Source organism: Alternaria ethzedia, assembly GCF_023757985.1.
Source record: "Alternaria ethzedia strain BMP 0044 chromosome Unknown scaffold_30, whole genome shotgun sequence".
NCBI lineage: Eukaryota > Fungi > Ascomycota > Dothideomycetes > Pleosporales > Pleosporaceae > Alternaria > Alternaria ethzedia.
The window spans coordinates 1-110846 of NW_026056223.1; the positions used below are offsets into that span (position 1 = coordinate 1).

A 110846-nucleotide genomic window follows, 5' to 3' on the forward strand; every position below is an offset into this window, starting at 1 on the left:
ACCTAGATAGAAATCTATAGATTATAAGTCTAAAATTAGCTACTTTAATTAAAATAAGTATAAACTTATAAGTATAGTTAGAATAGCTATCTTCTTAAATATAAAGCTTAAATTATAGTTTATAGTAATTTTTAAAAAAAGAACTTAATTAACTCTACTTATATAGTAACTCTTACTATTAAGTTCTTCTATACTATAATAGTACATACTACCTAATATAATCTAGAAATTTAATAGTTTAATATTATAGAAGTATTTCTTAATATAAATATTATAGTAAAGAACTTAGTAATTTATAAGATACTAGATAGCTTTAGAAAGCTAGAATTATATAAATAACTTAACTACACGCTTTATAAATTATAAAACTCTCTACTATTATAGTATAAGAAGTTCTTAGAAATACTAAAATCTATTAGTATAATAACTTCTTAAGAAGAGCTATACTTTTTCTTTAATTAAGAATATAAAATATTTATTCTTTTCTATATTAATAATATTCTATTACTTTATTATAAAAATATAAAGTAATAAGTAATAGCTATATAGTCTAAGATCTTTAGTAAGTATAAGATCTAAGATTAAAGAAATATAGAGTAGTTTCTTAGTATTTATATAATTAAAAACTAATATCTAAGAACTATTATACTTATTTATAATATATATATAGATAAGATACTTAAAAAGCTTAAGCTTAGAGATAGATTTTTTTTTTAACACCTTTACTATTAAAAAAGCTAATTAAGAATACTAGAAAAGTAACTAAGTCTAAAATTAAGAGATACTAGAAAATAGTTAGCTTTATACTTTATAGAGTAAATATACTCTAACTATATATATTATATACTACTTTAAAGCTTTTATACATTTTTATAAATTTAAGTAATAAGTATAAAAAAGCTATAGAGTAAGTAATTATATATCTCTACTATACTTACTATAATATAATTTAGTATAGTAACTATAATAAATCTAATTTTATAATTACTAAAGATATATTTTTTACTAATAATCTAGAAACTTACTAATTATTTTATAGATATATTACTATACTATAAAAAAGTATAATTTTTTAGAAGACTACTAAGTAAAGTTTAGTTACTATCTCTACTACTAAAGTAAAGCTACTTACTTTTAAGTATACTACTAAGAAAGCTATAGCGCTTAAGCACTTTTTTAAAGAGCTAGCGCTTAATTTTAGAAAACTCTAAATAGTCTAGTATAATAATTAGTAGACTATTAGACTAGTTATTAAAAAAAATAAGTATGTTAATTATTAACTTACCTTAAATATATTAATATTTAGAATATATAGCTATAGTAGAAATATACTAAAGAATTATTTAAGATTAAATACTTAGAAACTATAATTATACTTATAGATAGATTAACTAAGTTACTTACTTAGTAATAGTTTAAGAAGTTTAAATAGCTACTTAACTTATAAGATTTATAATATATAATTCTTAAGAAGTAAATAGAGTAAAAAGATTTTTATTTAGACTACTACTATAAGAGTTAATTATACTTTAGCTAGATTTTAGTTACTTTAATTAGCGCTTAGTTATAGAAAAGTAATTACTAATAATTAACGTAAGTATAAAATAGCTAAATTACAAAACTTTTTCTGTAGATAAACTTATATAACTACTAACTTACTAACTACTAAAGTTATAATCTCTCTAATTATAATCTTTATAATTATACTTATTAAACTTATTTTTATTAGCTTAGCTATTTTTATAGTCTTTAATCTAAGCTTATAGATAAGTAATTTTAGTAGTATAAGCTTATATATAAATTTTAAGCTCTAGATACTTATACTCTATATATATTATCTTCTTCTTATACTTTGCTTAAGCTAGCTAATATTATATATATTAGTAGAATCTACTACTTATAATACTAAATATTAAGAAATTAGACTAGTAATTATAAAGCTAAGAATTATAGTACTAAGTCTAGAGATCTTACTACTAAGACTAAAAGTCTTACTACTAAGAGTAATAATACTTATACTAATTACACTACTAATTCTAAGACTACTAATTTCTAAAATATAAAGCCTAAGGCTAAAATACTAGTAGTTACTACTACTAGAATAAACTCTAATTATAATATTCTAAGTATTATAATAATAGATTAAAAGCTATAAGTAGATAACTCTAAGTAAAAATTATAAGTAAAAGTATTTAACTACTATCTATATTAATCTCTTTTATTCTTCTACTTAATATTATAGACTTACTATAAGCGCTATATTAATTAGAGTTATTAGAATTTATAAATAAAGTAGTTTTAAAGCTTTTCTTACTAAAGAACTTAGAAGTTCTATTTAATATTTTAGATAGAGTCTTAAAACTACTCTTAGCTTTTAACTTCTACTTCTTATAAGTATAGAGATCTTAATAGAGCTACTTATAATAATTATAAGCTTTATCTATACTTTAATACTATTATTAAGTTAGTAAAGAATTAAAATAAATAAAAAAGAAAATTATAAACTTACTTTAGACCTATAGTAATCTACTATATCTTTATAGTAATTCTATATATTCTTATTAAATATATAGTAATTATAGAAGTTATAAAAGAAATAATATATAATCTTATAAAAATACTTAAAATAATTAGCTTCTAGAATATTATTAAGAAGCTATTAATAAATATAATACTTATAGTTAGATATTACTCTAACCTACTTACGTAAACAACTAGTATATAGTAGATACTAAGAATTCTAGAAAATCTTAGAGTTAGAAGTCTTACTTTTAGATTTCTTATTAGAGTAACTATAATAAGAATTATACCTTTTACTTAAAGAATCTTACTACTCTTAACTTTATATACCTTAGTTCTTAACGTAATTAAATTACTAAAGACTAGACTTCTAAGTCTAAAAAGTATTATTATCTATAAAGATACTACTTTAGAGATTATACTTAATAGTCTTTTAGATATTTTTATTATTAAAGTTATTAAACTAAGAGCGCTTATAATCTAAGTAGAAACTATTAAGATATAACTTTAAGTACTTATAATACTTAGCTTAATCTTTATAAAAGTTAGTATTAGAGTTATTAGTTATTATAAAGATCTAATCTAGCTAACTATTAGAATTTATAAAGCTCTAAGTTAGTTAAGTATTAGAAGCCTAGTTACTTTATTAGAAGCTACTAAAGAATAGGTTATTTACTACTATTATTTTAGAAAAAAAAGGTAGAAGTTCTATAGCTACCTAGAGTTATTTACGTAGAGAAAGTTAAGTACTTAACTATAGAGTAGCTATTTATAAAGTATTAATAAGTAGAAAGCTATTATATTAAGCGCTATTATGCTAAGTACTAGCTTATATATTATAATTACTACTACTAAAGGTATTATAGTTAAAGTATAGAATACTATTATAGTAGAAGCTAAAGCGCTAATACTTAAAGCTATAATTAGAGTTAAAAGTTAAGTTATTAGACTAAATTATAATAGTTAGCTATTAATTTAAGTATAAAAGTAAAAACTTACTATAATAATAAAGAGAATAGAGAAGTAAGTAAAGTAGAGAATTAAGTATTAAGTTTAAAAGCGCTAAGGCTTAAAAGCTAAGAATCTTAAGTAAATAAGTTAATTAAATAAGTAGCTTATTATCTTAAAAGCTTAAGTATTTTAATAAAATAGAGATATAAACAACTATAGTAAAGAAGAGAAGAATTAGAAAATATATTATTATTAATAAAGTTTCTAATTCTAGCCTAAGTATACACCTATATAAGTAGCTAGTATAGTTTATTAAGCTATTAATTACGCTATAAACTTTACTTAGAAAAGATTAAAAGTCTAAATCTTACTATTAAAATTTTCTCTTACTAGTTAGATACCTAAATTCTTATAGCTATTAGCTTAATTCTAGACTATTATAAAGTAATTTCTAACTTAATAGAGTAAATTTCTAGACTTTTAGACTATTTTTAAATAAGTAAAAGCTTACTACTATTAGTATTAAGTATAGTTAAATTCTTATTTAGGCTATAACTTACTACTATACTTTTAATTCTTAAGTCTAGACTTTGCTAAAGTATACTAATTATAGTAGATTTAATAAAACTAATTTTAGTAGAGTAGATTTATACTCTTACTACTTTAGAAAGTATATTAAAGTTAAAGAGTAGTTATAATTATATAATTTTAGGTACGTAATTACTTAGCTCTTAGATATATAGCTAGAGATTTTATTCTAACTTTCTTTTATAGTATAATAATTACAATATACTTAAATATATCTAATTATTAATTATCTCTAGCTCTAATAGATTACTACTTAAGTACTAAGAGCTTTCTTCTAGAAATTATTAATACTAACTTTTTTAAATATCTTAATATTTTTTAAGCTTAATTTACTTCTTACTACTTATAAGTCTACTTCTAAGTTTACTAGATCTCTTTTTATTACTACTACTCTTTATAAGTATATTATTACTATCTATATCTATAGTAAATTTAAAGAAAATAGTTCTCTTAATACTTATAGCTATATATAGAAAAATAAAAGTATTAAGAGAATATTATTATATTAAGATTATTATATATAGTTATTTTCTAAAAAATATTACTTTACTTTATATTAATACTCTACTCTTAAAAACTTTAGAGATTTATACTAATAGTATATTAAGGTTTTAACTTAATATCTTATAGGTATAGATCTTTAAATATTATATAAGAGGTAAAGTATATTAATAGTACTTTTTATCTAAAAAGTAAAACTAGAAGTTAAAGTAAAGCTAGTAGAAGCGTAATATTAAATTGTAAAACGTATATTTATAGTTATTAGAACTAAAGATAGCTAAGTAGTATATTCTAGTATTAAAGCGTTTATCTTACTAATAAGTATCTTTATTAGTCTAGTGTTAGAAAACTAATATTACTAGTATTCTAGTAGTAAAGTTATTTAGCTCTTTTATAGAAATATTATTTATATATATACTTATCTAAAGGTATTTATATATTAAGCTATTATAGTAATATACTAATAAAAAATAAAGTAACTAGATATAATTAGTAGATAAATCTACTTAATATACTATATATATTTTAAAGAAACCTTATTAATTACTATATATAACTAAAGAATAGATATTTAGTAACGTTCTAAAACTAAGAATATTAATATATATATATATTATATATTATTTTATAATATATTTAGTAAAAAGTAATAATAGACTATATAGTGTATATAGTAGTAGATAGTAGTAAGTAAGCTAGATAATAAGTAGATAAATAGTTTATATAGTTAGTGTATAATAGATATATAGTAAATTAATAGTAGATAGAATAAAGTAGAAGTAGATATATACTTAGATTTACTTACTTTATAGAAAATTTAAGTAGTAGACGTTTAAAGAGCTAAGTAAATTAAGTAGACTTAGAAGCTATAGTAGAGAAGTAAACATATAAAATAGATTTCAAATTAGACTAGAGCCTTTTTAATAGATTTACTTAAGAATATTAGACTTTAAGTATAGAAGATAGTTAGTTAATAATTATGTAAACTTTAATATATAACTAGATTTAGAAAAAAATTTTAAAAGTTTATTTAGAGACTTAATTTTAAAATTATAAAGATAAAAAGTTAATCTAAAAAAGAAAGTTTAGGTAATTAAATTATATATAGCTATATAAATCTTTTTTTATTTTCTTTTTAAAGTAGAAACGTTTATATACTTTACTAGTGTAAGAAGAAATAGTTTTAAGATAATTTTAAAAGCTATCTTAACTTAAGATTTCTAAAAGCGTAGAATCTAAATAAGTAATAATAACCTAGTTATTTTTTTAAAATATCTACACTCTAACTAGTAAAAACAAACTCTAAAATAGATAGTAAAGTATCTAAAAGCTATAAGCTATAGTAGATTTATTTAAAAGAATATAATATTATTTAGAATACTTTTTAAAAAGTAAACTTAGTCTTCTTTAATTTACAGAATTAAAATAGCTTTTAAAAGTAATTATATAAACTTTTAAACTAGCTTTTTTATTTTTAGTAGAAAAGACTATTTTCTACTATAATAGAGTATTAATACAAAGTAGAGTAAATAAATATAGTTAGTAACTCTATATTATAATCTTAGAATAGATCTTTTCTTAAGATAATTTATACTTACTATATATAACTATAGAAAAAAAAGCTTAATTTTATATTTACTTAAAATTACTTTTTAGCTTACTAAAACTAGAAATTACTTTTAGACGTCTACTAGCTTAAGTAGCTACTTAGCTAATACTATTATAATATACTTATTCTTCTACTTCTACTTATCTATATTTACTATATATATATATATATATTATATACTACTTTATATACTTAGTTACTACTCTAAATAGTATATGTTTTTCTACTAATAAGCTTAAAATATATTTATTAGTATAATCTCTTATAAAACTAGATATATATTAAGTATTTTACTAACGTAATATTAAAGTAATATATTATACTATATATCTTATAATTACTAAGAGAAAATATAAGTTTTTCTTTTCTATTTATATAGAAATTTAATTACTACTTTTAGATTCTTCTTAATTAATTTTACTTCTTTTGTTTTTCTAAAACTTTTTAATTTTTTTATTCTTTTTAACTACTTATCTCTTTATTAGATTCTCTAGCTTTTTAAACTATACTTCTAGAAGCTTCTTAATACTTTTTTTATACTATTAGCTATAATAAATTTTCTTTTTCTCTATATATACTTTTCTACTAGAATACTTTAATAATTACTTTCTAAAGTATATCTTTCTATTCTTCTACTTTCTTACTATTTTACTACTACTTATTCTTAAGTATATATTATTACTATTATTTGTAATAGTAGAAGTTAAATTAACTATCTATAGTAATATATATATATAGTAGAGTAACAAAAAGAAAAAGATATTTAAAGAGTAACCTTTTTTAAAGCTATATATCTAGCTAACTTAACTAGCTAGAACTAAGATCTTTAGTTTTCTAGAAAACTAGAAGCTTTCTCTTTAAGTTAGCGTCTTTAGAATCTTACTTAGTAAGTATTTATAAGAAGAAAGTTATTATTAAATATAGAGTATAAAAAAGACTTAGTTTAATCTAGCTATAACTTTTAAACTAGCGTGTAAAAAGTAAAAAAAAAGATATTTTATAATACTAGCTTATATAATACTTAAATAAGTAAAATTTTAACTATAGTTTCTTATCTAAATAATTTTTAAGAATAAAATAAGAAAAAGATATACTAAAAAAAGATACTAAAATTATAAAAGCTTCTTTTAGTTTTATTTTATATATTTTTCTCTTTCTTAGTCTAAATTTTTTCTTCTTTATATTCTCTCTATATTAGTAGAACTTTTAAAATTTAAAAAATAAGTTTATACTTTATCTTTAAAATAACTATCTACTAGTACTATTAGTACTATACTAAGAAAGTCTTTTAAGTCTATTATAAACGCTCTATAATATATTAAAAAGAAAAAAAATACTTTTACTACTTTTTTTAAGCTTAAACTAGACTACTTTTTAAAAGTTTTTAAAAGAGCTACTAGAGTAATTAATAAAGATCTAAAATATAGTTCTATAATAATAAATTAATATATTCTAGATAAGAATAATCTAGACTTTTCTACTAAATCTTTATTATACTTATTAAAAGTAGAGAAATACTTTAATTCTACTACTAAGAAAAAGTAGCTTTTAAATAAAAAAAAAGCTTTATTTAGAAGAAAATATATTAAGAAGACTATTAACAAGTTAAGATATATAAACTTTAATAAAGTTATATTTTTAGATAAGTCTTTTATATAGTATAAGTATAGTACTAAGTAAGAATATATTAGAAAGAGAAAAAATAAAAGAACTAGACCTAAATAAGTCTTTACACCTAATACTAGTAAGTTTAAAAAAGTTTTAAATAAAGTAAATAATTCTTTAAGAAATCTAGTATTTTTCTAGTTTTTTAGATTATTTTTAGCTAGCTTACTAACTAAGTTATAGCTTAAAATATTACTATCTTTAATTAGAGAGCTATCTAAATAAATAAAAGATTTAAGCTATATTTAACTAAGACTTTATAAAACTCTAGAAGCTTTATAAATATAAAATATATAAAAAAGAGTTTAACTTTAATACTTAAACCTCTTTCTAGAAGAGATAAGAAAGAATTCTTTTAATTCTAACTTTAAATAACAATAACTTAATTAATTCTTATTATTATTTAAAAAAAGTTTTATATTAAAAAAGCTAATATCTTCTTTTATTTAGAGTAGAAATTTTAGTAAAATAATATAAAAATCTAAAAAACTTTAGCTATTTTAAAATAGTATAGAAAAAAAAAAAATCTCTTTTTAAGTATTTTACTTATAGCTTAGATTTAAATCTTTTAAAAGATATTTAAAGTTTACTAAGAAATAGACTAGTAAAAAGACTTACTAGCTTTTTAGGTGTAAAAGCTAGTAAAAAAGTAGTAAAATTATTTTCTACTACTATTTTAGAAAAGTAGGTAGCTATACTATAAAAATTAAAAAATAACTATATTAAAAGCTATTTAAGTATTATAAGGTAGTAGAAAGAGCTAGAGGTTAGTATACTAAGTACTAGTTACTAGATCTAGCTAGCTTATAATATAAAAAGCTTAAAAAAAAACTTTTTAATCTAACTATTATAAAAAAAAATAAAATAACTTTTAATTTAACTTAGTAATAGACCTAAGTATATATATTAGTATATTAAAATTTTAGCTAAATTAATACTATAAATAAAAAGATATAGACTAAATTAAGTAGAGCTTTTTAGTATACCTAAATACTACTAACGTTATACTAGTTAAACCTTACTAATTAAAATTCTAAAGACGCTTACTTAAAGACTAAGTTCTTAGCTTTTTTAAATACTAGAAATTATAGTTTTAGCTAGTCTAGTTGTCTAGATATATTACTTTTAAAAAGATAACTTTTTAAATATCTTTTTCTTTTTATTACTCTACTATAGTATATATAAAACTACTAAAGTTTAGATTTTAAATCTAAGGTTCTTTCTATATTTTTTCTTACTCTACTAACTAAAACTTACTTTCTTTATATATTCAAACACTAATTATTAGTAGACTATTAATACTTATAATATAAAAGTCTTATTTTAAAATTATAGAGCTTAATAGATATTAATAAAATACTATCTATCTTTAATATACTAAGTATAGTTATTAGAAGGTTAAAATTTAGATTAGTAGTAGTACTTCTATTAGTATAAAATAAACTTTTTAAATTAGATCTAGTAAAGTTATTATAATTAATATACTAGTGTTTATTTATAGTAAAGTATATTAGACTCTAATTAGATATTAAAATTAACTTCTAATTCTAAGTTTAATAAGGTAAGAATTTTAAAAACTAAATAAAAATAATAAAAGTAACTTAGTATTTTTACTTAAGATAAACTTAAGAAACTTAGAAGTATATTTTCTATATACTATATTCTTTCTTAAGCTCTTAAACTATTAGTAGTTTAATTACTAATATAATTATTTATAAAATTATCTAAATATTTATATTAAGCTAAGTTAAAGATTTTTTAAATTATTATATTAAGTATTTTTTATATATATACTACTACTTTTAAAACTATTTTTAGTATTCTAATTCTAGAAGCTATAATAAAAGCTATATTAAACCTCTTTACTTATACTATACTATAGACTATTAGATCTATTCTAGATAGCTACTTTACTAGTTATAAGCTATATACTAGTGTACTAATATAGTAACTTATTAAATTTTTATATTCTTTACTTCTAATATAGTTTAGTCTAAATATTAGTATTTAAAGTTTTTCTTCTATATTTTCTTTTCTACTTTAAAATAGCTAATATATTTTAAATAAATACCTTTAGTATAAAAGTTATTCTTAGAATAATAGAAAGTCTAGCTTACTTATAATAATTTTATAAGAATTATAATTACTTACACTATTTCTTCTTATAGCTTAATAGATATAGTAAAGTTAGTATTAGATTTTTATTTCTTAATAGATTCTTAAAAAATTATACTAGAGTAAGAGAATATTTTAAAATAGTAATATAAGCTTAAAAGATAATAATAAACTATTATTAGCTTCTTTAATAGTATAAGATACTATTAATTATAGACTAGTAATAATAAAGTTCTATTATATCTATAAAGTTTAAAAACTTAAGCTTATTATATTATATTATTAGATAATTATTCTTAATAGAGTATATTATAGTAATACTATTACTATTAAACTATTAAGATCTTATATACTATTTTTACTTAAAAGTTATATATATTAGTATAGTTCTACTATATATAGAGATTTTAGTTTAAAATAAATATACTAAGATTATTAAAGTCTACTAGTAAATTTTTTACATATAAGCTTACTATATTTATCTACTCTTCTATAAATAAAAAGTTTAAAAATAATAATATAAAGTACTAATAATATAGTTCTAGCACTAGTTAAAATAAGAAAAAGCTTTTTTACTATTATAAAGTAGTACTAGTAAGAAGAAAAGTCTTACTTTATCTTATACTTATATATCTAGATCTAAGTTTATTTTACTTTATTAATTATATTCTTATAAGTAATATTATATTTCTAGAATTTACACTACTTTCTAGAAACTAGCTCTATTACTATAAAGCTACTAGCCTACTAAAAGCATCTATTATTATAGTAATACTAAAGCTACTTAGCGTAGTATTTAATAGAATAAAATTTACTTTATATATAGAATTCTTAGTCTATATCTTAGTAATACTTATGCAAAGATACCTAATACAAAGCAAACTTGCGGGACTCTACGCCGCCTGCTATTCTATACTCTAACAACTATAGTAACTAAGGAACGCATTGACAGAACACAGGGTACATATGCTAAGATTAGGTGTTCAACCCACTCATCATAGCGTTGAATGCGCTATCGTTAATAGGACCCACGCTGCGCTTCCAAGCCTTAATCTTGCGCTGTTCCTCAAGAACCGCGGCATCATCAGGATTACGAGTAGCCAGCATGTTGATGGTCACGAGCGCGAACGGAACCAAGCTCGACTCTCCCCAGAGCCGCAGAAATTTGGCGTACCGAAACGTGCTCCTCATCTCTTGCGCCGGCGAGGGTTTCCATGAGTGCTCGACGCCCCAGTATCCTTCCTCGGTGCTACTCTTCACTTCTCCGTAGGACTTCTGAATGCCGGGCAGGACCTCGCGATCTCCTTCCTCTAGCCATTTGAGTCCGATGGCTACGATGTTGAGATTCGTGGTGTAGTAGAGCTCGGCAACCTTTGTCACGAATGAAGGGCCGCCTTCTTCGATCAGACGCTTCCATGTGTCGGATTTGTGGGCTTCATCGATCTCGTCTCTGACTCCAGCCCAAAGCTTCAGGCAGCCACCCTCGCCTTGTTTAAACAGCTGTGTTCCCTCAGCTTTTCTCGCGGTCCATGATGAGATGACAGCGTCCAGATCATGGAATTTGCTACGTGCGAAGTCTTCTTTGGCTGATTTAGCAAGGGGTTCCTCGACGGTACCACTAATGGTGACCCGTGGCATGTCGCGGAAGCTCTGGCGGAAAGGCTCCAACAGCTCTTCCTGGGTTTTGGCCGAAGAGAAGTAAGTCGTTGGGCCTTCGAGCTGGTACGGTGGACGCTTGATCACCGGTGCAAGTTCGAAATCCAAAGTTACGAGACTCTTGTAGTCTTCCAGGCGGTCATCGCCTCCTTTGATGGCCTCGCAGAGGAGCTTGACATCTCGAAACAGCATGATAACGTTGCAAGGCTCCAACAGCTCTGAAGGTGGCAACTCCTTCCTCCATCGAGGGTTGCTGTTCCCTATTGTGATATGCATGGCGTAGCCTCGAAAACGTTGGGTGATGGGCTTGATGACCTTGTTCCCACTCTTCTTTTTTGTCTTGGTGCCGTTGTCCAAGTCGAAAGCTAGCGTTGGCACGGCATTGGCCTTGAGCATGTACGCGAAATGTAGACCGCCAGTCGAAGACACGAGAAGGAACCGGTTCCTTTTGATCATGGCGTCGTAGCTCTCGGCGTAGATCTGCTTGTTAACGCGTAGGATACTTGGGCTGAAGTCTTTTTTAGACAGCATTGTGCCGTGCGTAACAGACTCGGGACGCGGGAATGTGCATAGCAGTATGCCATATATCTTGTCGCGAATCTCACGGGGGAGATCGAGGAAGCGGAAAGAAGTCATGTCTGGTGATTCTGATGAACTGTTCGGGACGATGTGTAGAGGTTGTGTTCAGACACGAGCACGGGATCGTGCGGGGCTCAAATTCAACGGCGGTGAGTGGATACCCTGCGGTCTAGTACGTTGTGGGTTAGGCTGAAACAGCATGTTGACGAGTACTTGCGCGGCCTCTTTCGCGCAACCACAATACTCACCCTATCGCATATAGGCCCTATCTCGATACATTAGACATCTAGTAATACTAATTTCTTAAAAGATGTGCAATAGGCACATGTTTAGATCCCCTTACAGCAGGGTGTCTTTCGCGGCATAACTGATGAGGAACACCGATTCTTGTTGAACTGTATCTATAAGCTTCCCTCCGGTTTCTTGTACACTGGGACCGCTACATCGGGATCGTATGTGGACTGCACGATCTTGCTCCCTGGGGGAAATGCTATTTTGGTGCCATCAGGTAATTCCGCTTCCTCGGATCTATCGCTCGCGATCATCCATGCGCTCTTCAAGCCCGCCTCTCTCGCAATATCTTCTTTGATTCGATAGACAATCTCCGGCCGCGGAATGAAGTTGTCCAAGTCTCTGCCATTTGTACTCTCTTCTAGCTCGTCCGGTGTAGCTGTGACCCAAGTTGGGTTTACGTAACGATACTTGATGTGATCGAAACCCATGCAGAACATTTTGTCCTGAACAAAATCCTCCGGTATGGGATAAGGTACACCGACCGTTTCTAGATCATTTCGGATATCGGTATTGGCGATATTGTAGTTCACATGCGTGATGACAACGTCGCGAATATCCATGCGAATCTTGTAGAGAGTGTCCAAGTTCTCGGCTAATCCCTGATCGACGTCGAATTGCTCAGCAAAATGGTCAAGATACCAGACACCGCCGTCGGTGGGCGTTTGAGCGTCGATAACAAGTAAGGGATCTGCATCAAGGAAGGCTCTCCTCAAGTCTGCATGGGAGAGGTTTGACAAGTCGCGTTTGTCTTCGATGAACAGCTGCTCTGCAGGATATGGAGAGCACATGTTGGCGCCAATGGCGAAGAGTTCCTGGACTGCATCGAGTTGGGTAGGTGTAAGATCGGCGATGAGAACGCCAAGAAAGCGCTCTTTGTCGCGGTACAAGTTTGGGTCGTAGACCATGCTTACGTATGTAGCTCTGGAGGTGATCAGGATCCCTCTCAAAGTGTGTATCACATGGCTTCAATACAAGCAAGCTGTCGATCTTTATAGTTTCCCATGGGCTGCTTGTTGGCTTGTAAGATGGCAACGCGCATGGTAATTGCACGCCTGACAAACGTCTGACGTCACATATTGCGGGACGCGCTCCAGAACGCCTCCAGGGCTGCGAAATCCGCCGCGGCGAAACCGGGACCGCGTGCTGGAGCCTACGAGGCTGAACGCCTCAACTGTCGTGTCACGGTGATTGGAAGCGCAATGTTGATGTGTTGTTCCCAACTATTGGTCCTATGCAAAGTCAGCGTATGCATACCTAGGTAAGCAGGCGCATCATCGCAGCTGAACTTTGCCCTTGCGCAACACTTTCTTCGGACGTCGCAACTCTCGTTTAAATTGATCAGTTATCTCACGGTCGCGTTGGCCCGCTATCTGCATCCTCACTGTCCGTACGCTGGCGTCTTTGTGTGTCGCAATCGCGATCATCCGACTCGCACGTTCAGCCTTCCACCGTACTACTTGCACCATGTGGCCCATGAGCTTGTTTTTGGCCGCTCTAATCACCTGTATGCTTCTCGGTCTTTCGCGCTTGACCCTGGAGGGCTTTTCCGTGAGGGCAGCCTTGGTTGTATATATTGGGGGAATCACCTGTATGCTCTTTGATCTTCAGTTGCTGCCAACAGGTACGCTGCCATCAGCTACGTGGTATGAGTATCCATGGTCACAGAGGGATTACGCTAGGCTAGCCGATCCGAAGTCATCTATTCGTCTTCTGCGAATGCGCCACGCCACAGGCAGGACAGAGCTCACTTTGGAGGAAGCGTCATTCTCGTCGTGGCCGTCGTATACTGCTCTATCATACACGTGGGATGCTGGCCCACACAAGCAATCGATACTCATAAACGGAAAACGCCATGTTATCAGCGACCATCTATGGGGTGCTCTTCGCAGCATTCGCGATCGGATGTTGTATGGAGATATACTTGTTTGGGTGGATGCGATTTGCATTAACCAAGATGACCCGGACGAAAAGGCTTCACAAATCGCTATCATGCCATCGATATACGAACGAGCACAGGCAGTGTATCTTTGGCTGGGCGATCATTTCGAACCACGATGGACAGGGCTGGCGAAATCCTGGAAGTGGGATGTGACGAAAACACTTCGTGAAGCCGAGGAAGAATGGCCGGGAACTGCAACATGGATATTTTCCTTGATGAATGCGGAGTATTGGAAACGTTGCTGGATCATCCAAGAGCTCCGCATGGCAAGTGACATATACGTACTGTACCATGTACCTAGCTGGTACAAGTCCAAGAGTGAGGCTATACCTTGGGATATCTGGATCCATCTGGTCAGGCTCTTCGAAGCGCAGAATGAGGCCTGGGTTCCTACGCATATTACTCGTAGAGTCCTGCGCATTGAGGATATTCGCCATCCCGTGAACACGAACCAGAACACCTTCACTTCGCTTTTGGAAAGCTTCAACGATTGTTTCTGCTCAAACTGGGCCGACAAGGTGTATGCTTTGATTGGGATTGCAGAAGACCACATTACCGATGTTGTAGCAGCGAACTACTCACAATCTCGATTGGATATGTACTCTGAACTGATAAATCTTCGAGCGCCCTCAGTGCCACTAGAGGCAAGGACTTTGACGCAACAGAAACATGCGGTGGACATGGTCTATTTTGCGAGCCTACTACGAGCCAGTATATCACGAAAAGCGTTCTCGATGGCCAAATTCCATGGATGGCGCCTGCCCAGACAGGATCCTGGGAGATGGGAGTACATACGCAGGACGAGCTGTAGTCCGTGGTGTTCGTGGGAGGACGAAGTTGTGGCAAGTATCATTGGCTACGTTCAATCATTGCTCATAAGTCTAAGAGACTCGACTAAGGGCCGTCCTTTAGACTTGGAGTGGTTTTGGCACTGTTCCATGCCAGAAAATAGTCAGGACTGGTCACCAGTGGAGTCGACTATCCGATCCGTGAGCGTTTCGGGCAGAACAACAGGAGTGGTGTATCAAGTAGGCCCGACCTATTTGTCGTTCTCCACGGACCCAGGTACAGCGAAGTCCTGGTTGAGGGAGTTAGGCAGCGATGCTCTGAGAGAAAAGGGAGACGTTGATCGACTTATCATGGGCCTACGATACTTGACGGCGGTGCTGAAAGGCCGGATCGGCTTCAAAGTCCGTAACTTTATTCCGTTCGATGATACAACAAGGTTTGGCTATCTACATTCGAGATTATTCTTGGCCCAGGACCCGGAAGGCGTTCAGTTCGTTGGTATTGGGCCCAAGACGACACGATCGGGCGATATTTTGGTTCAGTTCCTCAAAACGGATGCGGTACTGCTCGTACGTGAGTCTAGTCGTCTGGGATTAGTAGAGACAGTAGGGCGCGCAGGCGTCGTCAAAGGCGAAGGCACGATAAACAGTCCTTCATGGGATAGTCTCTCTGGAAACGACCTGATCCAGAAGGACGACGATCAAGCGTTTGAGACATTGCTGACACTGCATCAACTCACGCGCCTCTCCTTTGATTCAACTGTCTTGGACACCGAACGCGTGGCATGCCATCTTCCAGTTCCGGAGGCCATTCGGTCCCTGGGATCGTGACCGCATATCGCAATCGGTCCCTGGCTATAGCATGCGAAGTGGGGAAGCTGCAAGCCACCATGGTGGGAGCCTGGGGTGCATTGGTGCCACAGGTTCGGCCCACGTTGACGCCGAAAGTCGATACAGTCAATGCAAGGTGACAGATTTGACGTGTGCTCTCTTCAGTGGCCAGGAGTGTGATGATGGGCGGCGAGAGTGAAACTAGGTGGTGATGCTCGGTGTGTTGTGCTGGCCGTCTGGGCGCGGATTGGAGCGCTATGAGACCCTGCTTTTGCACTCCCCACATACATGTGCTAGCCCAGCGCGTGAGGAAGTCGCGACTGAGAAGCGACAGCTACGCGATACCATCCTCTGCTGTTTGGAACCATCCCATTAGGCCGGCACTTGCTGCACACCCCGCTGAGAGCGCGATTGGGAGTGCATTGATCAGCATAGGCCCCTGAATCCGGCACCGAATGGCGACACCACCCCCGGCTCGCGACAGAGCTCCCTCGGAAAGCGTGCCAGTCGGGAGTCCGCAGCCCAAAAAACTGCCCGCCCCCTCAACGCCCACATCCTCAGTCCGCCGCAAGATGGCTGCCAATGCGCCTTCCCCAGCCTCAAAAGATGGCGTCCCTCCACGCCGGCCGACTGCAGCCAGCGGCACCGCTGCGAGCGCCCGTCGTCCTGCAGCGGCATCAACAAGCACGGCGCGAACTGCTACGAGCGCGTCCAAAGCCCCCACCACGGCAACATCGCGCACCAGCACGGTTGGATCCAGCCTGAACAAGCCGCCTACGCGCCCGGCAGCAGGGACGACTGCGCGCAGGACCATCTCGTCGTCCAGAACCGCATCCGATGCCGAGCCAGACCTTTCGTCCGTCACGTCGGGCGACGAGAAGAAGAGGACAGCAGTGCGCCGGACGCCCGTCACGTCGTCAGCTACTTCGAGGCCATCTCCTGCCAAACCGACTTCGAGGCAATCCATTGCGCCTTCCTCCACGACAACGACTGCCGCCAAGCGTCCTGTAACCACACGCCCAACTGCAGAGGCAGCGACGACCCGCACTGCCCCACGCGCCTCTCTTGCTGCGTCAACACGGCCGACCGCTACTCGACCCGCGGCAGGAACACGAACGGCAGGCGCGACAGCGAAGGCGCCGGCTGGGCCTGCGAAGAAGCTATCCGTCTCTGCCCCTCCACCACCAGCGCCGGAAACGGAGGATACAGCCGAAGAAGCGTGAGTCAGCATGTATCGCCAGGGCTATTCAGTTACTAACTCAGTCACAGAGAGAGCCCCGTCGTCGTCACCCCTCGCCGTGCGCCCCTCAAGGACAAAGCTGCCTCCGATGCCGAAACCGAAAAGCGCAAGAGCGCTCTCGAGCCCATCAGGGCTTCCATGGCGAAACTCGGCGAGGAGCCGCCGCGTCCGGATACTGCGCCGACGGGACGTGCCGAGATGGATGTGGAGATGAAAAGGCGGAGCGCTCAGATCATGCAAGACTTCTTCAAGGAGACCAACCTACGCGACAAGCTCCAAGAGCAATGCGACGACCTCACCCGCGAAGTCGATAACCTGCACTCCGAGAAGGACAAGCTGCGCAAACAGCTGGCGGATGCTCAGGCCGCCATAGTTGAGAAAGACAAGGCCATCTCCGGTGGCTCAGATGCCTCGCCCTCGCAGCACCGCGCCCACACGATCCTCGTCGAGGACATGGAAAAGAAGTTTGCGAGAGAGACCAAGCAGCTGGAAGAGCAGAGCCAACAGCTTGAGGAAGAGAAAAAGGCTGCTCAGGAGAGGGAGGCAACCGAGGCAGCCAAGGCCAGCGAGCTGCAGCAGGTCTTGGACGATTTGAACGCCGAGTTGGAACAACAGGGCCAGCAATGGGACGAAGAGAAGAAGAAGCTTGTCGAGCAAGCTGCGCAGATCGAAGGGCTCAACAAGGAGATTTCCACGCTTCGGGATGAGCGTGACAGCTTGTCGCAAGAGCTGGACATCGCCAAGAAGACGTTGGAAAACCTGGAAACGAAATTTGCGGAGCTCGAGCAGACCCAATCCGACAATCTCCAATCGCGCGATGCTAAGATCACCGAGCTGACCAAGACTGTCGATGAGTACGTGGCAGAGGTTGCCTCTCGGGAGGAGAGGCATACCAATGCCCTCCAAGAAGCACAACGGTCTCTTGAGTCAAAGTCCTCTGAGTCTTCAGCTGTCTTGGAGCAACTTCAGTCCGAGATCCAGACGCTACATCAGAAACACACTGACGAACTGCGCCTCAAGGAAGAGACCATCGCATCTCACATTCAGGCGCAAAAGGAGCTTCAAGACGATATTGCCAAGCTGCAAGAACGGGCTGATCAGGTCTCTGCTGACCTGGACACCGAACGCAACGCCCATGCAGAACAGATGCAGGCCAAGATCGAGGAGCTACAGAAGAGTTCAGAAGCAGAGCTGCAAGCGAGAGAAGACGAGCTTTCTGGCCATCTCAAGTCTATCGATGGTCTCCAGGAACAGATCGTGGCTCTGCAGCAAGGTTCAACTGACGGTGCCAGAGTCGCTGAAGAGCTGCACAAGCAAATCCAAGAACTGAAGGAGGCTCATGAGGCAGCGATCAAAACCAAGACCGATGAGAACGAGGAGCTTGTGCGACAACTGGATGCCATGAACGAGCAGCTCACCACTGACGCCGCCGAGCTTGAACAGCTCAAGGAAGAAGCCGCAAGTCTCCGCAGCACCATCGAGACACTCGAGAAAACCTCGCAACAACAAGAGTCTCAGCACGCTTCCGACATGGCTAAAGTCCAGGCCGAACTGAACGACGCGAACGAGAAGGTGGAAGCCCACAAGGCAGAGCTTGATACGCTTCATGATAGACACAAGCAGGATCTTCGGGTCATTGGCGAGGACTATGAGCGCGAGATTGAGTCGCTGCGGGCGGATCTTGAAGGAGACGCAACCAAGCGACTCAACACTCTGCAGGCTGACTACGACTCCCTCGTGACAGAGAAGAGCAAAACACTGGAACAACACGAGCAGATCCTTGCCGAACGATCCAGCGAGCTTGAAGCTGTCAAGAAGCAGGCAGAAGAAGCCCAGGAGAGTACCGCTCGCGCGACCGAGAATCGAGACGATGCGCTCATGAAACTCAAGAAGTTCGAAGAGGAGAAGGCGGCTCTCACAGAGGCACACGGCATATCGCAGTCTCTAGTTGCCGATCTCCAAGCCCGCGTTGATGCCCTCACCCAAGAAGCCGCCACTGTGAAAGACGTCCAGTCTCAATTAGATCGTCTGAAGGAGGAGAAAGCAGCCATTGAAGAGGCGCATGGAATGACCCAGTCGATCATCGCCGATTTACAAGCCCGTCACGACTCCCTTCTGGAAGACAAGACCGCCGCTGAAGACGCTCATAGCCGAGCGATTGAAGCGCTGAAGCAGGACTCTGAAAGCCAATCCAAGCATCTGCTCGCTGAACTACAAGCGAAATATGATACCTTGCTGGATGAGAAGAAGGTTGCAGAGCAGGAACACTATCGTGTGCTGGAGACTCAGAAGCAGGACGCCGATGCCTATGCTTCTTCAAAGGAACTAATCGAAGAACTTCAATCTAAATACGACGGGCTGCTGCGCGAGAAGACTGCATCCGACGACGAACACGATCATGCGATCAAGGCATTGAAGCAGGAATCCGAGAATACATCAAGAGAGCTCATGGACGAGCTCCAGGCCAAATACGACGCACTACTCGAAGAGAAGAACGCAAACGAAGCAACTTACACTCAAACAATTGAGGCTTTGAAGTCTGAGTCGGAAAGCACCACCAAGTCGATTCTGGGCGAGCTTCAATCCAAGTACGACGTGCTTTTGGAAGAGAAATCTGCGGCTGATGATGAGCACAACCAGGCTATCATGCACCTGAAGGAACAGGTAGAGGGCGCGTCCAAGGAGCTTCTGGGCGAGCTCCAAGCCAAGTATGACCAAGCTCAGGACAACGTAAAGAGCACGTCCGAAGCTTTGAGCGCTTTGCAAATGAAGCACGATGCTGCCATGGAAGAGATCAACGATATTGAGGCTAACCACAAGGCTGAGATCGATTCTCTCCAGAGCCAGCGTGACGACCTTTCCAAGCGACTTTCGCAACTCGAGCAGAGTCACGCAGACGTGCTCACCGGGCAGCTAGTAACCGAGGAAGCACACGCAAAAGCACTCGAAACTCAACAGGCTGAGATTGAGCAAAAGTATGCTAGTCTGCTTGAGATCATGCAAAGCGACGCCGATCGACTGGAACAGGAGAAGGCTACGGCGCTGTCGGGCAAACAGTCCGCCCTCAACGAGCTCGCTGCTCTTAGGAAAGAGCTGAACGCTGAGATTGATGAGCTCAAGTCCGGACTCTCCACGAGGGATCATGTGCAATCCACCGGAAATGACGAGATGACCCTGAAATACGAGAGTCTTCTCGCCGAGAAGACCGCCGCAGAGAAAGAGCATCATGATGCCATGACATTGCTTAGGGACTCTCTCACGCAGGACCATGAGTATACCTTATCGAAGTTGCAATCTGAGTACAACACTTTGCAAGAAAGGATTGCCAAGACAGATCAAGAGCAGAGTGACGCAATTGAGCTACTGAAAGACGAGTTCCAAGCAGGTCATTCGAACGACATGCAGGCCTTGAAACAACAGCTTGAGACTATGCAGAAACGGCACTCCGATCTCACCGAGCAGAAGGCCTCTATGGACCAAGCACATGAGGAAGCTATCAGCGAATTGATGGTTGGCATGGAGGCTAGCACCTCCGACGCTTTGCAGCAATTGCAGGAGAAGTACGCTGCTCTTGCCGCTGAGCTGGAAGCAGAGCGTTCCCGGCATGCCAGCAAACTCGAAGCTGTAAGGCAAGAGACAGCTACACAGGCAACCTCAGACAGGGAAATACCGCAGCAAGCCCCAATCACCGACACTCCGGAAGCCCTCACATCGAACGGAACTGATTACGAAGAAAAGCTTCGTGAGGTGGAGCGACAACGTGACGAAGCCATGAGAGCTGCCCAGGACGCCGAAGACCGCATCGAAACCATGAAAGGCGAAGTCGTTCGCAAGCACCTGGCACGAGTTGAGCCCTTGGAGAAGGAGAACGCCTTCCTCACCGACAAGATCGACCGCCTTGAAGCCATCATCGCCGCTGGTGATCGCATTGCTCGTGCTGCAGCGACCATAGGCGAGCAGCGTAAGATCAACACTCTCGCAGAAGAGGATGAGGAGGACGACGAAGCCATGGCGCCGGGCATTCAGGCTCCCAAAACAAACGGCGCCAGTGACCACAAGGATGTGGTAGGAACTGTAAGTAACCCCTTGCCTGTATGTGCTCATTTTGGTTCGCTCGTCGCACATGAGGTACAGATCGCTAATCCGCCGCTAGCAGTTGGCAGCTATGCAAGAGACCTTGAACCAGCTCGCTGAGCTCAACAATGAGGCCATCTCTGAAAGCACAAAGACCGCCCACAAGCTCACGGTTGAGCAAGACTAGAGGTCGTTTCTTCTTGGGAGGATTGCATGTTGAGCATGCTTGCCGTGACGTACGAGTGCGAATGATGCATGTGCTTCTATTTCTTCTTCCAACATACTGTTGTAATTCTTCCTCTCTCGCTTTTCACAGCATGAGTTTGCCTTTTAGATCATGGCACTATACCCACTCAATGTACTATTGTCAATTACGAAGCCTTTGTTTGCAAGATGCCCTGCGATACGCACTGATATCTCATCTTCACCCAACGTTACACTTCCTATTGCTACTCATTCATTTCAAGAGATCTGTGGCTAACGCGAGCACCGTTAAAGATCTTGCACAATAGTCGCCGAGATGAGCTTCCGATCACGCGGCTCTGTGAACTGGCTTAGCGATCGGACAAGGAAAGATGTGTCACATGTCCATCAGGCACTAAAGTTTATCATGATGATTTGATTGAACTATACACAAGGCGCAGCCAAAAGAATGTAAAAGGTATATATACAAGAAAACTTTTCCTCCTCACTTCTCATTCAGAGCGTTCCATCTTCCCACGTCCTAAGACTGGTAGGAGTCGATGAAGGAAGCCCTTCCAAGCTTCTGAGCATGGACATGCTCCCTAACAACAACAGGGCTAACGGGCTTGTGGCCGTTCATCGCACGCCTGGTCGGCGCGTCGTGACGAAGGGACACAGGCTCAGAACGGCCGCGCTTGGAAGCTGATCCCTGGAGGCACTGGGAGTAGTAGTCGTTCTGCTTCACGCACTTCCAGCCGGAGGCGCAAGTGGTGGGGCCGGTGAAACCGATGCCGCCGCAGCGCTCGTAGGCTCCGGCTGTGCTGGGCTGGGCGGGCTCAGCTGGCTCAGCGGGGGCGGGTGTGGTGGAATGAGCGGACTCAGCAGGCGCGGAGGGAGTGGAAGACTCAGCGGGCGAAGACGGGCTGGGAGAGGCAGAAGCAACGGGTGCCTCAGACTCAGCAGGTGGGGCTGACTCCTCGGGTGCGGCGGTAGGGGCAGCAGACGCCGCCGCGCTGGTGGGCGCTGCGGATGAGGCAGCGGGGGCCGAGGCAGTAGCAACTGGTACGCCGGAGCTGACCTCTTCAGGGGTAGCAGGAGTGGTACCGCTGGCGGGGCTACCACCAAGGGCTAGGATGCGCTCGGCAGCGGCCTCGGCGGCAACCATGACGATGGCTTGGGTGTTACCGGTGGGAAGATCGGGGTGGATGGAGGCATCGACGACGAAAAGGTTGTCGGTACCGTAGACCTTGGTGTCAGTGTCAACAACAACACCAGCATCTCCCTTGGTTCCCATCTTGGCAGTGCCGACGTAGTGGCTACCAGTCTTGAAGGACTTGATGAGGTCTGCACCAGTGACGTTGGAGACACCAGCGGGAGCTTGCACAGTGAGAGTGGAGTTGCCACCCTTTGTCATGGCGATCAAGCGGTCCATCATCATGGTAATGGCCTCGGTGTCGACATCGGAAGTCATGTGGGGGTCGGTGATGAAGGAGGTGGCACCATCGGCAGTGATACCGAGGCTACCAACAGACTGAAGACCGTGGGTGATGTAGACCTTCATCTGGATGGTGTTGTCGGAAGGCGAGTTGCAAGTACCCTGGAAGAAGATCTCGCTACCATCAGTGGTGTTGACGGATGACCACCAGTTGAGACGCTGACCAGACTGAGCGAGCTCACCGGAGCCCTTGGCAAACAGATCGATGGTGGTCTGGTCGGGGGTGATGAGCGCGTCCTTGTCAGTTGCAGCAAGCGGTGTGCTGGTGTTGAACTTGACAGTGAAGATGGGGTGGTCCTTGATCTCAGCACCAACCGGGAGGTCGATCCAGTCAGCCTCGTCGGGTAGAGTGACCTTGCTGCTGCCGCTGGCAACTGTCTTGAGCTGGTCGGCGGGACCGATTCCGGAGTTGAAGAGAATGCGGGGAGTAGACATGGATCCGGCTGCGAGGATAACGCTGCCTCCTTTGTTGACGTTGTAGATGACGCGCTTGCCATCCGCCGTCTCGACCTCGATACCAGAGACCGCCGATCCCTCACGGACAGCGCGGACGACGTTGGTGTTCATCATCAGCTCGAAGTTGTCGAGCTTCTGGGCGAGGGGAAGGTAGGTCCTGACGACACCGGAACGGAGACCGTTGGCGATGTTCCATGTGGGGTGGCCGTAGACATCGACCTTTGCGTTGGGGTCCTTGACGAAGTCGGTCTCGGACCAGCCTTGGCCCTCGAAGAACTTGGAGAGGACGTCGTAGGCGCCATCGTCATAGCGGACACCATCTTCGGATCCGTAGGTTTGACCAGGGTTACGTTCGTACAGACGGTCGGCCGCCTTGGCGACATCGGTCCACTTCCAGCCAGCGGGCCACTTGTCGTCAAAGTCGCGCTCCTGGGGCTTGACGTACATCATGGCGTTGATCGCAGTGCTGCCGCCAAGCAGGCAGCCAGCCATGTCCGCAGTGTCGGCGCAGTAAGCAGGGCTACCGACATCGCTGAGGTAGTATCCGTATCCGGGAACATCGTACATGGAGACAGTGTCGTTCCAAGGCATGACCTCAGTCTTGCCAGTGAACGCGTACGACGGGCCACCACGCTCGATCAAGAGGACAGACGCGCCGCTCTCGGCAAACCTCTCAGCTGCGATGATACCGGCGGCGCCACCTCCAGCGACGATGTAGTCGTAGGTAGAGTTTGCGATGGTGGCTGTGGTGTTTCCACCAGCTGGGGCAGTCGAGTTGCCACCAGCTCCAGGGGTAGTAGAGTTACCAGCGCCGGGGGTGCTAGGGGTGCCAGCCACCGCAAGGGCAGCCCACTTCTCGAAATCGGGGCTAGTAGCGTTGCTCATGGGTAGTCCGAAAGCTCCGAAACCAGCGTCGTGGTAGTTGAGAACCGCGTCAGCAGCCGAGGAGTCTGCGAGCGGCTTGTCAGAGTAAGCCCAGCCCTGAACGTTGACGCTTGGGTCCTCGTAGATGACAAGGCCAGTAGATGGGTCGTCGCTTATGCAGTTTGAGCACAAGAATGTGTATGAGAAGGCGGTGTCGTTGACGAAAGTACCGTCCGGGATAGGAGACATGGTGAAGTCACCGGTCTTGACAGCTGGGTTGGTGTAGCCAGTTGCCTCCCGGAATGATGCAAGGACCTTGTCCTCGTGAGGCCAAGCAACGACCAGCAGGTTACCGGTCATAGATTGTCCCAGACTGAAACCAGCCCAACCTCCATCGTTGGTGATGGGTGCTTGAAGCTGAATGATGACATCCGTAGTAGGCTTCTCAGGTAGGGCATAACCCAACGTGTAGCCGGAAGAGTGATGGTAACCCTGGAAGGTGATGCCCGTCTTTTCATCTGTGAACTTGCCAGATGTTTGCGCCGATGCGCCAAGAGCCAGAACGGCGGTGGAAAGAAGGAATGATCGTGCCATTGTGACGCTGTGAGTGATGACTGAAGTGGAGGAAAGAATGGTGTGGCACTGCCGCAAAAAAAAGAGTGTGAAGCCGTCAAGGCTGTAAAGAATGACTGGAAAGCAACGTTCGTAGAACGAGCAAGTAAAGCGAAAGAATGGACAAAAGCGAAAGAGCGTGTACCGAATAAGTCGCCGCAAGATGCATCCTTATATGAAGACAATACCCATTGTGGACCATGTTTCCCTCAATCTGCCACTTCCAAGGATGAAATCCTTCTCCGACCTAGCGCCCGTCAAACAAGCTCATGATGCAGCCTCACCACGTTGTCAACCTGGAATCTGGACCTCCGATGCCCAGGAACATGGTTCATAGGTGGCGCTACAGGTGTCAGAACGGTCAACTGGCGTTTGCACCACTGTGCTAAGTAGATTGGGTGGAGCTTGGACGGAAATATGCCGACGCACTGTTCGGTAACACGGTTGCGTTCATTCGTCGACGACGATGTTTCATGTTTCCATGGCATGAACCTGACGTTGAGGTGGATGCTAGAGCCGTTTCGAAACGCCGCCAAGGCAGGAACCGCTATCCTTCGCAAATTGCGCGTGGGCCTCCAAGCAAAACACCATCTGCCATAGATCGCGCTCGCAAGTCGTGGGCTTGACTGTTGAGTCGGGTGTTCCTCATCGGCTGTTGCACCCGGTGGCTGCAGGAGTCAGGTTGCTTTGATCACGATATGGCCCGAAGCCAGATGCGAAAAGCCATGGATCGTGTCCTTGTTCGGCGTCGGTCGTTCTGCAACAATCAAAATACGGCACAACGGCATTTTCGAAGAATTGCATCGATGCAACATTGGGGTTTTTAGAAGGTGACGCGCAAAGCCGACGGACTTTCGCGCGTGCATGCCTCAACATCGTTGCGACGACGCGACCTGCGATCTTTCCGGTGGATAAGTACGATATTGCATCCGGGTGACGATAGTATGATGGCTGCTCGATGCTCAGCCATGAGCGACGAGATGAAGTTGTGAGGATGGATGCGCTCAAGCAGCTACCTTGCTGGCGGTGTGCCGATTGCCGACCACAGAGGCACGGCGCAGCAGTTGAGGACGTGGACCTGCCAAGCATGGACTAGTGCATCGATAGGGTCAAAAGGTCATTGAACTGTCTCCAAGCTAGGTCGGTGGGTGTGTTCGCTGAGTAAGGAACGAGTCGAACGTGCTGATGCTGCGGAGGTGTACAGGTGGGGTAGTCGAACCTCGGCCCAGGATGTCGCCTCCCGGCAGCTACATGCCATGTACCATAGCTAGGCATACCAACAGTCAAATCGAATCCAACATTATAACTCGATCCCTTTTGCACGGAGTCTATCGCTTTTCATCACATCACAATGGCGAAGAATGAGGTTCCAGCATATGTCCTTGGTGTCGGGCTCACCAAGTTCATCAAACCTCGACAGACGCGCGCATATCCGGAAATGGGCTACGAGGCGGGTGTGAAAGCAATGCTCGATGCACAGATCAACTACGATGAGGTTGAGACTGGTGTTGCGTGTTACTGTTACGGCGACACCACGAGTGGCCAAAGGATCTTCTACCAGTTTGGCATGACAGGGTATGAAAGTCAACAGCCTTGTCCTAAAGTCTTAAGGCACTAACAGCTATCAGTATTCCAATCTACAACACAAACAATGCATGTGCCACTGGCTCGACTGGACTACATCTGGCGCGAACTCTGATCAAGAATGGAGCAGTGGACTGCGCAATGGTCATCGGATTCGAACAGATGCAACCAGGATCCATCAAATCTGCATGGAGTGACCGACCCTCTCCCATGGGACTCTCGATGCGTATGATGGCCGATACCCGCGGTATCAGCAACTCTCCGCCCAATGCTCAATACTTCGCCAATGCCGGTCTTGAATACATGGAGAAGTATGGCGCTGAGGCGCGTGACTTCGCCGAGATTGCTAGGATCAGCCACGAGCACAGCCAAAAGAACCCCTACGCGCAGTTCAGAGATGTTTACACACTCGAACAGATCGAGAAGGCTCCTATGATTCACTTCCCATTGACCAAACTCCAATGCAGCCCGACAAGCGATGGCGCGGGTGCGGCGGTCATTGTGAGCCAGAAATTCTTGGACGCGAGGCCACACCTGAAGAGTCAAGCTATCCTCATCGCAGGCCAATCGTTGATGACAGATTCACCGCAACTCTACTCTAAGTCGTCGATGGATCTCGTTGGTTACGACATGACCAAGCTCGCGGCGCAAGCAGCTTTGAAGGAGGCAGGCGTCAACGCAAAAGACATCAAAGTCGCAGAGGTGCATGACTGCTTCTCAGCCAATGAACTCATTCTACTGGAAGGCTTGGGCTTCAGCGAGCCCGGAAAAGCACACATGATGGTGCGCAACGGCGACATCACATACGGCGGCAAGGGTCCGATCGTCAACCCATCAGGCGGTCTAATTAGCAAAGGACATCCTCTCGGCGCGACTGGACTAGCTCAATGCGCGGAATTAACATGGCAGCTTCGTGGCTGGGCCAACAACCGACTTGCTGAAGGGGCCGACGCTGCGCTGCAGCACAACCTCGGCTTGGGTGGCGCTGTTGTCATCAACGTCTACAAACGTGCCGATGGCAAGAAGAATGCGAAGATGAGTGATGAGGAAGTCAAGAAAGCGAGTCAATTCTCCTACAACCCGGCTGTGGAGGCGCGCTACGTGACCAAGGAGGATGGAGAAAAGGTCAGGAGCAAGACTGTCGCGAGCGAGTACGCTTTGGGTGATACGCTGGAGAAGATTCAAAGTCGGTTGTAGACTACAAATAATAGCAATTGGATAATGTCATGCGCATTGAGCTCGCCAACCATTTCGTGTTGCTGCTGAAATTCTTCGAATTTTGTCCTCACTTTTTGCTTACTCGAAGGCTTCAGCAGCGTAACAATGCTTCTTCTTGATTCTTATGCCAAAGACATTACATCCTCTTATTGGCAATACGTCTCGATCACCTAGTTAACTTCGTTTCTTTGATTCTACATCTAGTCGGTTTAAGAAGGATTTTGTAGGTATTATACTACTACTATGCTAAGCAAAGATACTATCGCTCTAGAATTATCTTCAAGCGTGTTAACCATCTAGATATGTCGACTAAGGCGTTGCTAGACTAGAGACCTGTAGGTACTATCTGTCGACAGTGATATTATCATAGAATTCAGGGGAAGATAGCAATAGTCTAACTTTTCGCCATAACTCTAACATTAATGAACCCGTAGTACATCGCGATTGTCAAACAAGAGGTGCACTAGGGCCGCTTGTGCTTGCCTGTCTGTAGGACGGAGTCTTGCTATCTATAAGATATAGCCGCCTCGCAGAAACAACATCTGCACCTTCTTAACCTAGCGCCGCGCAGTGGTTGGCCAGCGTGCTCCACCAGGCAGTCGCAGCGTCTCCTCTCTCACCGTCGGTCCTAGGCGACGCCTGTCCCTCTATCACCGCCGTCCAGTTACAGATTTACCCCACCCAAATTGATGTCACATGGGCGCTAGTGGGTTCCTATTGACCGTGCGTCTTTGTTATCGAGTGAGTGTATATAACCAAGCCTCGTCAGTGACAGACCACCTATCCTGCGCAGCAACGGCCAGCTCAAGGCGACTACCAAGGCTTCCGCCTCATTACATTTGCGGCTTATCATCAAGGATTTCGAGTATATACCTTTTCCATTACCTCCTGATCCCTCCCCTCCATGACTCGCCCGAAGGTCAATATGGATCGTTCTTACTCTCCAGAATCGCTTGAGCGAATGTCAAGTCCAGAATGGGGCCTCGACGACGACTCGCCACCGCCTGCGCCCAAAGTCGTCGAGACGCGCGTGAAGTCAGAGTCCGCTGCTCCCTTGCACCCGGTAAGTAATCCGTCACTGCGCCAGGGGTTACGCCAAAATCATCGCGACGACCTCCAGACTTCCATATTAGCAGCTTGTTTGCATGAGAAGGTGGTCTCGAATGCTCCAGCGATAGCTTTTATGTTTACAGCGCTAATTAACCCAACAGACGAGCATAGACGCTGAAAACGGCTCAACCGCCCAGGAAAGCATCTTCGTCTCAGACGACGACGTCAAAGAGGTGACGCCCGTGAAGCGCCAGCCCACCAAAGTCCAGACGATCCCCGATTCATCAGAAGACGATGAACCCATCGCCTCCACACGTCAGCGCCACAATCTCCGCTCGTCAGCGCGCAAGCCCACCAAGCCGTCACCAAAGAAGTCCCCCAAAGAGACTGCCGAGAAACCCAGTCCCCTACCCACTAGACCACGACCCATCCTGAAGAACGACCTGGTCGCCAAAAAAGCCGTGATCAAAAGCATCGAAAGCTACTGGGGCAAGAACTGGGTCAAGACCCACATCCCCAAATGCCACCGCCCCCTAGTAAGTACCCACACACCACCCTCCTACTTCCCACCCACCAACACCCCACAGTACAAAAACGGCTCCAAACGAAACTACAACCGCGCCCACGAGAACGACCCCATGAAATGGCTTCCCTTGGTCCTCAAATCCATCCTCATGGTCGCCAAGCTCACCAAGAACCGAAAGTGGCTTGCGGCTACCATGAACGAAGTGGTCCGCTACCGGGTCAAGAACACCGGGAACCGGAAGCCACAGCTTTGCAGCACGGACTTTGATGTCATGGAGGATATGTTGGTCAAAGACTGGGAGGTGGAGTATGCGTTTGGGGTCTGGTATAAGCATTTGCTTGTTAAGGCCAAGGAGATCCAGACTGAGGAGGATGTGGATAGGATTATGAAAGTTAGTGAGGAGGAGGAGGATGGGGAGGAGGGTAGTGGTGGTGGTCAGGACAGTTCTGGGGGGTCTGATTCGGAGTCGGATGACGATGGGAAGCGGAAGTTCGGCGGAGGTGCTTCAGACGGTCACCGGGTCATGGGTGGTCACCACCAGTCCCCTTCATCAACTCTTCGCGGCAAGAAGCACAAGACACCCAAGAAAGAAGCCGTCAAGGAGGAGTCGCCGCCACCCCCTCAACCTCCGCCGCCTGGTGTGTATGGTGGCTGGTACGGCCAGCCTCCCCTTGACCCGTGGGGTCGTCCGATGACGATGCCTCCGCAGGGTGGTGGGTTCAGTGGTTATGGTGGTTACCCAGGCTTCAACGGCTACGGCTATCCACCGTACGGCCAACCCCCGTTTCCGAACCAAGGCCGCCAACCATCTCATCCATCTCCATTCCCGCCTTTCTCTCGCCAACCACCACCAATGGCCCATCCACCCGGTAACCCAAATCCTGCGCGCGCAGGTCGCGACACCCCCACGATCAAGCGAGAGTCACCCGGCCTTGATGGCGAGCAGGCTGAAAATGTTGGCGAACCAGGAGTTTTCGATCACGAAGGAGCCATGGTAGAGGACGTTGAGATGGCGCAAGATGAAGAAAGCGTCAGTGCGGCGATGGCCGTCGCTACGGCAGAGCTAAAGCTTGCCCGTCTTCGTCAGTTGAAGGCGAGCATGACGAAGAAGTAGAGTTTGGCGGAGATACTTCTGGAACTAGCTTTGGTTCCGCTTGAATGGAACGCACTGCGTTGGTCAGTAAACAACAGCTTCACTCCTTTCTAACATAACGGGGAGGCTCAAAGGCCCCGAAATATTACGAACAATGTTTGATGCATGGCGAGATAGTTTGCGGTAATCAGCACTAGGCTGTGCAGTAATAATGGAATATCATGGATCTATCTCATATCATCGTGTGTCCTAGTAGACCTCAAGTACGTAACGTCCATCATCCTTCAACTTGTCAATCTCCTTGCGTCCATCAATCTTCTTGGCGCCAACATTCTTAACCTTGTGCTCGACTTCGACAGCCTCCTGAAGCACCTCGGTGACATCAGGTACAGGCCATGTGGGTCCACACAGGTAGAAGCTACCCTCCTTCTCGAGGTACGCCCTACGGATGTCCTTCAGAGACTCTCTCATGCGGTCCTGAATGTAAATCTTCTGAGGCTGGTCACGAGAGAAGGCGCGGCCAAGGAGGGTGATGATACCAGCATCTTGGTATGCCTCCCACTCCTCGCCGTAGAGGTACTCCTCACGCTGGTGACGAGCGCCCATGTAAAGCAGGACTTCACCAATTTCGTGACCCTGCTGTTTCTGGTAGGCGCGCTCCTGCACAAAGGCACGGAAAGGCGCGAGACCAGTTCCAAGACCGGCCATGATGATGGGTGCGGTAGTCTTGGGAGGAAGCTTCATGACAGATGGCTTGACGGACACGGTGACAGGCGCGCCAACCTTCAGGCTGTTGAGGTAGCGAGTTGCCTGACCGAAGCGGTCGCGGCCCTTGGGGTCGACCCAGTTGACGGTGACGATAAGCAGAGAAACGGAGTTGGGGGTCACGTGCTGTGCAGAGGCGATGGAGTACTCGCGGCGCTTCATGGGGTTGACAATGCGAACAATGTCGTGGAAGCTTGGGTGGGCAGACGGGAACTCAAGAAGAATGTCAGCGTAGGTGACAGTGTCAACCTCAGCACGGCGCTTGAACTCAGTGGCACCCTCAGCACTCAGAAGCTGCAAAAGCTCGCGCTTCTCACGCTCATCATCAGCGAACTCAGCAAGCGATTCGTAGAAGCGCTTGGGTGGGCGACCGAAGATGTCGACGTTTTGCATGAGGGACTGGTAGACGGTGCGGTTGACCAGAACGTTGGGGTCGTCACGAGACGGAACCTCGACGATCTCATTGGGGTTGAGACCATACCACTTGATGAACTCTTCAACCTGTGCCTCGTCGTTCTCTGCGTGGATGCCGAGAGCCTCACCTATGGCGTAAGTGACACCAGAGTTACCGAGATCGAACTCGATGTGGAAGATGTTACGGTCGTAATTCTGCGGTGTGAGGCGGCGACGCTCCTTGACATGGACGATACTGGTCTTGAAGCCAAGATCAGGACGAACTTGGTTCGCAGTGCCGAAGGCCTCCTTGAAGGCAAAGCCCTTGGCCGCGACTTGCCAGTCTTTTAGCAGGGTTGGTGGCTCAGCCTCAATGCGGTCGAAGGGAGCAAAGCTGTTGACGTTGATGTCTGAGGGGAGGCGAATGGGCTCAACGTCCTCCTCAACAGTGCCCCAAGCAGCAGGAACTTCGACTTCACGAAGAGCGCTCTCGAGCTGCTGCGTGAGCTTGTCGAAGACTTCTGAGCTACCGTTGATAGCAACAAGCTTGCTCAGGCCAGAGGAGAGCAAGTCCTCACGGGCAACCTTCAAGAAGGCGAGCTGGGTGAGGTAAGACTCCAGAGAGTCATCATCGGCGACAGCCTCAGATGAAGCAGGGTCAAGGACGAAGAGTTGAATGTCCTTGTCCACGAGGGCCTTGCGGAAAGCAGGCGAGAGCTTCTTCTCAATGTCCTCGTTCTTCACACCGGGCAGCTTGACGATGATAGAGCTGTCAGGCTTGACGCTGTTCAGGACGTCAAACTCCTTCAGGATAGCAATGTCGCCAACGAAAGCGACATCGGCTTGCTCAACAGCATAAGGCGCTTCGATGGTGTAGTCGGCATTACGGATGTCGGTACGAGTAACACCACCCTGCACGAGATTGTCGTGGCCATTGCGAACGAAGACGTTCTTGGAAGAGTCACTTGAGAGAAGCTTGCCAACTACAACTGGGGCATTGGCTGCAGATGATTCGTCGAGGTTCCAGAAGCTGTACTGCTTGACATCGGCAGTGTTTAGGATGTCGACGTAGGAGCGGACCTCAGCACCCTCCTTCTCGGCGTGGATTTGACGGAAAGCATCGAGGAAGTTGCTAGGCGTCCAGACTTGCTCGCGCGAGTACTTGACATCAGTGACCTCAACGTCCCTGTCGTAGGCGAACTGGATAGACGCCAAAACGTCCGAGTAGAGCCTGGAGTACTCCGCGGGGTCGAGCACGGCAGCCTCGTCCTTGACCTGACCAAGAACGGCAATGCGACGAGTGCTCTTAGGGAGTACCTCAAGGAAAGCCTCCTCAACGAACGGTCGGTAGACACGAACGTTGACGACACCGACCTTGTCGCCATCCTTGGACAAGGCATTGGCGACCTGAGCGGTCAAGGAAGCCTCTACGGTACCAAAGACAACAAGTACGCTCTCCGGCTGCTCGTGACCGTAGTAGTCGAAGAGCTTGTAGTCCTCGCCAAGCTCATCGTTGAAGGCTTGAAGCAGGCGCAGAACGCGACCAGCGGTGTCGGAGTGCTTCTTGTCAACCTCCGAGACGGCCTTAAGCACCGCCTCGTAGCTGTTGTGCAGCCTGGTCTGGTCGAGAGTATCGACCAGCCTGGCTGTTTCCCTTCCAACGCTAATGCCATCGTATGTGTGGATCGTGGGGAGGACGCTCGAGAGGAGGGTGGCGAAAAGGGACATGTGCTGAGCCTCAAAGACAGAGGGGCTGCAGACGAGTCCAAGACCTAGATCTTCGGCGAGTGCGAGGGAGGAGACATAGTCGGTGACGAGGCCAGCGCTGGAGTTGGCGGAGTAGTCGACTGCGGCGATGTGCGCGGTCAATGGGTTCGCGACCGAGTAGAGGGCGGATAGCTGGTCGAGCGAAGCGCGGAGGTAGTTCAGGGTAGAAGAGGAGGCGACGATGGACTGGGGGATATGGCGTTTCTTCAAGTCGTAATCCTTGGAGAACATGTAACCCAATGCGATGGCACCAGCACCGGTCCTCGTCTCCAGGGAAGAGACGCCGGTCTGGTATCCGAAAGCATTCTTCTCGCCCTGTTCTTGCCAGTACTTGACTGCGACGTCCAAGTCGAACGACTCAGCCGAGTATGCGAAGATCTTGTCCGAGAGGGCGTATGCGACCTGCTGTACGAGAGTTTGGGCCGTGAGGTAGGTGGGGCCACCGATAGATTGGTAGGAGAGGTCCTGACCAAACGGCAGACTGGACGACTTCTTGGAGAAGTCCTTGGGTGCGTTCTGCTCAGCACCAGGGCCGGCAGATTCGGTCTGTTGGAAATGCATCTTGAATACAAGTATGCGCCTCAGCAACTCAGCCTTTCAGGAAAGGCAGCGAGAGTCTCTTCGGAGAGTATGAGAGAATGGGAGGTGCTACGACACTCCGGAGGCTTCAGCGTGGGAGTATATCCGTGTCGTGGGTTTGCCGCCTCATAGCAGCCAAAAAGTGCCGTCGTCCAGTAGCGACATCGGCAGAAGACCGACCGAGCAAGACGCAATCCTTCACAGACACCATGATTGGCCCTGTCCAGATGCTCTAGCACGTCTTTCGGGCGATAGATTGCAAATGCGCGGAATGTCGCCTTGACGCGACGAGAATTTGGCCCTAGCGCGAATTGCGTGCTCGACACGCCAAGAGTCTCAGCACGTGACAGCGGGGAAATCACGGCCCTCGGAGATCTGATCAACAACACCGTCTCATCTCGTCTTCCACTGTCCTTCGCGCAATGCATTGTCGCGTAACACCTGGCAAGGTTGCCGGCGCGACACTGGACTTGTTGACTACGGCATGCTCGCGGGTCTTGGTGACACTACACAAGGCTGAGCATGAACGACTAGATGCACGAACCGGACGCATGCATACGGATCCAATGCCAGACCGTATGCAGGGAGTGGTGCAACCTATCGCATTATTGATTTGACCGTATGCGAGCTGTGTATACCTCTTGTACACACTCGGCGTCGTACACATAACACTGGATAACTATAGGCCACAGCACTGCGCCTCCATCATGGCCTCTTCATTACCTGCTGCTTTGCTTCTATCGAGTTCACTAGGACGGGACGAAGACCTTGCATTGATATTTTTGCATTCGCAAACTCGCAATGGAAGCCATAGGCCTAGTGGCCAGCATAATCACCCTCATCAGCGCAGCCAGCCATGCCACCTCGGTCCTAGAGCGAGTATTGGGCCTGCGCGGCATTTCTCTCTACGTACTTGGAGCGATCAACGAAGTCTCGGACTTCAAGGCTACTCTCACTTTGGTACAGACGACATTAGAGGAGACCCAGCACCAACTTCCGCTCGACCATCGGGTCGAATACACAAGACTGTTGGATCGAGCAATGGGCTGTATGAACGCCTTCACGAAGTACCTACAGAAACATGTCCTGCGTGACCGAGAACAAGTTGCCTGTGTTGGTAAGGCCATGGAGTTGAAGAGACGTATGAAGTGGACGGAAGTGTTGGGAGGAGGCCAAACGCAATGTCAGATTAACGCATTCCAGCAGGAGCTGGCTTCATTGAAACTGAGCTTTGTGTTGGCGATGAGTGCGACAAATCTGTGAGTTAAGGCTAGCCGTTGCCGGTCACAGGCCGGTTTCGCTAGAAAGCTTTAAATCAGACAATGTCGCTAGGCCAAGTAGCTGACTTTGCGCATACAGGAAATCCGCTAGCAGGCTTTATACCGTCATCCAGGATGTAACCATCGTTCACGGGGGAGATACATCTACAGAATCCATGACAAACGACAACAGGCTCGATCTACCTCATACCATGGAGAAAGCCGCTTGCATGAACACAATCCTATCAAGTATAGACAACGCCATGGTCGGCAAGCAGAAAGATGTCACTTCCTATGTCAAGATCGAAACTATCAACAGAACGACGAATCGGACTTGCAGATCGTCATGTCCTTGCGACTGCCATATGCCATTCCAGGGCACTTCACCGAGATGGCTGCGGGGATTGTTAGGCGTCGCGTTCTACAAATTCACTTCAGTGCCTTCACTTAATCGCCGGCCATGCAACTACGGCCACTGCTTCCAAGAGTCCAACGGGACAGGAGCATTGCATTTTCGATACTTTTTCCCTACTTGGCTACTGCCAATAGGTATCGAAGTCGCTGCATCTTGGCAGTCATTGATTGGCGTAGGGGGGACCTGGAGTTTTAAAATACCACGGATTTGCACCGACGACAACGTGTATACGAATTTGACAGATGCCCTGTTTTATGGTACGGCCACTGAGGTTCAGCAAGTCATGGAGCAACATAGGATAAGGGGCATCGATCTGTTTTTGAGCGAGCTCGAGCGCGAGCCTATCTCTCTTCTCACTGTAAGTATTTGATTAGCGTTTGTCGCATTGTGGGCTAATTTCGGAAGCTTGCTATTGACTGTACCGTGGGAGAGCCTACATACACCATGCTGCTGGACCAGGGAGCGGACATTAATTATCCGTCGCCTGTTGATGGCCTGTCAGTCTTGTGAGACCAATTGACTACAAAAGCTTATAGACTTAGTACCCCTGCTCAAATCTTCAGCGCAAAAAATCTGAACGGCCAATTGTGCGAGCTTTTCCGAAATCGACCCGATGTCGTGGACGCTAGAGATACTCTCGATCTTGCTCCCGCTACAAGATTAATACTGGAAGAACGTATTGTCAGCTTGAGTGACCTTCTTCGAATTCAGCCAAGCGCTGCGCTAGCTCGAGACACTTTGGGCAAGACCCCGCTACACTGGGCTGTTATTCTGGGAAACGCCGAGGCGATTGATTTGTTAGTAGCAGCTGGCGCGGATCTAAACGCCGTCTCAAAAGATCATAAGACCATCTTGTGGAATGCCGTCAGATCAAAGTTTAGTTCGCGTTCTATTTGCATCAAGATATTGGAAGCCGGCGCAGACGTTAACCAGGTCATTCAACACACATTCACGGCCCTCGGAGTAGCAGTGTCTAGTTCACGGGTCTCGATGACGGACATCTTACTAAAAGCTGGAGCTGATGTGGATGGAGCTCAGAGTGGGCATCCCGCTCTCACAATTGCGGCTTCTACTTCTGCACCCGAAGTTCTGGAGCATCTGCTGTCTGCAGGCGCCAATATCGAGGCCCGAAATCCTCTCGGCAAGACTGCAGTCATATGCGCTGCGCAGTATAACAACCACGCCGCACTCGAGATACTCATACAGCATGGCGCTCGGCTCAACGGTTGGACGAATTCACATCACTCGATCATACATTTCGTGGCCAGTTATGGCGATTTGAAGACTATGCAAACTCTGGAAAAAGCATGTATAGAAGGCCTTCCAATGGACGAGGACTCACTGGAAGACTACTGGTACCACTTCGAAGATAGACGCTGCAACAAGTATTTGCCAAAGGCTAAGATGTCCCGGGAGGTCGAAGAGGCTGCTTTCCAGGGTCTCCTCGATAGCATTGTACCCGCAGAATATGCCACGTCGGAGGATGAACACTACGAAGATTCTGACGCTATTCGCATACCAGGGGCATTTCCAGTTGATCCAGACGGTTCAGATTGCGAAACTCGGATTGCAGAGGCGCGAGAAAAGGATGCCGACTACGAATGCGAAGAGGAGAAAGATAGCGACGATGAATCGTGGATTACTACCGACGACTGTTCGGGTGACGAAGAGGACACGAATGCTGTAACTGATGACGATGAAGACGGTGATCTGACTTGAGGAGTTGGATCACTTTGGGAACACGATTGGGCATGTTAAAATCACTGCGCGCGTTCCGTCATATTTCTTGAATCGAGTATCTAAGTTGAGCTTTTTGGAACCCGGTAATTCACTAACGCGACTTGTGTAACCGCTATCTACTATGCTGTGTGAGAGGCTCCAACCCGTTTGCTACGACTCGTGACAATTGTTTCGCGACGTTCTTCATAGTTGCAAGCGAGTTTTAGATGTCCTTCCCGGCGATGTAATTATTAGCGACGATCATGACTTCTTAAGTGTTCTCTTACTCCTGACTGCATTGCTAGCTTGACCAAACGCATGCAACTAAAAGATAAGCATGTCCAAGCATCACCGCTCCACCTCGTCGCGAACTCCCGAATCTAGCAATGACCACAAGCGATCCCTGATCTGCCCACTCATCACGATCTCCACTGTCCCTTGCAGGTCTCATGACCCATATGTCACGCAAACCCGACGAATGAAGATGACTTCCCTGTATCGCAATGATGTCAAGATGTTGATACGGAAGTGAGGTGCCGACGCGGATAAGTCGCGATGTTCATGATCAGCACGCGGAGCGCTTTACCGTGTCGCGCTTATCGTCATAACATCGTAACAACGGAACATCACGATCCTATCTCCAGTCCACACTAACTGTACGATTGCATCACAGCAATAAGTTCGCCGACTATTCGAAGAGAAAGTAGGTATTTGATCACTTGTCGCACTTTTCCCACACCCCAATCCCATCCTTATTCATGACTTGAAATATCCTCGCGCACTGTGACTATTCCACCACCCACATTCCCCTCCCAAGCACTGCACAACAAACCCCCCAAAAATGGCACTCCACGCCGCCTCCTCCCCCAAAAAAGTCGACGAAACCCTCCAACAAACCCCCGGCATCCAAATCTTCCTCCAACCCATCGCCCCGCCCGCCGCCCTCGGTCTCGCCGGCTTCGCAGGCTCAACATGGATAACCTCATCCTACATCGCAAACTGGTGGGGCAACGCCGAATCCCCAACCATCTTCTTCCCATTCGTAGGACTCTTCGGCGGACTGGCGCAGTTCATCGCGGGGCTGTATGGGTTCAAAGCGAGGGATACGTTGGTGACGGTGATAAATACCATGTGGGGAAGTTTTTGGATTAGTATTGGGGTTTTGTATGCTTTTGTTGTAAGTGTTGATGGTTTATTGGGGGTTTAAGAACAGGGTAGGGGATGGTGGGCTAACGACGGTAATGACAGGCGGCTGGTGCGTTGGAACCACATGAAGTGCACACGCACTTCCCCGAACTCGCATCGTGGTTCGTGATACTTTGTGTCTTCACCTGGTCAGGCGCGCTCGCAGCGACAGCACGCGATGTTGTCCTCAGCGTCTGTCTCTTCTCCCTGGCCATCGGCAGTACGATCGCTTGTTGCATGTTCGCGTACAACGGTCGTCCCGTCACCACGGCGGATACTAGCGCGTCGGGCGACAGCCTCACTGGCGGAGTAACGATGGGGATGAAAGCTGCGAGCTACTTTTGGATGCTGTCCGCCCTCTGCGCTTGGTGGAGAGTGACGGTGTATCTCGTCGAGGAGGCATATGGGCCTGATCACACGATTACTAAGTTCTTCCCTATTGGTAGGACGCCGATGGAGAGGAGGGCTCCTTTGGTTATTCCGGGTCTGGGCGAGCCTGGTGTTAAGAGGGGTGTTCCGAAGCCGTTGCCGGTATGATGGAATGTGCATCAAGCTGAGGCTGGTCTTTGTGGCGGCCGTCCAGCGTCTCCAGGACCCGTGGCCCTTCGCCAGTTGTATCACATTGTTAGATAAGAATCCACACACAGGTTTTGAGAGTCTGTATCTGCTACACCTCGCATCCAAGGTTGGCTTTGAGGACGTGTTTGTCAAGACGTGCAGCATGGGTGGACGTACTGTTGTACCCCATGGTATATCGCTGCTGACAGGGATATTTTGGGGACCGAGTCGTTCTGTCATATCGGGCAACGCGTGCCCGGACAATTAGCTATCATAGTCCGAGAGAATGTCACCTGAGATCCATGTGAACAGCAAACAAAGTCAAATTCGACTCCTGGGTATCCAAAAATGCAACGCATACACGACGGCTGTTTCCTATGCTTCCTTCTCTCTTCCAGTTATTACGCCTTGGCAGTCCGCACGATCCTGAATCGTTCACAAACTCTTTCTCTTCACAACATGAGTCTGCGCAGTGCCGCACCTCGCAGAGAATCTTGTCAACCATGCGAGCGAAACAGACTCGGTGCGATCCATCTACCAGCAAAGCAGGCTGATGGCTACTGGTTCGCGTGCGGGCTGTACGGAGCACTGGCCAAACCCATGTAGCCAGTAGGCTGCAGGATCATTGGCTATAATGTAGCACATGGCCGTGGAGAGGTTGCTATTACAGTCCGCTTCCTTCCTGGGAACGCAATGAGCTCATACTAGCGCGGTCAGCGAACTGAACCAAGCCAGCGATCTCTTGTGCAGTACTTCGTCACCATCAGTCTCCCCAGATTCGGTATCTGTAGAGTGAGGCAGGGGTAACGTATCCCCGTCCCGAGCCGCATCATCGTACTACTGAAGGTCTGCATCTGCGGGCATGACAAACCCAGTGTCGCCGAAGTCTTGCAAGACGTACTCAGCCAGGGCGTCTAATCTTTTCCGCTGGACGTGAAGCGCGCCGCTCCTGAGATCCCTATCGCGCTGGCTCATGTTGCTAAGTAATGAGGGTGCTTTCCCTTTGATGGTCAAATGCTGTTCGTTGCTTGAACTAGGACGTGAAACTGGGTCGTCGGCCTCTGGGTATCGTGGGTCTCCCTGTCCTTCGGCCGAGATCTTGAAGCCCTGCTTCTTGCCGGGGGCGATTCTACCGATGAGAACGAGCAGTAGCTCTGGTTGCAATAGGCGTACTATGATATTACAATCCGGAGTCTCGATGGTGAGTGTCCTAAGTGCGGGTTGCAGCGACTGGTCCTGGGTGGCTCCATTGCGGGTCGATGGCTTTTGACGTCCTTGGCAGTTGTCTTTCCATGTCATAGATATTAGGGCAGCCTGATCGCGAAGCTCCTTGGTCTGGACAGGCTTTGAGTACGCTAATAGTGTGCCATTTGGAGACATCAAGCTACTGAAGTTAGTTGGAATAACATTGTTTGGTACTTGGAACCTACAAGAGTCTTGGGTAGATGTGTTCGTTTGCATTCTGCGTGAGCCAGTCGCTCACTTTAGCGATGTTGATCATTGCGGGATCTGCAGACATGATTAGACGGGGAAGCTGTAGGTGTTAAGGACTAAAAATGAACAATGGACTGTGCGTGGGAAGCTTTCAGCGACGTGTGAGCAGGTAGCGAGTACCATGCGCTGCAAAGAATGGATGTGATTTGGATGACGGTGATGTGAAAGAATTCCCACGTACCTGGTCTATGGTTGGCGCAACCACTTCCGCGCTGTCGTGCTGCTAATTCACCGATCTGCGCCTTCTCTCAGACCAAAGGCAGATACAACGGCCAGCGACGCGTCGCAACAGTAAGGAACGCGTTAAAACACGAGAAGGAACGGACGGGATCACGAGGGAGAAGTTGCGCGTGTCAGTATCTTGATCATGACGATGTTCAAGACGAAGTTCCCCAGGAGAGAGAGCTATGACCACCTGGGCTGGCCGGAGCCTTGTTTTCCGCCGCACGTGCTCTCGCGCTCATGCTATGAAGAGCTTGTATTGTTGCAGCCTAGCACTATGCATTGCTTGGAGATGCTACCCAGGTTTTGTGTATCTACACACCACAACGGGACTCAGACGAAGGGTACATACTTGCGCCGGGTCACGGGTGTAGTGTGATCCGAAGGGATGGGCCCGCGCGCACGCGACACGACGATGTTCTTGGATGACACGCGCCTTACAACGATATATCGACCTGGTGACATCTCTACATCTGGGTAGATAGTGCTCATGTTTGACATCGACGTCATAGGACGATTCGTCGTTCGCACGCATTCGAGATGTTTGTAACCCACCGGGCTGATCTCCGAGCAAATGCCGGGTGAGGGGCAATTGGCAGCTCTTCATTGGATCGCAGACGTCATCGGCCTTAGAATCTGTTTCCCCTCAATTGCGCTGCGACACTGCTAGAGAGCTCAATCAATGCTTTTCACGCGTCTCGCAATACCAAGAACATTACAAGTTGTCGCATCATCTGCATTTCGTCCTCTCAAATCAAACAATACACCAAGCCTCCTTATTCGAACGCTAGCAACCATGGCGACCGACCCATCCAAGTACAAGCTCAACCACTCCATGTGAGTACCCGCATGGCATTTACTGCGTCATCCCCATACCATTGGCTAGTCACTCACGTCTGCTAGGATCCGGATCAAGGATCCGAAGCGATCTGTCCAGTTCTATGAGTTCCTTGGAATGAAGCAGATCAACCAGATCAAGAACCCCGACGCCAAGTTCGACCTTTACTTCCTCGCGTACGATAGCCCGAAGGCCGCCTCGCACGGCAACCACTGGACCGACCGCGAGGGAATTGTCGAGTTGACGCACAACTACGGCACCGAAGACGATCCAAACTACAAGATCAGCAATGGCAACACGGAACCACACAAAGGCTTTGGCCACCTCTGCATCTCCGTGGACAACCTGCAGGCAGCTTGTCAGAGGCTAGAAGATGCGGGTTACAAGTTCCAGAAGAAGCTCACAGACGGTCGCATGCGCCACATTGCGTTTGTGCTCGACCCTGATGGCTACTGGGTGGAGGTCATTGGTCAAAAGCCACTGGAGGAGACCGAGAACGTCAAGGACACCGATACAGGCTCGTACCGCATGGTAAGTAGCGTTAGGAAGACATCACGTTGGTATACTGATGATTGCAGAACCACACCATGATCCGTGTCAAGGACAAGGAGGCCTCACTCAACTTCTACCAAGACATCATGGGCATGAAACTTAAGCGCACCTCTGAGAATGAAAGCGCTAAGTTCAACCTCTACTTCCTCGGATATGGCCCCGATGCATCCGAAAACACCGCAAACGGCGTCAACCCGGTGGCAAACACCGAAGGCCTGCTTGAGCTGACCTATAACTACGGAACCGAGAACGACGCAAACTTCAAGTACCACAACGGCAACGATGAGCCCCAAGGATTCGGCCACATCTGCATTGCTGTCGACGATCTCGACGCCGCCTGTGCTCGGTTCGAAGAGAAGAAGGTCAACTGGAAGAAGAGGCTTACTGACGGTCGCATGAAGAACATCGCTTTCGTACTAGGTGAGTCGTTATCTATCCATCGCACGAAGCGACAACTGACAGAATACGCAGATCCCGATGGTTACTGGATCGAGGTAGTGCAGAACGAGAAGCTCAAGACACGTAGCAATTGGTAAACGGGCTGCGCCGACTACCCGCGTGATGTGCATATCCCACTCTACAGCAATTCAGCCTCCAATTGCTGAAGATCACACCATATGTGGCTACCCACGCTGCGCAACATATGCACAGTATAGTACCATGACGGACGCGAGCGCTCGCGGTACTACAGCAACAGCTGAATAATGAAACACGTTCTACATTACACCGGTTTTCTTTCAACGGTTTCTCTCATGAATATTGTTAACATCGTCTATGCAAAGTTCTGAGAGCGTTGTTCGATACCTAGGTACTTCGCCAAATTGACCCTGCAGCAGCGGCGCTCACCCCGTGGGGTAGAAGGAGTGCGGGGTAAACCTAGCCAACAGGTAAGGCTACCGCAAAGACATCCCTCTGACGCATGCTACTGCAGTAGACCGATAGCGGCGCAGTCTTACTCTGGGTGTACAAAATGGAGTGTACTCCTCCTGTAGGCTTTGCGCTTACATCTCATACAGTCTCACGTAAACTCACAGTCAACGCCACAACCGACACATACTCTTGATCAACTCACTGAAACTCTTTTATACCTGGTTACTCAAGTCTACCAAGTGTCCGCAAGAACATCACATACCAATACCCGGCAACATGGCTATCCTCATGCACACAGCGAGACGGAAGATTTTGATACCAGAGAAGGTCTCGCCAGATGGACTGGCATTACTCAAAGACCAATTCGATGTAGACGAAAAGAAAGGACTAAGTCCAGAAGAGCTCAAGGAAATCATCGGCGGATATGACGCCCTCATCGTACGGTCGGAGACGAAGGTGACAGCCGAGCTTCTGGGTGCCGCCAAGAATATGAAAGTCGTTGCACGTGCCGGTGTTGGTGTTGACAATGTAGATGTTCAGTCGGCCACTTCACACGGTATCATTGTGGTGAACTCACCTTCTGGAAACATCAATGCTGCGGCGGAACACACCATTGCGCGTAGGTAGCCCAAGCAGGATCATTCTTACATTGACTAACATGTGACAGTGATGATGGCTGTGGCTCGCAATATTGGAGATGCATCGCAAAGTATCAAAGCTGGGAAATGGGAGCGAAGTCGGCTGGTGGGTGTGGAGGCAAAAGGCAAGACTCTAGCCATTGTCGGCCTGGGCAAAGGTGAGTTTGATGCTTGACATTTACAAGAGCTGGCTAACATTTGCCTAGTCGGTCTCACAGTTGCTCGTATTGCTAATGGTCTGGGCATGCGTCTGATAGCCTACGACCCTTATGCAAACCCGAACTTGGCTGCAGCGGCATCAGTAACCCTCCGCCCAAGCCTAGCTGAGATACTGAAAGAGGCCGACTTCCTGACCCTACATACTCCCTTGATCGCCTCGACTAAAGGCATGATCGGCAAGGCCGAACTAGAGACAATGAAGCCAACGGCCCGCATCCTCAACGTAGCACGCGGCGGCATGATCGACGAAGACGCTCTCGTGGAAGCTCTAGACGCTGGTGTCATCGCTGGAGCAGGTATCGACGTATTCACCTCCGAACCACCCGAACAAAACTCATCAGCATCCCGCCTAATCGCCCACCCAAAAGTCGTAGCAACCCCCCACCTCGGCGCCTCGACCAAAGAAGCCCAAGAAAACGTGTCCATCGACGTCTGCGAACAAGTCGTCTCAATCCTCAGCGGCGATCTCCCCCGCTCAGCCGTCAACGCACCCATCGTCTTGCCAGACGAATACCGCACCCTCCAACCTTTCATCAGCCTCGTCGAGAAAATGGGCAGCCTCTACACCCAACACTACTCCTCCGCGAAAACCGGTTCTTTTCGCACAACCTTCGATCTCATCTACGAAGGCAAGCTCGCTACGATCAACACCACGAAACCCCTCTTCGCGGCGTTGGTTAAGGGACTTCTCACGCCCATCACCTCCAGCGACGGCCTAAACATCAACATCGTCAACGCTGAATTACTAGCCAAAGACCGCGGCATCCTCATAAACGAACAGCGCTCCCGCGAAAACGTAGAAGACAAACCCTACTCCTCTTTCATCACCTTGCGCGCCCGCGCCTCACGCTCCGTATCCCAACAACCCCATTCGCGTAACGCATCTCCCTCCGCCGCGCGGGCCCTCCAAAACACCACCACCACCTCCTCCCCCTCTTCTTCTTCCTCCTCCTCCGACCAAATCATCCAAGGCTTCGTCTCCGGCAACAAACCCTTCATATCCCGCCTCGACAAATTCAAAGGCGAATTCGTGCCTCGCGGCACTCTGCTCATCTGTCGCAACTTTGACAGTGTGGGTAAGATTGGGTATGTGGGGAATTTGCTGGGGAAGGCGGGGGTGAATATTGAGTTTATGAATGTGGCGCCGTTGGATGGGGAGGTTGAGGGGGGGATGCATGGGAGGGATGGAGGGAGTGGTGGTGGGGATGGGAATAGGAATGGGGTGGAAGGAGGAAGGGAGGGGAGTAATGAGGCGTTGATGATTTTGGGGGTTGATAAGATGGTTGGGGAGGATGTGCTTAAGGCGTTGATTGGGGAGGAGGGGGTGCTGGAGGCTAGTGTTGTGAACTTTTGAGGGGGTAGGGATGGGTTTGACGGGGGATGTGGGTGGCTTCAACATGCTACTGCTTCCTTTTCTTGAGTTTCATTTCGTCCATTGAGTATCCGCTTGATTCAATCCATATATATACTCAACCACCGCCTTCCACCCCTCTTCAACATTCACAACCAACCTTCCTTCCATCCATCCATCCATCCCTACATCTCCCCCTTCTCCCCCTTCTCCTTCCCCTCCCGCTGCAGTTCCTTCATATGCTCCTCATGATCACCAACCTGCTGCCTATCCGCCGCAATGTTGCTCTCGCCATGACTAGCAAGGTCCTCGCGCCATCTGCCCTCGCCCTTTTCCTGCTCCTTGAGCTGTTCTTGTTTCGCGGCTTCGACTTGTTCGGGGGTGCGCGCTGCGTCTTCTTTGATGCGCAGGGAGGGTGTAGTCTTGAAGGTGCGGCGCGTGGTGAAAGACGTGAGAGTGGTGATAGGTGTGCGCGAGGTGGAGATGGGGGTGGAGGTGGAAGTGCGCAGGGCGCGGGTTGCTGTGTAGAGGGCGCGGGGTGCCATTTTGATGGGTTTGGGAGTTTGTGGTTTGAGAGGTTGAGGTTTGAGGTGGGGGGTATGTGAGGTTTTAGAGGTGCAATAGGAGGATTGAAGAGGTGTGAAGATGTTTTGTTGTGCAAAGACGGATGTTGCTGCCGCGTTCTTGTGGGCAGCGTCATTGGGTGTGACGTCATTGCATGGGTGCAAGACTGAGGTTGCTCCACGCAGATGCCGCATCCGGTGGAGCTGCAGCATGGGCACGTCACTGATGGTCGTGGCTTTGAAATTGGCATTTTTTTTCTTTCGGTTGTGGGGTATATACAGTTGGATGCCTGAGATGCGACTCCCAATGCTATGATGCTGTGATGTGATGCTCCCTGTACGCCCTGGATTACCCTCGATAGCTACCTGATGTCTCTGCCTTTGACATCCCCTCATCATGACTATAGTTTGTCCGCGTGGTATCTGCATCTATGCTGTGCTGTTCTTAGGCGCGCTGCCTCCACCGCTGCTCTTCTTGTCCGGCGCGCCGCCATTGCCGCCAACGTCTGGGCTGTTGGGTTCGCTGACCTTCTTGTTGCCCGGGCTGGCGTTCAAGCTGTTCTGTGGGCCTCCAGCCTCCTTCTCAGCGGTCGCCTCTGCCTCCTCTGGGCTAGTCTGTTTGGGGTCGAAAGCAGCGTCCGAGTGTGCGGCGCCATCGTCGGAGCCAGACTTGGCGTACTCGGTCGATCGAGGCTTCAGCGAGTCTTTGTCTTGCGCATCTTTTTGAGCGAAGCGTGCTGGTGTTGTGCTGAGGAAGCGAGGGCGAACGATGGCTGCGCGAGAGAATGTTGCGCGTTGTACGGCGCGTGCGGGTTGGATACGGAACATGGTGAGGTTGCGATGGGCGACGGGTCTTGGTTTCCGAATGAGTAAATTGGAGTTTTTGAGTTTGAGGTTTGGCAAGTCGAGTAGTTGCGGGGTCAGAAGCAATCGAGTATCTTGAGATCGCGGTGACGACTTGATGCTGTAGCTCGGAGCTTGTCCACGGACCCTCACATTGACGTCAGTTGCACCAAACTGCAGCCGAGGCCGCTAACCACGTGACATGCGACGCGCCTATCGTCTGAACCACAATTCGGCCACTTATCTACATCACGACATGTCCAATGCCGTAGATTTGGTCTTTGACTTGACGTATGACTTGTATGTCCGAGCGAGTCGACGCGTTCAAGCCCGGCTCGGGGAGTCGCGCTCATCTCCGACCTCCGCCGTTCCTCGTTGCCTGTAGCTAGGCGTCTCCAGGCTTGTTTGGTACAAGCTTTTCGTTCAACAGGCAACATCTCGCCAGACTCTACATATGGGATCGAATATGGAGACAACTCAGAAGTGTCAAATCTACAGAACACCAGGAATCGAATGACATACTGTGGTCTCCTGGTCAGGCCGGTCACGATGCTCTGACGCGCATCAGACATGACTCTTGCATGCTTACCAAGTTGTGCGTCTAGCTGTCTTCACTCATCGACTGCTTTTGCAGAGTCACAATCGTCTCATGCGCCTTCCGCGTCTGGCATAGCTTACAATAAGTCTAGACTCATCCCAAGCTGTTCCGCAGGCTGTGGCCGCACGCCTGATGTCTGCCCGAATATCTTAAGAGTTACTGTAAGAAGTAGACCAACCTTTCTCTTCATTGCACGCTCGCGATCGACGCCCCCATTGTCCATTCACTTTGACTCGACCTGGCGCACGGAGCACCAGGTCTTTACGCTTTAGATAAAGAAACGCTTGTAGAGATCGAAGGATTACAGCTCCGCCAACTGGTCTGTTTCTACTTCCTCAACCGATCCCAGATACAATCCCAAGTATGCCTGTCTCGACGTGGATACCGCCGCCACCCCCAAACCCCGACACACTGGTCAACCCAGCGCCTTTCAAGCCCTTCCCGCTCATCCAACTACGCGCCGGCAAAGTCAAAAAGTCGCTTGGAAATGGAAAGATCGAGTCTGCCATCTACAAAGGACCGCTGACGGGTCCAGTCGAGATCACCGAGCTTGGTATTCCGACTGATGAACATGCATTCCATCTGCACGGCGGCCCAGACAAAGCGCTCCTCCACTACTGCACATCGCATTACGATGAGTGGAAGAAAGAGTTACCCGCCTCGGAACACCATTTCAAACCCGGTGCGTTCGGTGAGAACCTATTCAACACCGAAGTCAGCGAGATGAACTTGTGCATTGGAGATCGACTGGCCATCGGTGACATCGTTGTCGAGGTTAGCGAGCCACGCGGACCTTGCTACAAGCTCAACCATCGCTTCGAGGTCAAGGATATGGCGAAGCGCACACAGACGCTGCTACGTACGGGGTGGATGTACCGTATCATCAAAACCGGCACCATCACCGCCGGCGACATGATCTCCCTACTCGAGCGACCGCATCCAGAGTGGACGGTCGCCAGGGTTATGTACTACCTTTTTATCGAAACAAACAACGTCGAGATGATGAAGCAGATTGTGCAGCTGCCTCAGCTGGGATGGGACATCAAAGGGAAATTCCAGAAACGTCTAGACAGAGGTGTTGTCGAAGACCATAATAGCAGATTGTTTGGTGGCGAGGACGAGAAGATGGATACTTGGAATGAATACCGCCTTGTCGAGAAGCGAAGGGAGACGAGCAGTGTTACAGCCTTGATCTTCGAATCCATTGAAGACATCCCAGAGCCGGCGCCCGTCGAGCCAGGTAGCCACGTACGACTAAAGCTAGGAGGCAAGCTAGTACGCGCCTACTCCGTCGTTGGCGGTACCTCACAACGTTTCGAGCTCGGTGTCGCTCTAGACCCAAGCAGTCGCGGCGGCTCCAAATACCTCCACTCGCAGACCAAAGTCGGCGACATCCTCACCGTCGGCCGCATCACAGCAAGCTTCCCCCTCGCGAAAACCGCAGACCAACACATCATCATCGCAGGCGGCATCGGCATAACAGCCTTCATGACAGCCTTCACCTACCTCCAAGAAACGAACCAAGACTTCCATCTCCACTACGCCGTCGCAGAAGAGATACCCTTTGCTTCTCAAATCGCCGCACTAGGCCCCAAAGCAACAATCTACAACAAATCGCTCGGCCAACGCCTGAACCTCCCCACCATCCTATCAAAAGCCGATCTCCAAACCCACATCTACACCTGCGGCCCCCCTCGCCTCATGGACGCCGTCGTCACAACCGCGAAATCCTACAATATCCCCGAGTCCTCTGTGCACATCGAAGCGTTTACGGTAGCTACATCTGGCGACCCCTTCACCGCGGAGCTTAAACAAAGCGGCAAGACGGTGGACGTGCGTGCTACGGAGTCGCTGCTTGATGCGCTGAGGGCTGTGGGTATGGAGATTGATAGTTCGTGTGAGGTGGGGAATTGCGGGACGTGTAGGGTGGATGTTTGTGGGGGGAGGGTGGAACATCGGGGGACGGGGTTGATGGAGGAGGAGATGGAGGCGGGGGCTATGTTGAGTTGTGTTAGTAGGGGGGTTGGGAGGGTTGTGTTGGATTTGTAGGGGGGTGGGTGGAAGATCTTGATGTTGCGTGGAAGCGATACATAGATCTGTCGTGACAATTCAATAAAGTAGGGGGTCTGAAGATGATAAAAGCAACATTCTTGGATTTTTTCCAACAAACAAAAGCGCGATGTGTCCGCGACCCAAACTCCATTCCAATGCGTATACAAATCAATCATCCCACCGCATATTCAATATCAAACATTCAACTTCCTTACTACTCAACCCCTTCATCTCCCCTACCGCCTTCTCCGTCTCACTCCTCTCTCCCTCCCCCTCTCTCCCCGCAATCTCGAGTCACATATTCCCGTTAAACCACCACGACGCCGCGACTGGCCAGCCGAAGATAACTGCGTAGAAGGGGAAGTAACTAAATGACTGTTAGCGACATGTTCCTAACGAGAAGGATAGTCGGAGAAGAAATGTAGGGACTTACACAGCACTCGTTTTTACCAGTTTTCTTGAGAGATCACCAGCTCGCCATGCATGAGGTGTCATGGTTATGGGGTTACGGGCGAATGGGTGGGGCTCTACCATGCTGCGGGAGAGAGTGCGCCAGAGGAGGCGGGCTTGGGTTGGTGATGGCATGGTTGTGTGAAGGTTGGTTGAAATGGATTTGTGATGGAAGTGATGTTGTCGTAGTATTGTGTAAACAAACTTGGTGTTTGCGTCTTTTGCTGAGTGGAAAGATGTATGAAGTGTATGAAGTAGACTGTTGATCGCAGTAGTTGTAGTTGCAGTAGTAACAGTAGTAGTTGTTTGTGAATAGCCACCATACCTCGCATCCACCATCCTATTTATCCAACCCACACCCCAAACCTCCTATCCTCATCACCCTCACCAACCCGCCATCGCACCACCAAACCATGGCGTGAGCCCTCCATCCCCCTCAGCCCTACGCCGCAACCCGAACGGCTGGCCTGACATGTCGGACAAGCCAGGCACGCCAAAATTAATTAACACCCAGAAGCATACGACCGCATCGGGCAACAGGACTGAGCACTGTGGAAAGCAGTCGCTTGTTCCCGGACGCTGTCATTGGTCTGGGCTGGTGCGAAACTTTGGATGTGATGACGGTGGTGAGAGGGTGGTGTGAGTTCGGTTGGGGCAGGGTCGGCGGGTGCCGACGGCTTGAGTCAGGTGATACGATTGTGGTGTGACACGAAAAAGCAATGTGTATGCATGATGCTATCCTCACAAGGAGTAGACGAGGCTTTTGTAATGGTTGTTTGTGTTCGTCTTGCTATGCGATTGTCGGCTTTCACATGGGAGTCGCGGTTTCCAGGATGGAGCTGCGAGAGACAGCTATCGGGATGACGCACCTCGGTCGGCCTGGCTTATCAGGGTCGCGGACGAATTTCCGCACCTACAGACGCGGCGAAACTTTTGACTGACAACACCACGCGCCCAAATTTCATGCTGAGAAGCTCGTTTTACTGCTAAACAGACCACGATCATAATAGCAAAATGGCAGCAGCAGTACTCGCAGGCAGCACAGGCCTCGTCGTACGTCCCTCACAGCCCCCAGAGAACCCCATCACGCACTCCTAACACACACCCCAGGGCTCCAACATCCTCACCACGCTCCTCGCCCACCCCTCCTTCTCCGCCATCCACGCCTACACGCGCCGCGACCTCCCCAACCCAGCCGGCTCCACAAAGCTACAACCCATCACCTCGCCCGACTCGTCCACCTGGCCCGCCCAATTCCCCTCGTCCTCTTCCCCACGCGTCTTCTTCAGCGCCCTAGGCACAACCCGCGCCCAAGTCGGCGGCTTCGACGCGCAACGAAAAATCGACTTTGAACTAAACTTAGATCTCGCCAAGAGCGCCAAAGAATCCGGCGTGGACACATACGTCCTCATCTCGTCCAACGGCGCGAATCCCACTGGCTACTTTGCGTACCCGAAGATGAAGGGCGAGTTGGAGGAGGCGGTCAAGGGGCTGGGGTTCAAACACACGGTTATTGTACGCCCCGGTCTGATTGTGGGGGAGAGGAATGAGTCGCGGCCTGCGGAGGCGGCGTTGAGGAGTCTGGCGAAGGGGCTGAGGGGGCTGACGCCCAAGATGACGGATTGGTGGGCGCAGGATGCGGGGATGATTGCGAGGGCGGCGGTGGAGGCGGGGGTGAGGTGTGTGGAGGGGAAGAGGGAGGAGGGGGTTTGGGTGATGGAGATGAGGGATATTGTTGAGTTGGGGAGGGGGTAGGTGGTGGATGGGATGGGATGGGATGGGGATGGGGATGGTGGTGTATGATACCCTTTGTGCAGATGTTGACTAAATGAAGTTATGTCGCGTCTTCAAGAGCAGGTCCCGAGTTCTTGACATGAATACGATGCCTATGATGGCAAAATACGACGATAAGCGACCCTATACCACGAGATGCTTATAATCAGTCTTTGGTGTGTAAAGGCCATGGCAACAGAAAGCATAGACTACGACGTCCCCTTTCCATTCACACATTTTACCACATTCTTCACATCAAAGTAAACACGACACTCAAAATCCTGATACTAATAACGATAGTCGGCATATCTACCCGCTCCAATGCACGCCGGACCCTTACAGCACGTGCTAGACTCGCTGCGGAAATTCACGCGGTACCTCGCGCTTTCCCCACTCTGCTAGAGGTATCTTCCGAAACCTTATACTGCCACCCAATCAGCACGAACGAATGAGACTGCGCCGCATGAAGTTCCCAGACTACCGTTACCCCTGTATCCCTCCCTCGTCTACCTCGCGCGAGTTCCCTCTTTCACTTCCCGTGCAGAAACAGCCCGGCCTATATACTTAGGTTGACGAAATGCCTCCCAAATCGCAGCGCAGTAGAGCTTGTGCTCAGTGTCGTTCTAGACGTGTTAAGGTCTTTTTACCTGGAATCTGCGATTGAGGGACTGAAGACTGATCTGTGGTGTAGTGCGACGAAACTCCAGTTGAATGCCAACAATGTCGGCGTCTCGGCCTGGCTTGCTCTGGAGCACTTCAGGGCTCCATCGTCATCGACATGACAGAGCGAGTAGCCAAGCCCAGAGGTCGAAAGAAGAAAGAGACAACAAGAGCTGCGCTAGCAGTCCGCGGAAAGGATTCAACAGACGATGGCCAGCCACCAGCAATTCCACGTACTATCCTAGCCCAAAACGAAGCCGCAAGCACATCAACACCAATTGGCCAGCCTTCGTCTTCGCCATACCCATCGTTGCCATCCGAAAGCAGAGACAACGAAAAAATAGAGCAAGCCATCGTAGCAATCCGCTATCAGTACAGACCACCCATGCTAAACCAACCTTCACGAGTCTTACCAGAAGCTCTAGATACCGCGTTCCTATCTCACTACATTGAGCTCAACAAAGGCGGAAGTCAGTACGCACCGGAAATCCAATGGCTGGGGCATATAAACCAGATTCACAGCAACGCAAGGAAGCCAGCGGTTCGACTGTCTCTTCGCGCAGTCTCCATGGCTTTTTTCGGGAAGCACCATCATGATCCTAGTATTTTGATTGACTCTTGGAGATGGTACACCGTGGCGTTGAGTGCGCAGAGGACGTCTATAGCGAGGCTGAAGAATGATGCTATTCCTGATGAGGAAGAGGTTTTAGTGCCGCTTATCATGTCGTTGTACGAACTATATGTAGGGGCGACTGCAACGGGTGCGATGTCTCATATCGCAGCTGCAGCTGAAATCATGAATATGCGTGGGCCGAGTAACTGCGGGTCAGGCGCCATTTGGCCGTTGTTCAAGGGCATCCGCAGCTCCGATGTAAGACCAAGGACACCACTATCGATACCTAGCCACTCCACTAACACCCCCAGGCGCACAAATCCGTAGTCTTCAACCGCAAATCCGTCTACGCCTCCCCAGACTGGATGACCCTCCCCTTCATCGGCAAACCACGAGACGCACACCAAACCCTCGCAGACATCGAACTTATGGTCCCCCACTGCTTCGCCATGCTCGAGATACCGGGGTCTATGCGCGTCCTCTTCTCCACGCCAATACCCCCGCACGTCGACGTTCGACCTTGTAAAGAACTCGCGTGCAAATTGATCCGGCAACTCGATGACTGGGCTGCAGCCTACCCGCACCTGACGAACTTATCCAGGAGCCCGCGCGGGACACCGGTTGAGAGGGGTACGTCGAAACTGCCCCTACCTAACCCCAGGCAAGGATCGACTTCGAATACTACAAGTTCACCTAATACCTTCATAGCACTAATAGCCTCAAACTACATGGCCGACCGCCTAGTCCTAAGCATGCTCATGTACAAAATGCACACAGAATCCACAGCCCCCATAGAACCCTACGAGCATAGCACCCAGCATTACTTCGACGTGGCCATGAAAGCCACAACGGATATCATTGAGGCGGCAGCAGAGATCGAACAGGCCCAAACACCGGGGTTTGACCTACTGAGGAGTATTGCACCCGTTATGGCGGTGGCTTTTGCGGCGCCGACGATGGAGCTGAGGAAGGATGCGGTGGATACGATGACGAGGTGGGCGAGGAGGATTGGGGGGCTGGGGAGTATTATTGGGGCGATTTGAGGGGGGGATGGGTGGGAGGCGGCTGTGTACGACTGCGAAGGCGAGGTTTTTGCGACGCGCATTCGAGGTGCGAGAGCGAGGCGCGAGTGGTGGGTCGCGAGGATGAGGTGTTCGACGTCCGCCGCCTGTGGTCGTTCTCGAGGGCTGGCAGGCGATGCATGTCTGCCTCTAGCTGTTTCTTCCGCAGCAACGCAAGGCTAGGTCGTTGTTTCTGTGTGATAGGTGGGAGCGATGTCATGGTCTCGCCGGTCGCGCGCAACGGAAAGTGCTCGCTGTCGGCTGGTTGTACCAGATCAACGCCGATGTCTTCCAGTCGTGGGAAGCTGCTCGAACACGAAGACCCTACCGGCGAGTCTTCTGAGCCTTCTACTGATGTATCCTCTAGACTTCGAAGTCTGAGTGGCTGCCTGTCGCATCCAGGTGGCCGCGGTATGGTTGTTGGCAGGACGCCCCCAGTAGCATCCGGGTCGTTACCGACTTCGAGCGACCACTCACATTCAGTCTCTTTCCACGGTGCCAGAGGTTCTTGGGGATACGATAATTCTCTCTTTCGTAGAGCATTTCCTCGCGTACGAGTCGTATGAATTGCGGGAGGTGTGGTTGGCTCGTTGTTGTGGAGGACGTGTAAGGAAATTGGAATGGTGCTACTTGCTATAGGCCTAAAATGTGAGTACCACTCACTTTCTCTGCAGAACCAAAGTATACGAGGTTTTGATCCAATGTAACTCATGTTTGCCAACCTTCACATGTACGCCTACGATTCTACATAAGGTGTCTACACCATGCAAGCGGATCCCGTTGGCTATACAATCCAGGACTTCAACTCGTCGCTACGCTTCAACCCCCATCTCAACTCACAATGGCACGTCCTCTTACCTCACGCCTAACACTCCCAGGAGCAGGCACCGCCATTTTGCGAAACATCAATAGCATCTGGAAACTCTACGACGCAAGTTACGCCATTCCATACGACCTCCATCCCCACGGCGAGCATCGTGCGAACAAATGGTCTCGACTCTTCCAAATCCGACTAGAGCGTCTCGTACTGCTTACCAATGCAAGAATGAAGGACTACATCCAAGAGCAGATGCGCGACGTTGTATACTCTAGACACCAAGGAAGGCAGAATCGGCTGTTGTGTGTGACTGTCTGCGACCTGGATAGACTATATCGCCGTATCAGACGCGAGCAAATTCGGGAGGACAAGGCGATAGAAAGAGCAGAAAGATTGTATTATCGGCAACATATGGAACAGATTAGGCGGTTCGCGCTTGTTGTTCAAGATCTGCATCGAGCGAACATAGCCCGGCAGCAACGAAAATGAATACTGGCTCCCGCATCCATCGACGACACACCTTAGCGTTGGATTCAAGTATCAAGCGCGACATGAAAGAACGACTAGATATCGACAACACCCTCCCATACCAAGCGTGGCCATTTCCATGCCTTCAACCCCATCAACCTCCTTTGTCAACCCATTGTCGTCTTTGTCCACCATCTTACAACGCCATCTTCTTTCACCACCACCGCGCCCGCAAATACTACCTTCAACACCGCAAACCATCGTCACGCCCACCAAACACCATCACCAGCCCATGGCCTCCCCTTCATCTACATGCTCCTCAAAACAACAGATTTCTACCCTCTGGCAAACATCGAAGAGAGAACCGCTGGAGAAATCGCACGCTCAATGCCAGGCAACCCACCATACCCTGCGGGATACCCGTTTCTTCCTCCCTCGAAAACTAATCAAAGTGCGACTGAGCGGTTAGTTGAGGTTAGAAAGTTATTAGCGAAGCAGAAGGAGGGGAAGAGAAGCTGGAGTGGCACGAACAAATGGGACTCGAGGGGTCATCCTCCCACTCCGCCAAAACACGCTCCAGGTGCTTGGGGAGGTCTGGAAGAAGCCAGGAAGCGTATCGCTTTTCAGAGGGAAGGGCAGAGGAGGATGAACGGCAGCGAGACACGGCCGCGGAAAGTAAGATGTCCGTCGTCATCGATGTCATCGGTTTCTAGCAATAGCCTACTGGGATCATTGCCGGTGAGCTCACCACCGCAAGGCCCGTATCCTCCGAGCTTACCGTCACCGCTTCCGAGGCATCATCCACGGAGTCATTACACGAGACACCTAGAGCCTTCTCCGCATGAATCATCACCCAGTCCTTCTCCCGCACAAACCTCACGACGACCTTTGCGATCAAGGTTTGATGAAAGCGATCATGAACGGAAGGCACACCAACCACCACAGCGACGAGAAAGAAGCTGCACCCCCATGGACGAGGTCTTCGTACAAGATATCACGTGGCCGCCATTTCCTGAATGGCCGAAGGATGTATCGAAAGATGAAGAGATGAAGTTTATTGAGGGCGAGATAGAACTTTATAGGATTAGAGAGGCGTATGAGAGATCTGTGGGGCGAAAGCTTGTGGCGAGTTATAGGAAGAGGGTGCTTAAGTATGAGAGGGATGTTTTGACTTGTAGGGTCAATAAAGAACGGAGGACCCAGGGGAGGGGAGGGAAGAAAGCGGGGTGGTAATACTGCAATGTCACCAGCTCTCAAAATCCCCTTCAACAGAATATCATATGGATGTAGGGGGTTCCATAAGTCCGCATGGATAATGTAACGTGTGGTACAGTTATCGAAAACCGCGGTTCGCTGATCCTGGCTGTAAAGGATGTAGCTTTGTATATTATACTTACGATTTCTCTCGTTTGTAAGAATATCTTTTTGTCTAGGTCTTTAATGTTGCGGAAGTTGTAAGTAGCTTATTTCGCTTTGCGTTATCGCAGTACTATGGTTGTGGCTTTGTTTAAGTGGGTCTAATGGTTTGCTATGCGTCTTTGTCTCAGGATAGAAAGCTCGACTTCCTTTCATCTTGTGCTTCCCTCTCAATAGTCACACCGCGCTTCCAATCCACTAAATGGAGCAGACTTCTCGCACGTTCGCGTCGGACTAGATACATATCTTACACATCATCGATCCACCTCAGCGCCAACAAGCTCTTGTGTTGACGATACATCTCTTTTTCGAAAGTACCTAAGTGGATGGGTACAGATGGATTCCGGAGTTCGTCAGGTGCTCAGCATCCCGTCACCGCAGGACCCCGATGTGACGAATTGGATGAACCGGAATATCGACAAGTCTGAGATCCAAAGCGAGTACTCATATGGGCCCTTTGGACCCATGTCCTCAATGCACGATTACATATGTCGTACCTGGGGCCTGAACCGCTCGGAAGATTTCTTCGCGCCACCACTGCCACCGCTGCCAAGACACAGGAATGCAGACCCGTGGCTCCGCTTCGCCTTGTTCTCATTAGCCAAAGCAACCTCCTCTGTGGATACGGCACGCAATGCAGTTTCCAGAGCCACTCGCCGTGGAGGACATGGTCGACGTAGGCGAACTGAAGATATTACAGCTGGGGATGTTGAAGAGGCGCGGGATTATGTTGTAAGGAACATGGAGCCGGAGGTTTTGGAGAGATATAAGGCATCTGCGGAAAGTCGGAGACGCGATGAAGATAGGTGGAATAAGGAGAAGGAAACTTATGAGTGGAGATATGAGGACAATTTACGAAGGAGAGAGAGGGAGGGTAGTGGTGATAGGCGGCGCAGTCGTTTCAGAAGCCCCGTAGGTAGATCACCAAGTCGTTACCGGCAGCGAAGTAGGAGCCGACCTCGACCACGCGATCGTGAGAGACGTGCACCAAGCGTCAATAGGCGATCCAGGCCACCAGTGCATGCTTCGTTGCAGCGAAGTCGTCCGGTCGAGCAGCCAGCCTATCGCGGCGCAAACACTGATCACTTCAATGAAGTCGCCATCGAGACGCCCAACTTTGGTGCCGAGCCACCCGGTGCCACGTTCGATGAGCAGCTTGGACTACGGGACGAGGCAACGCAACTGCTTGGTGCACAGGGGGAATACTATGAAGCCGTGAGACGGAAGATGCTAGCTCGCTACATGGCGAGAGTGCAATTGTATGAGAAAAAGATGATCGAGATCAGGGAGCGCGTCGCTGGCGAAGAAAGAACTAGGTACAACAGAGACGATGAAGGAAGAGGTAGGGGAACCAGAGGTCACGAGAGGGAGACAAGGGGTAGTCGGCGACGATTTTGATCGCTACAGCACATGTAATGTTTCCTTTCTCTCAATTTCAAGTGCGAAGGGTGAGCTTCGTTTGTTAGCGGGCAGATTCGATCAACCTTCCAGAAGCTCATGCATTGTCATTAGTAATGAAGCACCATGTTCATCAGTTTTCTTTCAATCTAAACATACCCAAATCACGAACACTCAACTGCACTGGCTCGGAACTAGCCCTGGAGCGCTTGGGTACGCGCACACTTTCCATTCGCAGTCACCGACCGCGTTCAACCTCTGCAGACCTGCCCAGATATCACAGTATGAACACCGATGCCGATAGCGAGAACACCGCACTTGCACATTCTCGTCAACGCGCGCTGTATTACGCTCCGACGATCATTGATGACGAGACTTGTCAACTACAAGGCGCTCGCCTGGACGTGTTCAGCGGTATCCCGAAGCACTTACACTCTATGTTGGACCTGCCTCTACGTCCGGCCCCGAAGCGCCCTGCCGACACACTCATTGCTCGCGAAGACCGGAACACTAAGCGTGCTCGCGAAAGCCAAAACTCAGACCAAGCGAAACCGGGAGATACTAGAATGACTGGAAGTATGGTGGACCGTACGCTAAGCCCTGAGATGAGTATGCGTAACCGAGATATCTTCCGATCCGCGTCGCGCTCTCAAAATCACCGTCGCCGTTCGACCACATACGAGCCTCGTAAGTTCAACGCAGAGCCGTTTCCGCACACGACCTCCACGCGTAAGCGAAAGGCCGAAGACATCGGAGACCGCATCGACTTCCTGAACTTCGGATACGATCAAATAGAGCCCAAGACGCCGGAAGAGAGACTGATGAAGTACCGGGCAGATGTTGAGATATCCAAGTTGCATGCAAAGCGCTTCAGGGTCCAAGAAGAGTGTTATGCCGACAGGGAGAAATATCATCTCGCCAGAGAAAACCAGCTTTTGGCAGAGGGTAGAGCAAGGGTTGCGCAGCTCTTGGCGGATGTCGAAGAATCTCGGCTAAAGAAAAGGAATGAAGCCGATGCTGCAGTAACCGCGGACAGGAGAGGGTCGGGGGAGTGAGGAAATAGTAGTCGCAGGGTGAATGAACATGGTGATGCGAGAAGGAGGTCCGTAAGCCGAAAGAGGCGATCGATGTAGCTGGTTGACGGCTCTCATGTCATGTGCGAAGCTTTATGGGTGGCTGTATGAACTATATGAGAAAGTTGGATGTCATGTCGAGATCGTGGGATTTTGACACTGGGTAGTCTTTTGTAGTTTAGTAGAACGACTCATCTCAGTAGCAACGACTGTTATTCAAAGATGTCACTAATGTTTTATGTGAGTCGGTCGCCTTCGTGTGCGATGTTCACATGAGCTGGGCACCGGGGAAGACGGCAACTGTCTTTGTCCATTAGCCTTTGAGTGAACAGCAGGCTTTGTTCGCTCAATTGCTTCTCTTTCAGCTCTCAAGATGTGCATTGCTACCTCACCGAACACGATCGCGAACTAAGGGTAGATGTTACCGATAAGCCCTGCTCTTCTCGACACACGCAACGTCCCGCATTTTTGGTCTTTACTCTGCTCCGTGATGGCGCCTCAATGGGCTGATCGATTGCATGAGATCCCCTCTCATTGCGAACGGATATGCAGGAACTGGAGGCTCTCGTCGCCCGCCGATTTCTTCGTACCTCCTGTAAAAGCGCCAAGCCCCGAATCGTTTCAAGACTGGGAGTTCGTCAAAACACTCGCAATGTTTTCTGAAGAGATGAAAGGTAAGCTGTTACCTGTGGCGCGTGATTGCCTGCGGGTTCACATGCAAGCAATGAAGAAGACTGGAGAGCAGCCCGATGCGAGGGATCTGTGGTTCACAAAGTGTATGGCAGCCAGAAGGTTGGAGGAGGTCAAGAACCGAACGGATGAAGATAGACGGAGGGACGAAGTGATCAGGAAAGAGGGTGAAATGATGGCAAAGAGAATCCAGGTAGCCGAGGAAAAAGAAAATAGCGGTGTAGCCTACGAAACACAGGTTGGCATCAACAGGAATCTATTTGAAGTTGGGGGCCAAGAGGCGACCAGGCGACCAGATTGTTCGGACTTGCCTCTGGGACAAGATGGCCGACCTGCACGTACCGAGGAAGGCAGGCATAAATTGACGGACCAAAGAGGTGAATCCATGAGAAGCCATGGTGAGTATCTCCAATCGGACGACGACGCGGAACACAAAGCGCCTTCGAGCTATGAGAGATTCTCAGGTCTCGATGGAGATCATTGTGAGTTGGAAAACATCCCTGACGACCCCGAAGATGCATCTTTCGACGACTTGCAAGCTTTGCACGTTCGAAAAGACCAGCTGTACAAAGCACAGGAAGACTACTACTGTGCCTTGAGACTCCAGATACTTGCTAGATACCAGAGGATGCATATGAGATACTTGAGAGAGGTACGGGCCATGCGGACCAGGAAGAATGACGACGTCCAAGACGTAGGGGTACCAGCAAGAGGCAACGGCTGGCCAAATGAGAGGAAAAGCGCCAAACCTAGATGCAGAAAGCGGCGCCGGACTTCAAGTCGACATCTTCAGCCGCAAAAGGTAGTCGATGAGACTTTCGAACAAAATCAGTCCGAGATTGAAGACCGCATCAGCTTCTACAACTTTGGTTACGAACCGGAAGACGAGCATTTGACGAGAGAGGAAGAGATACAGTTGCTGCCTTTGGACATTGACATAGCCGAGATCCACGCGAAACGATATGAACTACGAGATCGCTTTCCCGGTGGGTATGAAAACTCCGAGACCTCGCTTATAGCGAGTGGTAGAGCCTTCTATGCGGCTCGTCGGCTGAAGCTGTGGAAGATGCGACAAGTTACTACGACCGAGAGTGCTCAAGTCGAGGCTGAGAGTCAGTAGATAGATCGATGTATGAGGCGCGAAGTCGTTCCAAAATAGTGCCATGATGGAAATGGCTAAGCTTTTGGTATCTCTGGCCCGATTAGGTATAGTCGGCATTTCCTTCCATGAAAGGTCATTATCTTCTGGTCAAAGTCCCCTTTCACTTTGCACGCGCGCAAAGCTTTGTTTGTCGTGCCCCGCATTGTTGACGCGCAACTATTGTCGCAATCTTGAGCTCGCTAAGGGAAGACACCGACGCATCTACCTCGTACATTCGTACAAATCTATTCACGGCCTCTGCGATCATACTCTTACGCTCGTGGAGGGTAGCAATATCGGTAGATTTTACCGACTCCGGCGACGCCACATCATCTCAAACCTTAGGTATGTCAATCTGCCCCACTATCGCTCGATGGAATGGTAGCTCATACATGCGTAGAACCGCTACCACCGCTGGACTCGTTGATCACTCCGGCCGCGCCGTCGCGATAACCGTTCGATTTCCTTCATCTCGGGATGGCGTCACCGGGCCATGAAGATCACCAGCTCATGCTGGAAAACCTACGGGAGATCGCACGGAACTGGCATATCAAAGACGTGACTCAAGTCTATCCGCAGCAGCTATGGCCAATGAGGTGGGATGATGATTCCGCTTCGGCTCGATCGATCGCCCGCACCATGTTGGAGATATCGCGCTACAGGGTCGATCATGACAACATCTTCGCAGAGATCTTCCACAATGGAGAAGTTCGGTTGGGAAGCGCAATAGACCCCCAACTTTCGATGATACCAGAAGACGTACAACCGGTGCTTGCGCAGACCCAGCAAGAGGAGCTCGTCGGCGCCAGGTACCGACGAGATGATGTGTTACGTGGCGCGTACAAGGAAGAGTTGCTGGAGCACATTAACCTCTTTCTTATTCCTTCTATATTTAATAGGCAGATTTAGTTATTATATATCTTATATATATTATAAGAGTTATAAGTAGCTTATTATTAATAAGTTATTATAGTACTATAAAATAAGATAAGACTAGATTTTAAAATTTTTGTATATATATAAGTTAAAGAAGAGTATAAAAGCTTTATCTTTGCAACTCTACTTTCTCTCTTATATATAATATATAAGATAGTATACTTTTTACTTCTTTAGTCTCTTATTACTTTTATATAAAACTTAAATAATACTACTATTACTATTACTATTTTTATTTTTTTTAATATTATTACTATTCTCTTTTTATATAAAGAATAAGCTCTTAAGTATTTAGTAATTTTATAAGCTTTTTAGTATTTTCTTTATATAAGTATATATACTAAAGAGTTATATAGTTTAAGAATATATAGCTACTTCTTAAATACTTTATTAAGTAAGTAATACTACTATATCTTTTATAAGTTATACTAATATTATAGGCTTTATACTAATAGTCTAAACTTTTATCTAAAATAAGTAAGTAATAGTATATAAGCTATTAACTTAGATAAAATACTTAGTATACTAGCCTACTTATAAAAAGTAGCTACTTATACGTTAGAACTACTTTAGTAGTAATATTAAATACTAAAATAGAATAAATACTATACTTACTTTATATAATATATAAGTAAAGATATAAAAAAATATATAGGCTTAAATAATAATACTAAAGAAGATATAAAATATTAGATAGACGCTAGATAATAGAATATATAAATATTTATATTATAGATAAAGCGTTTAGAGCGTGTGTAACGTGTATTAGAGCACATCAAGACAACCTAGAGTACTAAGCCTATCGATATCTTGCCGGACGAGATCAGGCCTCCAGACAAAGAGGACATACAGCGCTGGTTCCATGTATATATCCCAGCCTTGAGCGCGATGACCAAGGTCGCTATCAACGTCGAGGAGATACAACGGGAGATCGTGGTCGCCATCAAGAACAGGAGGAGCAAGCGTAGAGGTGTTGGACGGCCCAAGAATGAGGACCGGGGCGATAGCATCGGAGTCGTCCGCCCAGGCGATTTGCACGACGCACATCACGCTCTGGTAGAGGCTCATAGACTGTACAACATTGGCAATGGCTTCTCCCCAGACGGAGACGTTCGGAATGAAGAGACTGGCAGAGATTCAAGCGGTGAGAAGACCCCGGAGTACGTTCCAGAGATGTTGCAAGCGATGAGAGCAGGACGTCATTTTCTGAACAACGATGACGAGCCGGCCGATGACTTTCGGGCGCCATCTCATGAGTCGTCTGATATCGAGGACATTCACCAACGTACTCCTGTACCCTCAGCTTCCTTTCTTGGGCCTAGCAACGTCATCGGCAAGATGCCGGCTATAGGACTGCATGGCGCTAGCCTGGAAGGAAGGATCAACGGACTACCGAATCCACCTTTCCATTCCATGCTGAGGAGGATGAGGCCACCAGTTCCCATACCACAAGATGGATTCGAACAACGACGAGTTGGTGGACGTACGAGAGTAAGCAAAAGCCCAGCGGTATCACCAGAGCGTGGACCTAGTACACCAGCCAATGCCCAGGCCAGCCAACATGACCCGTCCCGCCCGCCCTATCTGAGCACCGGCCAGGTGAGTCCTCGTAGAGAGGCAAATGATCGGCTGATACGGGAGCGCCCTCAACCTCCGAGGAGGCGGGAGGCTGAAAGTTCCGATGCTGATATGACGCCCCGACGCGTCGCCGGGCGGAAGCGGGGTGTCGAAGAAATTGAAGATCGCCTTGACTTCCTGGATTTCGGCGGTTATGATAAAGAGTTTGAGACACCCGAGGACATGCTCATGACACTTCGGGCGGAAGACGAAATGTCACGCATGACCCAAAAGCGCCTGAAGACCGAAGGGGCATGGAGCTTGGTTGAGGGTAGAAGAAGGTACTTGCAGCTCATGCTGGAGGTGGAAGAGCGAAAACAGAGAGCTAGGCAGGAGGCTGCTGCTGCCGCCGACGCAGATCTTTTGTAGTTTGTAGAGTTTGTTTTGAGATGTTCTGCTCGCGTTCAGCAATTTCATGGAAGACGGATACGTGGTTTCTGTCGACGCGAAGTCGCTGGGCCTCGTTAAACAACGCTGCTACACCTAGCTCAGACTTCAGTCCTGCACCATCCCCTGCCGAGTCGTTAGGAAGCACCTTCTACTCCGCTGCTGACTTTAAGCAACGCTGCCACACCTAGCTTAGACTTTAGTCCTGCACTATCGCCTGCTGAGTTGTTAGGAAGTAACTTCTATTTCACTTCCAACTTTAAGCAACGTTGCTATACCTAGCTTAGACTTTAGTTCTATACTATCGCCTACTAAGTTGTTAGAAAGCACTTTCTGCTCCGCTGCCGACTTCGAGCAAGGCGTCTACGCGAGGAAAGAAGCGCGCAAGAGTCACCTTTTTTATGGCGCTTGCTTACATGACGAGACTACAACTAGGATTAATCTGTGCCTGCTAGCATCAACAGTTTCAGTCCCTGCACGAGCTCGACCCGTGGGCCTGAAGGTGCCTCTACCCACTTGCCTGGGATACAAGGTTGCGGGAAAGCAAATTACTCAGAGAACTATCTCTCTCAGGATGCATAGGGTATAGTGACACATTGTAAGCAGTGAATCTTTTTGTCTTCGTAAGGACTGCGCGAGCAATCCGCTAAATCTACGTCTGTCTTCAATCCGATAGCCAAAAGCTTCATATTAAACCCAATGCATCGTCAAGAGCAAAGCTTTCTCCTGAAGAAATCAGCCTGTCGCTTGACGCATTCCTCGAAGTTGGGTTGCGTGGCGTATGCTTCGTAGTGACCACCGCGGAACAAATGCAGCTCCTTTGGCTCAAGTGCACGATGGTATGCTTCTAATGTAGTCGCAGTGGGCGTCACAACATCGTTATCTGCAACAGTCATGAGCAATGGTGTCGGAGAAATGTGGTGAATCCAGGCCGCTCCAGGATGCGCTCTAAGATTCTCCATGCTGACCACGAGTTAGCTGAATGAATCTTCGCTGGCATTGCCAGGTTGATCTGTGCGTAACAAACCTCCTCAAGGTTACTTGGTTTTTGAAGTGGGGAACGACGCCCTCAAGCCCTCCCATGGACGCGTTACTATCTTTTGTAGTCATGGCCGATCGGTTTAATCGATTTGGATCGACAACAGGAATCATCATAGGTGGTTTGCCAGCAGCACGATCGATTCGATCTAGAATAATCAAATTAGTCAAAACTCAATAGATGTGTTAGAGGATTGGGTCGACACGAACCTTTCTGGAAATCTGCTTCCCAATCTGCGATGTCATCTGACCGGATCAAATTGGCAAAAGCAGAGTATCCCTCCACCAACGGCGCCTGCGAAACGACGGCCTTCACTCTTCGGTCCACCGCAGCAACCCAAAGCACATTACCACCGCTGAACGACGAGCCCCAAATCCCGATCTTGGTAGGGTCCACCTCAGGTCGGGTCTGAGCGTAAGTAATGGCGTCGGAAATATCACTGATTTGGATCGGTGCGTCAACTTCCAGTCTGGGTCTGCCTACTCCAGGATCGCTCTCTCCAAATCCACGATTGTCGAAAACCAAAGCGGTGATGGGAAGGTTCGCCACAAGATATTCAGCGACCGCTGTTAGGCCCTGATCTTTCGTGGCCGAGAAGCCATGTGAAATGACTACGCATGGCAACTTTTGCCCGGAGTAGTTTTTAGGGGTATAGAACAAGCCACGCAGGGTGGTTTGGTCCAGCGTTTGGAAAGAAGCTGGTTGGATGGACATGATCGCAAGACTATGCTCCAGATTCAGAGAAAAAACGTTTGTGGAAGAGGGTAATGAGTTTGAGGTGGTTGAGGTGGTTGAAGAGGCGAATCGAGCCATTAGGATGCTTTATATTATAGACTACACTCAAGCTATCTTGGTTACTCATACATGTAGGCTACTTTGTAATCCATACTTTAATGCAACCTTAGGTAAGTCCTATCACAATGCTTCACAGATTCCGCCCTTACGACCCTCCGGATGTCTGCGTCAAAGCTTACCTACGTAACTAACTTCGGAGCACGTGCGGGCAATCTCATACGGCCGTAACTTTACAAAGGCCGTAACTTTACAAAATTCGGAACATTACTGCTCCGGTCTTTTCCCGATGGGCAAAATTGACTCCTGTTTGGTTCAGTCCGATGATCACACAAACCGTGAAACGCTTTTAGTTCAACAGCCTTTCTTGATCACCAGGCTGGCTGCGGAGTCCACTTTTTAGTGGGATCTTCCCTTTGCCCGAATTTCTTCTGGATCACAGTCTTAGATTGAACTTGCAGATGCGGGGATAAGATTCAACACTGCTTGTCATTTGATACGGAGGAATGGAGATTGTTTATATTGTGGCGTCCATCGCATCAGCTATTGATTTTCAAGCATCCATCTCGACTTACTGAACTCGCAACCTCTGTTCTTACCATTTTACCATAACAACCTACTACACACTCTACAATGCCTCTCTGGCTCGTCTTCTACCCCGAAGGCCATTTCCAGGATACGGCCGCGAGGAAAGCTCTCACTCAAGACATCACCAAGATCTATACGGACATAGGCCTTCCTCCTTTTTACGTTGTCGTCAACTTCATCAAAGTGGGTCCGCAGGATATGTGGATAGGCGGGGAGCAGAAGACGGACAAGCCGTTCATTCGATTCGTCATCGAGCACATTGCCGTCAACCTGCCAGACGACGACATCGCGATGGACAAAACAGCCAGGCGAATTGACCAGGCTTTGAAGCCTCACGTTGCTGACAAGGGATACGATTGGGAGTTCCACGTGGATGAAACGGACCGGCGTTTGTGGAAGGTCAATGGATTGGTGCCGCCAAAGTTCGGAAGTGAGCAGGAGAAAGTTTGGGTCAAGGAAAATCGTGCTGTACCATATCCCGAAGGATTGTAGGCTGATGAAGGGGTGTGCAAAACAATACAGCTTGACCTCCTGCTCTGCCAATCTTACAGGAACCAAAAAAAAAAAAACGCATACTTTGCGAACTCTGTCTATTGCTTGAGATCTGTACATCTTGCATCCGTGCAGTTAAACTACTTTCTCGTTTGGCTTTTTTGATAAGACTCCGTTAATTGACCTATTGCGACCCAAAGATGTCGGGAAACATGACCTGTGAGTACACGGTTGCAGAGCCGGGAAAGTACATGCGGCAAGTTGTGTTCTCAACACCGGGTGTTGGTTGTTGCATCCACATCATAGTTCACAACAAGCCTTTGCGGAGTTAGAGATCTCCACATGGACTGATAAAGTTCACATAATCAATTGCTAACGGCAAGTCGACAGGACAATTAACCTTAAACTTTGATTACTATTCACCAAATGTGTGGGGCGATAGCCAAGCCGGAAGTCTACCTAGTATTGCGATTAGACTTCCACGCATTTACGGGCGTAAGCTAGGGTATACACAGATCTATGGGTCGGTCCGCATGCCCCGATGCGCATATATACGGGCGTAAGCCAGGGTATACACATATCTATGGGCCTATCCGCATCCCTCGGTGCGCATACGTACGGACGTAAACTAGGTTTGAGCTTCCCCGCACCCCACACCTGTATTGATCATTCTTCGTAACCAACCAAGAGTTCACACCATCGCCGGTACCGATCATCCTCTCATCCACACAAGCGCTGCTCTATAAAGATCTCATTGAACTGGAGTATTCTATATCTTCACCACAACATTTCCCAGATTATTGCATACAAATCACAAGATGGATAATACCAAGCTTCAAGTCGATATCTATATTGCCCCCGTTATCCCAGCTACAACCGGCTTTCCTGATTACGAAAGGGCAGCTTGGTCACCCATCAGCTGTGTACTTGTCCACGGACCCGAGTCAGCCGCCCTCATCGATACTCCCATCACCGTTCAGCAAGGCGAGGAGATCGCCAAATGGATTCGCGAGACAGCTCCGAATAAGAAGCTCAAGTATGTTTATACCACCCACGCACATCCCGATCACTTCGCGGCTGTGCCAGTACTACAAGAACACTTCCCGGACCTTGAATTCGTCGCCACGCAAAACGTTGTAGCCGGAATCCAAGAATTGTACAACACGACCTTCGACCATGTTTGGCCAAATCTTTTTCCGAATCAGATACATCAATCCAGGCCGATACCGAAGGCCCTCCCTGCCTCAGGCGAGTTCTTCATCGACGGCGAGAAGCTGCATGGCGTCGAAGTCGGACACACGGACAATGAGTTCTCCAGCTTTCTCCACGTCCCTGCAGTCGACCTTGTCGTTACGGGCGACATTGTGTACGGCGACTGTCACCAGCATTTTGGCGAGGCCAACACGCCAGAGAAACGTAAGGAGTGGCTGGATGCTATCGATCTCATTGAGGCAAAGAATCCGCATATTGTTGTTGCAGGACACAAGAGAGCTTCACAGGCAGATGCGCCATATTTGATCCAGTCGACTAGGGAGTACATTTACACATTTGAAAAGGAGTTGGCCAGGACAACAAGTGCTGAGGCATTGTATGACAGGATGAAGGAGTTGTATCCTCAGAGATGGAACCTTTTTATTTTGCATTTCGCGTGCCAACAGTCGTTTGCGGCGCGAGAGAGCAAGCTTTGAGAAACAGTAGAGTAGAAACAGTTAACCAGTTGAGCAAGAGTCTTTGATAGTTGGTACAGAACGGGAAAGATGCTTTACGGCTCGTCATCAAGATGCGTTATCACTCCTACGTTTTTTCTTATTTTTATTCTCCGGTAGCTACGCTATCCAGAGCAACAAAGTATATGACCCTGATTCTCACCAATACCTCGTCGACAACGGTGCATATTCTGATACGAACGAGTACCCAGATAGGAGTGTGTCCGCTATGAATGCTGGCCCAGCCTCGACCGTCGCTTTCGCCGTCTCGTTTCGCTGACGCAATATTCAGAGAATTAAGACGAGCTGATTCGCATGCTGCCAAAGAATGACAGGTGTCTGAGTTGGTGTTTCCCATCATTGAAGGCAAGATCGGGGATGCGAGATGTCTGCTTGCGCGCGCCCGCGGGTTCGGAGGAAAGCGGGCGGGACTAGGCCTGAATCCAGTTAGCGCATTCTCTTATCGATACTGGCCTCACAGCATTGAACAGGGCGCGTCTTTGAACCCCGCTATACTCACGAACTCAGTACATCAACACTCATCAGCAATAGGGTCTGGCTTCTTTCTGCAAAAGTTTCCTCATCTTCAATCTACCCAGGTATCATACGAAGTCGCTATACTGGCCCGACGTACCGACCTTCTGAATGTTCTTTCCTTCGCATCCAACCCGTGCATGACAGAATGAGAGACATCACAGTGCTTGTCTCATAGCATCTATGGGGAGCGGCTGCTTCCAGGCATGTCCAGAGCTTCATTAGAAGCTCTGAAGCCGGAAGTTCAAAGGCCCAGCCCAATAGAACGCAAGACATGTCTATCTGCGTGATAGCCTGTCATGGTGCTCACAAAGCTAACTAACCGTTCGCGTGCTTCGGGTCGTAGACGGCCTTGCTAGCGTCACCGGACTTCGCTATCGTCTATTACACCCCGAATCTATGCTCTATAAGGTCGCCAAGTGCAAGAGCGGAGCCTCAAGCGGAGAACCAAGCGAGAGCTGGGTTTATCCACCAATAGATCTTGACCATCACGGCTGCGCAACAAAACCACCTATACCAGCGCATCGACTCTTAGATTGACCACAATCATCTTCTTACGATTCATCACGCCCGTCTTCTGGCAGTTTCAAGTACCACAATGGCCGCCAATGCTCTCGTCGAATCGCTGAAAAGCGCCAACCTACTCCCTTCCGCCATCATCCCAGAGTCTTTCACACCAGCCCTAGACCTCAGCGTCAAGTTCTCCTCCGGACTTACTCCAGAACATGGAAGCCTCGCTCGTGTGAGCCAGGTCAAGGAGCAACCTATCATTTGCATCTCGTCTCCACCGACATCTTCCGCCGCGAGTTTCACATTCATGATGATCGACCCCGACGCGCCTACACCAGACGACCCAAAGTTTGGCTACTGGCGCCACTGGGTTGTTACTTCCATTCCATCTCCATCAGCGACCACCTCTCCAGAAGACATCACCGCGAGAGGAAAGACGATCACGCAGTATTTGGCACCTGGACCGAAGGATGAGAGCGGGCCACATCGGTACCTCTTTCTTCTATTTGAGGAGAAGGCAGGCGAGACTGTAGAGAAATCGGATGTTGGAGGAGAGGAGTTCGTTGAAAGGAGAAGTTTTAGAGCAGAGCAGTTGGCGGAGAAGAAGGGATTGAAGTTGGTTGGAGTCCAATGGATGCGAGGAGTGGGCGATGGGTGGAAGGAAGAAAAGGATGAGCTATAGAAAGAGAAAGGACGAAGCTAGTTGCTTTTTCGCTGTAACTAGAGTCTCACAATAGCCCCATTTAGTTATGGAATCTTCCATTCAGGATATGAAGATGCTTCGGTGCTAGGTGGTGACGCGGGACTCTTGCTGACTCAGCCCTACTGCCGCGCTAGCGCTCGACGCGTCTCAAGGTCCAACGCACTCTCACCTGGTCTCCCGTGAGCAACAATGCGCAACGTCACGACAGTTACTCGGCAGCACACTATATGCGAAGACCACGAACAGGCTCACATTTCTTGCGAAACATCATTTCAAGATACTGCTATGATGTCACCGATCCGTTTCGAACGGCACGCGTAGGTCATTCCGTCCCAACTGACCGCAAACCAGTACCACCTTCATGGTCGCCGCGACCTCATCCCCAATATCTCCATCGCTGTTCGTCTTTCGCGTCCCAGAGGTCGACTTCCACGCAAAAGCTCTTTCGCTGCGGCCGCCGCATGCTTCCTGATATCCCGCTGGCGTTCTTTTCCATGCGGCACGTTTGAGCGTCCTCAAATACTGTCTCTATTGGACCTGCCTGTATACCGACTGGCTCCTTGATCGCTCGACCGATTATTACTACGCGTATCGACATCCTCCCTTCTTGCACGGCTATGCCGCCTCGATGCTTCAGCAGACCTACGTGAACACGATGCGGTTCGAGGAGCTCGATTTCGATGTGAGCTTTGCTCGCTGGCTGAGGAACTATACTGGCGGTAGCTATGGTGGTCGCGATCACGTACGTTGGTCTGGGGGGCCTCTCGACGCAAGTGCAAGCTGCTCTGTGCCATCCCTTTCGTGGTAGACTTTTGTCTCATCGCGGCACGTCGAAAGCCCTCAAGTGGCGATAGGCCTACCTCTGAGGGTCTGAGCTCGCTACGCCAGACCGGCAGTCTAGCTTTCCTCGCTTCTGCAGAGTTACGAGGAGACTGTTGACCACGCCTGCTATAGGGCGCTGCCCTGTACTCAATCATCCCTCGAGAACCGCTGTCCTGGGGCCTTACCGAGTATTTATAGATGCTATCCCTCATGTTGTTCGGGCTGGTCACAGAGTGGCCTACGTCACTCCCAAGTCCCTCTACTACAGCGATTTGACGCCAGCCTTGACAAGCTTTCATCAGATTCAGCCTTGGTGATTCTCCGGATCTCCAAACCCATCCTCGGTAACATTAAAGTAACTGGACCGTATGGATAGGTTGCTCTCAAGTTCCGGGAGCAATTCGACAGCACGTAGTTGCGCGGACTTCAGGTCATCCTGTTTTTGTTTCCACGCCCTGCCCAGCTCTTGCGCTTTTGTAATCCAAATGTCCTGGCGGAAGTCATCGCGAGCTTTAGCTTCATTATCGTCGTCTGCTGCTACGGATGCAGACCCTCTTGGTCCAACATTGTCTCCGCTCTTTGATCTAGCCTTTGCCAACTCATCATCGAAGTTATCCCGATACTTTCTGTATAGAAGTTCCGCTATCTCGGCAGCCTGCTGCTTTCCAGATATGTCCATCACAACTCTTGCCCGATTTTGCGGTCGGTCTGCTGTATCACTCTGACGATCAACACCAGCAGCATTGATCTGGGATCTACCATTCCCATGATGTCTTTTCGTTGCTCGCCTTGTATCAGCATTTCCTTGCCTCTGCTCTGGATATGGCTTGAGAAACCCCGATTCTATCAACACCGGATCTAGCATACGGTCAACGACCAGCCAAGCATCGCGCCACGCATTTCGCTTTGCATTGAGTTCGTCTTCTAGCATTGTTTTGTTATTGAGGATGATTCCCTGGTTGTTTCGGCTTCGCATCAACTGTTGCCATAGATCATCCAATTCTTCCGCTTGTCTGTCGCTAGGAGTCCCGGCTTGTTCCAGTTCTTTCTTTTTGAGTTGTAACCGAAAGTCCGTGGACTCAGCTATGCCAGCAGCATCCTGACCCTGCGTCTCAAATCGCTGTCGATGAACCTCAGCTTCGCTTTCGAACTTTCGGAAGCTTCTCCCAAGACAAAGCGCTCGCTGTATGCTAGCTGCAAGCTGTCTGGAAAAGACCAAGGCCTTAACCTGATCTTGATCTTGTTGAAGAGCTATGTCGACAACCTTGGGTTGATTGCAAAAGTTTGATTGGTTAATCACCGTCGTCGCCCATTGCTTGCAGGCCTTTTCGGAAGACGTCTCTGGATGTGGCAGTTCATGCGACATCTTGACATGTATTGGTGTAATGGTATAGGGTAGGTCAACACGATTATCGGGGAATGTTGAACGACAGACAGTTAGCGTGGAGATGCAAGTGCAGGTCCTTGTCGTAGATCTCTGGCTGTGGAAGTCAACAAAGGCAGCTTTAACTGGGACTTTGTCGATCGTGCTAGGGAAGCTGCGTCCAAACCCTGAGCTCTGAATTTTCCGCGGAGCGCCCGAGCTTCGTTAAAGATCGAACGATAACTCCCCCCCAGGCAGAGCGCTGTCTGCAGCTCTCCAGTCAGCTTCTTGGACAATGTGACAGCGGAGACCTTCCTCAGATCGTCGTCTGCCTCTTGGACTTAGATGGCTCTTGCACTCGCAGCAGGGTTTGGATACTCAGATGCGACTGCTCCTCTCCATTTCGCACGCGCAAGCTCGGATAACATCTGCGCCTGCGCCATTCATCGATCTGTCCGAGTGAGTAACAACTGATAATTCTGCACTAGCATGCTCATTGCGGGCTGAGACCTGGGAGGCCCAAGCAACTTGTAAAGCTGAGGAAGGCGTGTATTCAAACAAAGGACACAACTATTGTCGCTCAACAAAGGACATGAACTCACGTTCTTGGCCACCTTGACATGGACGTAACCACGTTCCATGTACAGCGTTTTGTGTAATCCAACGTCATCCGAAGGTTCTCAACACCATACTATCCCGGGGCCGTGCGCAATTTTACTCACTTCCGAGGGCGTCAAGGTCACGGTGCAGGCTTGGCACCACGGAGTCTTTCGGCCTCTCGAAATTCACTCCGTGGTTTAGGCTCCAACTCATCTGGGGATATACAGAGTCAAGTGCTCGCCCTTTGCTCGATACCACCCCACTCTGCTAGCGCTATCTGTTTACCCTTGCAATCATAGTACACAAGACCGAACTTCCAAGATGACTGATCCGGACGGGCGCGGACAAGGTACGATATACTACATTACTCTCTCGATGTCGCTGACATGCTTTCAGGTTTCAGTGCATCGAAAATTCCCCTGGTTCAATCATACCAGCCTGCGACACCCCAACTCAACTATGACGAGGTACGATGACATCTCGCCACTATCAATAAAAGCTCCCCTGAGCATCAACCCAGCTTTGCTCACGTACCTCTTTTCCGTCAAAGCAATATATTTAACCCCGCGAGCAAAGCTAATGTATTGAAGGATGATATAGCCCCTGCTATCCCCGCGTTTGGAACTACGCCCGATGTCTCGAAAAAGCGCAAACACACGGAAGTGACTTCTGGCCCCTCTGATGACTTCGACGAGGAGTCGTACGATGTCAGCAATATTGAAGTTGAGGGTGACCCGAGCGCCATCTTGACTGGCAGTGAGACACATCCAGCCAAACGCCCAAGGACAACAAAGCACGGGGGCGCGGCGGAAGCATCCTACTTCACACGCCGAGCAAAGACAGATGAGGTCTGGATGACCGATCGTCTAACCTCTTTTCCGGGTAGATTCAGCGACCTCATGACGGAAGACATCGCCGAGATACTGCGGCGCAATGTGGTCTTCATCCATACTAACCTTGGTGCGGTGATCAAGGGCCTTGCTGTCCATCTGAACCCAGCGTTCCACGACCGCGTATTCATGATGTTCAGCAAATCAGCCGTGAGCATCCCGCGTGTACCCCAGATGCCTCTTGAACATCGAGTCAAGGTCGGTATGGTCTTTAGGGAGCGAACAGTGGGGTTCTCCTATGACGAAGGTACTCCTCTCGGAAACGACGCCGCTGGTACTGCACTGGGAAAGGTCTCCACGGAACGGCGGTTTCATATCGTTCGCGCCATTGTAGGCGACAACGAGTTTCTGACTACGTGTGTGGAGACTCACGGTGAGCGAGGGCTCCACGCTCCGTACATACCGCGGGATACATACTGGCAGTGGCTACGTGTAGCTGATGCTCGCGACCGAAACCCCACCAACCATGGCCCTCATGGCGTTCTCAAAGTGGACACAAGCCAGGCAATGAAGCCAGTTCGCATTTCGGAAATGTCATACGTGCTTGCAGGCGCGTCCAGTCGATGCACACTCACAAAAGACTGGGATTTCGCCGGATATCTCGATGAAGCCAGTGTCACTCTGCTGGAGACGATTGGCAAGCGAGTGACAACATCGCAGCGAAACGACAAACTGAATCACGGACTCTATGACTCAATCAACTGGGATGCTATAGACGATGGCCGTATCGCCATGGGCCTCGCAGCGTATCCACGACCTGACCGGCGGCCACCCCCTCGTCAAACTGAGACTCCTCAACATCACCCGTATGACGACGAGTCGGACAAGGATCGTAGGCGTTCCGAGCATCGCCGCCGCTCTGATGATAGACGAGGTCGAGACCACCGGGCTTCATCTCGACAGGATCGTGGTTACTCAAAAACCGCATTTTACGAGAAAGATCGGCCACAGCGCCCTCGTGGCTCGGATACTACGAGCTCTCAACCGCGACCGCCCCAGGGAAAGAGGGCCGTCCAACATGACGACGTTGACCGAAGCAAGGCTGATGCCCCTCGCGGGGACCACACCGCAGAAGTTGATCAGTCCTGGAACAATGCTGTTAAAGGCATCACGGCCGGTAGTGTGTACATTAGCCCCAACTATCACGGCCGGGAGTCTAGAGGCCGGACCGACCGCGTTGATCAGTCCTGGAACAATGCTGTTCAAGGCATCACGGCCGGTAGTGTGTACATTAGCCCCAACTATCACTGCCGGGAGTCTAGAGGCCGGACTGACCGCAAGAACGACGACGAAGGTCCTTCCGGATCGCGTGGCCTTGGTGGTTATTACGATCGCTCCTAATGCTGCGATTCAGTACTTCCTGGAGGGCTCTGGCGAAGAGAAAGCGCGACGGTATATGGAGAAGAGGAGACGGAAGAACTTGTTGGAAGCTGGGCAAGGTAAGGTGTTTCGAGCACTTCGTCTCAGTGCGCTCGTCGTACATGCCCTGTATTAAGGCGGACTCAGCTGATATGAGCTTCCCAAAACTTTGGAAGCAAAGCTGGTCGGATTTGTGTAAAGTAACATTGTTGCCAATGGAAGATGTCATCTAATGTTCTCGTGAGTGAATGCTAAGTTGCTTGCTTGTATGTGGAGATCGGGCAGAGAAGAGCCAGTGGTGACGTCAGTGCACGGGCCATGACGCGAAAGTCACGCGTAAGCGAGAGTCCAGCGTCCTTTCACCACTCGCGCTGTTACTGCACCCATACACCCTACGTTCACAACAGCAGCCCTACTTCACTGATTTGTCGTGTCTTTGATCGGATGCGATGACTTCCTTCTGTAAATTATGAACGCCAAAAGGCGACGAAGGACCACAAGTTTGCGCGCCCGGCACAGACGCCCGCTTGCATCGAAAGTCTCTTGAAGTTCGGTGTCATGTTGAGGCACCTGAGCAGAGCATTGTACTAAGACTCAAGTTCTTCGTTCATTTCATTTCATGTTACTTTAACTGCTATCTGCTCTTTGTACAGGTCTGACTAGAGATACTCTTTTACTTGTGCTGATCTTTCCCAGGAGCGCTCGCTATCTCCTACTAGCATGTTGGTCAAATTCTAGTCCGATAGTTCACCCAAGCCGTACACCAACTTATCATTGACTTGCGCCATCCCGTCACCAACGTCGAGTCTCGAAGAACTCCACCGCTCGGTTTCGACCTACGTACCGCACCACATCTGATACCAGCATACCTTAGAGGTGCATTCGGTGGAATACATGGCAATCAGCTTCTGCTGCGCTTGACAGTTTGCGTCGTACACGATGCATTCGTCAAGCACAATATAGTTGCGACCATCGTGCTTGAGGGCTGTCCTCTCGCCTCCGCTTGCGTACAGCTCTGCTGGCGTTGATAGCTATCGTCCATAGGAGGAAGCCCAACTCTGTCACCCTAGCCGGGCCTTCCGCGCAGTTCCCTGTTGGTTACGTCTCTCCTGCAGCGACTGCGAAGGGATTGGATGGCCTATCTACGGTGATCGCCTGAGGGACGCCTGCGTTCACCGGGGGTAGCGTCGGACCACGCCGTCGCGGTCACGATACTCTCCCCTCTCTAGGCCATCACGAGAATCTCTTCGACCACGTTCTCGTCTTTCTCGATTCTGATCCAAGGAGGGTGATCGACTCCGACTCCGACTCCGACTTCTCGGCCTCGGAGAATCCCTCGTTCTTTGCCCGGTCTCCCCTCGTCGATCTACAGCTTCTCGCGAGCGTAGGCGTGGACTGCTTCTTCTTCCACCTTCATGCTCCTGCCTAGTAACTCGTTGCTCTCTTCTCCTCTCCACAGTGCGGCTGCATCTTTTGCGATTCTCTTCGACTTGATCGGAACTGTCATCTTGCTCGTCCGACCGATCGCTGTAGTACATCACTCCCGTCCGGTCCGCGCGTCTTTCTCTTCGAAGTGTCGCGGCTTCCGTCGATTCTCTGCGTCTGAAACGGGATCGATCCCTTTGTTCTGCGCGGCTTCTGCCATTCGTCCCATCGCCGTGAGTCTGGCCCTGTTCATCATTGATTCGATTGTCAAAAGTGGCCGCCGGTCTTCCAGGTCGATTCTCGCCGGTGCTTTCATATCGCTTCAATATACCAGCTTCCATCCATACGTTATCTAGCAGCTTATCCACTTCAAACCACGCATCTCTCCATCTCTCTATCTCCTTCTTGTCACCTTCGTCTAGAATGACGATATTTCTCTCAATCACGTCCTTATTGTTGCGCATGCGATGGAAGTCTTTGGCCAAGATTCTAAGCTCTTCCCTCTGCCGGTCGCTTGGCACAAGAGCTTGCTCAAGCTCCCTCTTTTTGAGCTGCAGCTCAAACTCAAGTGTTTCGACCAGACCTGCGTTGTCAAGTCTTTCTGTCTTGAGCTCCTTCATCTTAGCTTTAGTGAATTGAGTAGACAATCTGTGCTGCCGGCCCAAGGAAAGCGCTCGTTGAAACCTCATTGCCAGATCACGACAGAGTGTCAAAGCAAGGGTGCTATCATCACCTTCTTGGATCTCTGTCAGCTTCGGACTTTTTCGCGTGTAGTTACGGGCCGCGGTTGGGGCCGCCCAACGGGCGACGATAGCTTCTTCTTTCGTGGGCGGATGTCCTGCATGGTAAGGCATCTTCACTGGTTCTGGCCGTAGAGATGATGGTGAGATTTCTTCTTCCTGTCAATTAAGATAAAGTTCGTCGATGAAAGAACGGAACGGACGGTCTTTTATATACGGCAACAAGAGTTCAGACAAGCGAACAAAGGACTACGAACAAGACAAAGCATGCTTTCAAGGGAGCTATTCAGCCTCGATCTTGGTTCCATACAATATTGGATGCGGGTGCCTCGGGTAGCTCCCGCTGAAACACGCAAGCAAAAGTCTGATGTAGCCTCGGCGACCATTTCCGTTATGAATATGCCCCTGGTATGGGAACTACTTACCTTGGACGAGCTACATCCAATCATTACCCATGGTTGTCAAAACAGCGCAACCTGCACTACGTGAAGTATGGTACGACTTTCACTACAGTCTCGAACACCGTTGACTCTGGTCACGTGCGCTGAACGCTCGAATTCATTACAAGGCACGGGTGCTCTTGCGCCACACCCAGTTTGCGCTCCACTCTACTACGAAAGAAGTTCTACTCGGGTCTTTTAATTGACTCCGTACTCTGCCTAACTACACAGCCAACGCTGGCAAAACACCACCACCCAACCAACGTCTAACAAGAAATACGGATACGAAGGAGACACTATCTTCTGGTCACCAATATTCAACACAGTGGATACCGCACACCCGCCTTAATATGCAAACATCTGGGCATGAGTCTTCGGTACGTACAAAGTTCTAGTCACCCGATTGACTGTTTCAATCTCTGCACTGCATATACATCTCCCAGCACACGCATCAAAAGCGACTGACATAACATAGGCTGACAATTCGGGTGATGATGCCGAGATCACAACTGATGTATTCGTTATTGAAGAGCTGAAGCATAGCGAAGCTACTTACCACGAGTCGAATGATAGCACTGGCAACAACCAGCCAAAGTCGACCGTCAGGAAGATTCAGCCAGGCCTTCAATTAACTTCCATGAAACGGCCTCGCGAACACGATCCTGACGAAGACGAGAAACGAGTCCGCGTCAAAACCAACAACACGCCACAAAGCCCATCAACATCGGATGGCCTACGCACACCACCTTTAGCACACTCCGGCGGACAGACCCCGGATATCTTCCGGATCATGGCGGACGTTGCAGCGGTCACTGATGAGATTGTTGCATCCATGGAAGATACATCTTCGGCAATCAGTGACCTTGAACGTAAGGCCGTACTGAGTCAATTACGAGACGTGCTTGGTATGCTTGTTCCTTGCGTGACTGAGGTCCGCGACATAGGAGTCCTGGGTGTTGAGATCGTTGGGCTTGCAGCTCTAGTAGATCCCTCGCTCGAGTATGAAGGTATATTTACTATCATCGCGTCGCCCTATGCCAGCAGCATTCCGAAGCGGTTGGAACTCGATTATACCCATCACTTCGCAATCGGAGATATGTTTTGGGATCGCTCGACAGAGTTCGCAGCCGACCAAAACCTGAAGCCGGGTATAAAGGCCGCCCCAAGCCCACAAGGATTAGTTTGTGCTGCCTGGCGTCTGCACATTGTCACAAAAGTGACTCCACGATGTATTTGGACGACGGTCTGCCGACTTAGTGGCGGAAAGGGGCTGTCGCGTCTAGACAAAGACGACATCTGGATGTACTTACATCTTCACAGTTATAAACACGGGAGACTGCCACGAAGCATGCGAGCTAAGCATAACGATTCACTTCACGCGTCACTGACATATATTCCCGACCCGGATTACGATGACAAGGCTATCGGTGCACACACACACTTCTCTGCAATAGATGTAGTACCACACTACCCTAGCGAGGAGATGTTACCTGCGGGAAAACTTGATAAGCACAGTCGCGACCTCTTCCTTGGACTGAAAGCCAATGCAAACAGCCCAGATGGAAAACTTGTCGCACACCCAAAAGGCATGGATGAGGCTGCGGTGAAGCGCGGCCTGGAACTGGTAGACCCCTATCCTCGGAGTGCCATGCCTCTTCCAAAGGCTGAGCGAACAGGTAACAGGTTGTTCCATCAACTGCGCGTCCATCCTTCCAAAGGGACTACCGCGAAAGATCCCGTGAGAGATTCCGCAAATCTTCTCCAAAAGTCACGCGCGTTCAGCTCTGCGTACTCAACGACAAATTCCAATGAGGAACAAGCCCGGTCTTCGGTTGATCACCCTCGAAGCCAATGCGTCAGCAAGGTCAGTCCGTCTAACGTCATGCCTCACACTCTTTTCAGCCCAGTATCGCACCCGCAACAGCGTGCATTAGCGCATGCTACGGGTGCGGTGAGGGCAGGTCGAAGTTTTCGGGGCGAAAAGGCCGGTACACCAGCCATCGGCCACCGAGAAGCCTCTTCTCATGCTAACACCATGCCCAAGATCGCTTCGATTACCACCCAACCTGCCATGGCACAAACTTTACATCAGCACGATGGAGTCATGACCAATGCCATCCTCAATGTGACAGAGCAGAACCAGTCCCTCAATCTCAACCACCCGGTATCGAGCCCGCAATCCAGTCCAGAGAGGAGACGTACCGATGGGGATGATTAGCTCTGCTCGTAGCTACGGAGTGGGCTTTGAAGGTGAGGTATATGGTTGCTTCGTAACGCAGTGACAGATTTGTTCACCGTGCGTCATGGAATAGCTAGTCTTACGGTCTCTCTTCTATATAGTGTCTCGCCAGTGTTGTCTGGGCGCGCTGCCGCCTAATAAGTCATGATCTCATGTTTCTAGGTCTCATCGCATTAACAAAATTAGCTTTAAATCACAGTATGATTAATCTTTCATGGAATTAGCAAAGTAACGACACTGCCCTGCTACACAATGTCTCACAAGATACCCACTAGCAAACTTCTCACAAAGCACTCTATCTACCACAGCCCCTCCAGCCGTCTTCAGGAGGGTTTCGACTTCTTATCCTCCGGGCGCTTTCATCGCGAGTTCTATGCTGCTGACTTTCGCGATGATTACGTTCCCGATATCCTGGTGCGTCTCTAGATGTACCTCGTTCGCGTCCTGGACTGCTTGACCGACTTCGGTCTCGTCGTTCCCGATGCGCGTCACGATCATGCGCTTGTTGTCGCGCGTGGCTGGGCATGGAGACATCGTGGCCATGACGTGGTGGTGGGGGCGGCGGCGGCGGTGGCGGCGGCGGCGGGCGCGACGAATATGCCCGATACGGTCTTCGCGGATACTCATTAGAGTGTTGGGACGAGCTCGGAGATGTTTGAAAATCCCCATTGTTATAGGGTCGTCCTGTGGGATGCCTGTGATGAGTATTTACACCTTTCCCCTTGTCGAGTTCCGTGGGGCTTTGGGCTTGGACACTGTTTTGCCATTCCGAGATATCGCTTCTTCGCCTTCCTGCCTGCCTTTGTCGAGCGGGCTCTGCCTCCGGTGCAGCTAACGGCACTTCTTCGCCAGGTATAGTCGCCCGGCCTCCGTTTCGTCCGACTTCGTTCTTTGACTCAGTCGCTCTAGGCGGCCTTTCGTTGTCCGCATCCGAATCATCGTCCGCCACTAACCGCCCTGCATCTGTCCATACTTTGGCTAGAATCTTGTCGACCTCAGTCCAAGCCTTTCGCCACCTATCCAAGCCGCGCGCAACATTTCTATCCCAAGTAGCTATCCTTTCGTTCCAGAGATTCTGATTGGCTTTGAGTCGTTCGACACCTTGGGCCAAGTTCGCCAATGTCTTCTTTTGTAACATAGTTGGCTCTTTGTTCGGCTGTATCTCTGATCGCTTGACGTTCAAGCGATGCGTGATCGCCTCCAAAGATCCAGTGTTGTCAGCTTGCTCCAAGAGCAGTTCGTGCTTCCATTTCTTGACGTTCTTAACTCCCTGGATATAACTACGTCCCAACGCAAGAGCCGTCTCAATCTTTCCCTCGAGCTCTCCTGTTAGAACTAATGCCCAAGTTTCGCGCCTACCGTCTCGTACTCTCTTAAGTCGCGGACGCGCACTGTTCGATGTCGAGATATGTGCCGTCGAATGAATCCAATTCCGACATGCTTGTTCCGAGTGTGTCGTCTCTAATTCTGCGTTGTCGTACATGACTCTATTTTTCTTGGGAGGTGAACGTGAACTCGACAAGATGCGCGAAGCTTCCGGACTTTTAAGTACAACGACAAAGCTAGCAAGTTTCTTTGACCACGACGCCGCTTTGTGATTTTAAAACAAAGGGTTTTTTAGTCCGGCCAGCCACGCAATGATCAGAAGGTTCAAGTAGAACGCTCTGCATGTATGACTGCGCAATCTGATTGGCTACCACCCGCTCTTGTGTTGACGTTGCTTCCCTTTTCGAGAGGACCTGATACACCACGATCTAGCTACCATTTGAAGCTCAGAAGCGAGACTTAGATAAATTCAAAGCCATCGAAACCCACTAAGCGTATCAAATGCGGATGTCAATTCGATCTGTTCCATCTAAGCGGCAGTGGCAGACACAATTACACGACGATCATGCAGCATTCACTGACGCGTTGCGCGGATCGGGTTCTGCCAATTGTGCACTACGTCAGAAACGCGCTGACTACAATGAATTGGGTCTTCATCGGAACACAGAGCTCGCCCTGCTGATGTACCCATTGAGAGTCAGTGCACCGCAATCTACTACATCAACTCCGCATTTCACTATTCCTTCTCGGAAAGACCTTTCTAGACAACCAAGCTCTCAACCAAACTATCACAACCCCTTCGAACATTGCATATACACAAGCCGGTTACACGTTTCAAGTCCGCTGAACATGGCGGATCGTCACCGTCAACAAGGTAAGGCTTCATGTCTCTACATATTTCAGCACTTTACTAATTAAAACAGACAAGGATAGCCCACAGGCATCGCGAGGGGCACGCTCCAGGGTCTTTGAGCAACGCGACGATGAGAAATTCGCGACAATCGAACTCGAGGAGGCCGTAGTCACCGAGGCGGAAAGCTCGACACTGAGCCCGGCCAGCCCTCCCCCGCAACCTGAACAAAACATCGAGCGCGTTCCGCAGCCGATTCACGCCCCTTCTCCGCGACCACAACGGGAAGCACGCGAAGCGAGTGTTGATAGCCAAGACGGGTATCATACACCTTCAGAGTTTCCTCAAGAAGAGCGCGAGCCTGCTGTTGTTTCTCGAGAGCAACCTACACGACCTCATGGCAGGCAAACAACCAGTCGCGCGCCACCCGAGCCGCAGTCTCGTCCGGATACCAACGTAGCTCCTTCACAGTTTTGCCAGGGAGAACATAGCCCAGCCGCCATTCCTCAACACCAGATCGCAGGGTCTCATGAAGCGCGGGAGCCGATTGCCAATATCCGAGGAAACGTGCATGCGACTACCGTTCGCCCACCGTCTGAACACCCCTCTCCAGTCGAGCTCAGCCCTAGTGGTAGTAGTCGTGAGGGTCAATCATACCAAGATGTCGTCGTGCGGGAGTCACCCCTAAGCTCCACTGATGCACCTATTACCATTCCACGAGCGGATACCGAGCATACATTCAAGACAAGCAAAGTCATGCAGTTCCTAGCAGCGTATGGAAGCGCACAACAAAGGCCAAACCTCATCGTTGACTTCAGTACACCACATGGTCAGAGGCAGATGCTGTCTCTCATTCAAGACTTTGCTTCTTGGTGGGCTTCCAATGGCGGTTGCATAAAGCGCGGAAATCTTGGTCTCGAAATGCCTGACCTTGCCGGGCTCTTGTTCCCACAATATGATGGCTTGACAACGATGATCATGTCTAAGCAATCCACTCATGTACCACAACCCATCCGGCAACGTCTCGACGAGGTGTTTTGGGAAGGCATGCTCTTTTGGTTTCGTACTTCCGAGTACGCGGTGGACCCAAAACAGGTCTTGGGGGACAAATGTGGTTTGACTGCGCATGGCAAAGCTCTCTCAGGATGGAGGATTTGCTTAGTCCAGAAAGTCTTCCCCAACGTAGTCCTAGTTACTTGGGGCCGGACTTCTCAAGGCCATGATCTGGGCAAGATACACCCTGGGAACCGTTGGCAATTCATGCGACTACTTCCATTTGACCGTCGAGGTTGGCCCGAAGATGTTTCAAGGAAACATAGCCCCCATGACAATATCCTCATGCATCCAAAGGAAGATGAAGGCTGGTCAGTTCAGGAGTTGAAGACACATTGCAACTTCAATGTACTTGTTGCCAACGAAGTCATACCCACTCAGGGTTTCATATTCGCAGGATATCTCACAGACGACAGTCTTCATATGGTTAAGTGGGTTCGCAATGCCGCTTTTGTTGGGCTTGCCGAGCTTAAGTACATGCCTCCAACCCCATCTGGAGTCGACGAGGGTGCAGTACGGCGAGGTTTGGAGAATAACCACTATCCGCGGCAGCAACCAACCGGCTCTATCAAGCCAAAGCTGTTCCCTGCAGCGTACCGAATGCCAGCACCTCCCCCGTACGTCCCAGCGCCGGGAGGAGAAGTGTTTGCCTTCCAAGATGCACCTTCATCCCCCCAGATCCCTACTGGTCCTCGTGGCACAGGTGGCGGTAGGCCTCGCGATCGTCCCGCACGTGGTCCTGGACGGCAACGTAGTCGGTCGCGAAGTCCACTACCTCGTGAACGTCAAGCCGACCGAAACGGAGACTATGCTCGAGGTTACCCTGGTAGATCAGCGCAACCTGATCCACCCAATCATCAGCAAGAAGGCCACGACCGCCCTGCCGACACGCGTCTCGGCGACAATATCAACCGTCCTGTCTTCATGCCAGTGAACAACGTGATGCAAGATGGAAGATATCAGCCTCACGTTATCCATAACCATGCGTCGCGCGATCACGACGACAACCGCAACCCCGAGCGTGAGAACTACGAGGACGATCGTGGCCGTGACAGAGCTGAACAGGGTGGCGCGTACCAGCATCCTGAGCGGCGCGATCACGACCACGACCAGGACCGCCGTCCCGAGCGTGAACACTACGAGGACGATGGTGGTCGTGGCAGGCATGAGCAGGGTGGTGAGTACCAGAACGGGGATTTACTCAACTATGGTTGAGAGTACAAGAGGCCTCTTTGTTACCCTGGCATCCGAATCCGAAGCGCGTATATGGGTCGATGTCGGTATCTCATCTCAAGAGGTATTCTCGATATACCTTACGCTGAGCTTCGATTGAAGAAATGGGCTTGTTACCACCGAGATATAAAGCGAGGCCTTGTTCATTGTAAATGATGTAAAACAATGAAGCGTAGGATTCTTGATGGCGCGATGTGTTTCGTTCAAGCTTTTGTTATCGACGTTCCTTGACGACCGAGGGACGAGACGATGCCCGCGTGGTTCTTTGTGTGATTTCCTGACTGCAAGACCCCAACGTTAAGTGACCTCGTTGTTCAAAGTGCAGTGTATGAGAGCTTTAACAGGGGTATCGCAACGTGATAGCCTCAGTCAATGCTCCCTGTTCGTATGACAACTGCGTTGACGATGGTCAAACAAGCCTAATTGCTGCGGCCGCAACATCGGCCGCCAGCTGTCGGGTGTTGGTTTCAAACAAATTCTAGGACCCGTCGCAACTTGGGTTGTGGTTCTCATTGATTCGTGCGGCCTATAACACGGGATAAGTGAAGTCTTCAGACTCTGCTGGTGCGGCGGACTCGGGACTGAAAAGTCCCAATAAAGACGTGTTCTCGTGGCCTTGTATCCACACATGTCGCATGCGACGAGAAATGAGGCGTAGAGGAGCTGATAACCATCTGAAGAGCGATGGACTATGCGATAGCCGATCCGATTTTGATATAATAAGAGGTAAAGGTAGTCGAGGGGCGCAGGGGCGAGAACTCCGAGATGATCGCCTGAAGCTAATCCAAAAACGAGGCGCACGAAGACACTAAGCACGTGTCATGACATCACTCATAGCCTCGCAATCATCATGTTCTGTTTCTCTAATTTTATGATCAAACTCCGATGGCTTCAGAATGATTATGTTAATTGTCTACCACTACATACAGTTATGTGGGAACGATGAATTGCTGCATCATTCCTCCCATTATCGCGTCCGATGGTTGCAGTTGCTGGGTCGCGCCGAAACCGTTGCGTGCAGCACGATGCCCTTACCAAAACACATTCATAGTCAGGCCATGACAGCGACCTGCTACTAGATCAATGCCTGAGATATCTTATTATCCCTGGAACCAAGCATCCTGGACAACATCCTTTGCTGATGCCCTCGCGGACGGCTCCATTCGTAGCATGCTTCCGATGAGTGCGCCGACTCGCAAAATGTCTTCTCGGCTCATATCCTCGCGCCTCTCCCCATCAAAGTACATTTCCTCCAACCATTCTTGAAGTGAGCTAGTGGGATCGCTCTCATCCAATGTCTTTTCCATGACATGCCAATCCATTTTCCATCGATCCGGCAAATCGTCGCTGACTGTCTCAAGCATCTCACGCACAAGACTTGCAGGCGTTGTCATGAAGCTGTCAAACGGCGGCTGTCCGACAATGAGCTCGAAAAGCTTGCTACCTTGTCAGCTATCCATCGAGACGCTCTGGGGCTTCCATGGCAAAAGTCAGACTCACCAAACAGCCCATACTCCAAAGATCCACACGATAATCCACCTTATCTTTGAAGATAATCTCCGGGGCGCGAACGGGAAGCGGAGTACGCAGGGCGCCAGGACACTCGTCGTGTAAGAAAGATTGACCAAAATCAATGATCTTAATCGAGTTGGAGGATGACTTGATATCTATAGGGTAGGAAGTAGGTCTGACGAGATATCGAGGCATGTTCGGCCCTATTGGCTGGCCATCTCTTCTTTGTACAGTGCCTGTTTCGGGTTGTCCAAGATTCCGGAGGAAATCTTCTTCTCGCAAGGCTTGTAGCGAAGGAATTGTGAATGTAAGGTTGCGGGTGTGCAGATCTAAGGACGATGAGCAGAGTTGACGTGAACATTGACATTATACCGTACCTGCATGCGCAATCCCTCGCTCGTGAAGGTAGCACAAACCAAGCAGAGCTTCTTTCGCAATGGTTTTCGCAAGCTTCCCAGGAAGCCTTTCCATGGAATGCGCGTCGAGGTAATCGGCCACGTTTGGTCCTAATAACTCTAGCACCAGGCACTCATGGTTTCTATTTGGACCACTAATCTGGAAAGAATCTGTCGTTGTCATGAGATGCTGGTAGCCAGGCTGATGCGATTGCGCTGCCGTTATTGTACGCAAGACTGCAGTCTCTCGATTTTGATGGATTGTCTCGGATACCGATATCTTTAAAGCGACATAGGTTTGGTCCCTAGTAGCATCTCAGCTCAAGTCGTCGATGTTTCGTAGAAATCGGGACCTGATATCGCGCGCGGCCCAGACAGTCGAGTATCCACCCCAGCCTAATTTATGCAGGACTTTGTATCTGCCATTGCTCAAACGATCGCCAAGGTGAATGGGGTGATAGCCACCCTTTTTGTAACGATGCAAAGGCTCGGCATCAATATCGCAACCATGTGTGGACCAGTCCATTGATGGACCAGGCTGAGAAGGACGCGCAAGCGTAGATGAAAGTGAACGTCTAGGCGCGAGTGCTGCCCAGGGCGATTTGTCTACCAGCCATTTCTGAGCTGATATTGTGTGAACTCGAACGCTTGTCCTAGCGGCATTCATGTTGTCGCTCACACGCTTGCATTGAGGTGTGGAAGATGTCTAGCTACCTAGGTACTCTATGGTGGGGTGGAGATCAGACCCTTGAGAAGGGACCCGTGGACGCCAAGAAATTACGGTGCCGGGCCGCAAGTTGAGCCGGCGCGCGTTTCGAGCCACCCAAACATCCTAATCATCCCAACTCCTACGCGCCATAACTCCAGCAACATGCACCCGATTTAGAAAGCAATCGCGGCAACCGATTCGCGCGAAAAAGTTTCGAGTCATACTGATCGTCTGGAATAAGCTCACGATCGCACCTCCTACCCGTGATCGCTCCTGGTGCGCCGCGCCTCCAACACACATAAAAAACAGGAAAGACTCGTCTGGGGTTCAGACTACAATTCGCATCCAACAATCTAACTAAATTCAACACAAACTCTCACCACGGCCTTGATATGGCTTGAAAAAGTCGCGTATCGACATTCTCATGGACTCTGGAGTCCTTCCCGCAGCTACCTGCACACATGGCTCTTCCTGAGCCCATCCGACGGTCGGAACTTCACGCACCGAGTATTCACTCTCACCTGTCAAAGACTCGCCTACTTTTCGAGCTTTCCTTTCACTCAGTTCCTGATCCTCCCGCTTCCGCTTATTGCCACTGGGGCGATGAGGCAAAGCTTCAGACGGTTCGGTCGGCTTTGGAGATGGCATCTCTCTCTTGTTGTACTCCAACGTTAATTGTCTCAGGCCGTCTTTGAAGTCCTGAGCCTGTTGCGACATTGGTACCGAGGGGCAAATAGCTTGGCCTGCCAATGCTTCGACGCTATCGTCGATGCTTATATCGCTGAATGAATGCTCCCCGTCATCTGCCATGATTGCTGCTGGCACAACGTCGCGCACAGAGATCTGGCAATCTTCGTCTCGATAGTCATCTGGTATATTCCAGTCAAGAGACGGTTTCGCTGTGATCTCCAGACAGGCTGGGGTGATCTCGCATGTATCGCAATTGGACCCCGCCACACGCCACAACTCCGCATCACTCTGAGCACGAGAATGAGATGAAGCCGGAGAACGTGGACTCGCAAGACCATCATGCGAATGCTCGGATTCAGCTCGGTCATGGTGTTGTCTACGGCCATGCCTTTGCGACCGTGAGCGGGACTGAGATCGATAGCGAGGTTGTCCACGACTTCGCCCATTCGAGCGTTCCTGCCTTCCGTGGTCATGGGCATGAGGCTCTCTTCTACGATGCCTGGATCTGTTGTCTTGTCTTCGCGGTCGAGAACGAGACCTGGACCGAAACTCAGTACGAGAACGTTGGGCATGATTGGGACTTCGTGATCTATCCTCCCGCCCAATTCCGCGGCGTGAGCTCCGATATCTTCTGTCTCTGGATCTTGAGTGAGCGCGCGGCTCTCGGCGTCCCTGCCCCGCAGTACGCCGCCCAGATAGTTGCTCAGGTCGATATCTCCGGATCTGGCCAGCGTGCGTCCACAGGCGATCGAGTTCTTGCTGTACTTCAAACCAAGCGTTTATCCATCTCGCCTTTCCTGACTCTACTCCGTCTTCGTGCCTTTGGCGCTGACGTTGGTGATATTTAATAGTCTGTCGACACTTTTTCCGCTCTTCAAGAAGATCTTGTAGCCTATTGCGTTCTGCGTCAGTTGCTCGACCTGTTTTTTTCACCTTCTTCTTCGTAACCTCGATCAAATGCTCCAGCTCCTCCTCCCAGGCCTCGGTCCTTGCTTCATTCTCAAAACGGACCTTCACTTCCTCAGCGTACTTCTCCGGTGTGGTCCAGTACGAGTGGGCGATACATAAGGCATTTTGTATTTTCTCCGCCAGTGATTCGGATAACACTAACGCATCAAACGCATCTCCTCCGTCCCGTATACCGAGGAAATATGCTGGGTCAGTGGTACATCTAAGTCTGTCTCCATCGTACCTCGTCCACTGGCGATTGATCGTCTTTAATTCATTGGAGTGAGGATTAGGATCGTAATCTGGATAAAACAGGTAATGATGGTCCATGTCGGGCGGCTGTAGAATGAATGATGGCATCCTTACGCAAGATATAGGTTCTATAGGTCCTTCGGTTCGAACAAAGGAGTTTATCACTCTACCACGTATATCCGGATTGGGATAACGTAGTAGGCCTACAACAAAGATAGCAATTTTCTTTCATTGTCACTTTGGTTGATTCGATTTTCTTTCACTCTGGTAAGGCCATTCACATCCGTTGGTCTTCGTCAAGGCCCATTCTTGTCAGCAGCAATAAGGAACTAGACTGGATTCGTGATATACAGCGTCCGTGAGCACGTACCTGGACCTACGAAAGAGCAGGCGCAATTGCCTTCGATATTCACTGAGGTCAACGCGGGCGCAATGCCTGCCCCTACTTCAGTGGCTGCAGCCATGAAATCACAGGCAATACCACTCTACCCGCAGAACGATCTCAACCCCTTACTGGCAGAAAAAAGGTATCAACTGTCACTATGCCTGGCCAACGTGAGCGCCCAAGGCCGCCTTCAGAGCCTCACAGCCGGGACTCTCCGCAGCATGAAGCCGACGACGGTCCACAGTATGATCGAGTACCGGCACGAAACCATGATCGCGGTTACGACGAGCGTGAAGAGCACGGAGACCGGTACAGGGAAGACGACCTGCCTCTCGACTATGGTGAAGGAGAGCCCCGTCATCAACCTCAACCTCAACCTCGACCTCGAGACCGGTCACCACCTCCACGCCCCCGCAGTCGAAGTCGGGGTCGAGACTACTCCAGAGAACGACCTCGTGGCGGGCAGCAAGACCGAAGATCCCCCAGTCGGCGGCGAGACCGAAGATCCCCTAGTCGGCGACGAGACCAAACCGAAAGAAGGCCCCCTCGACCTTACAATACTGAGCGCGGTCAGGGGCGAGACCCGCGCACGAGACGATCTCGCTCTCCCGGTACTGAGCGCGCGCCGAGACCGCAGACACCACAACCACTTGCTCATCCTCCTCTTCCCCAAACTCGCGGTACGGGCTATACCGTCATCGATCATCGTACAGGAGTTGAACACGTCTGGACCCCTGAGTACGGACAGTCTCGCGGCTCATACACGGATTTGACGAAGGAGTATCTCGCTACCGACGTTGTTTCCGTTCGACTCTGTGACTTCTCATCTGACGACCAAGCGAAAATTGGACAGAGTTTCACACCGTCTTCACAAGGTATGATCAACGTGAAGCATGATGTGCCTTTCATCTTCAAACGAGTGGAGCGTGACTACGGCGTTGGCTGGGTTGCTCACTGCTTTGGAGGGCGCGGATTGAAGAGAGCGCATTGGATACCAAAGTCGGAGCACGCAAAGTACCTGGGAGTAGCCAGTGATGACGATTCGTCCGGATCTCGAGGAAACGGTAGTCCGCATGAACAAATGAAGGTGCGGCGAACCCCAGGAGCAAGATTTCTCGAGAACATAAGTCATGTCTTCGCGGGTGAGTTGGTGAAAGTCACCTTCCCACGAAAGCCTTACTACTGGGGCCGGCTGAAACTTTGGGATTTCCACCGGCTGTGTTGCCTCAGTGATTTCCTCACGGCAGCCCCTGGGTCGAGCGCCGCCAATGAGGTTCCACCAACGATGGACTTCGACCACGGTGCGTTGAAAGAGCTGCGAACTGCGGACGACTCCTTGCCCAAATGGATGAGAGATCATCTCGCGACTCTCGATGCTCTACACAATCCGAAGCCATCCGAAGACGACAAGGACGCAGATGCCCGTCTGCCTAGGGGTCCGACAGCACCGAATGGCCGCGTCCCACGTCCCACCATGCGCCAGGATGCCAGAGACGTTAACACGACAGCGCCGCCACCGGCAATCACACAAGCTACCGAGGAGGCAACACAACCACGAGATCAGCCTCGACAACCACCAACGAGGACTACGAACGCGCCGAGGGACCCAAGACCCCAACCACCCACAGGGCCGAGGTTAAAGCGCTCGCGCGACGGTGATGATCCTCTGGTGCCGCCGAATACCACCCGTCGACGGCGGGACTATTAGAGCGCTTGGCAGGGTCCTCGAGGCGATGTGGGAGGAGCCGTGGGGTATCCGTCTGCACTAGTCTCCAGTTCACAGTGAGCAGCGCATCACGCCAACCCAGGATAAAACTGAACACCCTAGAGCCTACGTTGACGTTGGTTCACCCACTTTGCAGATTCTTGTCTTGATGTAGTCCGCAGGCCTGTTTAGTTTTTTCCTTGTATGAGGTGGCATTGTGCTTAAGAAACAAAGCGGGGAGGAATGTGCCCAATGAGCAAAATGGACCGAGCTAATCATCTAAAGAAGGCAAACTCTTTGTAGACAGATGCTCAAGCGATTCGGAGTAGAAAGAAGCGGGCTTTCTTTTGTTGCAAGGCATGGGAGGCGGAAAATTTCTTTGCTGTTCGCCGCCGTCTTCATCGGTGAAGTTTGATGAGATCAACACTTCACAGACGATGCGGCGCTCTAGACCTAGGGTCGGCTTTGTAATACGGCTCGGTTAGTCAACACAGTTGATGTGTGTGTAAATAAAAATAACATTATGTTGTATATGTGTCCATGCGTGAGGATGAAGCGACGGTGGATAGCATTTTGCGTGAGAGGCGATAGCTTGCTGAAAAGGAGTTGAGTGCTTGCCGTAGAGAAGAGAATAAGCATCAAGCTGCAAGCAATCTGATGGACATGGGATAGAAGCTGCAAGTCATCGAATGAGGCGAGGTAGAGAAGGTTAAAGGAGGAAGGCCGCCCAAGCGACGATGCGGCTCCTTGCCCGCCAAGACCCCCGGAGATTGCCGGCGCCGATCATCACAACTCAAGGAAGCATCGCTCGTGAACTTCGACAACTGCGCCAGCTTCTTCTTTACGGGCTATACAGTATGCCCTGTGTAGTCGCTCGTCACCTTCCCGTCGCTTCCGTATAGACTATAGATCTCAGTTCACACTAGCGCGTACATCGCTCCACCGCTTCCGCCAGCCACCGTCGCGCGCATTCGATGGGTATCTGCTCGTCGTGCCTGGGAGGGCGAAGGACTTCTGAGTCTGATGTCAGTCTTCATGGATAGCATATTGAGCTATACAAGTACTAACGCTCTCTCATAGAACTCGGATGCCTCGCACCTACTCGGAGACCAGTACCAGCCCAACTATGGAACAGCCAGCAGCACACACAACGCGCCCCAGCCAGACCCAGAGGAGCTTCGACGTCAACGAGAGAACCTGGAGCGTATTTGCGCGGAAACGAATGAGTGAGTGCCGCCTTCCCCATCTTCGAGCGTTCCTTCCTGTACAGGGGTCTGCACCTTCCCACGAAGGCGCCCGTACTTTCCTGCACAGGAGCCCGCTTCTTCCGATTTAAGGGCCACAGAGTCCTCTGAACCTTCTCCATCTTTAGTAGGACATGACGCTGATCCCATCCAGGCAACTAATCCCCGTCTCCCAACCGAGCGCCCTCCCCGAAGTCACCGAACAGCCCTCCAAGAACGACGAATACGCACATCTCTTCAACGAGCGCTTCAAGTCGATACGAAGCCAGCGCCCATCCTCCGCCGGCAACGACGACGACGATGAGACGACATGGCTCGAGAACGCCATGGGCAACCAGGGCGAGGATGAGCTGGAGCAGATCAAGCCAGCAAAGGGAAAGCTGACGATTCAGTTCGGTCAGCGGTAGACACTTACACCGAGGGTTTTGAGGACAGCGATATCTTCCGACCCTGTACGGATTGTACAGTTGAGGCTATACGTATCTTTTCATTGTTTGTCGCATTCTGCATTGCATTAGCGCCATTACGGATACCCATAATCTTTTCCTTTTGTTATTGTTCTGCCTCGGGATGAGGTCGTTTGAGTACGTTTTCTCAAGTAGCATAATCATGTCTGCATCGAACGTCTTCTCGTCTCCTTTCGTTCATGTCTTTCAAGAGATGGCTTGGCAATGCCATTATACGAAGCCCGTTCTTCTTCATTACTCATTTGATGCAATTGGTTTCTACATACAAGCTCCTACGATAGTACTTCGCTATCCTAGGCGAATGCCAAGCTGGTCAGACAAAGCCAACCAATGCCGACTCGCTCCCCATGTGATTGGACTGGTGAAAGTCCCGACAACTCTGTCTATCGCTGAAGGTCTATCAATGCAAGACATGCAAAAGCAATCATCGCTCAAGCCAATGCAACACCATCACCGCCATCACCTACCCTAGACAGCCTTGAACAACAAGTCCGGCGGTCCAGTCGCAGGCTTCTCGTCACTCACACCCAACTCCGCCAGCATACTGCCAGCGCGCTCATCCATCAACTTGGCCAACTCCTCCCGAAACTTCTCGTCGATGAAGTCAAGACGCAACTTCAAGCCCGGCTGCACCATGCGCTGCTTCTCCGGGTCGAGCTTCTTGAACGTCTTCTTGCCCCAGACCAACGCGGCGCTCTCCATGGCGTTGAAGAGGGCTTTGTTATCGTCTCCGTCCATGGTCTCGGCGTTGAGGTACTTGGTTGCCATCTGCTCTACGAAAGCGCCAACGGTGCATTCATTAGCAGCCTGGTCAGCCTCGTTCTTCGTTGTGTCAGCTTTCTCGTCGTCGATCACAGCTCTATACTCGTTACTTACGCTCTGCTCAGCCAAGGAGGCCACGGTCTCTTCTCCAGTTGTCTCGCTTGCCTGCTCTAATCCCATCTTCTCACGGAGATGCTTCTGGATGTACTTGTACGTCTCACCCTGTGGCCTCGGTACACCACCTCGCTTGATGATATCGGGGATCTTCGAGGCAGGGTTCGACAGGACAGGGTTTTGGCGACTCAACAACGGCTCTTCGTATGGTCCGATGGCAGCGTCGTAGAGGGCCTCGTCGCCCTTGTACTCGCCGCCTAGGTAGCCATTCGACCTACCGCCGCTGCGCACACTGCCGTCGACGGGGTCAGAGTGCGGGGATGGCGGATCTTGGTAGGTAGGAGCGGTGGTTGATCGTCGAGTCGCGCGTGTGGCAGGTGGTGTCCGAGTAGCGGTAGCGAGGGCGCTCTCGGCGAAGGTGAGTTCAGTTTTGCGCTTCTTGCTTGGTGTGGGTGAGTGATCGTCTGGCTCGAAGTCGTCTTCGGAAGATAGCTCATCGACCTCACTGTCAAGAACAACCGGCTTCTTCCTGATCGAGCGCTTCTTCGCTGACGACTTCTGTGCAGACGCAGTAGTCTCCTTCGGTGCGGACTCAACCTCTTTCTCCTCTTCCTTGACCTCATTCTCCTTCTTCTCTTCGCTCTCACGTACGGGCGTGCTGCTGGCTACCGGCCTACGCCTCACCGTCCTACCCGCAGGAGTAGTACCGGCGCCAACCCCAGCCGCACCTGGCGTCGCCATATTACCATGAAGAAGACCTTTGTTGTTCTTAACCCGCTTCTCGTAGCACGGCTGGCAGACCTGGAATGTGCAGCCAGGACAGCGGCGCATAGTATCCATATTCCGCTGATCGCACTCGGTGCACTTGGCCGTGTGGACAGTCACCCGGCTAAACAGCGTCTCGTCGACAGTGCAGGGCTGGATTGCCGATGATGCTCCTGGCGTGCGGGGCGCTCGAGTGGGGAACGGGCTGCTGGATGAACGTGGGGTGTTGGGGAGGAGGGGGCGGTTACGTCGGCCTGGGGTGGACGGTGCGGGTGAAGGCGCCGGTGCGGGTGTTGTTGCAGTTGGTACCTTAGCGCGGTGGCCTGGATCTGGACCTGGTGTCGCTGGAGGATCCATGGCGCCACGTGGTGAGCCTTGCTCTGCTTGCTCTGGTGGGGGTGGGGGTGGGTCGGCTGCTGTGTCGCTCATGTTGTTTAGTCGCCTTGTCCTTGCGGAGGATGAGTGTACTGAGGATTGTATCGCAGTACCTTGAACTGCTGGTGTGGACGCCGGAAGAAAAGTCGACGGTGGGGGATATATACTCTGAAAGATCTGAGACTGAAAAAGGGTCTCAGTAGTCGCCTGAGACTTTCTCGGTGACTTGCCGCTTGGACTGTTGTGTTCTGATTCAAATCCAAAATAGAGAAATTGATTCAGAACGGTATTGATCGCAACAGGTGTGGACGGTAGAAAGTAAATGTGAAAAAGGCGCCACTTCTGATCAATCTGATAGAAGTTGGTGCTTTACGCTCGGACTAACGCGGGGCACAATGACGCGAGATCCAGGCGCCAGAGTTGTAGAAATCGAACCGGAATGGAATGTCGGATCCGGGGCGAGCGGGTTCAAACGGGGGTGACTGAGGGTTATGGGTGGCGAGATCCGAGGGATCGAGGGGTAAATGTTGCTCGTTCGAGGGAGTATTCACTGACTGGGACTGGGACTGCTTGGGGGCCTTGGGCGTGACCTTAGTTTTGGCTTTGGGATAGACGGATAGAGACGGGTGGAGAGTGGAATGTATGTACAAGTACAGGTGCAAAGAGCAGAAAGAAGACAACCACCGCAACCACCACCAAGCTATATACAATCCTTCCGACGCGCTATGTGAAGAGAAGAATAAGAGATAGCTACCTGACTCACATACACGACGGAAGCGGGCTGCAAAACGAACAAGAAGCGGGAGGCGAACGAAGGACCAGTCATTGTTGATTATGTGAAGAGGAAATAGTTCTTTATAGAACGTGTGACATGTCACATCTGTCACAAGTGGTATTGGAGTCATGGAGTGTTGCGTAGCATTCACGTCCAGGGATCGAAGGGAGCTGCGTGCGTTGGTGGTACGGTGGCAGGTGCAGTGGGGAGATGGTGACAAACGGTGGGGATGGGAGTTGGGGCTCGGGTTACTGGATGGGGTAATCGTGGTCGTTGCAAGGCGTAAGCGGGGAAGACATTGTTGGTTGTACGTAGTGAGCTCTGGATTTTGCGTCTTTGATCTGTGGGTGAAGTTTTGTGACTTTGCAGTGGTTCGTGGTGCACTTGGATGTCTCAAAGTGATGAGCCATTCATAGCTTCCGCAACCTAACCAATAGGCATATGGGGAAAGATTTCGAATAGTAAGCGTCGCTGCGATGAGATACTGGAGCTTCTTTGGAGTCTTTGTATATGTGTTGGGTGGGGTGTGGTACGGTCGCCAAAAGACCCTGGGCCGGGTCGCTGTTGGATGGCCGTGGTCGTTGGATGGCCCCATCTTTGCCATGCGAACGTGCGGATCCTGCGGGCCGATCTCGCAGTGGATCTAGATCTGTTGGATGTCGTGCCACATTGCATAATCGATGGCTTTGCGATGCTACCCTGGTACTGACAAAGTCGTGCTTGACATCTGGACCAGACTTCGCAACCGAGGATACAGATGTGCTCGGTGGAACCTAACAGTAACAGCATCAGCGACGCTTCTGAGCGTGGAGAATAGTCAGTCTTGATATCAAACGCGGTGTCGTAGTCATGACGTGGCGACGAAAGCTCGGTACAGCATTCTCCCAGACCAACGGCGTGAGGCTCCTGCTAGTCACTAGTGAGGCTCTCGTGATGACTAGCAAAGCTGCTAGAGGACTGGGCGGTGTGCTTGTCTGATAAGAAAGCTAGATCAAACGCTAGGGGTGGATGCCGTTGATGGTATTCAAGTCAACGTGTCGTGCATTGCGGATCTACAGAAAGCATGCACGGTACCTGAGGAAGTGCAGCCTCGCTTACCCAATCCGGCGCAGAAGGAACTCGCATCTTGCAGATGTGACACCTGCAAGGAGCCGCATCGTCCATCATGTCCAACCCCGCTATGGGCCGTGAACCATTTTCCCGAATCTCTTTTGCCGCCTCGAGCGCCGACGGTCGCTCTGCCGCCATGGCTGTTGTGTTGGGTGCTTGCTTCTGCCTAGAGCGGGGTCTCGCCGCTTGATGACGGCTCTAGGAAAATTTGGGGGTGTGCGGCCTCACCGGCGACTCTCTTGGAAAATGCAACGCTATATATACATCTTTGCCGCTTCTTCAGCAGCGGCGGCACCGGAGTGTCGCCGTACGCTGTACGCCGCATCAAGCAGATAGCTGGAGACGGCGGTGAGTGGACTGCATGGTGATTGCAGTAGACCTAGCAGCGGGCACTAGCCACACCGACTAGGCTAACAAGGGCGCGCAGCTTCTTCAGTTCGGAATGCGCAAAGCGCGACAACCAAACATCGCGCGTCCATCAACAGACCGCCAAACTCATCAAGCGCGCGTGACAGTCGTCTGCGCGGAAGTTTGCGCCGCGCAATCGTATAACTCTGGACGCTGTCGCAAAGTACGCGTCGCGGGCTGTTCGAAACCCAGGCCTTAAGCGAAGACAACCCTGCCCATCACGACAGCATACACATACTCGAACCCTCCTGGCTGAGCTCGCCGGGTATTCTTAAGCGGAGAAGAGCGTTGTGGCGGTGCGGCTGAAGACCATATCACCAAATCAAAAGCTTGGGGCTGCAGCCTCTGCCTCCTCGCCGCGGCCGGATTCGCTCACCACCAAGCACCCTTTTCTCGGCGGCCTCCCCTTGCGAGTTCGAGACCTGGTGTGCGACCTACTCACAGGCCTCCAACAACCGTGTGAGACGATAAAGTCGCCTCCCACGACCTTGCACAGACCGTGTATCTGTGCGCAGCCATAAGTGTCTAAGACAGACGCTACGAGAACAGGAACATCAACGAAGAAACGAGCTCACGATCACGACTACGACAATGCATCAGCCAGAACCCGCGACACCGCTTTACCCGGCCATGGCCCTCCTTAACTACATGCATGCGCCCGCAGTCGGTTTCTACTACATGGGAGCTTGCGCGTTCAGTCTGTGCATACTGCAAAAACCACGGTTAGTATCAGCGAAGAGGCGGTGGAGCATACTTATCGCCATGCTCACGATACTTGTCGCATACATCACAGAGGTACTCTACTACTTCAGCCGGTCAATGGGCGATTGGGACTACGAGGCACCACAACCTGCAGCAATCCGCTGCTTAGGATCGATACTGGTCTGGAGCCCGCTCGCATACATACTCTGGTCGAGTAAGGCGTTACGGTGGCACGCCTACTTTGGCGCGTTTGTCCTGCAATTCGCGTTCGAGACTACGACATGCCTGATAACGGCATTTTCCATCCCGGAGAAGGGTCGGCAGAAAAATGCGCCTTTCGTGATTGACTGCGTCAGGGCGTTGGCTTCGCTCATATTACTTCTTGACGCCTTCATCATTCTGGTCACCAAGCAGGCGGTGGTCAGCACGGACGAGGAACGCCAGTCTCTGCTAGGAAAGCAAGCGAATGGTTCATCAACACCCAACGGCAACGCTGGATATGGCACCATACCTACTGGAACGTCGAGCGACGATGAGGAAGCACCGCCGAAAGATGACGACAAGGATATCAAAGAGCAACAGGCAAAGCGTCTCGAAGAGGAGGGTGGCTGGTTCGGATATCTCAAGGGTTTCGCCGTGTTCTTGCCTTACCTATTCCCGAGAGACGACTGGAAAGTCATGACATGCCTGGGTCTACGACTCGTTCATATGCTGACAGAGCGTGTTCTGAACTTGCTTACTCCTCGCCAAATCGGTATCATCACCAACAAACTACAGCATTCTTATGAGACCCAGAGTGGCGTCATGCCGTGGAGGGATATTGGCCTCTGGATCTTGTTCTCATACATCAACAGCTATGCTGGGCTCGGCATAATCGATGGCATCGCAAACTTAGTCATCTCAAACTCCGCGTATCGGCGCATCACCTTGCTCGCATATGAGCATGTCCTCGGTCTATCCATGGACTTCCACACCTCAAAAGACTCCGGGGAGGTTCTGAAAGCTGTTGAACAGGCGTCATCTCTAAACTCGCTCATCGAGATGGTTCTCTTCGACATTGCGCCCATTCTGTTGGACCTCTTCGTAGCCATGTACTACGTAACGCACTTGTTCGACGCTTACATGGCCTTCATCATCCTCTTCATGGGCGCAGCATACATCGTAATCGGATTCTACTTCACGACGCTCTCTCAGCCGAAGCGAAGAGACTATGTCGAAAAGCAGCGTACTGAAAGCTCTACAGTCAATGAGACTGTCCACAACTGGCAGACGGTCGCTTACTTCAACCGATTGGTGTTTGAACACAAGCGCTATGCCGAGAACATCATGAACACCATCTCCGCTCAATACGCATACTACTTCCGATCTATGGGCGGCCATGCGGCACAGGACGTTCTGACAACTCTCGGGTTCGCCGGTGCTTGTGTCTTTGGTATGTCGCAGATTGTCACTGGCCGCAAGCCAGTCGGCAATCTTGTCACTCTGATCATGTACTGGCACACAATGACATCGCCTCTATACGTTCTCTCATACAGCTATCGCCACATCTCCAGCTCGCTTATTGATGCTGAGCGCCTTCTGCAGCTACTCAATACTAAACCTACAGTTGCCGACCAAGACGGTGCAAGAGACATTGTGGTTTCCGCGGGTGAAGTCGAGTTCAAGGACGTCGACTTCCACTACGACGAGCGTAAGCCCATTATCAAGGGCGTGAATCTGAAGGCGGAAGGCGGACAGACCATCGCCTTCGTTGGTGAGACAGGAGGCGGCAAGTCGACAATGCTGAAATTGCTGTTCCGCTTTTACGACGTGACTGGCGGCTCAATCATGATCGATGGTCAAGATCTACGTTCAGTCACGCAAGCCAGTCTCAGGAATGCTCTCGGTCTTGTGCCGCAAGACCCTGTCCTCTTCAACCAGACCATCCGACAAAATATTCGCTACGCCAAACTCGACGCAACGGACAAGGAGATCGAAGATGCCTGCGCCGCTGCTGCCATTCACGACGACATCGTTGGCTTCCCCGACGGCTACAACTCCAAGGTTGGCGAACGTGGTGTTCGTCTCTCAGGCGGTCAACTCCAGCGTATAGCCATCGCGCGGGTACTCCTCAAGAACCCCAAGATCGTCATGCTTGACGAAGCCACGTCGGCAATCGACTCTTCTATCGAAGCACTCATCCAACAAGCGTTCCGCAAACTTAGCCAGGGCCGCACCACCTTCGTTATCGCGCATCGCCTCAGCACGATCGCTGATGCGGATCAGATCTTGGTCGTAGAGAAGGGTGAGATCATCGAACGAGGTACGCACCAAGAGCTGCTGAAAAATGAAGCTGGCAAGTATTCAGAGCTTTGGTCGAAGCAGACTGCAGGGCATCTGTCCAAGACGCCATCGAAGGAGGATGTGAAGAAGGATGTGGCCTCAAAGGAGACCGAGGACACGGTGACCGAAGACAAGGACACCGAAAACAAGAAGACGAAGCAAACAAATGAGGCAACAGCAACGGCCGTAGAAAGGAAAAGCGATAATGAGGACACGACAACGAAGCGTAAATGAGCATAGCTTGCTGTCTAGGGAGGAACGTAATTGGGCTTTCGGCCACGTAGTATATCGCGATACAGCAACGCGAATCGCATTAATCACAACACACACATCAGAAAAGATCCCCAACGTCATCCCGTAAAACTCGTCCGCTTGCTTCTGCAGTTTGCGACCTCATGATCCGTATACATTCCTGCTGCCTTGAAGCCACTCAGCCAACGCGGGACAACAAACCCGCCAGCCAGTCGCAAATGTGTCCTAAACAGGTGGGCGTTCTCGGGAAGACAACATGCCGACTCTGACGCACGGACTTTTGCGGACCAGCTACGCGCAATCGAAACGATGCATGTGCGGGCGAGCAGCTGAATGTTTAAGACAGCTTGCTGAACCTCAATTCTCTCTTCTTACGATATATCATCTGTGCTGGTTACTACTTGGCATTACAGTACCACGCCGCTCAACAACCCCCGTCGTGGCGCAGACACAACTTCCTTACGTCATCCATTACCGAAACACCTTGATTCGCCGCTTCGCCACATCCACGCAGGTTGAGCGACCCAAACAATCAATCCCTTCCCAACATCTGCAACCGCGCCCCCTTGCGCAGAGTTCCTGATATGGCGGTGCCGAAACGCTTTTTGCTGCTTGCGGCTGCGGCGTGGACGTGGTTTAGTCAGCGGTATGCGCCTGCTGTCGCTGTTTCGCAGGGCTACATCAAGAACACCATTGCGCTTTTTGCAATCGCAGTCTTCGTTCAATTGGCATGGTCCATCGTTGTCTACCCACTGTTTTTAAGCCCGTTGCGACATCTACCCTCGCCGCCGGACAGCCATTTCCTGCTCGGCCACTTCCGACGCATCTACAAGGATCCAACGGGCGAGCCGCAGCGGGATTGGATTGACAATGTGCCGAATGACGGTGTGTTGTATTATCGGTGGTTGTTCAATGAGCCGAGGATACTGGTGACGAATCCGAAGGCGATTGGCGAGGTGTTGGTGACTAGGAGTTATGAGTTTGTTAAGCCGGGGAGGTTGAGGAAGGGGTTGGGGAGGTTGTTGGGCGTGGGAATTTTGTTGGCGGAGGGGGATGAACATAAGGTGCGTATACGTGATGGGCTTAAGAAGATGGTAGCTAATGCGTCTGCGATTGTAGCGCCAGAGAAAGGCACTTATGCCTGCGTTCAACTTCCGGCACGTGAAGGACTTGTATCCCATCTTCTGGAGTAAATCTCAGGAATTTACGGAAAAGCTGGCTGAAACCATCAAGAACAGCCCCGATGGATCATCCGTAGTCGAAATCGGTCATTGGGCTTCCCGCGCCACTCTCGACATCATTGGTGTAGCAGGAATGGGCAAAGACTTCGATGCCATCAGCAACCCGTCCAACGAACTCAACGAAACCTACCGCAAGATCTTCGCCGGCGCTCGTGGTGCTCAACTCGTCCAGGTATTGCTGAATCTGCTCCCCCACTGGGTGGCCGTCAATCTTCCCTTGGCGCGCAACGACATAATCGGCAACGCCGTCGACACCATCAAGAAAGTCGCCAGAGATCTCATCCACGACAAGCGCGAGAAGCTGCAATCCGGCGAGGCAAAAGGCATGGACATCTTAAGCGTAGCCATGGAATCCGGCGGTTTCAGCGACGAAGACCTCGTAAACCAACTCATGACGTTCCTCGCCGCCGGCCACGAAACTACCGCTTCAGCCATGTCATGGGCCGTATACCTCCTCTGTCAGAACCCCGATGTGCAAACACGACTTCGACAGGAGATACGCACCGAGCTGTCTGAAGCACTACAACCAGGTGGCCAGATCTCTTCGACCGAAATCGACCGACTCCCATATCTAAACGCCGTTCTGCAAGAAACAATGCGCATCTACCCCCCCGTCCCCCTCACCCTCCGCGAAACCGCCCACGACACCACCATCCAAAACCACTTCGTCCCCGCCGGCACAACCGTCGTAATCTGCCCCTGGGCCATCAACACGTCGACCCACCTCTGGGGTCCCGATGCCCGCTCCTTCAACCCCGATCGCTGGATGCAGCCTGGTACTGCCAACACGGGCGGCGCGGACTCGAACTATGCCATTACGACGTTTTTGCATGGGCCAAGGAGTTGTATAGGGATGCAGTTTGCTAAAGCGGAGTTTGCTTGTCTTGTGGCGAGTCTAGTGGGCAGGTTTGAGATGCAGTTTGAGGTGGAGGGGCATGTGGCGGGGATTCAGGGGGGGATTACGGCGAGGCCTAAGGGGGGGTTGAGGGTTAGGTTGAGGGATGTTGGGGTGGGGGAGAAGGTGTAGATAGGTTGAAGATGGTTGATGCTGTGGTTTGTGATGTGCGATGAAACGAGATTCTGATATTATCATAACGCGCACTTTTTGCTTCGTGTTACATTATGTATGCTCTAGGTGTGTTTGGTTGCAAATGCTGTGAACGAACTTTTGCCATAACTCCTAGTGTATCTATCTCAACCGACTTGACGCCAATATATGATGATGCGGGTTGGTTAAGACGTTTGTTTCGTGTGTAGTCTCAAAGCGATGGAGCGTAGAGGTCAACCTCCGGAGAGGCGGATGAGCAATTCGTTAGCACCTATTACATAACCATGGATAGTCCGTTTCAGGGTGTATATAGCCCTTACCTCCTCCTACACTAGTCAGGTAGACCTAATGTGCGATTCACCTACGTTCATCCATCACAGCACCCCTAGTGTCACGTAATTACCTTACAGGTACATAGGCTCTTCTTCCTTAGTAGTTAGCACCTTAGCTTTTATAATAATAATTTAATACACCTATATATCTTATAGTTTAGTAGCTACTCTTAGCTTACTATTATTCTCTATAACTTAACCTAAGCTATTATTTTTAGCACTACTACTATAAGCTAGCGCACTTAATACTCTTATATAAGCGTCTCTACGCTGTAAACTAGGTTTTATAACTTTTATAATACTACTACTATAATACTATAAATAAGTTAAGTATAATAGTATAAGCTATATATTCTAGTAACTTTTATAACTTACTATGCGCTACGTAACTACTTCTTTTTATAACTAGAGTAATATCTTCTTAAAAATAACCTTAATAATAGAATTAAGCTAAATACTAGCCTACGTAGAATAATTACGCTAAATAAAGCCTTATACTATATAGTTCTTTTAAGTATATATACTACTAAACCTATAGTAGATAATATTAGTAATAGTAGGCTTTCTATACCTTACTAGCGTAAATCGCAACTACTATAGAACTATAATTTATACTTACTAATACTTTAGCTACTACATAAACTTAGATACTATAAACTACTCTTTAGAAAGTTATAACTTTAGAGATAGTAGGTTCTAACTTTATAGATAAGCCTTTCTACCTAAACCTAGTAAGTATATACTTAGCTTAGTAGAAAGAACTACTACTTAGATTTCTACTAGAATAAAAAGCTTTCTACTACCTATTTTATAGCTTCTTTTCTATATACTACTATAGTTTTAAACACTTTTTCTAATAATAGAAGCTATTAAATTAAACTTTTTAACGCTTACTCTATTAGCCTATAAGTTTCTAATAAATATAATTACTTCTTCTAAGGTACTATATTTACACTAATTACTAGTACTAACTTTTACCTAATCTATAACTACTATCTAACTCTCTACTAATATTAGAGAGCCTAGTCTAATACGCCTACTAGCTCTCTCTAGAGACACTATTATCTATACTTATAATATTATTATATTTACTAAAACTAACCTCTACTACTCTACTATTATACTATAGGTCTTATAGATAGTATAAAGTATTATTAAAACTTTTAAAGTTCTAAGCTCTTTTTAAGGCTATCTATAAGTAGATATTATTCTTCTAAAAGTAGAAATCTAGTTTATTTCTAGTCTACGCTAACCTTTATTTAAAAGTAACCTATAGCTAGGCTACTCTTCTATCTAGCTTTTCTACTCTAAAAAGCTACGTAAAGCTAGCAAAAATCTTATAAGAAAAGTTAAGTTTTTTAAGTCTACTACTAAGCTATATACTATAAGCTCTTATTACTATAACTAGATATTAGTATATACTACGTCTATATTACTACCTACTCTTAGTAACTAGTAACTACCTTAAGTAGAAACCTACTAAGAGACTTCTTTAAAACTTTAAGGCGCTTATAGTAATATATTACTTATTAGTAAGCCTTACTAGTTTTATATCTAGAGTAGTCTACTTATAAGGCTAAGGTCTACTTACTTAAATATACTATGCTCTTTTAGCTACGCTATTTTATAACTATCTAACTATACTTTTTTATAAGTATAGAGCTACGCTCTATTATATATAGAGTTCTAAGCACCTTTATAGTAACTAGTATATTTTTCTTAGAATAAAGCTTTACCTAAAGACTACGCTACTTCTAACTCTACTACTATAATTAACTTTAGAGACGTTTTACCTAAATAAGTTACACTTATATAACTACTTACTAAGAAGGTCTATAAGTAAAGTAGTAAAAAAAAGATAGCTTAGTAAGACACTAAATCTACTTTCTTAGAGTATAACTTATAGCTATAGTAGCCTAAGAAATAAATCTTTTACTAGTACTTAGTAATAGACTAACTATACCTTTTCTATACACTACGCCTTAAGCATTCTAAACTAAAACTAATCTCTATACTACCTACTAGATTTACAGCTATTAAGTATAACTAGATAAAATATTATCTACTTACTCTAATAAGTTTAAATATAATACTACTTAGGCTATAACTACCTCTATAACTATAATAAGAGAACTACTAGGTTTCTAAAGCTATATATCTACTACTAATAGACTTAAATATAATACTACTTAGGCTATAACTACCTCTATAACTATAATAAGAGAACTACTAGGTTTCTAAAGCTGCGTATCTACTACTAGTAGGCTTAAATATAACGCTACTTAGACTATAACTACCTCTATAACTATAATAGAGAGACTACTAGATTTCTAAAGCTATATATTCTCTAGTTAGAATAGGTAGCTATTATAATATTAGTAGGCCTACTACTACTACTACTAGCCTATAGAACTAGGTACTCTAACTTACCTTTTATAATACTTCTCTAAGCTACTTATATTAGCCTCTTTTCTATAATACTCTATAGAACTATAATAGCGTAAGGTTCTTCTCTACTAGAAGTAGTATACTTACTAGCTTACTATAATATTACTATAAATTTATTAGCTAGACTAAGATAATAAATATATTTATAACTTTTAAATATAGAATAGTAAATATACTTAGTTAGTATAATAACGCTTTCTAAACCTAGTACGTATACGTTCTATAATATCTATATACTAGACTTAGCTATAAATATAGTATTAATAATGTAAATCTATATATAACTAGAGCTAATAGTTTAGTACCTATTTCTACTTCTAATATAAATAGCGCCTCTATTATTAACTCTATAGTTAAGTATAACTACTACTAGTAAGCTAGCGCTATATTATAGTAGCCTTATTTCTCTATAATATAGCCTAGTAGTAACTTTATAGTATAGTCTAACTACTCTAGCCTATACTCTTAGTTAGGTTTTACTAATAGCTAACACGCGCTTACTCTATAAGAAGTAAAGATAGCTAAAGATAACGCTATTATTAAAGTAATAGGTAGCTCTCTTAAGTTCTAAGCTAACATAATTAGTTATTTTTACTCTAATATAAAATACTAAGACTACCTAAATAATATTACTAATATTTTTAGTAAAACTTATTATAGGTATATTTAGAACTTTCTTAATATAGCTAAGACTATTATTACTTCTAGAACTATACCTAAATATACTATATAGAATAACCTCTACTAGTACTTTAAGAGAAACGCTTAACTTTAGTACTAGTCTAATCTTAGCGTAGAACGCTACCTTAAAGCTATTAGAGAAGATAGACTTAATAGATAGAAGAAGAAGCTTACTTTCTTCTACGTCTAACTAGTAGAGACTATAAGCTAGCTCTAGAAATAGACTTATACTCTAAAAGATATAGTTAATAGCTATTTTCTAGTAGAATAGTATCTAAAGGTAAAGCGTTTTTGCTAAGATACTAGATATAGCTATAATAATAATAATTAATACGTAATTTACGCTTAGAACCTTTTAGACTTACGTATCTATATTCTTCTTTTATAACTAACTTCTACTATATTCTTAGACTAGTTTCTTATAATAATTAAAGAATAGAAATATACTTTTATTAATATATTTAAGAATAAGATTATTAATAGTAAGTCTACGTTCTATTACTAGTATAGTAGTTTAGACTTTTAAGGTAGTAATAACCTAGTATATAAGAACTATAGTAGTTATAAATATTCTTAGAGTAGTTATCTATCTTAAAATTCTAACTACTAGAATAGTAGTAATAGCTATAGCTATTCTAACTCTTACTAGTAAAACGTTTTTTAAGGTAATAGTAATAGCTATAGTTATAACTAGTTAAGTAGGTATAAATCTTATCTATTATAGAATACTTTCTAAGAGTAAGGTAATTAGTATAGTTAGAGAGAGAACGCTAACTAAGATCTATAATTAGAAAGCTAGTAGTCTAGTAACTAAAACTAATTATATAAAAGAATATAAAACGCGTACTATAATTATACTCTTAAAAACGTTTAATCTAGTAAGTCTATTAATAAAGATATACTAATAGACTACGCTCTAAACTTCTATAAACAAGCTATAAAAGCGTACTACTCTAACTCTAAAGAATCTACTTTCTTCTTCTAGAATAGTTATAACTATAATAATATAAGTAATAATTTTAATCTAAGAATCTAAGTAAGCTAAGACGCACATTATAAGCTTTGCAAATAACTTCTAGTACTAGTTAATACTTTTAATAAGAATAATAAAAAAGATAAAGATAAATAATAGTTTATTAGAATCTTAACTTATAGCTAGTTAAAGGCTCTAACTTAAGAAAGCTACTAGATTATATATACTTATTATAATAGAAGCTTTAAGTCTAATAACTTCTTCTATAAATATATTTATAAAGACTACCTATCGCGTCTAGAAGTATAGAAATAAATAGAAGATAAATTATTATATTATAAGCTTACTTAGAAAGCTCTCTTAAGTAGTAAAGCTTCTAAGAGCTTATCTTAATCTATACTAGTATAATTACGTACTATACTCTTAAGAAGTATTTAGAGGTACATTCTATAACATACTCTTTAAGTAGCCTATAAAAGTAGGCTACGTAGTTATAATAAGTTCTCTTATTATAGCTAAGAACGCTAATTATATACTTATTAGAGCGTACGTAGCGCTAAGAGCTTACTTAGCGCATACGCGCTAGTTATAATATTACTAAAAATTATTTAATTAGCTAAACGCTTTCTATTTCTTACCTAAAACAAGAGTAAGTATCTCTAATTTTTATTAGTACGCTTACTAACTCTAGCAGCATACTCTATTATACTAATTAAACTAAGTATACCTTTCTATATCTGTCTCTAAGCTTTCTAGTATTATATTAAAGAGAAATAAGTATAAGTATAAGAATAGCTACTCTTTTAAGAATAAGTAGTCTAGTTCTAGCTTTATAAGCGCCTCTAAGGTAACCTCTTTAAGTTCTAGTTACGTAAGCGCGTTAAAGGCTAAGCTATTAAGCTCTAACACTTTTAACTTCTCTAAGTACTTAGCTACTCTCTCTAAAGTAGATAATTATAAGCGCTTAAATAAGCTCTACAGTATTTCTAGAGGCTCTTCTAAGCGTAGTTCTTCTAGTAAGAAGTAGAGCTCTAGTTTTATAAGTACTTCTACTTCTACCTATAACTTATTTACTACTCTAACTTATACTTCTAAAAAGTCTAATCTATTTACTAAGTATAGTAATATAGTTACTTAAGAGTAGGCTAATAATATTTTATATTATAATAAGCGCGCTACTTAGAAGTACGCTAATAAGTAGTATACTTATAATCTTAAAGCTAAGAATAAGGCAAAGTAAGAGTGTTATAACTAGATTACTTATAAGTATTATATTACTAGTTAAGCTATAGAAAACAAGTAGCGTCTACATTATAAGCGTAATAAGTAGATTAAGCGTAACTTAGAGCATAGTAATAAGAATTCTAAAGCTAAGATAGTTACTAAAACTAAGTATATTAAGTCTAAGAATAAGCGCTTTGTTAATAAGTAGTGTACTAAGTAAAAACGCCTTAAGATTCTACTTCTAAGAGCTATTAAGCTCTATTAAGAGATAGTTCTAAAGAAAGTAATCTACTAAGCGTAGTAGTCTGCTAATTCTATTAGCGTAATAGAAAAGTATAATAATAAGTAGACTAGTAAGACTACCTAGAAAAAGTATACTAACTATAATTCTAATGTTGCTGCGCTTTCTTAGAAGCTTTTTAGTAATTTCTATAAGTATTCTACTAAAGTTGCTATTATAGTTTTTAGTTCTTTAGCTACTAGTAATACTTATCTTAATATTCTCTTTCTAGGTTCTTCTAGTTCTAAGAGCTCTACTTCTAAGAATTCTATTACTATTTCTTCTAACGCTTCTAAGCTTTCTACTAAAGCCTTAGATAAGCTCTCTATTTCTTAAGAGAGTAGTATAGTTTATAACACTTTACTTTTCTCTAGCTCTACTTCTAAGAAGAGATATTCTTTTATTATTATAAGTAGTATAGAGAGCTCTCTTTTTAATCTAGAGCTCTCTATCTAGTCTAATAGTTTAGATATTGCTAATTCTTCTAATAAGTATAATAATAAGAAGTATAATAGTAAGAAGTATACGCTTAATAAAAATTCTAATAATAAGAATAATAGAGCTTTAGTAACTAAGTTTATACGTAAGCGTAGCTCTAAGAAGCTTATTTTTATTACTACTAGTAAGCTCTATAAGATAGTATACCTCTAATACTTCTAGTCTATAAGCACTAGAAAGGCTACTAACCTTCTCTATAAAAACTACGTAAGTATTAATAAGAGTAAGAAGTCTAAGCGCTGCTTTATAAGTGCTATTAGTAATTATAGATATAATAACGTATATGTATACTTTTTTTTAAGCTTAAGAAGCTTTACTAACTTTTTTTTAGACCTAAGTGTATAGAAAAGGTTACTAAGCGTATAGTTAATTAGTTTTGCACTATAGAGCAGAACTTAAAGACTAGTTATCTACTTAATATTAAGAACTCTTACTTTTATAAGCTTATTTACAACTATAACACTACTTTTAAGTAGTACTTTAAGTATAGCTACATAATCTAGAGGCGTAGTAAGAAGTAAAGCTTTAATACCTTAAAGGTAGAGCGTAACACTAATAAGTCTAAGAATACTTCTAGTATTAAGTAGTCTTAATCTAACCTTAATAATAAGACTAACAACGCTTCTACTTCTAAGCAGCGCTCTTCTAGTAAGTTTTATTCTAGTACTCTAACTTCTTAGTGCTAATAAGCTTTATAGAACTTTATCTAGTAGTTAAGTAGGTTAACTATAATAAGACTATAGATAATAGTATAGCGCTCTCTAATAATAGTAATAGAAGAGTATCTTCTAAAACTATTACTAATAATACTATTATAGTTACCTATAAGAGTATTACTACTAAACTTAGTTACGTATTTACATTTATAAAGAAAGTTATACTCTCTTAGTTCTTTACCTTAGAGTTTAAGTATCTCTAAGCTTATAAGAATACTACTAATAACTAGTAGTACTTCTTTAACTTTGCGCTTAGATAACTAAAAAAGTGTTACTCTAATTATAGTTCTAAGTATATACTTTTTTATCTTACTACACTCTTTAGAGCGTATACTTTAATAAAAGCCTTTTTCTATAAGTAGTTTTCTATAGACCTATAAGATAGGCTACGCTTAAAATACACTTTCTACTACTTTCTAAAGAGAGTAGCTAAAACTCTTTTGTACTTTATAAGCTTTGTAATACTACTAATAATTTAATATTCTTTATATTTAACTACTTCTTAAAGCAGGTAAATTACTAAACTAATAGATTTTTAGTAAGCTTATTAGCTAGTATACTCTTAGTCTTTCTTTGTTAAATGTGCTAGTGCAGAAATGCAGGCACAACGCGGTTAAGTAACACAGTATATAGTCGCAATACAGGTGTATCTTCTAAATACCTTATTTTATAGTATGCAGTAGTATATATATTCTTTTAAAGGTTCTAGAAATTAAAACTAAGCTATAAAGTTTAACGCTCTTAAACCTTATACAAAAGCATAAAGGTAATAAGCTAGAATTTAGCCTAGATTCTATAGAGAAAGAGAGAATACAAGTATTCTACACGTTCTGTATACCTCTAGAGAGGCATTTAGAAGTCGCATATACATCTTATTGCTCTCTAGAAGCTCTATGCAGAAGTAGAGAGTAGAGAGAGCTATAACTATAGAGAAAAGGCAACAAACGCCTAAGAAGCATTTAAAGCTAGTTCTAAAACAAGGCTGTAAGGTAGGTAGA

The 110846-nt window shown here is 47.6% G+C and overlaps 32 protein-coding genes across 32 annotated transcripts; 22 read left to right on the forward strand and 10 right to left on the reverse strand.

Moving 5' to 3' along the window:
• Window positions 1-10924: 10924 nt before the first annotated feature.
• J4E87_008861 (uncharacterized protein) lies at window positions 10925-12241 on the reverse strand (the record flags this gene model as incomplete). The annotated part of the gene is made up of 1 exon (XM_049380444.1): window positions 10925-12241. One exon carries the CDS (start codon window positions 12239-12241, stop codon window positions 10925-10927), a length of 1317 nt encoding a protein of 438 aa, XP_049229719.1.
• Window positions 12242-12585: 344 nt separating this feature from the next.
• J4E87_008862 (uncharacterized protein) lies at window positions 12586-13383 on the reverse strand (the record flags this gene model as incomplete). The annotated part of the gene is made up of 1 exon (XM_049380445.1): window positions 12586-13383. One exon carries the CDS (start codon window positions 13381-13383, stop codon window positions 12586-12588), a length of 798 nt encoding a protein of 265 aa, XP_049229720.1.
• A 3108-nt stretch (window positions 13384-16491) lies between these two features.
• Window positions 16492-21537, forward strand: J4E87_008863 (uncharacterized protein; the record flags this gene model as incomplete). The annotated part of the gene is made up of 3 exons (XM_049380446.1): window positions 16492-17255; window positions 17306-21350; window positions 21433-21537. The coding sequence occupies 3 exons, from the start codon at window positions 16492-16494 to the stop codon at window positions 21535-21537; spliced, it is 4914 nt and encodes a 1637-aa protein (XP_049229721.1).
• Window positions 21538-22074: 537 nt separating this feature from the next.
• Window positions 22075-24942, reverse strand: J4E87_008864 (uncharacterized protein; the record flags this gene model as incomplete). Its single annotated transcript, XM_049380447.1, has 1 exon — window positions 22075-24942. The coding sequence occupies one exon, from the start codon at window positions 24940-24942 to the stop codon at window positions 22075-22077; it is 2868 nt and encodes a 955-aa protein (XP_049229722.1).
• Window positions 24943-26311: 1369 nt separating this feature from the next.
• On the forward strand, window positions 26312-27741 carry J4E87_008865 (uncharacterized protein; the record flags this gene model as incomplete). The annotated part of the gene is made up of 2 exons (XM_049380448.1): window positions 26312-26535; window positions 26589-27741. 2 exons carry the CDS (start codon window positions 26312-26314, stop codon window positions 27739-27741), a joined length of 1377 nt encoding a protein of 458 aa, XP_049229723.1.
• A 946-nt stretch (window positions 27742-28687) lies between these two features.
• On the forward strand, window positions 28688-30452 carry J4E87_008866 (uncharacterized protein; the record flags this gene model as incomplete). Its single annotated transcript, XM_049380449.1, has 3 exons — window positions 28688-28825; window positions 28974-29348; window positions 29400-30452. 3 exons carry the CDS (start codon window positions 28688-28690, stop codon window positions 30450-30452), a joined length of 1566 nt encoding a protein of 521 aa, XP_049229724.1.
• Window positions 30453-30680: 228 nt separating this feature from the next.
• J4E87_008867 (uncharacterized protein) lies at window positions 30681-33917 on the reverse strand (the record flags this gene model as incomplete). Its single annotated transcript, XM_049380450.1, has 1 exon — window positions 30681-33917. The coding sequence occupies one exon, from the start codon at window positions 33915-33917 to the stop codon at window positions 30681-30683; it is 3237 nt and encodes a 1078-aa protein (XP_049229725.1).
• Window positions 33918-34736: 819 nt separating this feature from the next.
• Window positions 34737-37328, forward strand: J4E87_008868 (uncharacterized protein; the record flags this gene model as incomplete). Its single annotated transcript, XM_049380451.1, has 2 exons — window positions 34737-35170; window positions 36146-37328. The coding sequence occupies 2 exons, from the start codon at window positions 34737-34739 to the stop codon at window positions 37326-37328; spliced, it is 1617 nt and encodes a 538-aa protein (XP_049229726.1).
• Window positions 37329-39908: 2580 nt separating this feature from the next.
• On the reverse strand, window positions 39909-40590 carry J4E87_008869 (uncharacterized protein; the record flags this gene model as incomplete). The annotated part of the gene is made up of 2 exons (XM_049380452.1): window positions 39909-40455; window positions 40502-40590. The coding sequence occupies 2 exons, from the start codon at window positions 40588-40590 to the stop codon at window positions 39909-39911; spliced, it is 636 nt and encodes a 211-aa protein (XP_049229727.1).
• Window positions 40591-41583: 993 nt separating this feature from the next.
• Window positions 41584-42713, forward strand: J4E87_008870 (uncharacterized protein; the record flags this gene model as incomplete). The annotated part of the gene is made up of 4 exons (XM_049380453.1): window positions 41584-41624; window positions 41691-42156; window positions 42204-42597; window positions 42649-42713. The coding sequence occupies 4 exons, from the start codon at window positions 41584-41586 to the stop codon at window positions 42711-42713; spliced, it is 966 nt and encodes a 321-aa protein (XP_049229728.1).
• Window positions 42714-43323: 610 nt separating this feature from the next.
• J4E87_008871 (uncharacterized protein) lies at window positions 43324-45025 on the forward strand (the record flags this gene model as incomplete). The annotated part of the gene is made up of 4 exons (XM_049380454.1): window positions 43324-43666; window positions 43715-43843; window positions 43892-44990; window positions 45016-45025. 4 exons carry the CDS (start codon window positions 43324-43326, stop codon window positions 45023-45025), a joined length of 1581 nt encoding a protein of 526 aa, XP_049229729.1.
• A 279-nt stretch (window positions 45026-45304) lies between these two features.
• Window positions 45305-45800, reverse strand: J4E87_008872 (uncharacterized protein; the record flags this gene model as incomplete). Its single annotated transcript, XM_049380455.1, has 2 exons — window positions 45305-45350; window positions 45445-45800. The coding sequence occupies 2 exons, from the start codon at window positions 45798-45800 to the stop codon at window positions 45305-45307; spliced, it is 402 nt and encodes a 133-aa protein (XP_049229730.1).
• Window positions 45801-46247: 447 nt separating this feature from the next.
• On the reverse strand, window positions 46248-46646 carry J4E87_008873 (uncharacterized protein; the record flags this gene model as incomplete). The annotated part of the gene is made up of 1 exon (XM_049380456.1): window positions 46248-46646. One exon carries the CDS (start codon window positions 46644-46646, stop codon window positions 46248-46250), a length of 399 nt encoding a protein of 132 aa, XP_049229731.1.
• A 976-nt stretch (window positions 46647-47622) lies between these two features.
• Window positions 47623-49308, forward strand: J4E87_008874 (uncharacterized protein; the record flags this gene model as incomplete). The annotated part of the gene is made up of 1 exon (XM_049380457.1): window positions 47623-49308. One exon carries the CDS (start codon window positions 47623-47625, stop codon window positions 49306-49308), a length of 1686 nt encoding a protein of 561 aa, XP_049229732.1.
• Window positions 49309-50775: 1467 nt separating this feature from the next.
• On the forward strand, window positions 50776-51516 carry J4E87_008875 (uncharacterized protein; the record flags this gene model as incomplete). Its single annotated transcript, XM_049380458.1, has 2 exons — window positions 50776-50814; window positions 50872-51516. 2 exons carry the CDS (start codon window positions 50776-50778, stop codon window positions 51514-51516), a joined length of 684 nt encoding a protein of 227 aa, XP_049229733.1.
• Window positions 51517-52312: 796 nt separating this feature from the next.
• J4E87_008876 (uncharacterized protein) lies at window positions 52313-53850 on the forward strand (the record flags this gene model as incomplete). The annotated part of the gene is made up of 3 exons (XM_049380459.1): window positions 52313-53065; window positions 53119-53437; window positions 53516-53850. 3 exons carry the CDS (start codon window positions 52313-52315, stop codon window positions 53848-53850), a joined length of 1407 nt encoding a protein of 468 aa, XP_049229734.1.
• A 4401-nt stretch (window positions 53851-58251) lies between these two features.
• On the forward strand, window positions 58252-59022 carry J4E87_008877 (uncharacterized protein; the record flags this gene model as incomplete). The annotated part of the gene is made up of 1 exon (XM_049380460.1): window positions 58252-59022. One exon carries the CDS (start codon window positions 58252-58254, stop codon window positions 59020-59022), a length of 771 nt encoding a protein of 256 aa, XP_049229735.1.
• A 685-nt stretch (window positions 59023-59707) lies between these two features.
• On the forward strand, window positions 59708-60850 carry J4E87_008878 (uncharacterized protein; the record flags this gene model as incomplete). The annotated part of the gene is made up of 2 exons (XM_049380461.1): window positions 59708-59714; window positions 59763-60850. The coding sequence occupies 2 exons, from the start codon at window positions 59708-59710 to the stop codon at window positions 60848-60850; spliced, it is 1095 nt and encodes a 364-aa protein (XP_049229736.1).
• Window positions 60851-62695: 1845 nt separating this feature from the next.
• Window positions 62696-63793, forward strand: J4E87_008879 (uncharacterized protein; the record flags this gene model as incomplete). The annotated part of the gene is made up of 1 exon (XM_049380462.1): window positions 62696-63793. The coding sequence occupies one exon, from the start codon at window positions 62696-62698 to the stop codon at window positions 63791-63793; it is 1098 nt and encodes a 365-aa protein (XP_049229737.1).
• A 2482-nt stretch (window positions 63794-66275) lies between these two features.
• Window positions 66276-66722, forward strand: J4E87_008880 (uncharacterized protein; the record flags this gene model as incomplete). Its single annotated transcript, XM_049380463.1, has 1 exon — window positions 66276-66722. One exon carries the CDS (start codon window positions 66276-66278, stop codon window positions 66720-66722), a length of 447 nt encoding a protein of 148 aa, XP_049229738.1.
• Window positions 66723-67540: 818 nt separating this feature from the next.
• J4E87_008881 (uncharacterized protein) lies at window positions 67541-68410 on the forward strand (the record flags this gene model as incomplete). The annotated part of the gene is made up of 1 exon (XM_049380464.1): window positions 67541-68410. The coding sequence occupies one exon, from the start codon at window positions 67541-67543 to the stop codon at window positions 68408-68410; it is 870 nt and encodes a 289-aa protein (XP_049229739.1).
• A 1150-nt stretch (window positions 68411-69560) lies between these two features.
• Window positions 69561-70154, forward strand: J4E87_008882 (uncharacterized protein; the record flags this gene model as incomplete). Its single annotated transcript, XM_049380465.1, has 1 exon — window positions 69561-70154. One exon carries the CDS (start codon window positions 69561-69563, stop codon window positions 70152-70154), a length of 594 nt encoding a protein of 197 aa, XP_049229740.1.
• Window positions 70155-71301: 1147 nt separating this feature from the next.
• On the reverse strand, window positions 71302-71765 carry J4E87_008883 (uncharacterized protein; the record flags this gene model as incomplete). The annotated part of the gene is given in 2 exon segments (XM_049380466.1): window positions 71302-71745; window positions 71757-71765. 2 exon segments carry the CDS (start codon window positions 71763-71765, stop codon window positions 71302-71304), a joined length of 453 nt encoding a protein of 150 aa, XP_049229741.1.
• Window positions 71766-73281: 1516 nt separating this feature from the next.
• On the forward strand, window positions 73282-75191 carry J4E87_008884 (uncharacterized protein; the record flags this gene model as incomplete). Its single annotated transcript, XM_049380467.1, has 3 exons — window positions 73282-73309; window positions 73357-73427; window positions 73551-75191. The coding sequence occupies 3 exons, from the start codon at window positions 73282-73284 to the stop codon at window positions 75189-75191; spliced, it is 1740 nt and encodes a 579-aa protein (XP_049229742.1).
• Window positions 75192-78164: 2973 nt separating this feature from the next.
• On the forward strand, window positions 78165-80032 carry J4E87_008885 (uncharacterized protein; the record flags this gene model as incomplete). The annotated part of the gene is made up of 2 exons (XM_049380468.1): window positions 78165-78191; window positions 78290-80032. 2 exons carry the CDS (start codon window positions 78165-78167, stop codon window positions 80030-80032), a joined length of 1770 nt encoding a protein of 589 aa, XP_049229743.1.
• A 2196-nt stretch (window positions 80033-82228) lies between these two features.
• J4E87_008886 (uncharacterized protein) lies at window positions 82229-84497 on the forward strand (the record flags this gene model as incomplete). Its single annotated transcript, XM_049380469.1, has 2 exons — window positions 82229-82253; window positions 82303-84497. 2 exons carry the CDS (start codon window positions 82229-82231, stop codon window positions 84495-84497), a joined length of 2220 nt encoding a protein of 739 aa, XP_049229744.1.
• A 1118-nt stretch (window positions 84498-85615) lies between these two features.
• On the reverse strand, window positions 85616-86222 carry J4E87_008887 (uncharacterized protein; the record flags this gene model as incomplete). The annotated part of the gene is made up of 2 exons (XM_049380470.1): window positions 85616-85951; window positions 86016-86222. The coding sequence occupies 2 exons, from the start codon at window positions 86220-86222 to the stop codon at window positions 85616-85618; spliced, it is 543 nt and encodes a 180-aa protein (XP_049229745.1).
• A 3405-nt stretch (window positions 86223-89627) lies between these two features.
• Window positions 89628-91114, forward strand: J4E87_008888 (uncharacterized protein; the record flags this gene model as incomplete). Its single annotated transcript, XM_049380471.1, has 2 exons — window positions 89628-90086; window positions 90155-91114. 2 exons carry the CDS (start codon window positions 89628-89630, stop codon window positions 91112-91114), a joined length of 1419 nt encoding a protein of 472 aa, XP_049229746.1.
• Window positions 91115-92085: 971 nt separating this feature from the next.
• On the forward strand, window positions 92086-92762 carry J4E87_008889 (uncharacterized protein; the record flags this gene model as incomplete). The annotated part of the gene is made up of 3 exons (XM_049380472.1): window positions 92086-92136; window positions 92192-92337; window positions 92510-92762. The coding sequence occupies 3 exons, from the start codon at window positions 92086-92088 to the stop codon at window positions 92760-92762; spliced, it is 450 nt and encodes a 149-aa protein (XP_049229747.1).
• Window positions 92763-93290: 528 nt separating this feature from the next.
• J4E87_008890 (uncharacterized protein) lies at window positions 93291-94892 on the reverse strand (the record flags this gene model as incomplete). The annotated part of the gene is made up of 1 exon (XM_049380473.1): window positions 93291-94892. One exon carries the CDS (start codon window positions 94890-94892, stop codon window positions 93291-93293), a length of 1602 nt encoding a protein of 533 aa, XP_049229748.1.
• A 2830-nt stretch (window positions 94893-97722) lies between these two features.
• Window positions 97723-100389, forward strand: J4E87_008891 (uncharacterized protein; the record flags this gene model as incomplete). The annotated part of the gene is made up of 1 exon (XM_049380474.1): window positions 97723-100389. The coding sequence occupies one exon, from the start codon at window positions 97723-97725 to the stop codon at window positions 100387-100389; it is 2667 nt and encodes an 888-aa protein (XP_049229749.1).
• A 602-nt stretch (window positions 100390-100991) lies between these two features.
• Window positions 100992-102675, forward strand: J4E87_008892 (uncharacterized protein; the record flags this gene model as incomplete). Its single annotated transcript, XM_049380475.1, has 2 exons — window positions 100992-101471; window positions 101527-102675. 2 exons carry the CDS (start codon window positions 100992-100994, stop codon window positions 102673-102675), a joined length of 1629 nt encoding a protein of 542 aa, XP_049229750.1.
• Window positions 102676-110846: the final 8171 nt, after the last annotated feature.